This window comes from Rousettus aegyptiacus, unplaced genomic scaffold (genome assembly GCF_014176215.1).
Source record: "Rousettus aegyptiacus isolate mRouAeg1 unplaced genomic scaffold, mRouAeg1.p scaffold_m13_p_7, whole genome shotgun sequence".
Taxonomy (NCBI): Eukaryota; Metazoa; Chordata; class Mammalia; order Chiroptera; family Pteropodidae; genus Rousettus; species Rousettus aegyptiacus.
In genome coordinates, this window is record NW_023416310.1 from 60,714,896 (window position 1) to 60,858,859 (window position 143,964).

General features: G+C 38.2%; 2 protein-coding genes and 2 pseudogenes across 4 annotated transcripts; 3 read left to right on the top strand and 1 right to left on the bottom strand.

Annotated features, from left to right (window-relative positions):
* The first annotated feature begins 6,258 nt into the window (after nt 1–6,258).
* Nucleotides 6,259–35,900, top strand: LOC107498110 (interleukin 18 receptor accessory protein). Of its 3 annotated transcripts, XM_016120790.2 has the most exons (11): nt 6,259–6,613; nt 12,303–12,472; nt 12,904–13,225; nt 13,321–13,504; nt 20,221–20,371; nt 24,729–24,794; nt 26,407–26,530; nt 28,366–28,517; nt 29,230–29,367; nt 31,915–32,088; nt 32,628–35,898. In XM_016120790.2, exons 2-11 carry the CDS (start codon nt 12,403–12,405, stop codon nt 32,996–32,998), a joined length of 1,752 nt encoding a protein of 583 aa, XP_015976276.2. In that variant the 5' UTR covers nt 6,259–6,613; nt 12,303–12,402; the 3' UTR covers nt 32,999–35,898. The 3 variants fall into 3 exon arrangements, with proteins under 3 accessions (XP_015976276.2, XP_036080735.1, XP_036080736.1); XM_036224842.1 differs by lacking the exon at nt 12,303–12,472 and having other exon boundaries at nt 32,628–35,899; XM_036224843.1 differs by lacking the exons at nt 6,259–6,613; nt 12,303–12,472 and having other exon boundaries at nt 13,130–13,225; nt 13,301–13,504; nt 32,628–35,900.
* Nucleotides 35,901–47,812: 11,912 nt separating this feature from the next.
* On the top strand, nt 47,813–100,248 carry SLC9A4 (solute carrier family 9 member A4). Its single transcript, XM_016161854.2, has 12 exons — nt 47,813–48,533; nt 51,586–52,049; nt 69,395–69,654; nt 70,857–71,074; nt 73,513–73,715; nt 74,278–74,364; nt 77,164–77,234; nt 78,903–79,064; nt 84,391–84,487; nt 89,229–89,360; nt 91,396–91,483; nt 97,228–100,248. Exons 1-12 carry the CDS (start codon nt 48,284–48,286, stop codon nt 97,578–97,580), a joined length of 2,385 nt encoding a protein of 794 aa, XP_016017340.2. The 5' UTR covers nt 47,813–48,283; the 3' UTR covers nt 97,581–100,248.
* On the bottom strand, nt 49,087–49,205 carry LOC118605733 (annotated as a pseudogene).
* Nucleotides 100,249–127,490: 27,242 nt separating the features above from the next.
* On the top strand, nt 127,491–127,609 carry LOC118605954 (annotated as a pseudogene).
* The last annotated feature ends 16,355 nt before the right edge of the window (nt 127,610–143,964 follow it).

Here is a 143,964-nt window from a genome sequence, read left to right on the forward strand (position 1 = left end):
CTCAGGTCACATAACTAGTTAGTGCGACAAGGCTAGGGTAGAAAGGTGTACTGTCTCCTCTCTTTAGAACTGCTTGTTGGACAACGAGACTTGAAGTAAGCTTTTGGAGGCTGTGGCACTTTCCAGGGGGTCACCTCATACAGAGGCTTCTGGAGAGGGAGCATGGCTACATAGGACTGGCTTAGAGGAGATAATGAGAGCTCAGAGAACCCACAGTCTGTCTTCCCGGCTATAAGGTAAGGATGGAGGGGGAAAAGCACTCAAGACCGCCACAGGATGAAAGTGCGCACTTGATTGGAGCATGCGCACTGCAACATCTGCCAAGACACACGGCGTTTGACGCTGACAAGTCCCAGGAGTTTGCCCTATATTAATGCCAAATGGTCCTTACCAGGACTACCTCAAGGCACAGAGAGAAGGAGCTTCCCTGGAGCTGTCAACATGCTCATCTGAAGCAGGGACACTGGCAAAACCAGTTCCTGATTCCAAGCTGAAACATAGCTTTAAATACTCAGAGAAAATAACTCATCTCCTTGGCCTGAAGTGCTGCTCTGAAAGAGGAGATCCCGGGAGTCAAGGGAAGTTATCTTTTTAAGCAAAAGCTACTCTGAGAGGCCGGCTCATGAGCAAAGAAAGGCTCTTCAAAGAATTGCCAAGCCACAAATCTAACAGGAAACAGGATGTGTGTGTGCTGTGGGCACGAGACGGGGTCCTTCCCGTCCCATTTCACGCCTCACTGATAGTGATCACTGTCCAAGCCGGGAGCTGTGATACCAACAGCTACAACTATGCAATTATGCGTGAGGCTTGTGAAAACCAGCTGTGTCTACCTCTTCGCGGCCTATCTCGCGGATGCACATACGCCCTCAGGAATGTGACGCCCCATTTATACAATTGCTAGAACATGACGTGTGTTTTTATGTTTTGGGGGTCCTCAGTTGCTCAGAGATGTCTGTAATGCTCAGAGATGCCTGTAATGCTTTTTCTAGTTTAATTGCATTGGTAATTAAACTTCCAATACAATGTGAAATGACAATTGGTGTAGATATCCTTCTCTTGTTCCTGACTTTAGTGGAAAGGCCTTAGTGGTTCCCTCATTGACTATAATCCTATTTTACACAACTACATCACACATATACATCTATATCATTAATTAAAGTAAGAACATCTTCATTAGTTTTAATTTTATTAAGTACTTTTTTTACATAAATAGGTGTTGACATTTATTCAGTGACTTTTCTGCAACTATCGTATGATTTTCCTCCTTAGAGAATATTAATGTTAAAATAGTATCAACCATTCTTGCATTTCTGGAATCAATCCCATTTCGTCCTGGTGTATTTTAAAAAATAATCTATGTATTTAATTCACTAATAATTTACTTAAGAATTTGCATATTTGTTTTTAAGCAAGATAAATCTATAGTGTGTGTGTGTGTGTGTGTGTGTGTACGATCTTTAAATATTCTTATATACTAGAGAACAGTGAAAAAAATGACTATACATTTGAGAAAGTTTCTCACTGTGAAAGAGCAAGTTTAACAACAAAATGGACCTTGGAGGAAATAGAGATGAGATAAAGGAAAAAAAATTTTGTAAAACAAACTGGAGATTAAAAATGAGATAGATGAAGTGGAAAACAAAATATCAGAGTTGCAGGATGGTGAAGTGTCATCCAGAATGTAAAACAGGAAGCTAAATACATTGAAAATGGCAGGGGTGGGGTGGGGAGGAGTAGAATTTTAGTTTCAATGAAAGTAATAAAATATCTATAAAATAAAAATAAGCATGCATCCTATAAAATGAGAATAGAAAAATTTTAAAAATTTATTTTGGAAATAATTAAAGAAAATATCTCAAAATTGAAAGGCACTAATTTCCAGATTGAAAAGGCCACCAATCGCCCAAAAAAATGACTAAAGATACACCTTAAAAATTGGAAGTAAAAATAATGTGTTTCCTAGAGCTCTTTATTCAATCAATTATTCAAATGTGAGGACAAAATAGAGATTTTCAGACATATAAGACCTCAATATATTTATCTACCATATACCATTTGTCTGAGGCCTACTGGGAAAGGTGATGCTCTAAAAAAGAGAGTATCCCCAAAGAAGAAAATAGTTCAGGGTCCAGAAATAGGGGGTCCAATTGAGATGAGTGGTAAAAATTATCTTCTGTCTTACGGTAAATGGAAATCTATGGGTGGCGATAGTGTGTAAGCCATATTTGAGTAGAAAGGTAGGCTCCAGACAGACCATTTTCAGGAAAAAGATAGTTGTCCTAGTGTGTTGGATGGAGTGAGTGGCAATTTACATTTCTAGTAGAAAGTTTAGAAAAGAATTAATGATAGGTATAGAGAAATTTAATCAAGTGAAGAAAAATAATATTAGCTTCAAATGAAACGGAAGTTCGTACATGCAAAACAATGTAGTCGAACAGCACAAGATGGCTCTGCCATAAATAATATTAACCTGGTCCCCAATGATGTAAGCATTAAATATTTATTCAATGAAAAGTATGATATAATTCTATTTGGAAAGCCGAGGGAGGGAAATGTGTTTATGGTGGTGGGCAGTGGGGTAAGGCAGACCTTTGACTGCTAAGAAGTCGACAGAGTCTATGTCAAACTTTGTTCAAAGTCAAACTTGTCATGAACTCCAGCTTTGTTTGCTGCAATATCTTCTATACTCCACCATCCTCTGGGTCTGCACTCTCTGGATGGCAAAGTCTGATGGAACATTTTCAGTCCTTCCCCTTGATTTTTCTGCTGTATTCAACACTGTTCATTCCTCTTTTCTTCCCGAAACCTCCCTTGGTTTAGAGAAGTAATTCCCTCCTGATTCTCACAGCAGCATCTTAATACTTCCTTTTCACCTTGTTTGGTGGCTTCTATTTCTCAATCTCATGCTCCTTTTTCCTTAAAAATGTCCAGGTCCCTTTCCGGACTCTCTTTCTCATGCTGCCTATTTTCTCTGTCCATTGCTTCAGCTAACCTACAGAGAAAAATCTCTCTGCTGTCTAAAATCTGTTTGCTGAGCTCCGGAATAATATATTTAGCTCTACGTTGAGTAGCTTTACCTAGAAATGTACATAGAACCTAAAACTCCACTATTTATGCTGAACTTATTCTTGTTTCTTTAAGCCTATACTTCCTTCCATATTCTGTCTGGAATAGTAAAACCATTTTTCTACTTTATGATAAAGTAGGAAGCCGAGAGTCATCTACAATAGTTTCTCTGATCTACGTTTTCATGTTCCTGGTTTCAGTTACCTGCAGTCAACCACAGTCCAAAAATATTAAATGAAAAAAAATCCAGAAATAAACAATTCATAAGCTTTAATTTGCATTCTGTTCTGAATAGAGCGATGCTTTGCCCAGCATCTCCATGCTGTATATGCCACTTGCCAAGCTACTTAGAAGCTGTCTTATTTATATGAGAGAGAGAGAGAGAGAGAGAGAGAGAGAGAGAGAGAAAGAGAGAGAGAGAGAGAGAGACTACATTCACATAACTTTTATTACAGTATATTATTATAATGGTTCTATTTTATTTAGTTATTATTAATCTCTTACTGTGCCTAATTTATAAATTAAACTTATCATAGGAATGTATGTATAGGAAAAAACATAATATGCATAGGGCTCAGTACTATCCACAGTTTCAGCCATCCACTGGTGGTCTTGGAACATGTCCCCTGTGGATAAAGTGGGACTACTGTATATCAATTCTCCTTTTTCCATGTCTCATATTCAGCCAGTAATTTCTCCCTGGACCTGTGTTTTCTGTAATAGTTCCTTGGCAAGAATCTAAAAAGAAAGAATTCTGTTTAGAGGAAGAGTAAGTGGGGAGCTAAAATCTTCAGGCAATAATAAAGTGGAGTGACCGGGGGTTTTGTGGACAACTTCAACAAGATGGGTAATGGGTTGTGCTATAACGTGAGGTCATGCTTCAAAGCTGGGGTTTTTTAGGGAAAGAGGGAGATATAATGGTTGGAAATCAGTGATTCAAGAGGTCTGGGGGAAAAAAACAACAAATATTTAAGTGGGATCATAGAGAAATGCTGTCCCGGAAGGAGTCAAACAGTGGTTGGTTGGGGAGGGGCATGTGAATGAACATTTAGGGAAGAGATTGGAGATATTACAGATGGTCAATTCAACCATCAACACTTGAGGTCAGGGAAAAAAATTAATGAAAATTTAGTAAATTCTCTCTAGGAGTCATCCCCAATCCCCTCCTTAAGGTCTGCTGTGCATACCTCTATCTAACATTTACCATAAAAAAAAATAATAACCTTAGAGGCCCAAACCCTCACTCTCCAACTAAACTGTTTACATCTGAGCAATACACAAGCAAAAGACCTTGCATGTAGTAGATGGTTAGAAAATGTTTGTTGGATTGGAATTATTACGATGCACTATAATTATTTATCTCTCTCCCTAAAAGATGAGCTCTTTGAAGGCAGAAATTATTTTATTTTTCCTTGTATCGCTTTTCCGATATAATAATAGCCACACATAAGACCATTAGAAACATGAAATCTGAGAATGGATTCATTTTTTTTCTCCCAACAATTTACTCCAAGTGAAATAGAATTCACTTGTCCAATGGGAATATATATTTCAGTTATTTATGTTGTCTAACAAATTTGAAACTTACTTGCTAAAACATAATAGTTTATTGTTTCTCATGATTCTGCAATCTAGGTTGGATTCAGCTGGATCATTTTCTTGCTCTACGTGGTTTCTGCTGGGGCTGGAACATCTAATACATTCCTCATGTACAACATGTCTGAAACTGGGATGGTTGAAGATACTGAGTCTGACCAAACAAAACACCCTTTCTCTCTTTCCCTCTCGCCCTCCCTCTCCCCCCCATATTTTTACAGCAAGGTGTTCTTGGAATATTCGGCTTCTTGTGTTGTGTCTGGCTTCCAAGAGAAAGGATGTGGAAGCTGAAGATCTTTTAGAAACTAGGTCTGGAGCTGGCACAACATAGCTTTTACTGCATTCTATTGGTTAACACAAGTCATACTCAGCCTAGGTTCAAGGACAGGAAAAATGGAATTAAAAGCAGAATGCACATGAAGGGGGCCAGAGGAAGTGATAGCAGACCTTTTTGGAGACTATCTCCACAATGCTTATTCCATCTCCTGCAGACCTTCAAATTCTACTCCAGTGATCAAATTCACTTTAGAAAACACCTCTCTAATTAGCTTTAGATTCATTTTCAAGGTTGGCTTCAGAATCTCTGAAACTTCAGAAGGATAGATCCTACAGCCCAATTCACTGCCATCGGTACAACTCAACAGTTTTTGAGTACTTGTCATAAATAATCTTTATGTTTAGCCTTTTCCTTCTAGTCATATCTCTACCCAAGCCCCCAAGTTTGCTGCCTTTATTTTTATCACTGTGATGCTCCTACATGATACTGTGAGACTGGAGCTTCTCATGCTGGAATATCCTTTCAGCTGCTCCCTATGATTCTCTTAAAACAGGCCTGAAAAAACCTCACATCTGCCTAGAATTGTAGACAGACTTATGACCAGTGGCACTGGATACACTTCGGGCTCATTTCTAGCTATAATTGTTAATTCCCTCTTTTATCCTCCTAACCTCACCTCGGCTAAACCTTTATTTTGCCTTCATCTCAAAGTAAACTCAGTCTTCATTTGTATTTTATGCTGTCCTCTAGTTATATGTAGACATAGCCCTGGCACTTTGATATTCTCAGATGAATCAGCCTTATCTTTATTAGAATATGAGACTTATGAGGGAGGGTGTTATCTAGACTTAACTAAGATGCTTTCTAGATAAAGCACTTTCTGATCAGTGTGACCTAAGTGTTATAAGGTTCTTATTAAGTGATTTAAAATGTTCTATCAAAAGAAGAGTGTTGTTCTAAATAATATTTTATGTTTTGAGGATTTCTCTTAATAAATAGTTAAAAAATGTGATTTTAGACTTTAAATCTATTTCTTTCTCTGGATCAATAAGTTCTTGCTTCATATAAGTGGTCAGAGAAATATTGTCCTCTTTTTCAGAATTAGAAAATCTTTAGCTTATATCTTCAAGATTACACATTAGTGGCGGGGGCCTGTTAGTTTTACAAGACAAAAGAAAAAAAGAAAAGAAAAGAAAAAGAAAAATACCACAGTTGAGAAATTGAGTTGAGTGCTAATAGTTTTTACAGGAAATTCCCGTAAAGGAAATAGGCTTACTCACTTTTCAACTAAACCTAACCACAAGCCTTACCTAGTTGAGGAGGTGGGTCAAACAGTTTTAGATGCTTCATCTTCAGGGCATTTCTCTCTACCGATAGAGGTAGTTAACTTGATTTCCCTCTGTTGTGACCATGGTTTTGATCATGCCAGTGGTCGCTTAGAAAATACTAAAGGTTTTCTTTTTTCTCTGGGTATAACTCATTATTTCCAAACTTGTGAGAATTAAATGGCTGTTGTATCTTCTCCAGTTATCTCTCTGGCTAGGAAGAGATATAGTAGAACTCTTTGAAAATGGATATTCTTACGTGTTCTTCTTCAGCTAGAAAAGCCAGCAGTCACTGAAATGACTTGAAGTTCCTTCCTCTTTTTTTATGTGTTAAGAACAGGAAATAAAGGTAAGACAACAGTACATTTTTTTTTCTACTAGATTTCTTAACCAGAAAATGTAAGCTGAGAAAGGAGCTTAAACAATTTTTAAAATGAATTGCTAACACAATTCCTTTTCATAAAATATTTTGTAATAATAGATGTGCTATCTAACTAATAGAATTTACATCTCTATGTATCTTGAATCTTTACAAAAAACTGGTAGTTAGAAAATAAACCTATTTATGGTGATTTGAGCATTTTGTGAGAAAGGTGAAGAGTAGAGGAACTCTAGAAGGTTGTGAAATTTGACACCGGCCTTCTCTAACATTTTCTTCTCTTTCCCCTTTTCTCACCCAAAATTTTGATCAGCAAAATTTTTAGTTTGTTATCAATCAAAGATAGTTGAAGTCGTAGCCTTGACCAACTGAGGAGACTAATTCTCAATCTCTGACAGAAGAAATATGGTTCCAAAAAAGATGTATGAAAAAATATTTTGGAGAAGAGACTCTTCAGACACCTGAAGTCACCCTGTTGGGCTCTGGTCTCTTTCTATGAGGTGATGGTATGTGGTGATGGGAAAATCAGAGTTTTCAAGACCCTCTATATCTATATGAAAATTCCTATTCTATTACATATGAAATGTAAATATTATTATTATTATTATTATTATAAATTATTATTAATAAGGGGAACCACTACCGCAGACAATGTGAGTCTTGGTTGTCTCTCAGAAAAATGTCTCTCAGAAAAATGGGAAGACAATAGTTGTCTTCTAGAGTATGATCAGAAAGTAAATGAGAGAGCAGGGGCCACTATATTCAGTGCCACCTGTCCATCAGTTTACTCCCATGAACAGAGAGTCTGAAGCCTGGTTTGGGTTCAGTTACTCGATGCTGGATAACTGACATACTCTGCCTCTTGCTGTATTCCTCAGTATTCATGGAAGCATTTTAGTGATGGAGGGATGAAAGCAATTCATAGACATTAAATGGTCTTAAAGAGGTAGATGTTGACAAAAAAACATCAGTTGTGTGTCCCACATAAAAGGAGTTTTCAGAATGGACTTGTTCTTGTGCTGTTTCGTTGCTAGCAGTGCTGGCAACAGCCACTATAGCTCATAATGCACCCATGTCTCCAAGCTCTATCTTTGTCCCTGAGGACAAGCATCCTTTTCAAGGATGCTTCCTGGGTCACAGGGATCACACTGACACTCATTTATAATAAAAATTCTGATGTTCTTCTCCTCGAAAATCTGATTTAATATAATTTGGAAAGCTCAGAAATCTACATTTGTAACAAGTGTTCCAGGTGATTCTTATAATCAAGATAATCTGAGAAACACTGTCCCAGAGACAAAGCTGTATTCTGGAAACAGCCCCAGGCAGCCTGAGGTCCTAGGCCAGTAGGCGAGTGCATCATGGAGAGAGTATCTGTCCCCTGAGTGCTGGAATGGGAATCCCTGAGGGCTTGAGACTGTGGGGTGTCACAATAACCAATTTACTATAGGCTCAGACATTAGACCACGGAATCACAGAATGTTAGAGTTGAGATGGCCTTAGCAATCATGAAATCCCATTGTCCCCAAGTCAGGGAACTTTAAAATAGATAGATAGATAGATAGATAGATAGATAGATAGATAGATAGATAGATATCCTGGCTGAATCCCCAAAAGTTCTGATGATCCCCTAGCTCTAAGATGGAGGAACTACTGATACATCCAAATAATTCATTTTGCAGATAAGAAAACTGGAGTGCAGAGAGAGGCTGTCTTAACTAGAGTCACATAGCAAGTTAATAGTTAAAACCTAGATTGATATGCATTTGTTCTGACTCCTCCTCAAGTGTTTTGCATTTGAAAACAGAAGCGATGATGACTTAGGCATAAAACTTTGTCCTGGGATTTGGAGATAAGATCCCTGCTACCAAGGAACTCTAGAGGGAGAACACGGTACATGAAATAATGATTACACTGTGGTGAGGATAAATCGTGAACGAGGAGTTACTGAGCCTTTGTTAGGCACTATTTTTAGAGAAAGCATGCAGGCTGAAAAAGAGATGCAATTTCTGCTGGCATAAGCTTAGATTCTAGTTGGGAGAGAAGTTTTTAAAACAAGATATTTTCAAACAATGTGTCCTAAGACAAAGTAAGACAAAGTCATAAAATGAGTAATATGAGAGATGATTGCTGGCTGGTGCAATGGTCAGGAGTGAGGGATAGGTTTCTTTATGCAGGAGGTCAGGGAAATTCTTTCTTGGGAGGAAATCCAAGGTAAGATACAAGAGGGCCAAATCAGGTCATACAGGGTTTTATACATGGTGCTTGAAAATTGATTCTTTATCTCATGGGCAGTGGGGCCGGTGAAGCTATTAACATGGAAGTGACAGTCTCCTCAGGCTTGCTTTTTAAGAAGGTGCCTCCATTGCCTGGAGATGGGAAGCTTGTTCATTTAGGGGCTTTGTGGGCAAAAGGAAGGAGGCGGGTAAGGGCAGACCACATCTTGAAAGGTGGTAGCTTTCTCCTGCCTCGTTCCTAAACCATAGTCCTTATAAAGGAAAGCTACTGTTTGTCACCAACGGGGATAAATAATGCAGTGACTCTAGTCCTTGTCCCTGGAACACTTTGAGGCCTTCCTTCATCTCACTAGCTTCTTTGTTGCAGCACTCCCTACTCTCAGCAGTCAGAAGCCAAGGGAGTACATCCTGCACTTCTGGCCGGACCTGGGCAGACTGGTCTGGATAGCCCTGCCCACTCTGAGTGGCTCTGCTCGCCTCCTGTGAGAGAAAAATCTCCCTTTGGTTTTGAGGGTTGCATCTCTTCCTGCCTCCTCGGAGAAATTGGTCCATGAACTCTCCTCACTTTCACTTGTATTTGACCTGCTACCCCATTAACTCATTCCCCTCTTGGTGGAATCGTGTCAAAATTCCCCCTTCCTCAACAAATGAGCAAACACCTACCCTGGCTCTTCTGCATAGTGCAGTTTGCGGAAGGCGTGTCTGGTCCCTGCTGCCTGCATTCCTTTCCCTATTCCTTCATCACAGCACAGCTCTCCATCATCTCATCCCACTGGAGGCCAAACATAATGGACATTTTTTAGTCTTTTTCGAGCCTGATTCCTCTGTAGCTTTTGACTTTGCACCTAGTCTTTCCTCCAAACTTTGTCTGTGCTTAGTGTCAGAGTGATCTCTATCTATGTCCCATTTCTTTTCTCCCTTTTTAGTTTACCCTTTCTAATATTTCCTTGGCCCTGACCCACCCTACCAGGCCAGTGTTCCTCAGGGAAGCCTGTCTGCCCTCCCTCGAAGCTTACAGACTTCTCTGGCTTGGACACTCCCCCGTGCTGCCCACTTAGGGTCCCACCCTGCTGTTCATGGACTGCTCCAATTAGATCCCCAAAGACACCTCAACATCAATGATTCTGCTAGAGAAATGTTAATTACTGATAACTAATTTATAAATATTAAAGGCCCCCGCCCACATCTGAAGATGTTGGAGACATGGGATGTGTGTGTGTGTGTGTGTGTGTGTGTGTGTGTGTGTGTGTTGGGGACTGGTTGAGAATAGAGAATTTTATAAGATGAGGAAAGCCAAGTTTTCTTTATGAGAAAAGATGGAGACACTTTGAAAGTAATGTTTTGGGGAAGTTGTGGGTGGAAGGAGAATTTCAGGAATGACAAGTGAGTGCAGGATGGAGTGAGGAGAGGAACTTGAATAGCTGGTTATATGTGGAAAGAGAGAGACTGACTGATTCTGTCAGCTGCCTAAAAAACAGACACATTGTAGGGAAAGGTTTTTAAAAGGAACTTTCAGAGTGGACATATGATATTTAGTGTAACTTATTTCCTTCCTTCCTTCCTTCCTTCCTTCCTTCCTTCCTTCCTTCCTTCCTTCCTTCCTTCCTTCCTTCCTTCCTGGAATTATTTATTTGCATGTTCATATTGACAAAGACTCTCTCCTTGACCAAATTTTAGTCAGGATCACCTGAAAATCTCTCCTTAACTTGACGATCTCCTTGACATTTACCCTAGTCCTATCTTTGGTCTTCCCAGCCCAGTCATAGCAAAGATTTCTGCTAAGCCACTTTCCCATTCTTGATATTTGATCAGCCTTAATATCTGAGTCCTCGACTTGTTTTCAGAAATAATCTTGTTAGGTCAAGTTAATAAGAATTCCCTTGTAGTAATTTTCCATCTCCTGATCTCCTCACCCTGCTTGTTGGCTGTAAATCCTCACTGTCCTGTTTCATTCTGAGTTGAGCTTGATCTCTCTTCCCTATTGCAATGTCTTAAACAAAGTCTTCCTTGCTGTTTCAGTAACTATCAACGTAATTTTTTCTTTGACATTGTTCTTCACACTGTGTCAGACCCTTGAGGACAGTGGCTGTATCATTTATTTTGTTCCCACCCCACGACTATCCCCAAAGAGCCTAAAACAGTATAAGAGTATTTTAGGAGAAAATTTCAGCTAAAGTTCAGGGGTCGAATTACCTTATTCATATAACCCCAAGAATAATACACAGGTTATTTTTATGTTAGTGATAATAGTTTAGAACTCTCAGAGGCACAGACAAAACTGTCACATAAAAAAATTACTTTTCTTTTTTGTTTTTATAAATTTTATTTAATTAAAAAATTAAAATAAAGCAAATATTATCCACTGCTATGATCTGAATACCTGTGTCTCTGCCTCCAAATTCATATGTTGAAATCCTAATTCTCATAAATGACACCTCTAGTGATGATATTAGGAGATTGGGCCTTAAAAAGGTTCTTATAAGGTATAAAAAGGGTGGAACCTTCATGAATGGAATTAGTGATCTTTAAACAGAGAGTCCAGAATGACCTCTAACATATTCTACCAAGTAGGCAGAAGGCACTGGCTATGAACCAGGTGGAGGACCTTTACCAGAATACGACCATGCAAATTCCTTGAACTTGGACTTCCCAGTTTCTAGAACTGTGAGAAATAAATTTCTGTTGTTTATAAACCATCCAATCTTTGGTATTCTTTTATGGCAGCTGGAATTAACTAGGGTACCTTGTCAATATTTTTATCTTTTATCTCTTGTAAATGGTTTGAAAATTCCAACGACCACCTTATCAATAAGGGGAACAAAAGCACGAGGAATGCAGCTTGGGCTCTGATCTTCTCTTGAGCTGGCTGCTCCCTCCTTTATATTTCAGAGGGATGGCAGCAGTGCCATCCAGCAAGAACTTTCCCTTTTTAACTTGAAGCACAGAGTGAAGCCTCTGCTATTCTCTAATGTGCAGCCAGCTAGGATTTTAGTCATATGAGCTCTATCACTAGCTTTTCCAAATGTGCAAATGTGGAGAATTTGACATTTCCATTCAACTTGTGTTATTGTGTGTGTTTTTTTTTTCAGGAAAACTTTTATTTAATTCTTTCCAAATAAGTCATCAAAATACACATACTAGGTAGAGCATTAAAAAAAAAAATCTGATAAGAAATGGAGTAAAAAGAACACATTATATGGTGCATAAGTCTGAGTGATACCATGAGCTCGAGGTATTCTCCCTCCTTCAGATGTGTAGGAAATGACACACTCAAAGAGACTGCTGCACACTACTGAAGACACCATTCAAATGTGGACATGCGAAGGCTCATTTGGGAGAACCTGCCCTTTCAAAGCTTCCTGTGTGACTTGCATTTTGATGGCAAGTTCCGATTTCTCCATTTCCCATTTCTTGATTTTCAGAAATGAAGAGGAGTCTCAGGGTGGAGCCCTAAACCACAATTTACCCCACTCTGGCAACAGAACAGATTTGCCGAAGTGATGATAGGACCTGGGGAGAACAATGCTTTGTTTAGGATGCATATTTCTTTGGCTTGTCATGGGAGAGAGAATTAAAGGACTTAATATTTCAGGTAGGGATTTTCACTTTTCCTATTAACATTGCGAGTCTTGTCGAAGTTTAAAGTGACAGATAATCTGATATGTCAACTACATGACCTATTAATACAAAATATTTCCTTCCTACTGTTAATGTGGGTGTAAGAGGAGAAATTACTGGGGTGAGCAGCTTTCTGCTGATAGTAGGTATCCATGGGGAACCCAGTTGTCACAGGTGTTCAGTGGGAGCAGCCTAAGGGCAATGGGCGTGGTTTGGCCATCTCTAACAGGAAACTGCTGTTCCTAGGAAGAAGCTGAAGTCCACTGGGAGGGATTTAGAATGTAAATTTCTTCTCTACAAAATAGGATCAGTGAAGAGGAAAGACACACACCTACTCTTTGCAAGCATAAGTTAGTTTCATCTTCTTATGTGTTCCTGTGTCACTCTGTTTATTGGTCTTTTCAGATTGCTCCACTAAAAAACTTCTTTGGACATATTCTGTGAGGAGTGAGGAAGAGTTCATCTTATTTTGTGATTTGCCAGAGCCACAGAAATCCCATTTCTACCAGAGAAATCTACTCTCACCAACCCAAGGAACTGAACACCTGCCCTGCAGTGGCAGCGAGGACCTATCTGATGTCCAGTGGTACCTACAACCCCCAAATGGAGATATGTTAAGGGAAATTCCTAAAAATCATTCTCACTTCATCCTTGATCAGAACACCCTACGTTTTTTGGCCATGGAGGTGAACAATACTGGGTCATATATTTGTACACCCAGGATTAGGTATGTCCCAAATGCATTCCTACCTGAAAACATTCCAAAATTCTGTATGATTTGGACATATATCTATGTTCACAGGACCTTGTTGACTCTTCTAGGAGGCCCTGGGACAAGGCCTGTTGTGCTAAGATGATCTTAGAAGTTAAGCCCAAGACAAACACATCCGGCATAAGCTGTGCACCACATAAGCGATATCTTCTTCTTGGTAGCACTGACTCCATTTATTGCCCCAGTCTTGGCTGCCAAAATGATGCGCAGAGTCCAGAGATGACCTGGTACCAGGTAAGAATGACTTTTCCAAAATTGATGCATGAGTACTATTGTTATAGCAATATCTCCACTGGTACTTTATAGCAATGTGAGTTTGAAAATTTGATGTTGAGAGCTTTCTAAAGGCTGACATTGTGCTACAGACAAGACCGAACTTTCTAAAGTGATCTTTCCTCTAGATAGCCACAGAGACTGATAGTCTAGTTATTAAAACCATTCTTTTGATAGTGCCAGAAAATTTTATGCAATTCAAGTGTATTACATGTGAGGTAAGACATAAACTTACAATATCTGTTAATGCAGAAAGCTGAATTAATTCACTTTTACTGGCTTTAAAAAACAATGGGCATTGCTAAGGGGAAGGGAACACCCAACAAGGAAGACTTGAAGGGTTACTGAAAGAAATAAGAGACTAGAATACTTTCCTAAGTGAACAAATCTGGAAGGACAGTTCAGACAAACACGGGGTGGCCCTGAGTGACAAGTGAGGAGGGAGTGTGAAAAAGGGGGCAGAGGCCAAGAAAAGGCCAATTTCATAACCACTTTGAGTTCAGAACCACATGTGAGTAAGCATAACAAAAACACTTCACGTTTTCATTGTATTTTATAATTATACCAGGTGCTAACAGCTATGCTGCATAAGCATCCCCTCTAACATAGCCCTCTGTCTGTTGGCCCCTACATAGCAGAATCAAGGCAAAGAATTCAATTGCTTTCTTCACTTGCAATAATTGTTTAAAGTCTAGTACTTTTTACCTTAAAAGATATGTAAAACTGTAAATTTGACTTCAAAGTATATGTTTGTTAAGGTAAAAAAATAACATTTTTAAATGTCACTAATTGAAGTTGAAAAGGTGGCCCCTGTTTAACCAGTGGCTTTTAAGAAATGCATTAATTCCATAAACTCTAAAGTGGGGTTAGTAAGAAGACTCAATGGTTCTGGTCATGATTTTCAATTCTCTCAAGAACAAAACTTTCCTTGGTCCAAAAGTATTTGTAGTTGGGGATGACAGATGTCTTGCTATGTCGAGGTAGGCTGTTCTGAGCCCAGGAAAGCAGGCTTGCCCTCAGTCATTTCAGATGAAAATGCATTTTCAACGATAGTATCCCTGAAATGTAAGCTTTCAGATAAGCACAAGCCATAGAGTAGTTGCCAATTTTCTGCATATATTGCTCTTATAAACTAAACCCTAAAGCTGTATGACATTTACAAAAGTAATCTTTATTTCATTTCTTTGGGGCTTTGACTGTAAATGTTGAGATGTATTTAATGGTGAACACACATCTTTCCTAAAGTAAGCAAATAATGGCTATTGTTAAAATTGAATCTTCTGATACAGATTCAAGGGGTCATGGTTCAGGTTTTGTTTCATGATTTGCATGTGTGTGTGTACATGCACACGTTCTCTCTCTCTCTCTCTCTCACACACACACACACACACACACACACACACACACACACACACACCATGCAGTAATCTGGAAACTTGTAGTCTTCATGGAAAGAGCACATTACCAAAAGTGATGAATTAGGCAGGAAATAGTACCCGATATTCCTTTCCTTCATGTCAACCCCAGGTACTCAGGTGGTGGGTGGTTAACACTGAAGACATCTCAGAACACAGAAGCCAAAAACATGGTGTTATTGAATTTAGATGAAACTGATTACCAGGCATGTACCTGCTGAAATAAATCCATGGAATGGAGTCTCTGGAAGTTTCCAAAATATGTTTAATAGAATCATCAAAAAATTTAGGCTTGGAGATTCTAATTGACATACTGAATGTCTGAGAAGTTGAAATTAAAGTGAATAATCTATCTTTATTCTAATAATATTTTCTCTATATTTTCCTAATTTTTAAAAATATAGTCAATAAATAGTCTTGGCATAAAGAAATTTCATCTAAAGTAAATGATAATTACATTTAATGAATGGGAATTTTATGTTCTTTAGCTAAGAAAATATTTGCCATGGGCAACATTATGACAAAGGTCAGTTGGAAAGACTTGATGATCTCCTGTCAGTAAGATTTGTGTTGTGAGTAACTTTTCCATTGGTGGTTTGAAACAGTCTCACTCATGTGCCACATTTGCTCACCACAATGCCGAAGTGACTACCAGGCTGTTTCTGAGTCCTGTGTTCCATGGAATTTTCGCACATAGACTTGTCACTTCTTCTTCTCATTTCCTTTTGGCTTAGTTCTCATGGTAACTGGCACTGGATGGCACTATGTGATCTTAGTGACATGAACAGTTGGTGACAATGACGAGATTGGCTAGCCCAAAGACTAATGTGATTCCAAGTAGGGAAGATGCAAAGATCATTTAGCTTTGTTTTTTGAAAACTGTTTCCCAGGTTGATACCTTGGCCTATTTGATTGTTCTCACTGTTAAATTTCAGAACTCTCCTGGGAAACTTTCTCTCATCTGTTCAAGCCTATAATCCACATGTCTAACCAATACTGAAAACAGAGAAATTACTGTTTTCCTTGTTCTGAACAGTGTATAAATGCAGTCTGTGCTTGTCTTAGTTTTGGGACAGTTCACTACATGATCAATTCACTCTAAGTTGTCCAGTAGGTCATTTTCACAAAAACTGCGGTCAGACCAGTAGTATTTTGTGCTAATAGAGTAGAATTTGTGACCTATGTTTATGATTGTAATTTACGCCAATTAAACTATAATATGTTGGTTTTAGCTCATCATTCTATATATGTCAAGAGATTGAAATTCTGATTTTGAAATCCAGCATATTAGCAATCACTTCTAGATTATGAGACTTGTAGATGAAATGTTTGTATGATGTGTCTTTACTCAAGCACTTAATCAAAATACTGAACAGCCTGGCATTGAAGACAGTTTTCAGTTGTTGTCCTTAGATTGATCCCTCTAATTACATATGGTCCATTAATCTACAATGTGGGGAGGCATATTGCTATTTGATTAACTAAAAAAGGCACCCAAAGGCTGAATTATTCAGCACATGAATATCCATTTTGTTTGACAAGGAGTTCATGAAAATATTTTCTGAATGACTCACTATAGTGAAAATATAGTGTGTCTACTGCATTTCTCTGAGCCTTTGGTCTAATCATTGTATCATGAAAGGAAATGAGAAGACTGACATGATTGCTGTTAGTGAATGCAAGATGGGCGATATTAACCAACTTTCCATTTTTAAAGTGTTCATAAACCATCTGTTTATTAATTCATTCAAGACTCTGACTAGGGCTTGACGTCTTGCTCATTAGTATATAATCTCTGTAATGTACCTTTTTCCCACTAAAAAAATAAATATTAGCACAACATTTATGTGTAAATGGAAAGTTGTCGGGTGTTGATGATGAGAACAAGAGACTGTGCAGCTGCACTTCTCATGGAAGTGTGCGATGGACAATGGAGACAGAAACATGCAGGGGGCATTCCATGAATGGTGAGCAGCTCAGCATTGTGGCGGCAGAGCGTTCTCAAGTGTTGTAGATATGGCAGAGCTGGGGATACAGATCAAAGTTTGGTTATGCGGTACGATTATTAGGTCCCTATTGGAGCGGCTCAACTTTACAAGTGTGATTCTGACCCAGGAACCTAGCAGTGGGAACAGAAAGAATATGGTGGATGCCAGTGATTTTTCAAGAAATAAAATAAAAGACTAAATTCTTTTTCTCAAGGGAGCGAGATGTGTGACAGAGATATCTATCATATTTTGAGTCTTTGTGGCTCAAAATATACTCACAGCATTTACCAAGTTGGAGAAAATAGCAGTTAATTCCACTAGGGGTGATAAGAGGTGACATACATAGATATGAATACAATGAGTCATTTAGACAGAAATGAAAACTTCAAGTTGATCAGGGAGGACAAGCTCAAGATGTAGATGCGAAGAGTCCTCCCACACCAGGTAGGAGAAGCTCAGGTAGGACCTTCCTAATGTTGCCCAATTCCAGGGAGCACCATTCCCACAGAATAATGCAATGTACATTATGCTCCTTGGACTGATGGCATTGCCTGGTGGGACAACAGCTTGATGAAATTAGAGAATAATATTATAATACCTGCTCTTCACAGACTACGTTTCTTTGTTCTTTTCCTCGCTTCACTCATACCTTTAAAAGTCTTTTTTAGTGTTCTCGGCCATTTTTTTTCATGCCTTAGTTCTCTGTAGGACTTGCTGACACTAGTCATATGGGTTTACACTAGATGTTTCTTCTTCCATGTTTTGCTCATTACTGGTTCACATCTGAACAAAACAAAGAATATCCTGGGCAGCCCCATTAGCATCTTTCTTTCTTACTAGAATCATTTATGATTATATTATTAGAATGAGTCTCGCCTCATTCTTGACACAAACTGCTTCTTTCTTATCTCCTTTCTTTGATATTTCCTTTTACCTCTATCTCTTAAAGTCTTAACGATACCTATTGAGCCATACTGATCTTTTTATGAAAAAAAAAAAGGTCAACTTTGTTATCACCCATCTCTCCTGTAGCTCAGCTGGATCTTAGTTAGAACTCTATAACCTTTCCCTGTTACCTTCTCATGTGACTTATGACACACCTCCACTCCAGTTTCAGTTCTTTGTATGTTATTGCTATGTTCTCTAGCATTTTATCTCTGAATTTTACCCTGTGCTTTGAACCTTCCTTGATCCTTGATTAAGGATCAAGGTTCTTGATCCCTGAGATCAGATGATAGATAATTAAACTTGTTGGTCCCACCTATTGGCTTTGTTTTACTTCCTCCCTGCAGCTTTCCTCCCTCCAGTTCTGACCACCGACTTAGGCTCGTTGGCACATACTGGAAATTCCTTCCATAGCCACAACAACCATACAAGAGTCTTGGAGTGGGGGAATCCCTGAGTCTTCGAGTGGAAGGGGAATTCCTCAGTTAGAACCTGAGATACAAAACAGAAAAAAAAAATAGATTAATTTTTGGTCTTCTCATTTCCCAGCTCTGTGATATGGAGCCAAACACAAATTCCAGATGCTCTATTTTCTCATCTATAAGATGGATGCCAGACAATCTATGCAATCTGAGTCAGAGATTCCTTCAGACAATCATAGGTGATAATTTATGAGAAAGAACTACGTAATCTATATGAATAATAAGCTGTTGTTATTTTTGTTGTTTGTCTCTTTTCTTTATACCTCTAGTACTGAGAGATATGTTTCAGGTCCTCTTAGTTGGAAATTGGAAGGCCATGTGCCACATGGAGGTTAGGGGCTATGAGGTTATTAAAACAGTGATAATTATTCATCAAATATTTATTGAACCCCTACTATGTCCTAGTCCCTAGTGACACAAAAGAGATTGTGATTGTCTTTGCTTAAATTTACAAGAGCTTCCACACTTAGCTGACATTAAATTTAAAAAAGGCCGATCATGTGACTTTTATACTTCAAAACTTTCCTTTAAGTTATACATGCATTTAATCGCTCATTGTTTACAAAGAACTTACTATTGCTGGCCTGTTTGCCAAAGACTGGAGACCAAATATCAAAGACAATTACGTGTATCAGGCCTTCCACCTTGACCTTCTTTCCCACATACATACTTTGCTTCAAATTTTCCTAAAATGGCATTTAACATTCAACTGACTGATTTCTACATATTCTTCAAAACTCTAACTAGACTGGAGAGAGCACTCCTGCTTCTTAGGAGCCAAGTGCGTCATACTCTGGCTTACTGCTCAGGGCCTGCATTCTTAGGTAGAGAGCTCCCTGAGAGAATAGACCTCTGTTTATTCATCCAAGTGTGTCCAGGACCAGCTACATGTCTTGGCACAAAGGCTGCTCCCAACAACTACAGAGAAGGAGGAACCTAAACATGTCATGATGGTAAAAGAGCTACACGCAGTGATGGAGCTCTGTGCTCCCTACTCTGGGAGCATGAGGCGAATGATAACTCATCTCCAGGAGAGCTACCTCTGGAGTTGGAGTTGAAGGTTGAACAGCAGCCCTTCCACTGGAGAAAAGTCTGAGAGACACATGCAAATGCATGGGCTGAGAAAGACCCTGGTTGTATAGGGGGAGGGAGCTGTAGCAGGAAATGAGGACAGGAAGGAATGGCAAAGTCAGACTGTCAGACTGTGAAGATATGTGGACTTTATCTTAACCACAAGACTGTCACTGATAGATTCTAAGGAAGAGAAATGTTCCTGATTGTATCTTAGTTCTCGCTTGACTTCGAGGCCACTGTGAGTTAAATAATTGCTTCTCAGTCATCAGTCATTCTTTGTCATATTTATGTACACTTGTCTATTTATTTACCTAATTTTTTAAATTTAGATTTTATTCTTTATTAGAGCTAAATTTATTTAAAGAGAAAACTTTGTATTAGCCTCATACACAAAATCTATGGCAATTTCCAGAAATAGAAATACATACATATATATAAACCAATTTAGGTATTAGCTATTTAGAATACAATGAGTTTTCTAGAATACTCCCAGGGCCCTGAGTTGGGCTTTGGGACATACTGAGTAAATCAGCTCTTGGTGGGCTGATTAGATCTGGTGCCCTCATTTTCATACATAAGGTAATTATGTTTGAAAATGCCTCTCACGTTAAGATTTTTGAACAGAATTTCTTTGAGCTTGTGATGTCTTCATCTCAGACTGACTTTCTTCTTCCCTGGTTCAAATTCATTAAGTTTTTTTAGAGGTACAATTATTATTAATAACAATTCTCTGATTATAGAAAGTTATTTAATTTCCTTGTCTCTTGGATTAGAATGGAAGAGTACTGTCTGAAAAAAAGAGAAACCCACTGTTACTGGATGAAATTTATGACTATCACCAGGGCACATACATATGTGATTATACTCAGCTGGATAATTCAAGTTCATGGACAGTCAGAGCTGTTGTTCAAGTGAGAACCATCGGTAAGTGAGATTTTGGTTTCAGGGTTTGAGATTTGAATACCAGTCACACAATTACTCTTACCTTCCTGTGGCTTAGTAATTTTTTTTTTTTATTTGCACACTGTAACCATTCAAGACTTTGACTATTGGCAAACATTAGTTTTCTCATTAACCTAAATTCTACTCTCCAAAGAAGACCTAGTCCTGGATCCTATTCCAGTTGTCACAAGTAGGGCTTTCCATGTGTTGATCTCTGATTTGTTTTTGTAATCAATTAAAGAACAATATTAAGAACTCACACACAGAAATAAGTGACACCCACATTCCTATCACCAGCTTTAATACTTTTCCCCATGCTTAAAAGCTCGTTTTTTCTTTAAAGAAACAAAACGTTGCAGATACAACTTGACACTTATCCCCTCATACCTTCCTGTACCTTCCATTCCTTGAAGTGGTTCAGTCTTACAGTTTCCATACTTTTTGTTTATGTTTTTATGCTTTGTCTACATGTGTATACATCCATTAATAAAATAGAATCTTGTTTTATGCTATAAAATGTGATTTTTGTCATAGACATGTTGTATTATTCTAAGATATTGTTTTGCCAATTTACACCCTCATCAACGATGAACAGTCTCTTATTATTCCTGAGTAATATCCCAGACTTTTTGATTGGTGTCAAGTGGGGTCTCTTTTTTTTAGAAATTTGAATTTCTTTAATACTAATGAAGTTGAATATCTTGTTGTATGTTTATTGGTGCATTGGGTTTATTCTTCCATGACTTTTCTATTTTTGGCCTAGTTTTCCCCTTAGGTCATTAGCTTTTCAAGTGTCTGCAAATATAAAGTATATAATGTAATTAATTTAAGCATGGCCTATGTCAAAACATAACAGTAATTCATTCATGCTGTCTATTAAAAAGCTGCAGAATGATTGATTTAGCTCTTAGATATATATGAATCAATTTTACCTCCTCCTTTTTTATTGTGAGATACAAATCATTCAAAGCATTCTGAAGCCAAGTTAAACACTTCTGCCTACTTCCCAGCCTTTACATTCTCCACTACTTTAGATCCCAGCAATTTAAATTTATATTTGATTGTTCCTTGGATAAGAAGTTAGAATGCAAATACCCCTCTTTCACCACTTGCTCTCTCCAAGTGTTGCATGATTGCTCTTTTACTCAAGTGTGATAACTCAGCTCATCAAATTTTCTGTAGCAGAATCTGCTTTTCTCTCTCCCGAAGAATTCCTTAAAACATCCATGCCTCTCTTTCAATCATCATTTTCGTCATTTACTCATCTATTCTTTTGTTTGTCCATTCTCACACAAATATTTCTTTAACATCTGGTATGTGTCAGGCACTGGGTTTGGTGCTACGGATATAAGAATGAGTACCTGATGCAGAAGGAGAAGGAACAGGTTATCACAGTAACATGTAATGAATGGAGAGAAAGAGAAGCCAAAGAGCACTTGAGGGCGGGGGGTCCACCAAATCCAAACCTAGGTGCACCGTGTTCAAGTGAGAACAAATTAGCCCAATGAAGGAAGGAAAGATGCTGTTCCAGGCAGGGGAGCAACACAGTTGATGTCTGGAAGATGAGAGAGAACACAGTGCAGTCCATGAAAAAGAAGGGCAGCTGAAGGTGAGTGGGAGGAGGGCTGACACCACGCTGCTGCAGTAAGTTTGGACTTTATCCAAGGAACAGCGAGGAGTCACTGAGGGTTCTATGCAGGCAGTTGCTGAGGGTGGCCAAAACCAGGAGCGGCAGTGGAGAGGGAGAGAAGTGGATGAGCTCAAGAAATATTTAGAAGGTACAACTGCCAGAGCCAGCCGGCTGAAGTCTATCAGTACCTGAAAGAGGGGGGTGAAGCCTAAGAAAAAAGAAGATAGGAAAGCGCTTCGGGAGGGCATACAGTCACTGCTGCAGCCCCGTCTTTATTTAGCACAGCCTTTATATAAGTTTTTGGATACAATAGCAAAGCACAGGGTACAATATAGTAAAGCACAGGGAACAATAGTAAGGTACAGAGTACAATGGCAAAGCACAATGTACATTACCATAGGAATACTGACATTTACATAAGTTCCTATATATCCTTCCCTCGGGGTACAAACATCCTTTTCTGGGCTGTAAAACATTCCACTATCTTAAAAGGATTTCTTTAGGAGGCAAACCTCCCCTCCAGGGTCAGTAACGTTTAACTCCACACCCTGCTTCCTAGAACCATTGTTTAAGCAGTCTCAGCAGCTGCTCTATGGCTATCAGCTACTTGACTTCTTCAGTGCCTCAGAATGGCTCCTGACATACAACTGAATGGATTTAGGAGTTGGGAATGAAGAAGAGGAAAAAGGAGGGGTCTGGGATGACAGCTAGGTTTTAAGTTGGGCAACTAGGTGGCTTCCTGTAATATACTGGTAGAGAACAGCATACGTAGGGGACAATATAGGACCCAGGTGGGAGGGCAGCAGATTTGATTTATGTTCTTAAAAGATGTCTCTGGTTGCTCTTTGAATAGACTTAGCAGAGATGATGAGAATAGGCTTTATTTGTGCATAAATAGATGCACAAATGATGATGAATTTTATTTGGAAGATGAAAGAAAGGAGGTCAAAGATGTTTTGGTTTTCTGACGTGGGTAAGTTGGTAAATGGTGGCAGTATTTAATGGACAGAAAAGGCTGAAAAAGAAAAAAATCAGAGGAAGAAATGAAGTACTAGTCACGAAAAAACTTTCAGTCATCCAAGTCATGGTGACAAGTAGATATGTGGATAAACCAGTCTGGAGATGTTGGGGCTGGAGATGTTAATGTGAGGGTGGCCAATATGGTATCTGAAGCGAGAGCCTGGATGAGATTACCTAGGGAGTGAGTGCAGAAAGATGGGAGCCTAGAACTGAGGCCTGGAGCATCCCAGAACTTGGAGAGGTGGGGAAGAGGGGGATCTTCAAAGGGAGTTTAATAAGTGGATGGGTACAAAGGAAAACCATCCCAGAGCATAGTGTCTAAAGTGTCTCAAGAAGGGAGTGATACACTACCTCAAATGAGTACTGATCATTTAACCTGGGAAGGCAGAGGTTATGACTTACATCAGCAAAAAGGCATCAGTGGAAGAATGGGGAAGAGAGCTTCAGAGGATGTGAAATTGATGTTGCAGGAAAGAGAGCATTTCAAGGTCAAGACCTTCTGTCTTGCCTAGAGAGTGAACTGCAGCACCCAGGGAGTGTAGAATGAAAGTCCCTTAGAAGAAAACTAAGAAGAGAACTGACATTCACAAGAGACACAGAGGAGAGGGGCCCACAGGCACACAGAGAAGTGAATAGAGGTAGGAGGTGGGCGGGACAGTACAGAAACATGGAACCGAAAGAGGAGAGGGTTCCACAGATGGTGTGGCCAATGCCGCTGAGAAGTAAAAGCTGATGAAAAAGCTCAGTTGTGCCCAATGGATTGAGGTGCAAGGAGGTCATTGGCGATCAGCCAAAGCAGTTTCAGTGGAGCGTTGGGGCCAGAAATCAGACTTCATGCGAAGCGAGGGGAAGGAGGAAATAAACAATCTTTCAAGGGCTGGGCTGAGGAAGGAGAATGAGTGAGGCAGGGATGTGAGGTGGAGGGTTTCTGTTCCTTTTTGAGTATGGGTAAATGCCAATGAGAAGAAGAGAAAGAGGAAGGGAGGGAGGGGGAGAGAGGGAGAAGGAGAGGGAGGGTGAGAGAGAGAGAGAGAGAGAGAGAGAGAGAGAGAGAGAGAGAGAGAGAGAGAGAGTTAAAGATACAGGAGAAATGGTGTAAGAGAGAGATGGAGGTCTCTGAGATGTAAGAAAGGATGTCCAGAGCAAAGATGATGAATTTTCCTTTATCAGGAGATGGAACATTCTCCAGAAGAAGTTCAACAGTGGAGGCACATTTGAAAGTCTGTGGCAGGAAACTGAGAAATAAATGATTAATGAAAGGCTAGATTCATCTTCATTTTCAAACAAACCATAAATTTAAGAATCAAAGGGGTGGACTCCAATCTGGTTGATGCATGCATTTTCTCCTTGCTGTTGGATTATTCAGCCAGACGGCACCAACAAGCAGTCTTATAGAAGATGGGAATGGGGGCTCAAGTCTGCAATGGCTGAGCAGGGCTGGTATGGAAGAAAATGTATCCAGGCAGATCAAGGACTAATGTTTTGCTAGCACCCTCAACCTAATGTCACATTTCTGAAAGCATGCTTTTCATATAGAAACCTGCATTTCTAACCTTATGAAATATACATACGATTTGCAGAGGGAGATCCAAAACATTTAGGTCAAAGTGTGACCATGTATGCACATCTTCAGCAAGGAGGCCTTCAGATTTCCCAATGCAAATAATTATTTCTATTTTTATCTTTTAGTGAAAGATACTACCCTCAAACCAGACATTCTGGAACCCGTCAAGGACACACTGGAAGTAGAACTTGGTAAGGTGGCTGGGTTATCACCCTCGATTGATGCCATGCTTCTGCGAGCAGATCTAAGTGTGTTGTGAGGAAAGGAGCATTAGAGTTCAAGTCAAATAGAACGCGGTGTGTGTCTTGACTCAGCCACCGATTAGTATTGTGACCTTATACAGTCACTTGATCATTCTAAGCTCAAGTTTTTAAATCGGTAAAAGGCAAATTATAACGGACTTCACAAGGTAACAATGGTAAGTCTAGGATAATGTACATTAGGTGGCTGGTGTGTTGGACACAATCGATAGATTTTAGATTCTTTCTTACGCATCCCAGGAACAGGTAGTTATGTATATGAGGTCCATCAGTCAAATCTATAAACAAAATTGAATAGCATTGGCCTTTTAAGATATAGTGTCTGGTATGGTCTTTAAGATACTTATAGGCGATCACTACAGATCCTGCTCAAATAATTTGTTTTCCAAAGTAGCATCTTTTGGGTAGAGGGGCAATGTCACCTTCCTATGGTCCCCTTTCATTTTGTCAATTTCAGTAAAAATCTACATCTGCTCAAACAGCCAAATAAATAAGGCTACTTGATTTAAAACCAAGTGCTGGTTGCTTCAATTAAAAAAAACTGTTCTTTTAAATGCAAAAATATTTATAATTGTAAAGAAATGTAAAAAATAGATATTACTGTAAAGGACCACTAGGTGGCGGTATTGGTATATCCTAATTATAGTAGATAAAGGAGCACCATCACAAGAAAGGAAGAAAGTACAAAAGAAGGGGAAAAAATTACTTTGAAAATAACCAGGTAATATATAGTATCAGTGAATTTTAAAGTATTTCTGAGGGTAGGTGGGTATTATTAAGGTGCAACTATGAGTTTTCAAATGGATTCCCTAACCATTTCATGGTTAGAACACTTGAGTTTGAGGCAGAGAAAAAGGGGAGAAGGAGGGTGGTGTGGTAACATGCATGCCCATCCGCAGTGCGTTGTTCAAAGAGCAGCTGAATATCCAAATAATTTCTTCTTACTATATGCTACAATAATCTCGTGATTTTATTTAATATCCAGATATTGGTTAAAGTTGTTTTTTGTTGACACACCTTGTACTTCAACAGCGGCATTGGGAGACCAAGCTGGTCACTGAAACTTCACGTTTTCTTGGTGCCTATCCTCAAACCATATCGGAGCACTTAGTGCTATGACCATGGCAATCTTTTATTTTTTACGGTTTATTAAAACTAAAAAAATTTCTATTATATTAGTTTCAGGTGAATAACATAATGATTAGACATTTCTATACCTTACAAAGTGATCACTCTGATAAGTCTAATATACACCTGATATCATACATAGTTATTACAATATCATTAACTATATTTCTTATGATGTATTTTAAGATCATCCAGTCATGGGTTTGAGATCTATGAATTGCCCATTAGAGACAAACATACTTGTTTCATTTGTTTTAAACATACTTGGTAGACATTTGCTTATTTCTGGAACACCTGTTTTATTGGCAAACCTGACAGTGCCAGGGACCAGTCTTCAGATGTGGTGTTCCTTCTGCACAGGACAAATCGTTCTCATGGGCTTCCTTCCTGATTTCTGCGGCCCCTTCATTTTCAGGAAAGCCTTTGACTCTTTACTGCACAGCACGATTTGGCTTTGAAAAGAACTTTGAACCTGTAATAAGATGGTACAGCAAAGATGCTGACCAGGAGTCGGAAGTCCCAACAACTGAGAGGAGAAGGTAAGTAGGAAACTAATGGACAATATTCTTTGTGATCCACAGAAAATGCTGTCACCTTTGGAAACCTTTCTGATGTACACAAAGAACTGAATGAATACACAGAGTTGGTGCAGCCACGGAGCACTGACTAGTGGTGAAAATAAAAGTACAGAAATGCACAGTTCATGTTAATTTTACACGTGGGGCCAAAGAAGTTTCTGACAGGGCCATGGAATGAAATATTTAAGTCGTTTTAAAGCTCGATGTGTAGCAACGGTGTGATGTAGCTGCTTTAAACTTCAAGCTGACGATCAGACAGATGCTCCGACCCAGGCTAGAAGCAGCATGTCCATTGAATGGAGGAGAATGTCACCCTCCACCCCGACCCCAACTCCTCACTTTCCCCAGTGCCATCTGTTTGGTGTACCAAAATCTTTGGCGTCACTAACAGTCCAGAATATAAGAAAGAGGGGATGGCACAAGAATGAGGAGTCTGACCAAAAAATATGCAAAGAGAAGAATAGCTGGAGTGATGCCACCTGGAAAAGGAGACTCAGTCGGTGTCTGTTCTGAAGTACATGGAAGCTCTTACGTTTATGAGAAACTAGACTTAGTTTGTTTATCTCCAGAGCACGGAGCCTAGAATTTTCCGGGAAGACAATTAGGCTTGATAAAAATGAAAACTCTAGATATTTGGAGCTATCTGATGCCTCACAAAGTGAGACTCCAGTCCTCCCTAGAGGGTTAAGGTCTCGGATGCTATCTGTAGGGCATGTCACTGAAGTTTACAGTCCCTCGTTTTTCCAGGATCTGTTCCAAAGTAAGAGTCCTTCTGATTTTTAAAATATTTCAAACAAATGTAAAATAATTTTGAAAGTATACGACATTATAAATAATAAAGGACAGATTTTGGGAACAGTAATAACATTTAACAAGGGAAGTCATTAGGTTCCCTGTTAAGCTGATGTGGCGTCAAAGTTCAAAGTAGTCCAGTGTGACAAAGAGAGTCTGCTCTGACTTCACACACCCTTGGGTTGAATCTCTGTTTTCCACTTACTGGCAATGTGACCCTTAACCCCTATGAGCCTTCATCATGCCACTTTGCAAAGTCCCTGTAAGGTGTGAATACAATAGAGATGACATGCTCCTCACAGTCTCTGGCAGGTGAGAAGTATTCCGTGGTAAATGTTTGGTGTTGTAGGCTCCAAGCAACACAACCTAAAACATCATTCACCTAAACAATATTCTGTAATGTGAAGACTGCCGATCGGCAACTTTAAAGAATCCAGTTGTGACTAAATGTCAAGACTCACACTTCCTGGATGCAGCAGAATAGCACAAGCCCAGGAATCAGGCTGCCACTTCCTGGTGGTGTGACCTTAGACTGTCACCCCCCTTCTGTGCCTGGTCTGTATTTCTGGCCAAGTTATGCTAAGCATACTGTTATCTCGAGGAGTTCCTGCGAGGTGAGAAGGAAATTTGATATCCCCATTCAGTACTCAGAAGACTCCTGATACATAGTGAGTCCTCAATAGAATTTAGCCATTTTTAATATTATTCTTAAATTATGGTTATCATCTGTTCTCAGAGGGAATTCTTAGACTAAGAAAGGTCAATTGAGGCCCACGAGTAAATTAGATTTTCGTGTAAATGCTTAAAACGTTGTTTAGTGGATTAAAAAATTTTTAAAAGGAGCGCTTTGTCACTATCCGACATTCTTCTGGCATCTGCTCATGCTGTTCGATCCCACAGCTGTTCTGAAAGCTGGACTGTTGGCCTCTTCTGTGGGCTCCACACACTGCAAATGGGTGTCCGTTATCTACTGAACCGGTGTTATATTTCTCCTCCTATCCTAGTGTTAAATTCACTTTCAAAGACGAAGTCATTGAGCATGTTGTCCACTTGAAAGAAGTTACTCAGAGTGATCTTCGCAAGACGTTCACTTGCTTTGCCCAGAACTCCATCGGAAATATTACCCAGTCCATCCGACTGAAGGAGAAGAAAGGAGGTAAGCCCGAAGGTTGCCACAGAATGCACACCATAGCTTTTATCTGAGGGGAAAGGCGTTTTCCTAAATGATAGTGATGATGATGATGATGGCCATTAATGCTTACTATGTCAGACAATGTTCTAAGCTCTGCTGTGTTAACTCACTGAACATCCTATCCAAAGCCACACAGCTATTCAGTTTCATTATCAGTTGATCTCATTCATTCATTCAACTAATGGACGATTCTAGAACACCAGGTTTTGAATGCCTGCAGGCTTAAATAAGAAAAAGACGTGTGCCTGGCCCCCAGCGGGTGATCCATAAAGGCGTGTCTCCTATGCTAGCTGCCATGGAGGGTGCGAAGGTGAGCCAGACATAGTTGGCCTCAGGAAGTCGAGGCTTCAGTAAGGATAATAATATGGGGACATAAGTTACCACATATGATGAAAGGGATGCAAATGTGTTGTATGAAAGTTTAAAGAGGAAAATAAATAAAAATGGCTGTGATCGGTGTTCCAAGCCACCCAGATCAGGAACTGCCCAATTTCCTGTGTTCTCTCAGGTTCACTGTAACATAGTTAGGGCGTTTTCAGATTCAAGAAAAATGTTTCCAGCAGCCGTGATTTTGATAAAAGGATAGGGATGAAAAAGGAGCCGGGCGGGCCCACAGCATCGCCCGACCATGGCTTTGACCCGGAACGCTCGCTCACAGCGGCCATGTTCTCCCCAGTGGTGTTCCTGTACCTCCTCCTCGGCACAGTCACGATCCTGGTGGGCGTGCTGACGGCAGGAGCCCTCCTCTACATGTACTGGATTGAAGTTGTGCTGCTATACCGAACCTATCAGAGCAAGGATGAGACGCTCGGGGGTAAGGCGGCCCCAAGGTGCCTCTGACTTTTCCTCTTGACACCGACTTAGAGGGAGGAACTCCGGAAATGGGTGTTCCCTGATAGGGAAAGTCTCACCCCTCACCGGGGCTTTGAGATTTTTCCTGGGGCTGGTGGTGCACAACGGGGAGGGCTGGGAGTTGGTGGGGGAAATAATTTCATCCTAGTTTCCAGGACCTTTGCCCATGATGCTGTTTGTCAGACATATTGGACTTGAAAATGATCTCTCTGCTAACCAACCTAAAGTAATATAGTAGATGATTTAACACCTCTGTGCCTCCATTTCCTCTTCTGTAAAATGGGACTGCAACGACAATGACAATCATGACGAGTGCTATCATGGCTATTTGGGTAAAGATGTATAAAGATGTACAGCGTCTAGCACATAGTAAACACTCAGTAAATGTCAGCTATTATTATGTCGTGAGTACCAAGTGCATGCCTGTCATGTGTCTTAGCTACTTTCATTGTCACATAAGTCAGAGAGACATGAAGTCGCGTGCCCCAAATTGAACTTCTGGGTGGTGTTAGAGTTTGGGACATGGACCCAGGGATTTGGCTCAGAGCTCACCCTTAGCTATTACCTCAGTAGGCCTTACCTGTAAATGAAGGGCATGATGGGAAAGTCCATAAGCGCGTGACATTCTGTAAGATGCAGGTACTAGACTGCTGATGAAGTGTCTGTCAGTTTCCCTATGAGACGGGATGATAACCTTTACTAATGCTTGCTTCTTTAGAATAGAAGAGCTGCCTCTGTGTTTTGCTAGTCCTGAGGTCCCCTAGGGTTAGAATTCACAGTTTTAGCAAATGATTCTGTTGCTTGGATAGAGCAGAAGCCCATCTGCTGAACTCAGGGGCTAGTTTCTCACCTGATGGGAGGCCCTTACACACAGTGCTTCTCTGCCCCCAGGAACTCAGTGAGAGCTATTAGATCCCCAGGGGAAAGGGCCAGGTGGAGAAACGTACTGTCATGCCTCCTTTAGACCAAAATACATACTAAAAATCCTTAAGCCGAATGCTTTTAAGATTTATTTATTTTTTTAAAAAAATTAGCCTTTTTGAATTGAACCAATTATCTAATCGGTGTCATAATTGTTTCCCTGGATGACTTCATACTTCTTTTATCAAAATACTATTTATCTTAAGATTCTAGAGCTTCTACAGAAAAGTAGATCAACTGTGAAACAAGTAAATGCATCCTTTCTCATTTTACTCTGATGCAGGGTGCAGGGCTTAGTTTTCAAGCACGGTGATTCATTGTCCTCTCCCACCTATCTAATGTTTTTCAGCAAAACACATGTTTCCTTTGAAGTTAATGCTGAAACCCAAAATTTTAGAGAGACATAAACTGTCAGCACTGAGGAGGACAGATCATCCAATACCTGTGCGCTCTAATTTTATTGCCGAAAATTGTGATGTTTTTAGATTATAGAAAAGTCTTGGTCTGCTGGATTTTTCCATGGACATGGATGAATTGAGGCAACTGTGTTACACATTTAAACTGCATGCCACTTACCTGCTGGCCACACCCATGAGCTTCTGCCTTCCCACGTGGGCTCAGCTCCTTGGTACCCTCCTCTCCTGACTCCTCCTCTCCCTCCCCCTCTCCCTTTTCTATCCTTGGCGCTTTCATCCACTGAGACCTCGTCATTGGTTCATGTTGAGCAAGTCTGCTGTCCAATTCATCAGCAGCCAGCACTGTTGTTTACTATCTTGTAACAATACTCTTTTCCGGGCCAGGTACTGTGCAAAGTGCTGGAATATGAGCCAGGTGTGTCCAAACCCTAAGCCCACAAGTTAACTTTGGAGATTCCTTACCGCATTCAGTTGATTCTTTAGCACATATAATAATCATAGTGCATTTGTAATATCTTAGTCAGCAGAGGTGTGTGAAACCTTGAAGATATCCTGAAAGAGGTTCCATGAAGGTAGTGTCCCATCCAAAAGGGAAGGAAATGGATATTTGTCTTGTGACCGCTATGAGCCAGGCACCAAGCTCCTCACATACATTGTCATGCAACCCTGAAAGCAGCCTGCTGGGAGAGGATTCATTGACTCATTTTACATATGGGATTCAAGTAGAGGTACATGTGCTCTCAGCTCTCTGATGTGCAGGGGGCTTGGTCTTAGCAGTGCTTTGCTCACTGGATATTATCATGCTTTGATGGAGCAGACTCTTCTTTGATGTGTAACTAATGAGACAGCAACACTGTAGATGCAAAGAGAGCTCAGAGGCTTTCACTAGTACTTGGGATTTAATCACAGAAGGCCCCAGCTGTTTGATCTGACCTTAGTGAAATGGCAGGAGAGCTTTGGAAATTAGAATTTGATTCTGGGAACACAGTCAATACCATTTATCAGTGAGCGTTTGAAATGGTCTCCGTTGCTGTTTTTCATTTTTTAAATCAATTCAGTAAGGACCCTAAATCTTAATTCTCATCCATTTACCATATGGTCGGAGCATATGTAGGTATGCCACGATAGTAAAACTATGTAAACGGCTAACAATATTACTGTTCCTCTTTCAGATAAAAAGGAATTTGACGCTTTTGTCTCCTATGCGAAATGGAGCCCTTTTGAGAGCGAGGCCAGTTCACCTTTGAGTGAAGAAAACTTGGCCTTGAATCTATTCCCTGAAGTTTTGGAAAATAAATATGGATATACCTTGTGTTTGCTTGAAAGAGACGTGGCCCCAGGAGGAGGTATGTCCTACACACCAAGAGAAAAGATGGGATAAAAGGGACAGTTAAGTGCAAGGGCTAAGTTTCCCTGTCACACTTCCTGTGTGGCAAGGGCTAAGTTTCCCTATCTCACTTCCTGTTGGGATATACCTCTTCTGGAGAGTTTCATAAGCTGTTCCCGGTACTGAGCTTTTGTGAGATGTGCAGACCTCATCCTGTCCCACTGACCTTCTCTGCCTCAGACACCCTACCCAAGAGCCTGCAATGCTCTCTGGCCCTCTGTTATTCCAGTCTCCCTTGTTCCAAAAAACTTTGCTCCTAAGAGGAGCTGATAATTTGAAGAGAGGGTAAAACTGAGAGTGACTAGACACTAAAGTCTAACTTCGACTGTCGATAGAGTTGATATAGCAAATGCAACAAAATCAGTCATGTTTTTTTTCCCTCCTTATATAAGAGTGTGCATTGCAAGAACCCCTCTGGGTAGATCTGGGAGATTCAGGGTTATTGTGACTCAAGGTTGAACAATAACACTTGCAATTAATTAAGTTCTTTATTTCCAGTGTATGCAGAAGACATTGTGAGCATTATTAAAAAAAGTAGAAGAGGAATATTTATCTTGACCCCCAACTATGTCAATGGACCCAGTGTCTTTGAACTACAAGCAGCAGTGAATCTTGCCCTGGATGATCAAACACTGAAACTCATTTTAATTAACTTCTGTTCCTTTCAAGAGCCAGAGTCTCTACCTCATCTTGTGAAAAAAGCTCTTCGGGTTTTGCCGACAATCACTTGGAGAGGCTTAAAATCAGTGCCTCCCAATTCCAAGTTCTGGACTCAAATGCGCTATCACATGCCTGTGAAAAACTCTAAAGGATTCACATGGAACCACCTCAGAACTATCTCACAGAGTTTTTGCCAGGATAGACCTTAGTGAAACAGAAACCACTGGAAGGAGCTTCCAGACTAGGGAATGGAGAAATGGGCTCTGAACCACTTTTCCTCCAGGCTCTGGTGAGCAGAGATGGTGATGGACAGAACACATACCGTGGATCAGGCTGATATAAAATGGAGGGGGTTCTGCCAGCTCTGAGCAAGCATGACAGGCACTGGAATAACACTGAAGCTGTGGTTAGAGCCTCTGATTTGTTGGACTGGACAAAGGAAGAGTGAATTCTCAGACACTATCATATATATATTCAGCACACAGCGCCCCTAGTGGTCTGAGCAGAATCAGCTGATCCAACCACTGCTTTGTGGTTAGGGACTATAGAGTCGGCTATGTGGTGTACATATAAATTTATGTATATTTGCAATAGAATGAGTATTATTTTTATTAGCAACAAGTGATTTAAACGTTGCCAAAAGCTTCTCTGTAAAGAAGACCATTCCTACTCCATGTTTACTCAGCTCTAGAGGAGGGACAGCGAGTAGACAAGGCAGAGACCAGGAGACAGGAGCAGACAAGGCCAAGGTTAGTCTTTACCATGTCCTCGTGGGAAGTCCTCCCTCTAGGAGGATGAACTTGAGGAATGGGCCCCTTCCGCAGAGCCGATGTCATCCTGCACTGGGGCACAAGGGCTGGGGTGCAGAGCAGGGCTTATTTCAGCTTCTCCCTGTGCCCTTGGACTTTGGGCAGGGCGTGAACTGCACAATCTTACTCTGGGCCTCTGAAAGGAGGAACCAACTAGACCTCAACGTTTAGGTCAATGAGGAGACAGGGGCTGGACTGGCAGTCACACACAAAGTGGGAAGACACTGGCAACAGTCAGCGGCCAAGGTATGAGTCTGAGAAATCAGTTTATACAGTAGTTAAAAGACCACAAGAATGGAGCTCGAACAAAGCTTTCATCCAAGCCATTTTCCCATTGAGGCTGACACTTCTTGTATATCCTTCCCAAACTACTGATCTCAGTTGATGTCCTAAATGAGGAGATTTTCTGGAGGTCCAAATAGCTGTTCCTGGTAGGCTAATTTCATTCTCATAAGTTTGTCCTCCTTATGAGTGTTTAAGCTATCGTTGAAATTCTATTCTACTTACATATGAATGCAAAACCTTCACACTCTGTCATACCTGATGGAATAGAATGATCCATTGGAATAATAAAGCAGAGAAACTTCTGGACTCATTCACATGCAATGTATCACATCCACGGTAAGAATGTGATCCAGGCTTGGAGTGGCTAAAAGGCATTGTCATCTGGCCACCGAGTGGAGCCTGTGTGAAATGCTCTTGAGCTCTTTTTTCACAGAGTTGCCCACATCATAAAAACCACTGTGGCTTTGGCACCAAGCAACATCCTTGTTGGGCATTCCAGTGATAAAGTTAAAGATGAGTTAAAAGGTACAAATTATTCCTGGAGGAAGTTTCTTGTGGGAAGGCTCATTGTAGGGTCTTGGTGGGGAAGAATCCACATTGTCATTGTGCCATTGTGCTATGGGGATGGCCAGAATCTCTGGTTTTCCTGCCAGCTACTCTCTGAGATTTAAGACTCAGAAACCTCTTTTGGCCATCTTACTCAGGTTTATTTTATTCTAACATAAACACTGCTATAACTGATCCAGCCAGTGGTTCAGGGTTTTGTTCTGAGTTTCACAGAAACTAAAACTGAGCCTCAGGTTTAAACAGACAAAAAAAGAAATGATCTGGGTGTCACATTTGCAGAAAACACTCTCTCCAGGTTAGTAGGTATGCTGAAGAGGACAAATTAACATTTAAGACAAAGGTTTGTTTATATTTTCTATGTGTAAGTCAATCAAAATAAAGTCAACAATGAAAACAAATTTTCTATACATAGGAGGCTGATGGTCATTAAATAATTGAACTTAGTGGAATACAACGAGAAAGTATTATTTTCCCACAATGCCTCTAAATAAGATGATATAGTCTGGTTCCTGGTTTAAAACTGTTGTCCAAGTATAATTTATATAGCCCAAGTGAATTTCTCACTCTGAGAATGTGTTCTAGTTTGGATGATGGTCGCCTGACCTCTAACACACACTACAGAGTACTCCTTACTGACCTCGGATGATGGCTCAGGCACATCTTACAGCTTTCCTGGTTTCTTCTGGGTTTTAATTCCTATATTTACCATCTATATTATTTCCGGCTCACAGTTTCAGGTAAACTGAAGTAAGCATACACCACCTTATTGTTTCCACTCATTACAGCTGTACGAACTGAATACAAAATCAGTTTGAGGATTTTAAAAAATAAATTGAAGCAGGAAGAAAGAACAAGACAAGATTTCAAAGTTCCATGGTTTTCTTTTTCTTCGATATCCCCTGGCTTAAACTTGGTGTAGTCTGAAATACAGAAATGAATATTAATGGTAATGAAGGAGTTACGGAAGAAGCTCTCTAATTCTGCTTTGAAGACTGGAAAAAATGTTTTCTAACATTCCCATATTTTTTTCCTTTCTATGTTCTTTCACTTACCATTCCCTGTGCAGTTCTATGACAGTGGCAGTAGCACCAGAAAAAGCAGCAGTAAGAAGGACCCTCAAGCACCTACATCTTTGAGTAAGGAGAATTGTTCACTGTGATACAAGAAGCTATGGTCCCCAGAGGGCATGACAAATGTTCATTGATTTTTTTCTCTCTGTCCTCTTACCATTTGTCTGTGGAGATGGAAGTAGTTTCAGGAAGTGCACTTCAGAGTGAGGTATATAAAGCACCAATACTCTGGCCAGGAAACTACAAAGAGGAGGATAGAAAGCCTGTGGAACCAGAAAGTCTGTGGAGATAGCAGACAGAGGGGTGATTAGGAAAGCAAGCCATTAATGTTGCTTACAAACTCTCAGGCTCATTAAAAACAATCCATTGAAGGCAAAAAAAAAAAAAAAAAAAAAATTGTAACATTTTCTGATAGGATTTTCAGAGTAGGTAGATGTAATAATATGAGTCAACTACAACATAAAGAGACTATATAGGGGTAAGGTAGCTACATACCACTTGAAGTGGTAAAATATTAATCCTAAGTAGAAAGTTAAAATGTATGTAATTATATTTTAATCCATTGGGCAACCACTAAGACAATTAAAAATATTATTAAAATATGATAAATAAATTAAAATAAAATAACAAAGATGTTCAAATAAATCCAAAAAAAAGGAATAAAAAGGAAAATTAGAAAACAAAAAGACCGCGGAAATAAACAGAAATGAAAACCTATGCATGCGTGTGCACGCACACACTCACACTGTACCTGAATGATTACAGCGGCTCTATTCATAATCATCAATACTCAGAAACAACTCAATGACCTTTAACTAGTGTGTGTCAGTTTGGGTCCAACCAAAAAAACAGAAACCACACAGTAATTTAAAAAGGGATATTTTAATGTAAATAATTATGTGGCTATAAGAAGGTAACTATAAATACGTAAACAGAACTTCAAGGAGTATCTTAAGGCTGAAAGAGAGTGGGAAAAGAAACTTGGAAGGGAGTCCCTTCTGGGTCTGGGCTTCCAAGCTTGTTGGAGAAGGTGTGGTGGTGCCCACTAAAGGGCCAAGTTCTCTTGGTTGCCTGGGACAGAGATGGTTCACAGGGCAGGAAGGCAGCAAGTGGTCTCCCAAACATGACGAACCATGGCCGGTAGACAGACTTATAGCACAGATTAGGGCATGGCTGTGGGTCTGGGGTCTAGGCATATGGCGTCCACATTACCAGAGCTTCCCTCGAAGCTTTGGTGTACAGGTGCTCCTCATCTGATGTGTTTACATCACGAGGCTGTGGGAAGGTGATCATCTGGCCCAGAACAGGACTGCGAGGTGGCAGAGAGACTGCTTCCTCCGAGTCCACAGCTTGGACAGGGCACCAAGAGACGTCCTTGCACATCCATGCTGCTGACTGATGGTGCTGCAGGAACAAGAAAAAAACACAAAATGCAGCCACTGGAACAAGAGGGAGCAATACTCCTCCAGCGCCCTCTACTGATTGAGTGTAACATTGTGCTCGCTGGAAAGAATGAATATATGCTTTAGAACTCCAGTCCATGATGTGGAGCAGCTACTGAATAGTGAATCTGGGCTGAGAAGTAATAAAATGATAACTGCCACAGGCCAAAGCAATCAATAAATAGCTGTGCATGCAAAAAATTAAGTACTTCTCAACAATAAAGAAGAAATCACTACTGAGATATACAACAACTCGGATGAATCTCGAAGCGTTATGCTGAATAAAAAACTTATCTCAAATGGTTACATTTTTCCACTTATATGACATTTACAAAAAGGCAAAACTGCGACAGAGGTGACATCTGTGGTTTCAGGGGTTAGACAGGAGTAGGGAGTGACAAATGGACACACAAAGGGAGAGTATTAAGAAAGTAAATTCATTCATTGTCTTGGCGATTATGCAAATCTATATAAGTGTTAAAATTCACACAGCGGTATACCAAAAGGGCCAGTTTTATTATATGTTAATTGCAAAATAAAAGTTTAAAAAGTGTAGCCCAATCTAATATCAAAACGTTAATCTTTAATGCAGTTGAATTTGTCCCCTCACCCTGGGGAGAGACCGACCTGTGATTCTACAGATCAGCAATGCAACAGGAGAGTGCGGTCTACTTTTCTCTCCTGTCCTGCTTGCTCTTTTCTGTCTGTTTCTGTCATTTTAAAAATTAGGTTTTGAGGTAGAAGAGACTAGAGGAGAAGAAGGAGAGATCTTTTAACTCAGATGGAATCTATGAAATTATCTCCTAATGGTAGAATGTCCTTCCCTTTACTTGATGTCACACTGCCAGCTCCTTCTGTTTGAGACATTCTGGCAGGTTGTTTGGACAACCTCCCTCCCATCTTTTCCACTGCTGGTGCATCTCATGCAGGTGATGATGCCTTCTCTGGATGACCTGCATCCCCTGCCCCATTCAGTATTATTCACCTGCCTGATGAAGAATCTGATACTCACTTTCCCCACTACTGCATCCACGGTTTCTCCTCTTTCTCCTTTCTTCCCCATTGCCCTGGTTCTAGCTAATCTTTCACTGGCAGCGATATCCTGTGGAGGTTCAAACACCAGTCTGATTGTTGAATCCCAAATGAAAACTATCAAACTCTCCCAAGAGATATTTTTTTTACTCTTTTACAGTTCAATGTCATAGATGCTATGGGAATGATAAATCCTCAGGTCTGTAAACCATCAGCCGGGTGGTGAAACATTTTTCTGTCCCTGGTAGACAAGCTCCCCCCATCCCCGAGTTGTTCTCTTGGAGGATTCTCACTGTCAATAAGGCTGGAGTGCCTCTTATAGAAGTTGCTAAGGGATGTGATTTGACAGCTTGGAGTCCTTAGCAAGTCCCACGTGGGTTTTGTCTAACACCTCTGTTTGGACCCAGAGGACACTTGCCACTCACAGTCTTTAAACTTATGACTTCTTCCAAAATTTGGTCAACTGGAAAAACCCCCATGTAACTAACATCTTGTTGTACCCACCCTCAGGTAAGTTTCTGTACTCTCTTAAAATCCATATGCGTAAAGACAAGTTTCTGACCAGAATTGTATGCATTTAAATATCACGTACTGACTAGTTTTACCTCTCTAACCTGGCTCATTTCATGTCTAGGGGTTTTTCATAAGCTTCTACAACAATAACTATAATTATTGAACAGTTGAAGTTACTAACACATCTGCAGGAAATGGCTTTATTCTTCTCTAGCCATTGCCTCTCCACATTCATTCTCTAGGGTCTCCTTCTCATCTTCTGATTGAACCCTGTAGGAAGATGTTTACGGATCAACTACTCAACTATTGATGGATGATCACCATGCAATTATACCTTGAGTCTAATTAGTGCTTACTACAGAGGTGTAGTAGAGACAATGCTATATGTTCATCAAAATGATTTCACTTTTCTGAACACACTGGATGACCACTTTTCTGAGCCTCTTTTGTAGTTGGCTAAGGAAATGAGATTTTTTTTTCCTAGAAAGTGAACAAGAGTGATATGTGATTTCTGGATCAAGACAATTAAGTGCAGGTATAGTACTTCCATAAACTCCTTCTCTGCCACTGTGACCTTGAGGTCACATAGTTGAGATGGTATTGCTGTGTTATAAAGAAGGCCTTTCTGATTAACATAAGACAAGTCTTTTCTGTTCTTGTTAATATCTTAGAGTACTCTGAGGGTTTCAACATCTGAAATTGTCAAGTTTTTCAGAGTTAAAGAAAATCATATTGAAACGGTTTTCTTTGATTGGGTGAGTCCTGATTTTCCTCTATGTTCTTCTGTCCTGTTTTCTCTCTATGCTTCTCACTTTTGCCTTCTCATTCCCTAATATGTGCCTGCGGCGGAGTGGTTCAGTCAACAATTGTTAAATTGAACTGAGTTCTGAAGCTCTACATTATGAACTGCCACCTAAGTGAAGATCCTGATGAAGAAAAATATCCCACCTACCCCTAGACTTGCACAAGAGGTATTTACAACACATTCCCAGCAGGGGCTCTTTCCAGTACTTTCCCAAGCCTTTCTTTCTTCCCGCTCTTAAAAACTAATTGAATTCCTCTTCTCTTTAGTTGGGTAAGTAGAATATAAACATTTCTCAATGGAGATAGAATACACTAGCATCACAAACTTTAGTATATTTTTCAGTAATATGGGATCCAGTATGTGTGTGTGGATGTGGACTTAGTTGGTGTGAAAAGATAGCAAACATCTACTCTACTTTCTCCGTCTTTACCCTCTCCCCCACCCCCCGCCCACACACACACACACAATATGTGCATGCCTATGGACACTGAACTCAATGGAAAGCAGCTGGCTATCCCAGGAGCATGTGCAGCTCTCCATACTGCTGATTCCCCTGGCTGTTTAGTTACCTGTTGCTCTTTCTCCATGTAATGAAAGTCCCATCAGAGTTGACACAGTAGTACCATTTTTGGCACCCCACTAGTCCTGAGCCTCAGAGCTGATGTCACTATTTCACATAAAACTGCATTGCCAATGAGTTCTGTTTAAGGAATTTTTTTTTTTAAAGACAAAATCTCATTCAAGTTGCTTCAATTATCAAAAAGCTACCTTACTGCAAGATATTTTCTCTTATACCTGAGATGAGTGTTTGGTAAAAATCCCGGAAAATGGTCCTGTCTTCCAGCCCATTATCTTCCTATTTTCAGCCTCACAAACTTCTGAAACCATACATGGTGCTACCTTGGCTTTTCATATCAATTGTTTACCAACTGTCTCTTGTTAATATTCCTTTTCCCTTCATAAATCTGCTTTCGTTTCTCCATCATGGAAGGGAGGAAGAAGTCAACTTTGGAAGCAAAGGAAAATACTCCTCCTGGGCTGTGGGACTTCAGGCCAGCAGATCGTCAAGTGTCTGGGGCCAGCATGGCATCCAGTCTGTGCTGAAGAAGTAGAAGTAAGTTTTGTCTGAGCCTCAACTTCCCTGAAGGATTGGAGGAAGACTAGAGTGGAGATTTGGAGACTATCTCTCTCCTTCTGAGGCACTCTGGTACATTGGTCAGCTAGAAGAATGCTTGCTGGCCTCTGTTTCAACTGGCACTAGTCTGGTGAGCTACTGGGAGGTTTCTTTGGCTCTGTGGTAAAGGATTCTGGAATGAGTGGTCAGTTTCACTGATCTAATATAGAAGGCCCTTTGGAGAATCCGTCCAGGGCTTCACCAAGAATCCTCCTTTTGCTAAAGGCTGAGTCTTGACTGCTATATCATTATGGGATACGAAACTTTGTCATGTAACAAAACAACAGATCTCAGAAGTCAAGAGCTACCCAAGAAAGCTTTCTAGATGAGAGATATTGACAAATAGGCAGACTTTTCTATGTTAATAGAATACCTAAGAAAACTCAGGCTCTGCCAGCTGAGGTGGCAACAAGAATGAATTCTTCTGCAAGTAACAGTTAGTTTCATCATTGGAAGGCAAGAGCTAGGCAGTGGCAAAACTCTTCCTAAAGGTTTCTTCTGTGGATGGAATTGATCTCAAAATTCATATATTGAAACATTAACCTTCAATGTGACTGTATTTGGAGATAGGATCTTTGGGAGGTTATTAAGATCAAGTGAAGTCGCAAGAGTGGGGCCCTGATCTAATAGGATTAGTGTTCTCAGAAAAGACACTGGAGATTTCATTCTCTTCCATGTGTGTGTGGACAGAAGAAAGGCCATATGAAGACACAGTGAGAGGAGCTATCTATAAACCAGAAAGAGAGCTCTTACCATAAGCTTAATCAGCCAACACCTTGATCTTGGACTTCCCAGGCTCCAGAACTGTGAAAATACAAATTTCTATTGTGTAAGTGACCTGGCTTATGGTGTTTAGTTATGGCAGCCCAAGCTGACTAATATAGTTTTCAAACTAACCTAGGCATTTGGCACTGAGACTATTTAAAGCAGGTAGAAGCCTTGAAGGGGATATATTTGCCTGGACTGAGTTACAGAAAATGAGAGTTGGTTTATTAGCATGCATATTGGTTCCCTGAAAATGAACTATGAAAAAAGGTTACAGTTGTGCTTTCTCAACATCCACCCATGTTCCTGAAGCCCAGTTAAAAGGAAAGGTTGGAAATCTCCTCTGGCCCATGGTATCTGCCCACATCTCACTAGCCTGTATCTGTCACTTCCAGTTAACCAAACTGCCTGAATGCCTACCAGCAATTCTTCTAGGCTAATAAAGCAGCTTGTTCCCAATAGCAACACATGTTATCCACCCACTGTAGTGAGAATCAATGTGTCTTGAAATCCAATGTCAGGTCTCCCTAAAGGCATAAGAATTTTGTTGAGGAAACAAATAAAAGGAAGATTAATTTCCAAGAGAGGAGAGAGTCAACTGTCCTACCAGGCTGTACATTCCCAGAACAAGTGATGGTAGTGGATGAGGGTGAGGGGTGTCAATTCTTGGAATAGATAGGGTAGAATATAGAAGTTACAGATGCTAGCTCAGTCACATATGTTTGGGCTCAGCTAACCCTGTGACTCTCTTTCTGAAGCTTGGTAAATGGTAATAATGTGGGTACTTAGAGTAAGATTATACATTTCATTTTTACAACCTGGCTGGCTTACTTCAGCCACCCCATTCATGGATTTAGGGTGTGTTCTAGATAAATTGCTTGCACTTGATGGTGAATATAGAGAGACTCTACCTATATGGAGTTTATAATCTCTTTGAAATAAAACGAATCTAACACTCTACTATGTACCAGTTATTTTACTTTCTGTTATAAGTTTTTCACTTAATGTTCCAATTGTCTTTTAGATAAGTATCCTACCATCATCGTCATCATTATCACCACCATCATCAACACCATCATTGTCATAATCATACCTTTGAGGCTTGAAATGTTGAAGACATGGCTGAGATCACACAACTTCAAGTTTCTCCCTGCTTCAAAATCTCCTTTTCCTTCTGGAAGCCATCACATTAGATTTGTGAGGCCACAATATCAACCACATTCTGGTGTGAAGATTTGTCCCATTCTGAGCTCACATTCATGCTCGCCCCACCCACTGGTACCTCTATGGTGTCTATCCTTTCTTCCTTATATTAGGGAATCCTCCAGAGGTGATTACACCCTTCAGCAGCCCTCTCTGTTGCTCTCTGAACAGTAGGAGACTTTGGGGAACAGGAAACAGAGCTCAGCTTCTCTGTCCTGAAAGCAAGGTCAAAGCTCTTGACTTCACTCCAGTTCAGGACTCAGGCTTTCAATTTAGGGGTATAATGGTGCCAGAATGAGATCCAAAGCCATCCAGCTTAATTGCTAGCTATGGGCTTGGAAAGCAAATCCTGTTTCTGGACAGCGCTGACCAATTCTCTATCACTGCTTTCTTCTTCCTCCTAAAAAAAGAATAGAAATTTGAGCTCCAACAAAGTAACAAGAGCTCAGGGGGCAGCAACAGATACTTGAGTCCCAAAAGTATTTGCTGTACAAATACTTTCCGATAAAGTTAGTTACTGCCACACACTGTGGGAAGGAAGGAGAGAGGTGCTGATCGTTTTGTTTAAAACTGTTCTGGGAGAGATGACTCTAATTTATAATGTGTGGGCACGGAAGATTCAGTTTTGCTCTTGTTCCTTTTTAGAGCTTTTCTAAGACAAAAGTTGACTTGGGGAAACTGATGATAAAAAGAGAAAAAAAACAAATTTCCGAAACTCTGCTTCCAGCTGTCCACAGCTGAAGCCCTGGGTGATGGCAGATATTCCTGCTGGGTGCACCACCCTCAGTTAGTCCCATGAGGGCGGACCGGATGTGGTCACTGAAATTATAAGGGACCTGCTGGGGATAGGACATCGATCATTTCTTCCCACCACTGGACTCTATGAGTAGATGAGTTTCCAAGGGCAGATGACAAGGATCCCAAGACTTCTTGCGACCTGGTATCAAAGAGGGTCAGAGAAGTACAATTATCTGGATAACTAGACCAAAAGCTTCAGATAATTCAGTAGCTTGCTGATGAGCTAAGATTCCAGAATAATTCCTTTGATTCTCTACTTTCCAAGTGAAAGCTGCTTTTCCCCTCTTCTCTTCACATTGTAAATCTCTTTTCTATGTACAACTATAGATTGGTAAGTGTCCAGCGCCTATGGTGCCCTGATGCCTGGTCAATTGATCTTTCTCCAAGAATTAAATTAACCAGTAACTCTCATTGGCTCTTATTACAATTTAAGGCACAGCAAGAATAATTTTTTCAATTAAACTGTGAGGATCTAACTAGAAATATTATTAATCGGCCCGACTATTCCTAGTTTGAGAAACACGCACAACTCAAAATGCATCCTTGAAACATCATATTCTTTTCTTGGGACATCTTTTCATTCCTGTTATCCACAAGACATACGAAAGCAAATTCTTCATGTTTGTTGAATGAGTGAAGAAAAGATGTTCTCATCACTCCATCTTATCTCCCTTTCCTTAAACAAATTTTTACTTAGTGCTTATTTTGTGCCAAGAACTGTTCTAAGCACTTTATAACTATTAACTCATTAAATACTCAGAAACTTTTATGTTCATTATTTTTCTTACATTACAGATGAGTAAACCAAGGCACAGAAAGGTTATGTGACTTTCCCAAAGCCACACGGCCAGTAAAGAGTGGATCTGAGTTTGAACCCAGCTCATCTGGCTCTAGAACCTGTGTCCTTAACCACCTCGTGGTATTGCTTCCCTAAGAAGTTTTCTCAAGATACAGTCTTTCGAGCAAGACTTCTTAGCATCATCTTCCTTAATTTTGACCCTTGGGAGGAAACGAGTTAGCTGTGAAACTTTGAAGGAGGAGTCTAATGTTTCCTTATTGAGGAAATCAAATTATGGAACAACTGAGGCTGGTGGGCAAAACTTTCATTTCAACATCTATCAATCAAGTGCAGGCCCTTTGTGCTGCACTGTGCTAGGCCCTGCAAACTTGAAGGTGAGCTTGATGGCCCCTGCTTTGACGAGCTCACAGACTAGCATAAGTCCCAAGAGAAACCCTGTTACAGAGTGGAAGGAAGTGAGATGCTTTTATCCTTAGTCCAAAAGAACCAAAATGTATCATTTAGACGAAGGGCAGTGATGGGCGGTAGACAGGCTACTCCAGTCAATGGGAGCTGCATTTACAATTAGGCAGGTTTGAAAAGAGGATAAGCCTTTTCCCAAGAGCCCTATGTGGTTTTGGATAAGTGGAGATGGAGGCGTAATCGGGGTTAGAAACTGCAGGCCACTAGTGTCATGCTAAGCAATGGACTGATCTAGAGGCAGATTTTTACCAGACCTAGTTTACGTGCCACTCTCACCCTCAGGATTTGCTTGGCTCCATCTGCATGAGCCATGACCGCTTGCTCTGGTTGCCATAACCTTGCTTGTTCAACTAGTCCTACATCAGATTGGTCTTCCTGGGCAGAAGCCCTTGAGCCATGTCATGAGTAGCTATTATTAGAATACTAGCTTCTCGCCCAGTAGATGGACCGTAATCTTAGGAAGCTGGAATGCTCAGGACTTTTCTATGTGCTTTGAGGTCAGCTTTCACAGCTGGTGATGAGCCACTGCATGCTGTTTCATGCTCAGACCTATTGCTCATTCTCTAGTGCTGGCCCTGTGGGCTGCGGTGTACAAGGGGGGCTTTCCAAATTGAAGTCATCAGTTTCCCCAGCTCCCAGTTTCCTTCCTTCCTTCCTTCCTTCCTTCCTTCCTTCCTTCCTTCCTTCCTTCCTTCCTTCCTTCCTTCCTTCCTTTCTTTCTTTCTTTCTTTCTTTCTTTCTTTCTTTCTTTCTTTCTTTCTTTCTTTCATTATTCTATGATAAATTGCAGCTTTTCTACTGTGTTATGCTCCAGCATTATCAAGGGCTCCTGCAGGCTCAAGCTCTCTATTTTTCTCAGCTTGGCTGAATCCAAGGAGACTGTGACTTCTTTTACTTCCAGCCCAACATGAAGCCTTACAGTGCAAGATGTAAGATTTAGCCTCCCAGCAGATACCTGGTTACTGTATAAAAGAGTTAGTGTTCTGAGGGGCAAATGCAAAACAATAGCAGATAGATGAGAAGGACTCTTTTCTCTTTCTTCTCATTTCTCATAGATTTTGTAAAGTGTGGCAATTCCATGCAGCTTTCTGAAAGATATCCCAAGTGACCAAGCAATCAGTTTGTGAAACTATCGCTGAGTCAGAACAAATTATCCGTTTTCTGACTCACGTCCTAGTCTTTCAAACAGCTTTATTGAGGTATAATACTATATGATTCACTCATTTAAATACTATATGATTCACTCTCTTAAAGTGTACAATTCAAAGGTTTTTAATATATTTATTGAATCATGCAGCCATAACCATGAATTTAGAATATATCATCAACCCAAAGAAAACCTCATGACCAGGAATAGTCACTCTCGATCCCTCTCTCTCCATTCCCCTCTCACCCGGGGCCTAGGTAACAAATAGTCTACTTTATTTTTATATAGATTTGTTATTTAGGACATGTCACATAAATATAGTCTTATGATAGGTGGTCTGTTGTGACTGGCTTCTTTCACTTAACGTAACTTAGCATAATGTTTTCAAGTTCATCCATGTTGTAGCATATATCAGCACATCATTTCATTGGATGGCTATTCAACATTTTATTTATCTATTCAACAAGTGATGGGCACTTGGGTTGTTTCCACTTTTTGGCTGTTACAAACAATGCTGCTAAAAAAAATCATGTACAAGTTTTTGAGGCAGGAGTGGAATTGTCGGGTCATGTAGTTTTTCTGTTTAATGTTTTGAGAAACAGCCAAATCATAACATTTTAGCTTTCCACTAGCATTTTATAGAGTCGCACTATATCCTTGCCGTTATTGGCAGGATTGGTTATTACCTGTCTTTTTGTTAATTTGTTTTGTTTGTCATTTTAGCATTCCAGTGAGTGTGAAGTGATATCTCATTATGGTTTTGATTTGCATCTCCCTAATGATCAGTGATGTTGAGCCTTTTTTTAATGTGCTTATTGTACATTTGTATGTTTTTTTGAATCATGTCTTTTCAGGTTCTTTACCCATTTTTTAATTGGGTTATCTTTTTTATTATTGCATTGTAAGAGATCTTTATGTATCCAGGATATATGTTTCTTATCGAATATTTAATTTACAATTGTTTTTCCATTTGGTGGGCTGTCTTTTTTTTCCTTTTCATTCCTTATTAGTATAGTTTGGAGAAAAAAATTTATATTTTGATGAAGTCCAACTTGTCTTTTTTCTCTTCTTGGTTGTGATTTTGGCGTGTATAAAAGAAGGCTTTGTTTCATCTGTAAATGAGCTCCTGATTCTATTGTCTTTCTAAGAAGTTTCATCTAGACACTGCCCCTCCTTAACTCTTCCTACCTCAATTTCTCAATATCTTTGCTTAGTTTGTTGAGGGAGAATCATCTATACTCACTCATGTCAACGAAGAAAAAAATACAAATCATCCTGCAGTTTGATATGGTTGAGGTGTTGAGATGGTGAAGATGAATAGTGATTCTCATTTTCTATGGCGTGCTTTCCATCATTGCAATAGAATTCTTATTTCTCATATAGAATTAGAAATGTGATTAAAATAATAAAAATTAACATTTATTAAGTGCAAGGTAGTATGCCAGCTCTATGTTTTTTATACTCCTAACCACTTGATGAGGTAGCTATTATTATCCTTCCCCTTTTCACATAAGGGCACTTTGAAAAGTAATTGGCCAAGGTCACCAGGCCAGGTGTAGAGCCAGGAGCAGATCCATGGACTCCATCTCAAAATTCTTCCATAAACACTCTGTTGTATTACTTCTTTTGAACAAATAGATCTTAATAACAAAATTCTTAAAATGCAAAATTTAGATGTACCATGGAGATTTTTGACACTGGGTTTTTAGATGTGTTTCATGAAGCTTGTTCTTCTGATAAATTGTGCCTTTCAATACTGCACAAAGTTTATGGAGAACTGGGATTTCATTCTTTCTTTGAATTGTTGCTCACAGAGTCCAGTAATGTGTTCTGTGCTCCCCCACCCTTTCTCATTGATAGACACTAGAGGACATAGTGCGCCAGTCCTGGTTTACACCTATGGCCTGGCATATATTGATAGCTTTTCTTAACTCTCAAAAGTGCCCTGGTTGACAATGACATGGTGGCCTTAAGGGTTTATCATTGATCATGCCAAAGTGTCCTATCACAGTTGCCCACTAGGTGTCAGCAATGGAACCCACAGAGAATACTAAGGAGGAAGCATTTCATTACAGAAGTCAAATCAGAGCAAATAATTAAGTGCAAGAGCTACCTGCAGCCTTGGCTATTCAAAACAAGGGTGAGAGCAGGTGCAGGACAAGTCACTCCTTCCTGGGCTCTGGTGCAGAGGAAAGGCTTTCCTTTCTGCTTACAGGGATTCCAGTGATATGTGGATGGTGTCCTTTTTCATTTCCACTCATGTGATTAAACCAGTGTGCAGTGAAGTGAGGAAACAGCTTTGAATGAAGAGATATTCTTTCCTTTCATAAACTGCTTTTCAAGCTGCGATGGGATACAGGTCCCACAGGTAACTCTGTGGGCTTCGACAAGTTTACTGAATGGTTTTGTTTGAGCTGGAAGCTGAGTTGCTCAAACATAAATCTTTTAAAGAAAGTTTGAAAACATCGACCCTTGGAACTCAATGATACAGACTCTACTTGGAATGACCCACGGATGGTATGTATGTTATCTCTGACCAGGTGGATGCCACTGCTCTCTGGAAACCCTCCTCTCCTCAGAGGTGTGGCACACAACGACATACAGGGCAGGAGAAGCCCATGCCATGGGTTCTCAGGTGCCTTTTCGTCCTTGGAATTGGTGGCTCTTGCTAGTGGCCCTCAAGTGTTCTGAAGCTATCTCTGATTTGAATGAATCCACAAATGCCACTGCTCACTATGAACGTAATGTCCGATTTGCTGCTGTCAGCTCAGAGCCAGATGAGGAGATATCTGTTTTTGCACTGGATTATGACTACGTACAAATTCCTTATGAGGTCACCCTCTGGATACTTCTGGCATCCCTTGCAAAAATAGGTAAGTCTTCGAGCACCCGCTTGGGGGAATTTTTCAGGTGAGATACTGTATGTGAATATGAGGAGCTAAGTGAATTGTAATTGTTACTGCTATTACATCAAAAATTCTGTTCTCTGAACTCAAGGAAAAGTCATAACTGCGTTTTATAAACACTTTTAATGTTTCAGAACTGTGCTTTGAAATTTAAGAGCATACCTTTGGATCCTGGGTTGTTTTGATTTCTTTTCATTTTAAGATGACAATCACGTGACATTATTTGACATGCAAAAATCTCAAGGTCTATGCTTTTAAAAAAATACCATAGAGTAAAGCACATAGACTTCAGAATGATGCCCACTGGATATTTCAGAAACCACATAATGATTCTTCTGTAAAACATTCTTCCTTCATTCTTGGCCATGTAACCAGGGGCTTCATCAATGGCTCCCATTGTTGATACTTTTTTTGTTTTGTTTTGTTTTGTTTTGTTTTTTGGCCTCACAGATGGTAAGGACCGTGTCAGCTTATAATCTCTTGTTTTGTTTTTTTTGTTTAATTTTTTAAAAAATTTTTATACCTACAGCACCTGGTCTTTCTTGGTAGTCTCCCACCCAAGTGCTAACCAAGCCTGACCCTGCTTAGCTTCCAAGATCTGATGAGATCGGTCTTGTTCAGAGTGGCATGGCTGTAGATTCCATTGTTGAGTCTTCACACAAGTGGCATGCTTTCTTCAAATTGACAGAAAGCAAGGAGCACAACAATCACAGGTGACTTATATCACCTAGCAATGGGATGTGGAGGTACATGAGATGATACCTCTCAGTAAAACACTGATTTACACCTGCGTGGGTCAGGTGAAGCCAGTGGAGCACTTTTGGTTTCCTTTGTGAAATAAAATGAATTCAAGTGGATGAATTAAATTCTAAGCAAGGTTCTTTGTGTCAATAACCAACCTGATGGTTTATACTCCGTGACCATTTAATCCCTAACTCCACCCCTTGTCTCCTTAAAACCAGTTTATACCAAAGTGGAAAACTGATACAATTGTCTCTATTGTTAAGCATAACAACATTTGTTACTTGAGTAGATAAATTGCTTTATTAGAATCTATAAAACGTTGCAAGGCTCATTTCAATTTTTCCTCTAGGATGGGTGTGAAATATGGTGTGAGCCATGAGATCTGGCAGTTAACCCCTTGGCATCAGAACTGTGGTCTTTGCGTCTAACTACCCATGTGTCAGGGATACTGCTGTATTAATTATTAATTATATTTGAAATTCATTGAGGGGATCCACCTGGCTGGAGCAAGTTTTGAATCAGGAAAAGTATTGAGAGAAGAGTTAGTACATCTTTTGACCCAAATAATGGAGGGCCTTGAGTTCAAGGCTGAGTATAGGTTTTCTCCCCTAGGCCATGCATGGGGAGCCATTGAATGTCTCCTTAGGAATTTTCAGGTTCAGCTGTCAGAAAAGCATGTGGGTTTCCTTGACCACAGCTTTGAACATCTCCATTCACTGTAGAAGGCAGGTGAATACAACAGAGCATTATTAGTATCAAGAGACCCTGTCCCAATCCACATTCTTACAAGGCCTCTTTCTAGAGTCCTGCTCTTTTCCTTTCCTATGACAACTCTACCCCCAACACCCCACCCCCTTTCTTCTTCATCTCATCTTGCTAGTGCTTATTTTAGCCACAGGGAACTTTTTAAAATATAAAAGAGAAGCCCATTGGGTAAACTCCTCAGTGTCTCCCCAGTTTGGTCCTGCTGACAGGAATCGCGTTTCCTGAAATGGAGCCAACATTCACCCACCTCAAGCCAAGCCGCACCTACGTGGTGGCAGCAGGAAGAGGCTTCATGCCTGTAAGCAGGGCACAGTCAATGGAAATGCTACTTGCATTTCATATTTCACAACTCTTCTCTCCTTCTGTGGTGGACAAAGGAGTCAGTCACTTTGGGATTTTATGGTTCCGGTGCCTGAAACTTAAAGTGCCTCAATGAGATAACAAAGTTCCACCTAATGGTTAAAGCCGGCCCTTGCATTCCATTCTGCCAAATGGTTCAAGAAACATCCTTCTATAATGTTCCAAGAAGTGGAACTAAAGTAAAAGATAAACAGAGACTATCTCTAGTGACTTTGTATTACCTTTGCTCTATAATATCATTCTTTTATAACATGCGTAGTTGGTGTTTTAAAAAGGATTGAGGAGAATTGTTTTTCTGTCAGAATGCCTACCAGGCAGTGTCAGATTCATCTGTCTTCCCTGTTAAACTAAGTCCCCTGAGGCCGGGGACCACGGTCATTTCCACACACTGCATGGGTGCTCAATAAATGTGGCTTGATAGAATGACTGAATAAAAGAAGAAATAATAATAATAACTGCTAATTACATTTAATTCAAGTTTCATAATATAGAATCTAAAAAATCTATATGGACCCTTAAGTGTTAAAGTTTTATCTTTTTTTTTTTTTTTTTTTTTTTTTGCCCCAGGTGAATGAGCCACTGTATATAAAAGTACAAGCCCAAAACTTAGCACATAGTATATATTAATAAACGTGGCCTTCCTTTCATGTACAATATAAAAATTATCTGAATTCTTTAAGACTAGAGAATATAAAATTGTGTTTAAATAAGTATAACCCAGCTGATAACCTAGTAGTTGGGGACTGGTAGAAAGCATGCTTGGTCCACCTTTTCACAGTCCTTCTTCCCAGCATGTTAGTCTTGATCCAGAGGGTGCTTCACAAATGTCCTCAGTTTGAAATCCTTGAGATACTCTGCATACCTTTAGAATTGTAGGTGTGGGATAAAACAATTCAGTCCACGCAGTGTGGAAAGTCATCTGGCCGTAGGATGTAGAATGGACTGCTAAGTACTTGGACTTGGGCAAAGCCCCATTAATACCTCCAGTTTCTGCTGCAGAAGAGTGCTGAAACTCAGATGGGCCTGCCAATTTGTCCAAGGTTCCATCTGCTTGGCTTTTCAAGGCCTCTTGTGCAGCATCTCCTGGACTTTTAGCGGCCAGACCCTGCTATTAGCATACATGTAAATGCGGTTCTCTGCTTTTCTCCAGGCTTCCGCCTTTACCACCGACTGCCAGGCCTCGTGCCGGAGAGCTGCCTCCTCATCATTGTTGGGGTTCTGGTGGGTGCCATCATTTTTGGCACTGACCACAAATCGCCTCCAGTCATGGATTCGAACATCTACTTCCTGTATCTCCTTCCACCCATCGTCCTGGAGGGTGGTTACTTCATGCCCACTCGGCCTTTCTTTGAGAACATTGGCTCCATCCTATGGTGGGCAGGCTTGGGGGCCCTGACTAATGCCTTCGGCATCGGCCTCTCCCTCTACCTCATATGCCAGATTGAGGCCTTTGGCCTCAGAGATGTCACCCTGCTTCAGAACCTGGTGTTCGGCAGCATGATCTCCGCCGTGGACCCAGTGGCTGTGCTGGCTGTGTTCGAAGAGGCGCGTGTGAATGAGCAGCTATATATGATGATCTTCGGGGAGGCCCTGCTCAATGACGGCATTACTGTGGTGAGGTGTCAATGACATATCCCCAAGGAGCCCAAGGGTCCAGGTGGAGCTGGAGATAGGTGTCTGTCCTCAGGGCTAATGGAGAAGGCTGAGCAGGACTAGGGTACAGCAAGATAGAGATTGGTTTCCGTCTATGCAGTGTGGTCCGAGTTTAGGTGACTTCTCTTAGGATCTGTGTTCTGTACAGCAGCGGTCCCCAACCTTTTTGACACCAGGGACCAGTGCTCCTATGAGCATCTAGTGCCTGAGGATCTGAGATGGTGCTGAAGCAGTGATACTAGCGCTGGGGAGCAGCTGCAAATACAGATGAAGCTTCATTTGCATGTTGATGGCTGCTTACTTCCTGCTGTACTGCCCTGTGCAGCCTGGTCTGGGGACTGGGGACTTCTGCTATACATAATTGCTCACCTACATTGCTCGTCATTCAATAGTCGACTAACTTGCTTAAAGAGCAAAAAGAGAGAGAACAATTCATTCTCTAGTTAAATTCAATATTTCACTTGGCAAGCAGAAACTGTTAAGTTCTCTTCTGCGTTTGCACGCTGAGACAAGCAGTAGCTTATGTGTTTATTTTCTCTCATTGGCTGATGGTGGTAGAATATTCTGTACTAGCCATCCCATGGCTCAGTTTCGTTACATTATTACAAACCTTCACCACTTGCTAGTGTATGAGATTTTATACGTATTTTGATGTACTTTTCTTAATTTCAAATTTATATCACACTGCATAAGTGATACTGGAATGCATTTGAAGTGCAAAAGAATCAGTGAAAAATTATACAGCATAAAACCACAAAAGCCTCCATTTGCCCCTCCCCTCATCCTCTACGCAAGAGGCAACCCCTGAGATGGGTAAGGCATTCTCCCTCCCTGTCTTTGTTACATACGCACATATATGGACATTGACCTAGATCTATATTATCTTGCGTAAATTGGGTGAGATTATATTATTTGTATTGCTTACTTTTAACAAGTCTTGGAATTCTTTCTAGGTCTTTTTAATTGTTACGCAGTATTTCATAGATAAAATTTACTATAATTTATTTAGCCATTTCCTGATGGATGAATATTCCGATTGTTGCCAACGTTTCACTTAAAAACATCACAACGAGTATCCTTGTTTCTGCAGGGCTCTTTTTGCATTTGTATTTTTATAAGATATATTCTCGGAAGTGAAATTTCTGTGTTCCAAAGTAGGTACATTTAAAAATTTGAAAGATTCTTATTTTAATCACCTCCTCTTCATCAAATGATGAGGGTGGGATTCCCACTCCAGGGTTAGGGAGTGACATGTGACATTGGGAAGATGAGATTAGTAATAGTTTGTTAGCCATGGCCTGGTGGGAGGGGGTGGGGGGGATAATGCAATTGGCTTGTTTGAATAAGTCCATGGATGGCAGGGGACTGACATCCAGCTACTCAGGGATAAGCAGGAACCACACCTGGTCCCCTCGAGGGTTATTGGTTAGGAGACCTTATCTATGGGGTCAGATTGGGGAGGGAACTTGCAGTTACGCCATTCAAGACCCTCCAAGTTTTACCAAATGTCAAGGAAGCACAGAATATTGGATCTTAATTTTAGTTCTTACACCACTGCTGCCTGGATTTTCCAGAAAGTCTCTCTGTGCTTACATTTCCATAGACAATGCATTGAGTGCATATTTCCTTGGATCCTGTCGATAGGGACATGTTTTCTTAATGTTTTCCAATTTAATGAGCAAAAAAGGATTACTCGTGTTTGTTTTCATTTGCATGATGATATTAAACATCTTTTCGATGATTGTGGATCCTTAATGTCTCTCATGCTGTAAATTGGGAATGCATATCCTTTTAGCATTTCCAGACTTAAAAATTATTCAGAATACCCAGTTAAATTGGAATGTCATATAAACTACAAATAATTTTTTATAAATATGTTCCAATTATTATAGGCAAATATTGCATCTTGAAAATTTTTCTTGAGGTTGTTTTGTTTATTTTTGATTGATTTAAAGAAACTCATTAAATCATTCAAATTTGAAACTTCTAAATATTGCATGAAAATAAAATATTTTCTCCCATTCTGTCACTTAAATTTCTTATATTATGATACTATCATTCTATATACATGTTAAATTTTTATAAAATCAAACCTAACTAAAACACTTTTATTGCTTCTGGGTTTTATAATTTGCTTTTGAAGATTGTGCCTAGCCAAAAGACATGCAAATGTCATGTTTAAAAAATTTTCCCCCTTTACATTTAATTATTTACTTGTAACTTAAATAATTCATCCAGCACACAATATTTTATCTATACAAAAATGCATTGTATAGAGGGGGGAAAAGCTCTTGAAAAGAAATTCAAGATATTCAAGATGGGTTCTCCAGGTGAAAGAGGCTCACACCTGAAGTCAGAAGTTAATTTATATATTCATAATGAGAATCTCTAGCTGTTGAATGAGGTATGAGAGCTACCAGGCTTGTGCATACTTTTGATCTCTGCATGTGTCACAAAAAGCCAAGTTGTCAGAAAGTTTCCAGGGAAGCTTGGACCCCAGGCTGTCATAGAATTTAGATGTTTATAGTTTCTGAGAGTGTGATCCTTAAGACATGTACTTCAGAAGCACACTGGAGGGCTTGATGAGTATTCAGATGTCCTAAACCTATCCCAGACCTACTGGCCTAGGCCTTGTAGGAGGGAAACTTGTGAATCTATGTTTCTAACAAGCTCCTCAGATAACTGCTGCCATTTGAGGACTACCGGTTTATTGCCTTTAGGTTGAGAGAAGCCGATGTATCTTGACCTAAAATGATAATACATCTAGAACAAAGACTGCACACCTGGCCTCAGAATGGGCTAGATTAGTCTCTGAGGTCCCTTTCCTCCAACCTATTCTTTAAATGTTTTCACTGTTTCAACAGAGTGAATGTTCTTGGCTGAGAACCTATTCTATTTTCTAAGGTGGCTCTCTTTCCTAAGGTAGCCATAGTGCATTCATTTCAGTTTATCTCCCAGACATAATGTTATCTCACTTATATCTGAATTCTTTGGGAGTACTTGTTTACTGTGACCCCCACTACTGGCAATGCCATTACAAGTGCTTATCTGTGATAACATCATGCCACCTGTTGGTGGCCCATGCTGAGGTAATTATTCAACTTTTCCTTCATAAATTATTAGAGAATTCTAGAAGTGACTTTCTAAATAAATACCAACTCATTCATTTTCACAAAATTCACTCTTTCTTCATCGGGAAGTCCATGATACAATCTCCAAAAACTCTTGCCAAGAAATAGTCTTTATTAATTACTAATGAAAGCATTTGACTCTGCTGCCTCTTTGGTGTTGCCTTGAACTTGAGAATCTGACCTCACCCTGGATTTTGTCTTGATTTTACATCTATAGCCAATTGCAGCTCAAGCTTCTGGTTGGGGTTTCTTTGCTAGCAACATTTGTTTGACTTTCCCAAAGTTTATTGCTTTCACTTGGACATTTTTTTAAATGATAATTTAAAAATAAAATTATAATTTTCAAGTGACCAGAGGAGCCTCTGAGGGCACTGCCCTGACCTGTAGTGGGCAGAGCTACTGTTGTGTTGGCTCTCGGGGGCTTGCCCACACCTCACTCTTGGGTCACTCTGTGGTCACCCACAGCACAGTGAGTATTAAGTGTGTGCTGGGGCACTTCTGTGTTACTTCGTGAAACCAGAGAAGCCCCAGGGCCAGATTTAGAAAGCAGTTTGAAAGCAACTGGTATTTAATGCAGTCCAGTCATATTTTGAGCTAAGGTCCTTCAACCCACCCTTTCATTGAGGAAGGAGCTTTCTCAAGGGCAGCTGTCACAAGCATGCTGTTTCAGCAGAAAGTCTGAGTCATCTAGAAAGTGACCTGTGATTTGTGGGTTACGTGTGACAACTCTACAAACCTTTATCCACTAAAGAGTTGCCTTCTCACTGAAGTGAAGAAGCTACTCCAGAACTGTCAGAATATGGATGAATCTGATTCTCCAGGTCTCTTGTCCCATTTATTTCCCCTCTTTCTGAATACTTTAAGTTGTGACTCTTATCACCAGGACACACTCTTAATGGTGGGAAAAAGGAACAGAGAGAAAACCCAAATCACTTTAAAATAATAAGTGATATCCCCAGTTGAAGCTCATGGCAAAAAACACAGGAGGAAGAGAGGAGCCGCTGCTATATCCCAGCACTACGTGAGATGGCCTTTACACTTATCATTTCACTAAATCCTGACATTTTACTATGAGGAGTAATTTATACCCCTATTTCCCAGATGAAGAAAACAAGGCAAAGGAAGTTAAAATGAATATGAGGACATACTGCTTGGCCAATGACAGATTTAATATAAGTACTGAGGTCTGTCTCACTCCAGTCTCTTTCCTTTTATTCCTACCATTTGAATTTTTAACTCATGGAGCTAGGTGGGACGGCAGAGATCCCATGTGTTGCAGATGGGGACATTGAGCTCATGTCAAGCTAGCAGTGAAACTAGGGTTTTTCTCCAGATCAGAATAGGCTGGGTTGGCCAACTTCGATGTGTGGCTCCAGGAAATAGTTTGACCATCTTTGTACTTCATTTCTGAAAAATTGGGGATGATGATATTAGCTCATAGGGTACTGAAAAATCTGTACTAAACTCTTGGTACAGTGAGACAGTGAGTGCCCAGCTTGCAGTGAGTGCTCAATCTTTGCTGGCTATTATCTTTTTATTACATCAGTTCTTGGACATGGCATGGTGGTTGGCTTGCTCTTAATAGGCAGTTGGTTTTAAATATGGAACTACCTCATTTATTATGGGCAGATGGCTCTTATATTCCTCCTTGCTTTTTCTGGATCAATTTGCTGAATAAGCAGCAAGACAACGATAGCAAACTTTCTGTAACCTCTCATCCTTCCCTGTCTCTCCCTCTCCCAACTCATCTAAAAGATCCAAAAGTCCAGGATGGGCCAGGGCTGGGATCTGACCAGGCAGTCTGGCTCCAGAGCCTGTCTGCTCCTAACCACTACCCCATACTCTCTCTTCCCCTCTCCTCTCTGCTTCCCACCTTCTTGTCCCCTGGTTTTCTCTCCTCCCCTTGGGTGATATCATTATTTGACATCTTGCTTTTGCTGTAGTCCATCCTTGAGGAATAGAGTGAATAAGAGTCATAGATAGGTGTAAACTAAAATTTCAGACCAAGGGACAATCACATTGACAGGCATTGTATGTATTTTTCCTATTTGAGTCTCCTAATGACCAAAGGTGGCTGGAATTCTTGTCTTCATTTTATAAAGGGACAGCATGCAGTAGTTAAGAGCAGAGAGCCTCTGGACCCAGGAATTGGGGTTCACATCTCTACTCTGGCTTTTCCTGGTCCTTCAAGCCTCTTAGGTGAGTTACAAGATCTCCATGTGCTGAAGTTTCCTCACTGTTGTTTTTATCGTAAAGACACAGACTGTAGGAGAAGTAACTTATTTATTGAATCCGATTTATTCTATGCAACTTCATATCCAAAAGATATATTGAAAAGTTGTCCTCTCCCTGCTTTTCCTTAGCCAGCCAGCAATCAATAGCAATAGTTTCTTAGCAGAGATCCCTGCACCTTTTATTCAGTTTGCTTCTCGGTATTGCATTCTTGTTGCTGGCTTCAGATCCCACATTTCCTGACTCCTTTGTCCTCTATTCATATCCGTTCTCATTCCATTATCAGCCTAACTTTGCCACCTAGTTGCTTGTTGAGCCTCATGCTTTCTCTCCTATCAACTGCCGCCGATCGACATAGGACCTAGCACGTGGCACTGAGTGTTGCAGTAATGTGACACAGGAATGACAACTTTTTCTTGTCCTTTTCTTCTTCTTTCTTTTCATTTTGTCAGGTTCCTAGGATAGGAGGCGAGAGGCTCTAACACCTGTATAAGCAGACAGTGGGCTCTAGTAAAAGGAAGACTTGGTCTTGCAAGCTGTATGATCTTGAGCAAGTGACTCAATCTTTTTGAACCTCAGTCTCTCATGTATATAATTAGAATGGGTAATCTGATCACTAGGGGTGGTTTTGAGGGGATGTAAAGACACAGATGTCTGGCACATAGTAGGTTGCCCTCCCTGTATTCAAGAGGAGGCTTCACATGAGAAGGCCATCCAATTGGTGTCTGTTGACAAAGATATGGGGACAAGGCATAAAGCCCAGAGAAATGGCCGTGTGGCCTTTCTTGTTTGGCCTCAGGAGCCTGGGGAGTGAACTTGACCTCCAACAGGGGCTGGGCAAGTGCCCTGAGCTGTGAGGCATCTCCCCCAGGCTGTTTCTGATCCACCATGGTGGTGGTGGGGGATTGTGGGTGGGTGGGAAGGAAGCGAGTAGGTGTCTGGTGCCCACCCAGCCCAGGACCCAGACATTTTCCTTCAGACGTGTTCTCTCCACCAAACCATTTGGAGGTTTTCCTAATGAGCTCCTCCTCAGCACACAGTTGCTGCTGCTAGACCAATATGGTGCAGCTATGGGGGTCTGTGAGGTGTGTGTGTGTATCAGATACAACACACACAAATGGCTTGGGATACTGCTTGGACCATGTTAGGGAGGTGGAAGGAGCTGGGAGAAGATACCCCCAAACAAGCATCTTTGAGGGAGCAGAGGCTCCCTTACCAGGAGAAGGCAGGTCTGACTCCCAAACCTCCCTAGCTGGATGAAACCTTTCCCTTCTGCATGACTGGGGTCTAAGCTGCAGACTCCCTTTAATTGGCAGCCTGCCATCTATCCCTTAGGTGCCAGTTAATCATCAGAGGCAGGATGAAGTAATGCAGGGTCAGAGAGGGACACTTCAATGGTTATTTCTGGAATTTCTCAAAGTTGATGGCTAAGTACTGGTTTGGTTCATTATCTTCTGGTTGAAGAAACAGAATGATTAAAGTTTGGATTAGACAATTTGATTTTCAAGCAGCCTATGTTGTGAGTCTGAGCCCATTCTGGGTGGTGAGAAGTCACTCCAATTCACAAGTGCAAGAACAAAGGACAAAGCCTTGCTAGCTATCATGCTGTCCCTTCTTTAGGAGGTAAGAGTGGGCAACTATGGAAATGTATTTGGAAAAGAAATGCTTGGTGGAAAAAGCAAACCTTCTTCTTAAACCTTCAGAAAATAATCAGATTAAACACAGTAAAGCATGCAAAACCAGTTCTTTCAAAGCTGTAAGCAACATACAGGGCACACCAACTGTGCAAAGTGCCAGGCATGCAGAGGCAAACGGGCATTGTCCTGGCCTTTGAGGAGCCACATGTAGGGACATTTGGCTAATTTATATTCATTTGTAAATCCTTCTTACCCTACGACCACAAACCTGTCTCTTCTGTATTTTCTTATAGCTCTTTCAAACCATAGAGATTTCCTAGATTATATAATGCATTGATAGAAATCATTGACTTGGAAGAAAAGCCCAGAAGTGCAAATACAGGCAAACATTTCCTAGTTCAGTAGTTTTCAACAGACTCCCCACTATGAACAACATGCGTGCATACATTCTCAAGAGGGTGGTGGGCAGTGCTATGGAAAAAATATGCTCAGTATTGAATGCAAAGCCCCATAATCTGCCTGTTGGGGAAGAGCTGGTTGACAAATAAATAGTTTCCCTATAGCTTCCTCAGTGACGATGCGACATGAACAGTATCCAGCAGAACCTCAGTACTGGTTCTGTAGCATGACATCCAGGCAATGGGTCAGGGATGAAGTCATTCGTTCTGGCTCTAGGCCATGGTCACCTGTCTGTTCCTCCTTACCAGCCAAGATCATGAGAGGAAACCGGAAGATCCTGTAATTCAATTTATTTTAAAGATGACGTTCAGCCCTGTTGGGTTAAGCCAGAGTTCCCCAGAGTTGGAATCATTCATTTCTTCATTCTTCAGTTATTCATTTGTTCAGAAAAATTATTACTGAGCATCTACTTTCTGTCAGAAACTATTCCTCCCATCACGCCAGAGTGACCTTCTCAGAAAAAGCAAATCACCTAGCTAATCTTCAGTGAACTTAAGTCTACTGGTCACAACTGATGTTTGCTGTGATAATTTGAAAAGCTTTAAGTTTAAATCACCTTTAAAGTATGTTTCTTGTCATTTAGGTGCACTGACACCAATGGTGAAGGAAAATTCTGTGGACATTTATTCTAGGTTGGTTTGGGAGTGAAGCAGGGGAAACATTGGTAAACTCTGGGGTACTAGGCTGGGGTAATTCCTTGGAGGGCCTCATGGCTGAAGAGTAGGTTTTGATGGAAGGTGGGTGATTACTGTTAGGTTAGTTTTGAACTGCTGAGTTTGAGAGACCTACAGGCCATTGAAAAGAATTTTTCGATAGTTTTAGAGATAGGTGTTCAGAGCTTGGGGTAAAAGATAGAATGGAGATTCATGTTTCTCAGTCAGTCATTGGCAAATACGTGGTAATTACAGCTATGAAATAGGCAATCCTCCACTCTACAATTTTTCAGCCTGAGAAGAATTTTCCGACTTTTTAAATTGAAAATGAGTTTCTTACAGGAATGTCTTTGCTTTGCCCTAAGTCAATAGAAACCAACCACTGCCACTTCTCTCCTCCTTATTAAATTTTCCAACATCGGTTCGGTTTATCTTCCTGGTCACTGTTGTCTGAGGTTATAAGCAGCCAGTGTTCAGTGATATGAACCTCAGGAGAGTCAATAAATCCCACGTTTAATTTCCTGTTTTTGGTTGCAGATCTTTTTCCTGCAGGCTCATGATAAACTTTTACTACTCTCTTAAATAATTTAAATTAGGGGCCTTGCTATCACTAGAAATAGAACTTCTTATGGCCTTTCTATAAGACAGGATGAATTTTTAATTAGTGAATATTTACCTGTTCTTATTATCCTGCAATGACCTTCCTCCCCTCTCAAGCCCTAAGGTGATCCTTAGTTCAAACTGTCATGTATACCTCATTTTCCTTTTCGGTCTTTGAACCTCCCATGTATGTGAGGGGCCTCTGACTCTCTCATGTATGTGGGTTCCCATACATTTGTACATAATTAATTTTGGTCATTTCTTCCTGTTATTCTATCTCAAGTCTATTTGATTATTAGATCAGCTGAAAGACTCTCGAGGGTAGAGGAAAATTTCTTTCTCCCCCTCAGTTATAAGTTTTCTTTATTTCATGTGAAGTGTCATATAATGTTAACCCAAAGTATCCTGTAAAAAGTTAAGAATGTTATAGTGTAGAGTACTAGTGGACATAATGCAAAGAGAAATGGCCAATAATAAAATTAAAATAGAATACTACGAAGCATTCAAACAATCAAAATGAATGTAGGAAAGGGAAAAAGAGACGGAAAAAAAGTAATAAAATGGTAGATCTAAATCTAATCATAACAATAATTACATTAAATGTTAATAGACTAAATGCTCCAATTAAAAGCCAGAGATTCTCAGCACTGATTATAAAACAACACTCAAATAAAATATATTCTATTTATAAGAAATACATCTTAACTATAAAGACATGGATAAATTGAAAGTAAATGGATAAAAAAAGATCGACTATGCTTACAAACAGTAAGCATAAGAATGCTGGTGTGGTTATAATAATGTTAGCTAAAATAGATATAAAAATAGAAGTGTTATAGAGATAGAGATGTTTTATAATGACAAAAAAGTCAATTCATCAAGAATACCTAACGATTATGCATGTGCATGCACCTAATGATAGAACCACGAAATACATGAAGGAAAAACTGACAAATTTAAAGGAAGAAAATGACAATTCCACCCTCATAGCAGGGTTTTAATACTCTTTAATACTCTTCTCAAATATCACCCTATCCTAATTGATATTTATAGAATGCTGTACCCAACAAGTACAAACTATACATTCCTTTCAAGTGCGTATGGTATGTTCATCAAAAATGACCACATATATGACCATAAAAGCAACCTCAATAAATTTAGAAGATGCGTAAGCAATGTATGTTCTTTGTCCCTAACAAAATAAAATTAAAATAAATTACACTAAGACATCTAAGAAAACCCTAATATTTGGAAACTAAATAGCACAATGTTAAATAATCCATGATTTTAAACAAGAAATTACAAAGGAAATTAGAAGGTATTTTGAATAAATGGTAATGAAAATACAACATATCATAATTTGTGGGATGCAATTGAAGATGCAGTTAGAGGAAAACGTGTAGCTTTAAATACTTATATTAAAGAGTTAAAAGATCTAAAATCAATAATATGAGGTCTTATTTGAAGAAACTAGAAAAAGTACAGAAAAGTAATCTCTGATTAATAGGAAGACAATTGTAAAGATAATAATAAATTATAATGTTATAATAAATAATAAATTAGATAAGATACTATTTTAAAGAAGAAATAGTTATTTTTCATAATATCTTTCCAAAAAAGAAGAGGAGTAATGGCTTCAGTCAGAAATTCAGCTGAGGTTGGGTGCAATGCTCAGACGTGAGCTGGGTGTTCTGCAATTCAACTCAATTCTGACATTATCTACCAGGAAATAGCATCAGATTCCACGGGTTAGGGGCCCAGTCCCACAAAACTGACCCTCGTTCATTCACTGTTGACCTTCATCTATTCACTTTAGATGCCAATTGCAAGTGCAGGTTGTCATCCACACTTTTGATCCAATAATTCTAGACTGGAGGTTCCAACAATCTCCTCCTTGAGAATGATTGATTTTCTAGAGTAGCTCATATAACTCAGAGAAATATTTTACTTCCTAAACCACTAGTTTATCATATAAATATGATACGATGTAATAGAAATCAGGAATAGCCAAATGGAAGAGATGTGTAGAGTATAGGGAAAGGGTACTGAGCTTCCATATACCCTTTCCACATGTTCACCAACCTAGAACCTCTTTGAACCCAGTCATTTTAGGTTTTTACGAAGGCTTCATTACATAAGCTTGATTGATTAAACCATTGGCCACTGATGATTCATTCTCTAGGCCTTCTTCCCTCGCTGAACATTAGGGAGTGGGACTGAAAGTTTCAACATTCCATACCAGTAGGTTTCCTTGAAAACCAGTCCCCATTCTGTGGTACTTTTCCAAAATTACATTATTAACATAAACCCAGTTGTGGTGACAAAGGGCTTGTTATGAATAACATTTCACCTTTAGAGCTTTGAAGTTATTTGAAGCACTGAGGTTAAGAGACCAATTATTATAACAGAAGATGTAAGATTGCTCTTACAGCTCAGGAAATTTCATTGGTCTTAGGAACCAGAAGCCCTGGACATAGACAAAATGTATATGAGAAATATATTTTAATCATCTGAATGACCAAATATGTAGCTCTTATAAATCACAGTATCATAGGAGCAATCATATTCCAACTCATATTTTGAAGCCAGGTTTCACCTGATATCAAAACCAAGCAAAGATAGTGCAAAGAAAGAAACCTATAGGCCAATATCTGTCATGGATATAGACCAAAAAATACTGAAAATACTGAAACAAATATTAGTAAAATTCAGCACTATATAACAAGGATAATATATCTTGACCATGTAAGTTACAGAAACGTAAGTTTCTTTAACATTGGGGAAAATCTGTCAGTGTTATTCACAATGAAAATAATTGCAATAAAAAGGAATAAATGAATACATAAATAGATGGGGGAAATTTTTGGATAAAATCCAACACCCATTTATGATAAAAACTACTGGCAAGGTAGGAAGATTAAGTAAATTATCCAGCTTGATAAAGCATATTTATGAAAAACCTAAAGCCAACATCATACTCAAGAGTATCTTAGCACTTCTATTTATTAAGCAAGGGGAAAAAAAAGTAAAGACAAGATGATTAAGGAAATAGAGCATATGTCTCTATTTGTGAATGACATCATGGTTTATGTAGAAAATCTTCAGAAATAAAACAACTACTAGAATTAATCAGTAAATTTAACAAGGTCACAGGACAAAAGCTTAATGTACAAAAATTAATAATACATTAATATAATAGTGGCAAACAACTTTGAATACTAGTGGCAAAAGGACATTTTAAAATTCAATTTATAAGTACGATAAAAACAAAAATACTCAGAAGTAAGTTTAACAAAGATGTTCATGACTTTTGCCCTGAAAATTATAGAATATTGCTGACAGGAATTAGAAGATCTAAATAATATCATTTTTGTTAATGGAAGACTCAATATTGTTAAGAGGTCAGTTGTCTCCCAATTTATCTACAGATTCAATAAAATCTCAATCAAATCCTAGAAGAATTTTTTTTGTAGAAATTGACAAGCTGATACTGAAATGAGTTTGGAAGTTTAAATTACTAAAAATACACAAAGAAATTTTTAAAGAGAAGAACAATGATAGAAGATTTATTTGAAGACTTCCTATGATGCCTCAATAATTGCAATAAAGAAATAAAATCACGATGTTGCTTAAACAATATGTATGACATCATGGAGGAGAACAGAGAGTCCAGAAATAGACTTTATACATATAGTCAATTGATTTTTGGCAAAGGTACCAAGGCACTTCAATGGAAAAGAAAGCATGGTGTTAAAGTAACTTGATTACTGGAAACCAAATTAAAAACTTACCACAAAGTGTAAAAGCTAAAATTATAAATCTTCTGGAAGAAAACATAGGAAAAAATATTTATGACCTTGGAGTAAGCAAAGGAAAGGAAAAGAGTACAAACAACAAGAAGAAAAAAGTTATAATATTGGATTTTATCAAAAGAACAAATTTTGCTCTTTGAAATACTATTAAATAAACAAAATAGCAAGCCAAAGAATGGGAGAAAGTATTCACTATACATATATCTCACAAAAGACTTACTTCTAGGATATATAAAGAATTTTATAATTCAGTAAGAATATAAAGAACTCAAAAAGGGGTAAGAATTTTATCAGATACAACATAAGATATGATATATACAAGTGGTCAGTAAGCACATGTGGGAAATGCAAAATAAAATTCCGGTGAAATACTATTACACATTTATTAAAGTGGCTAGAATTAAAAAGACTGAGGATATCAAGTGTTGACAAGAATATGGAGCAACTGAAATTCTCATGCATTTCTGGTGGGAACAGAAAATGATCTAATGATCTAATTGGAAAATAATTTGTCAGTTGCCATAGACTGAATGTTTGCATCTTCCCAAATTCATATGTTGAAACCTAATTCTCATATGATTGTATTTGGAGGTGAGGCCCTTTGGAGATGATTGGGTTATAAGTGTGGAGCCCTCATCAATGAAATTAATGCACTTATAAAAGAGATCCTTCCCCTTTGCCCTGAGAGCTCTTTTACCCTTTCTGCCATGTGAGAACTCAGTGAGAAGACAGTTGTCTAAGAATAAGAAAATGAGATTTTAACAGACACTAACTCTGCTGATGCCTTGACCTTGGACTCACCAGCCTCCAAAACTGAGAGAAATAAATTTCTGTTGTTTATAAGCCACCTAGTCTATGATATCTTGTCATAAGAGTCCAAATCAACTAAGACAGATGTTTCTTAAAATTTTAGCTTTATTTATCATACCACTTAGCTATTCTACTCCTATGTATATATCCAAGAGAAATGAAAACATAAGTCTACACAAAAGACTTATGGATGCTCATAACAGTAATATTCGTAGCAAAATCTGGGTGGTAGGGGGAGCAGGGAACTAATGTCTACCAACATCATCCAAATGATTAGATGGAAAAAATGTGCTGTAGGCCACATAATAAAATACTACTCAGTAATAAAAATGAACAAACCACTGCTAACTGCAACAACAGTATAGTGTTTTGGGCAGTTACAACATGGATAACTGCCCAAAACACTATACTTAGTTAAAAGAAGCCAGATGTAAAAGAGTACATGCTTTATTATTCAATTCTATAAGATACAAATTAATCCATAATGATAATAATAGATCAATGGTTCCCTGGAGTCAGGATGGACTTTAAAAGAAGAATGAAGAATCTTTCTGAGTTCATGGAATTGTTCTAGATCTTAACTGAGGCGGTGATTTTATGGGTGTATACAATGGTCATTTTTGATGCAGCTTAGCATATGTAAATTATTCCTTAAAAAAGTTGATAAAGAAAAAAATATCATCACATTTAAATCAACTGTCCACTTCTATTAGGCCTTGGTTGGTGGGCTGGTGTCTTTAGTTATTATTCTGAAACAAATATTATTCATCAGTGTAATTCATGCTGAAAAAGCTTTGCAAACGTCTATGGTGGTATATGTTAAAGGGTTGCCATTATTATGATCTTGGAAGACTTGCTGAACTTCTTAAAAGTAATGCTAAAGGATCATATCCTGAGATACCACCTCTAATTTTTTTTTTTTTTACCACACCACTTCTGACACCAAACGTGTGGTTGTTTTTTCCCATATTAGCCAATTCGCCAACCAACCAGACACCAACCAACATGGTATTCTCCAATTCAGTTCAAATCTGACAGTTAAATTCCCAGAAGGAGCACAGACCTCATAGACTGCTCTTATTTCAGATACCAGTTAAATGTCTTGACACCCATACTTCTGACTGACTGATTATAAAACTGGAGGTTTCTACAACCCTTTCTTCAAGTTCGATAATTTGCTAGAACAGTTAATAGTATTCAAGAAAACAGTTTATTTTATATATATTATATATAATATAGATAATATGTATATTATTATTAATATAATATGTATATTATATTTATTATATATATTATATATTATACATTATAAATTATAGTATATAATACGTATATTGATATTAGATATTATATAATATAATATACATGTTATATATAATATATAATATTATATATATGTGTGTGATGTGTGTGATTCTTGGTTACCGAACTCAATTTCCACCTCACCTCCTCTCCCTGAAGTCAGGGGCAGGGGTGAAGGTTGTGAGATTGAAAGTTCCAACCCCCTTGTCAAGTAATTGGTTCTTCTGGCAATCAGCTCCCATCCTTAAGCTATCTGGGGCCTAGCAAGTCATCTCATTAGCATAAACTCAGATATGGTTGAAAAGGTCTCATAATGAATAACAAAAGACACTCCCTGTCCCATCACTCAGAAAATTACAAAATTTTTAAGAACTCTGTGTCAGGAGACCAAGACAAAATACATATTTTTTATTATAGCACCTTCACATTGAGTGAAAAGGGTAAATCTAATCTGGTTTTCCGTTAGTGACCTGGACGTGTTTAATATTTAGCTTTGGCTGTTTTTCCCTCCAATATGTAAAAAATATACACACATTGCTATGATTTAAAATGAGTCCAAAGAAAATCTTTTACAACTATAATGACATCCAGAGCCTGGTAATTTGAAAGATAAGAATTATTTTTCATGTAGTCATATGGATTGTGACTGTAAATGTAGTCTTCTTAATTATATGTACTACTTCAGCCTCTAAAACTGCTCTGGCATCTTCCGAGCAGGGAACACTAGCATCCAGAGACAGGGCTGGCCCAATTGGCTTTCCCAGGCCCTTGGAACAGACTGGGTAGCTACTTAAACTCTGGAGAGCCATTCACAAGAGTATTTGTGGTAACAAAATGCAAATAGTTGAGTATCAATCATATTCTCTGAGTTTTCTCTGGGTTTGAGAGACAAATAAATTCCCAAGTCCCATCTTAATGCATCCAGACCTGCCTTTTTGGGGTCTTATAGAAGCATCTGGATCCTCATCTTGGCTAAGCTCCTTGGAATGTGAGCGCAACCTCAAAGGCACAACACCTCGGGCTTCTGACACCCATATGTGGTTTGCTCTGAGGTCAGGCAAAAGGTGATGTTGGACTAAACAAACAACACATTGAGTTGGGGGATGACCATTAAGTTTCTTTGAGATTCAATCTGGAGCCATAAGTCACCGTTTTTTTTGTTTTGTTTTGTTTTGTTTTTATGCAACCAAGATTTTTCTTGAAATATGGCTTCATTTTGCTTAAATAAAATACACCAATATTACACCAGTTTTATAAAATATGGTTGACACACAGACAGGTCAGTGACTCTATTTCCTTGAGTTTTAGCTTCTACCACCTTTCTGATTTTTTCATTTGTCTTAATATAGGAAAACAGGGCAAATAAGTGTGTGCTGTTGTTTCTTGGGACCCTTTAGGACCCGATATTCTCAAAGGTCTTCATTTTCTGCAGAGATCTTACTTTCCTTGTTTTATGTGTCTCATTAACTTTGTGGCAGCTGCCACTTTGCAGAAGATTGGTCTAAGTTCTGCATTTGCCAAGTGACATAAAATGATATACAGATTGCTGCAAATTCACAGAAATGTTGAAATAAGTAGAGAAACAGTAGGAACAATGAGAGTGTGTATCACATAGGCAAGACTCGTTTGGGGGGTCCAGTGAGATATACATGGAAAATATAGTTCATGGGGTCTAGTCAGGGAAAAGAAACCACACAGTAAGTTAAACAGAGATCTTTTAATATCAAAATTATTAACTATAATAAAGGAATAGCTATAAGATGGTATATACTATACCATCTATGGTAAACTAGGGCTCAGGGACAGCCTGAAAAGGATACACTTGGAAAGGGTTCAGCTCTCACAGGAGAAGGTGTGGATAGACCATTGGACAGCAGAGAGACTGGTGGACATTGCCAGACTGGAGCTGGTCTGTAGTGCAGACAAGGGGCACTCAGTAGTGCCCCAGATGTGCAGTAGGATCCTGGGCTCAGGAGTGGGCAAAGGACCTTTAGAGGAGCACACTGTCTGGTGGGGGTGGCTTACATAGGTTGGGTGATTCAGGTGGACCCTTGGGCCACAGGCATGCAGCACATGGGCCATGTTGGGGCTTTTTTCCCCTATATGTCACCAGGCCAAAGATGTAAAGTCACAGGGGACCACTTTCAGGGCCTGTGGCTCTGGTAGGAGCCACCAGAAGTTCTGACACCCACATGGCTGACTTCCCCGAGGCCACATGGAAGTTGCTGGAAGTCCGGAAGTCCGTTTCTCCTGCAATGTCCCTTCAGCGCCCTCTACTGAGAGAGATTAACATGGTGATCACCTTAAAAGAGAAATATTTAAAAGAATTCTGTTAATTCTTTAAAGTATTATAGAGCCCATATTGGTGGATGCTTTCAGAGTTGAGAGAAAATAAATGGATAATAACACAGAGAGCTTAGCAAAGAGACTAGCACATAGTAGGTGCTCAGTGACTGAAAGCTGTGAGTATGACACTTATGTAGCAAGACTGAATAAATTTAAATTAGTTGGAATTCATTTATCATATTTATAGTCATGTCATTTATTGCTGTGTATTTTTTAACTAGACACAAAGTTAAGAATCTGTATGTAAAATCTTTCTTACTTCTAATTCACGTTTTTTTTCTTTTCTTTTTTTTTTTCTTTCTTTTTCACTTTTCTTTTGTCCAGGTCTTATACAACATGTTTATTGCCTTCACAAAGATGCATAAATTTGAAGCCATAGAACCTGTCGACATTTTGGCTGGATGTGCCCGATTCATTATTGTGGGGGTTGGAGGAATATTCTTTGGCATTATTTTTGGATTCATTTCTGCATTTACCACACGTTTCACTCAGAATATCTCTGCAATTGAACCACTGATCGTCTTCATGTTCAGTTATTTGTCTTACTTAGCTGCTGAGACGCTCTATCTGTCTGGCATCCTGGCGTGAGTACAAACCAAAGACCAACTCTCATGGCGATGAAAGAGGGTTTAGGATCACATCTTGTGGACCAGCATCTGGAAAAGACCCAATAGCTGATGCTAATTCTCAAAGGTGTTGCAGAATTCAGGTTTTTAAACATCTGTAAAATCTAATACAGGCCTTTTGCCAAACAAATGTTCTCTCTATCATTTGTTTTTGCTCTCTTCTTGTGATTTGCCCAAGGAAAGCATAGTATTTTAAGGTCATTTTAGAATGCTCAGAAAAGCTGCTAGAGAGAAAATCTGGGAGAAGTTCAAGGTTAAAATCTCATCTTAGTAATTTTTTTTCTTTGAAAAATTCGTTACCTTAAAATTAAAAAGAAATGTGCTGCGAGGGACTGCCATTGCTGGGTGTTGCCTTCTGTGATTTGTTAAAAAAACATATCATAGTTCCAGGACTCAATGGTGTAGAGTAAAACCAGGTAAATGGGATAAGACTAGACATCTGGATTTTTTTTTTCATAATAAAAATATTTTTTAAAATATTTACCTCATGTTGATCTTGAAATGAGGCTTATTATACCTGATCATGTTGTTTTCTCTATGACATTAGCCTCATATCTAGCTCCTCAGGCAAAGTAGTTAATTTTATTGTAGAGAAACCTATTTTAATTAAATATAGTAGTGTAAAATCCAAACACTCATTTTTTTTTCCCACCTTAAGAATAATCAAAACAACTAAGACTTGCTAAGTTGATCTAGAACAGAAACATTTTAAATAAAAAAATTCTCATTAAATTATTATAAGAAATATTGCCCAGGGAAGGGAGATGAAGGGCCTTGTTGAATTATTCTTTCTAGGTAATTGTAATGGATTTGTTGGGGTTTGAGGCAGAGTGGATTAGAGAGCAAGAGGGGGATTGACAAAGCGCTTGGTAAAGCAGGGCAAGGTAGAAACACTTCAGCTTTTGGGTTGTGCCTGAATTGTCTGCCATTTGTTGTGGGAAAACCATACTCACCCCCTTCCCTACTACACTCAACTTATGCAAAGCCCTTGGGAAGGGAGAAGAAGAAAGAAAATCTGTGGAAAATCTTCCACCAGAGAGGGGACAGAGAAGATGTTCTCTGTGGATAAGAACAGGATTTGTGTATCTGTGGCATCATCAACAGGGAGGGTTTTTTGGGGACGGGCACAAATTCTCTCTGAGACTCTGTTCCTCTTGCAGAATCACGGCCTGCGCAGTGACAATGAAAAAGTATGTGGAAGAAAACGTGTCTCAGACTTCCTACACTACCATCAAGTATTTCATGAAGATGCTGAGCAGTGTCAGCGAAACCCTGATTTTCATCTTCATGGGCGTGTCCACCGTTGGGAAGAACCATGAGTGGAACTGGGCCTTCGTCTGCTTCACGCTGGCCTTCTGCCAGATCTGGAGAGCCATCAGTAAGATAAAGCAGGGCCCCCAACAGTCTCCTGCTCCCTGCTTTTAAAATTTTTCTTATTCCTTTCTGCCATGTAAAAGCATAAGTAGTGAGGTGATACTAACTGGTTTTACTGGTTAGGCAGGTATGGGCACCTTGTGACAACAAGAAATGTTCTGTTTACTCTTTCAATCAGTCAGTCATTAGTGGTTGATAAGCAAGGCTAGAGCAAGGAGTATTTTTTTTTTTAATTGAAGAGAGAACTTTCACATCTACACATTTAAATATAGCAGTAAATTTATCCTTTGCTCTTTGCTTCTTTGCCATTTTTTTCCCCTTTTGCACTTTAAATCAGATATGGGTTAGAAAATGCAGGCATTTACATTTTTGTCACAGGAAAGTGAGATGTCACAAATCGTATTCTATGTGTATTGTTAAAAAAACATTTCCCTAAATAATACAGATGATTTCAGTTGAGGGTGGAGTGTGATGTACAGAAAACCAAAGACTAGGAAGTGAATAATTATTTTTGAGAACTGCTTAGTGCTAATTAGTAAAGATGACTCTATAATGTAACTGGCATCACCTCTATAAAATATGCCTAATTTAAAAATGAAATGTCTGGAATAATAGCTGCTGATTTATCTTGTATATTTATGTTTCCGGAGCTAGAAAAAAAAAACATTAAGTATTGCACTACAATATATATGTTGCTTTTTGATTAGAAGCAATTATAGGTTAAACTAATTTAGACTAATACTTGAGGCATGTTTTTAAATGACTTTGATCAATATTGTCAAATCAATTACTCAAAAAGAAATTAGGAGAAACAGCTGAGGACTTAATTTAGCATATTAATTCTAAATAAATTTGGGAAGGGTTTTAGGATCTAGGAAAGAATAAGAAAAGTGCAGAAATATTAATCATTCATAAAAATAAATCTGAATACATGTCCCTATTGGGTCCTCAATGGAAAAAGGAATTATGGAAACTGTTACAGAAATTTATAATCTTACATCAAATCTTGACACTAGTACTAAGTAGCTATTTGACCTTGGACAGATATTTAAGTACTCAAAATCTTCCTCAACCACAAAATGGTGAGTGTGGACAAGTTTTTTAGGTCCCTTTTAATCTTAAAACTATAGTGGTCCACAGGAGATTAAAGCTAATTTCAAGAGAAATTAGAGCCTCAGCTCAGCCAAAAGAATAGAAATCATCTAGAAAAGGGTTAATATTGTGGACCCCTCGACACTGCTAACACTTGGCTACCATCTAGCCCAACTTCTTTGTCTAGTTGAAGAAACTGGTAGGATAGTCACTGAGAGAATGGCTGACTTGGCTGTGTCACAATGAGGGGCAGGGCCAGGTATCATAATCTGGTTCCCCCACTCCTAGCCTTTTCTTTTTCTAGCGTGACTTATTGTAGCTACTCATGGTATAGTTCGCTCATGAAAGTTTATAACATAGAAGGCCCTGCTTTATGTAACTTATAGATATTAAACTTATTTAAACTTTATATCTGCCTTCTGAGGCAAATAGGATCATTACCTTCATTAAGCAGATGAGGAGACTTAATACTTAATAAAATTAAGAACCCTGCCTGAGGTCACATGACTAGTATGTGGTAGAGACAGGACAAGAACACAAAATGAAAAAATGCGAATGTCTCTTGTGCTATCAATGTGCCTATAATCAAGGTTGCTTGCTATTAAGTCTGTGTGATTAGAAGTCACACGCAGCTGAGAGCTTTGTTATTCTACAGTGAAGCCTCTTCTTTAATTAGTCAGAGCTTTAGTGAAGGGACCTTTCCCACCACAAACCACTGCGTTGACAGTAGCTAGACCATGTGGGCCACTTGGGGATAGAAAACCAGTGTGGTAGAAAACACCTCTGTGTTTTAAACAAGCCCTTCTACCCTCTCCCTTCCACTTACTGACAGCAAGAAGCCCCCCCTTTGGGTTCTTGCCAGGATCCTTTCTTGTCTGCACTGAACCTCAAAATGAACCAAACCAACCACAAAGGATTTACTCACCCTGCAGAGACCACAGTCACCGAGAGGGCTCCTCTCATGTTGAAAATTATGCACTTCCCTTGATTACTCAGCAAGGACATGACATAATAAAAATCTTTTTATCCCCCAGGCAATAACCTCATTTTGAAAGGCAAAAATTATGGGTATAGATTAAAAATATATGCCATTTCTTATATCAAAAAGTATTAAGATTTTATTACTTTAAATACACACACATGGAAGCTATCAAGCTGAGGCACTACAATCTCACAACTAGTCAAAAAACGAAAAATTTTGTGAGGTATGCTGTTTGGGATGGGCAATCATGGGCATGAGGGAAGTAGCATGCCTCATTTTGAGGGCATGTGCACACGAATGGGGTCACTAGCATTGTGTGTCTACTCATTCATGACCTTCTGATCTAATATGTATTTCCCTCTTTCTAGGTGTATTTATTCTCTTCTATGTCAGCAACCAGTTTCGGACTTTTCCTTTCTCCATCAAGGACCAGTTCATCATTTTCTACAGTGGTGTTCGAGGAGCTGGAAGTTTTTCACTTGCGTTTTTGCTTCCTCTGTCTCTTTTTCCTAGGAAGAAAATGTTTGTCACTGCTACTTTAATAGTTATATACTTTACTGTATTTATTCAGGTTGGTAGATTTCTTTCATATTTGAAATAGGTAGATTCTTTTAGGATCATGTATTACATTGGTATAATACCAAAAAGGGGGCACTATTTGATTTTAAGATATGTGCTCAATATTCAAACTAAATCCCCAGATATTTCTAGTTCATATTTGTGTTCATCCTTTAATCTCTGCGATATGCTGCCTTTTAATCAATATAACATGTTAATCAAATTATTCCTGAGTAATAGGTGAAGATAGCTACTCTACTGTGAGTTACTAAAAATGAGATTCCAATTGGTACTAGATAGCAGTTTTTGTTTTAGTTGGAATTATCTCTCAGCAAACTGAGAGGTTATCTTAAGAGCTAAAACTAAATTTCTGCATTAAAATAGAGACATAATGCTAATTTTTATTGCAGAACTTAAAAGAATTAAATAAGAACTGAAACAAACACTGACACATTTGTCCAGTGGAAATTAACACAAAACAAAGACATAAAATTGGAAGCTCTAATAGTTTTACAAATGAATTTCCATTTTATAATGACAATCTTTACTACAACAAATTATTATTTGTGATCTAGGGAATCACAATTGGCCCTCTGGTCAGGTACCTGGATGTTAAAAAGACCAATAAAAAAGAATCCATCAATGAAGAGCTTCATATCCGTGTAAGTTATCTCATTGTCATTTCTTTCTGGAGGTTCTAGGAAAGTATCTGTTTTCTTGCTTCTTCCAGCTTCTTCCAGCTGCCGGCCATCCCTGGCTCGTGGGCCCCTTTCATCTTCATAGCTGACAATGGCCGGTAAGGTCTTTTTCGGGATGAATCACTCTGATACTGCCTCTTCTGCCTTCATCTTCCATATTAAAGACCTTTATGCTTATATTGAGCTCATGTGAATAATTTAGGATAATCTCTATATTTTAAGGGATTAGAAACCCTCAACCCATCTGCTATCTTAATTCTTTGCATATAAACTGACCTTGTGCATCTCTGGGGACCATTATTCTGCCTACCACAGCCTGCCCCCAAAGATTCATGTATATCCCATGTACCACATACATTAGCCCTATCCTAACATCCCCAAAAGGTTCAATTTATTCTAGTATCAACTTAAGGATCAAAAATCTCATCCAAATTTTATTGGTTCAAAAGTTTCAAACCTTACAATCTCAATCATCTAAGTCAAGGATGGGTGATGTCCTGGGATTAATTCATCCTAAGGCATAGCTCCTCTCCAGTTCTGAACCTGTAAACTCAAGCAACAAGTTATCTGCTCCCAAAATACACTAGTAGGACAGTCATAAGATAGCAGTTATAGATATTCACTTTCCAAAAGGAGGGAAGTGGAGAATGGAAAGCAAAAAGGAATCATCCATCTCTAGCAAATTTCTCAGTCCACCTGGGAAAATTATTTGATTCCAAGTCCTGGGAACAAATTCTGTGATTCTTTTTTCCACTTTTTTCTCTCCCAAGTTTACCCTCTGAGTCATACTTCCTTTTTCATGAAAGGCAGAGTGTATGATCAGTCTGTTTCTTGCCTGTAGAGTTTTGGGGGTCCAACAGCCTTGTTCTGTTTTGTCTTTTCTCTCTCCTTTTCAGTCTAAGCTGGCAGTGTTTCTGGGATGGAAAGAAGAATCGGTTAAAGATATATAGTAAGAGTTTTGTTCCAAGGAACTGGCTTACCTACTATGGAGACTGGCTCAGCAAATGCAAATCTGTAGGATCAGCCACCGAGAAGGGTAGACTAGAACTCTCAGGCTATAGCTGTCATGTGAAAGTGAAAACCTCAGTTCTATTCCTCAGGCCTTCACCTGTTCAAGTCAGACCCATTATAGATAATTCTAACTGATGTAGCCTTCAGTCACACTTACAAAATGCCTTCATGGCCACATCTAGATTTGTGTTAATGATAATCAGTGACTGGTTTAGCCAAGTTGACATCTCAAGAAACTATCCCAATGACTAATGTTCAGAGTTGTCCTACTTGATTCTAAAATCATGGTTCCAATGAAATATGAGATCCTCTGCCTTTTCTGAACTTTTATTTAAGAAGGGCTTATGATATCCACTACTTACGTAGACTAGGCCTAGTGGCCATTTGCAGTGAAAACATCCAACTCTGACAGACAACAGTGAAATGAGCATGGTTTCTAGTTGTTTGTTTTGTTTCAGTACAACACTGTATTGAGCAAATGTCATTCTGCTTGGCTCCAGGGAATCGAAATGAGAACTGATGTGAGGGAGGTATAGGGAGAGAGACTTTGGCTCTGTTAATAAGATCATTCTGACAGCTGGGTTTTTTTGTGCCATCCAAAGGTGAACTGGATATGTGCAAGTGGTCAGGAACACTTGACAGAGTTGTATGGGCAGTCGAAGCTTTGAGAGGGTGATTGGCCCGGATAATTTTTAGGTTTCTTTCATCCTTGAGAGTCCAGGATTCTAATGCTGAAGAAACTGCCGAAGTCTTTCAAAATCAGCCCCGAATTTCATTGTCAAAGTCACCTGAGGAAATAAAGTAATTAGATTTCTGAAAACCCAAACCATAATGTTTCAAGGCCATTTGAAAATAGTCAATAGATGGGGATAAGGGGTGAGGATTTTAAAATAAATAACATTATACCTGGTTGAAGATTTTTGTCTTTATCTTTCTGCCCTCTGTTTATTATGTTGAGAAATTAGATACTATACCACAGACAATAGAACTTATATATTTCACTTCTTATTTTTTCCAAAAAATCTATAATTATTGGTAGAAGTGCTTCAATTAAGTGTTTCAGAATTAATTTGGCATTTTAATCTACTTTGCAAGAAAATTTAGAAGCCAGAATGAACTTTATGAATACAAATTTAAATTATTTGAAATTTAGTTCATAAACTTTGAAGAGATTGTATTTTTCCCCCTAAATTCCTACACACAATTTGGATAAAGTGAATAAAGTATTATTGGCTTGGATGATGAAATGTAAATACTGAGATAGAATGATCAGAAAGGATATAAGGTATATAGATAGATTTTGTTATTATGTGTTATTATACTAAAATTTCTGTAAGACTACATTTCCAGAAACTGTAATAAATTGAATACTGGCATAATATTTTCTTTTGCAATGAAATTAAAAGTAACAGTTAATTATTAGTCTTCATATCCATGTGATTTTAGTAATGAGGAATCTCCTAGATCATTCTAGAAACATTATTCAAAGGAAATGGCAGGTACCCTGTTTTTGTTGCAAGTTATGGGTATTATTAAGAAACTTAGCCACAGAGTCTGTTGACTCATGAAACTAAGCTGAATTACTATGGAAGGCATTATAAGTTTCAGTTGCATGAACAGAGTGATAGATAAGAAGATATGTTCCAGGATATGAAGGCCTCCTTTGTTTTTCCAAAGTATGTCAGCTTTCCTTGTGTGCCTTTTAGAGTTAATGTTTCACCGTCACTCATTCTCCTGTGTTTGGTTTGGCAGCTGATGGATCATTTGAAGGCTGGAGTTGAAGATGTGTGTGGGCAATGGAACCACTACCAAGTGAGAGACAAGTAAGGAGACAGAGGGTTTCCCTACCTAGGAAGGGTCTTTGTGGTGTGGAGAAGCACAAAAGTTTATGTTGGAAGCTGAGCATAACAATAGAAAGAATCTAAAGGAAGGGGACCAGGAGGACAAAGGGAGCCATGCCATGAAGAAGCAGGTGGAAAATGAAAGTGACTCTTGGATTTCCAGGTAGGGAGTCTAGGGAGATAACAATGCTGTGGTTAAATATATACACTGTAGAAGAATGTTCAGAGTTTCATAACAGATTCTGTTTAAGATATGGCAAGTATATATCCATCCCCCTTTTAGAATTTAGTCTCAAATTTAAGAGGAAGATCACAGTTGGAGATAAAGGTTGTTAGTTATAAGTGAGTGGTAACCAAAGCTAGGGACATGGGTGAAGTCTCTATAAGAGTGTTAAGAAGGCAGCTGACTGAGGACAGGACTTTGAGAAGCCTCCAATTCCTATGGGACACGTGAAGGAGAGGAAGGGTCTATAGACCTTTGAAGAAGTCTATAGAGAGGTTGGAAGAGAAGCAGGTGGCTCTCACGACATAGAGGGCATGGAGGAAATAACCCGCTAGTGCATCAAGAGAAGTCACGTGACAAATAAGACAAGGACAATGGCAACTACTGGAGTTGAACAGTACAAGGTCAAGGTGAGCACAGTGTGTCAGTGTCAGAGAAGCCCTGATGGTTGGGGAGTCGATGACGGTGGGCTGAGAGATAAGCAGGAACAATAGCCACTAGTAAAGCAAGGCGGAAAACTAGAAGGCTAAGGGGGTGACTCAATTGGAGCAAGAGTGGGCCTGGTATGTGTCAAACATAGAGCACAAAGCTCAAGTATTCACAGTCTGTTAAACCCAGAGGAGACTTGACTGATAAAGAATCCATCCAGGAACCCAATCACCAGATAATAAGCCAGCAGCCCAAGGAGTTTCTGTTCCCCTCCAGAAAGTAAAGCAGGCAGACAAGTTACCCTTTGAATGTAAAATGATTGGAAGTGTTGAATTTTCTACTTCGAACATGTGGCTGACTCTTAAGGCACCAATGCATGTGTGCAGCTCAGTCTAATGGGTCAGCGAAAGGTTTGCTGCGATAATCAGCAGCCATCAGCATCTAGCCTAGTCATATTCTCCATCATTCAGACTGTCAAGATACATGTTGGCTCTCACTCCCCTTTAATTGTCAGGATTGAAAATAATGCACAGCATAATGGGTAAAGTACTGTAAACCATAGGGCCATTTAAACTTCTAGGTTCTGGTTGGATAGGCCAGTATTACTGCAAGTACAGCTGCTACTGTTAGGAGCTATTAGAATGAAACACTTGTACAAAAGCCTCAGCACCCTCATTTCTTCTCTTGTAATTGGACCTGCGCTGGGCCTCCCCCACTCCTTACTTAACGCACACTTTTTGCCCTAATCGCAGCTTGTCCCTTCCTTTTGTTTAGTTGAGTTTCAATATATTCATGCTAGTAAGACATTCTTTCTTCATTTAAACAAAAACGTATAAATTCTATGATTAAAAAAAAAATGTATTCCAAGGCTGTGAATTCCAGGTGCTGTCTGGGTGTTTTTCAGACTAAAGCTAAGTAGTTACTTGTTTTAAGAAAAACACATACTCATAATATGGACTGGGCTTAAACATCCCCAAAATGTTGGTTTTCATTTTCAGGTTTAAGAAGTTTGATCATAGATATTTACGGAAAATCCTAATCCGAAAGAACCTGCCCAAATCAAGCATCGTTTCTTTGTACAAGAAGCTGGAAATGAAACAGGCTATTGAGATGGTGGAGACTGGGATACTAAGTTCCACAGCCTTTTCCATATCCCAACAGTAAGTCACGTTTGCTCTATGATCTAGACTTTCAATGTCAGAACTCCAAAGGGCACTAACACTTTGTTTCACTTAAAGGTGGGGAGAGGCACAAATAAGAGGAAGGAGTCACAAAAAACAGAAGGTGATCTAAGGCTTGGCGTTTTGTAGCCCGGCCATGCTCAACTTGTTCCACCTAGTTTCTGAAAATTACTTTCTAGCAAAAAATTACTTTCTTGCCTACTGTAGTGGTATAACAGCTTCCTTTGGGAAGGAGCAGCAAGTGAATTTCTAAACTTATAGCCTATTTTACAAGACTTTCTCTTTCTCTTCCAGATTAGAAATCTCTGCCTTTTAACCCCTGTTCATTTGATCCTGCTAATTCCACCGATGCATTTTCCCATGAGGTGTGGTAGTTGGTGGTAGTTAAAGAGAAAGCTCTGTTTGTGATTGTGTCTAAGGCAAAGATCTGTGTGAGATTGTAAGATTTGCTATGAGTCTGTGTGAGACCAGCTTGGACTAGTTGTGGGAAGGGACTGGCTTCCTGTAGCACAGAGGGCCTTAGGAAATTGGTGTGGAGGCAGGGTGCAGGGAGGAGAAGGCTGCATCTAAGCCCACCACTAGCAGAAGATGATTGCTTTGAAGCATAATTCTTCTATTAGAGCATCTGGGAATCAATTGTCCCAAGAGCTGGCAAGACAATTTTGAAAGCTGCTTTAACTCTTGAACATTCAACAAGAGCCCCTTCAATATTACAAGAATTAATTCACCACCCCACCAAAGATGCTCAGATTTCTTCCGAGGAACAATTTATGAATTGGGAAAATGTTTCTGAATGTATATTTAGGAAAAGGATCACCAGTTCCTTCATCCTGTCATCTTCAGCCAGTAAGGACACTTGCTAATGAGCTTTAATTATGTCCTCATGTTTGAAAAGCAAATTGAGAGAAGAGCTAAGAATAGATACCAATAAATTGTCGCTAATGTCTGACTGTTATTTCTCACCCCTTACTTGCTAATAAATCAGAAACACCATCATCTTTCTTAAACAGCCAGGGAAAATTTAAAGTAGCAAAGTCCCTGGGGCCATTGTGGTATAAACAGAAAGCTTTCTGTCTTATTTTTCCGTGAGACTGTTTTGTAGTTTGTTTGTTTGTTTTGGTGCTGCCCATCCTAGCTAGAGCTTTAAGGAAACTTCTGATGCTAAATCGAGAATGTGCTAACAAATATTAATTGGCAGTGCCGTAGTAGAGCCTGAGGCAGAGGAAAAATCAGTACTATTGATCCTGTCTTTATTTAAAATGATGATATTTTATCATTTTAATCATGGATTTTTTTTTCATTGACCTTTATTGTCTAAGGCACTACATTCAAATTCTACTTAACTTGATTACTGAATTCTTTGGGGTCCCCTCACCAGAGGCAAGCACCTCACTTGTGTCATCTTGGTCCCAGCCCTGTCTTTAGGCATCTGTTATGTGAAAGCAGACACAGTCCCTGCCTTCATGGAGACCCTACCTTAGCAAGGTCATGACATTAATACAAAAGAACGTGTTAATAAAAAAGGTCACAAATATACAACTCTAAAGTATAGGGAGCTCTGAGAGCATGAGAGGTGAAAATCTTCTGGTCCCCATGCGGTCGAGCTGTTCACTGAAGGATGAATGGAAATTAACTCAGGGCCTGGCAGGAGGGCTAGACAGGTTCAGGCAGCTTATACCATCAGAGCTTTCTCAATTGGTTGGCTTACAAGGTATGTGAGCACTTGGTCCAGGAATGTAGGGGTGCTTATCTCAAATGGGAATCAACCTGTGCTGTGCTAAAACATAACTCAAATCTCCATATTACATTGCCTGGGTCATAAACAGCTGCCCTCATTTCTGACCTCAAGGCAATTTGTAAGCCAGCTCAATTCGGAAAGGGGCCTTCTGTTGAGTCAATTATTTTTTCAGACACTTTTTCAGACATTGATTCAAGATTAATAAGAGAACCTTGTAGATTAGAGATACATTTTTTTTCTACCCATAGCCTAAGCCAGTTAACTGGGGTGGGAGAGGAGAATTTTTAAACTGATATTTAATACAAGTTTTATATTTAAATTGCATTTATTTGATCTCATCAGAAATCGGTAGGACATCAAGCAAAAAGGAATTCCTCTCCTGAGATCAAAGCAGCTAATTTCTTAGTAAACAAACCTTTATACAATAATAGGAAAAAGAAGTGTGTACTCAGCTCATTTTTTATTATTCTGTATGAAATGATAACAGCAAAATGCACATATATTTTTTTTCTTCAGAAGTTTAAGCAATTGTTCTACAAGGGGTTTAAATTTCCAAACTCTGACCTTCAGGAGAATATTCCCACTAAAAGCTGTCTATAACACAGTGCTGTTGATGTCGATTTGATGGAATTTCATTACTTTGACATGCGTTATTTTATTTGACCCTTAAAATAAGTGAGAGTATGCATTTGAAGTATTATTTTAATCATGAGGCACCTCATTTAACCAGTGAGTAATAAGCTCTCAGACATATCATAAGATAGAGGTTAACACTGATTAAAAGTGAGAAAGCTTTAAAAAAAATGGTTAATATTAAAGAGACACTGAAATATTTATAAATTTAGAGGCATAGCAAACTATAACTACACAACTTCAAAATATCATATTTAAAAACTACTGAATGATTTTACATGCCATTTATAAAAATAAAGTAATAAAGTAATTTAGTGTAGTTTAAGAATTTTTAAACTGATCACGTATCGACAGGTGTATGTTTACTTTAATGCATTCTTACAACAAACACCCTGAAATGAAGGTTCCCGTGCCATTTTTATTCCATAATGGGACATTGTGTTATGGGGACCCAGGCCTCTCCTCTGCCATTCTTCACTCATTCTAAATGCTGGTCGTGTTGGTGACTTTTCTAAAAAGACACAAGGAAGGCACCTGCACTCACAGAAGAGTTGTTGGCTCCGTTGTGTACTCAGTGGGCATCTTCCTGAGTCACCTTAGCACACGTTTCCCACAGATTTCGTGTATTAAGCTTTTAAAAGAGGGCGGATTCTTCTACATGAATCTGGGTGTAGTATTTGATTTTGTGGGGGATTCAAATTATGATATGAATATAGCATCTATAAGATTTCATATCTACATTGTTATGTTTAAAACTGAAGCCTCTTTTTACATTTTTATAGCATCTGATTTTTAAAAAATTTAAGAGGAAAGTGAACCTTTTATTCAGATATTTTTAGAATCAGATTTTCACAGTTTGATTTTAATAGCCGTGAAATCATCATAGGACTTTTATTTAGGGCAACAGAGATTTCTTTTATGGATCATGAATGAATGTTCCAGTAATAAGTGTCTTTAAGTTTCTCATTTTACTTTTTTGACCTAGAAATTATTAACTTTCAGTTTTTCTAAGGATCATATATTTCCTATGCTCGCAATATGATTATTTCAGAGATGATTTTGCTAACAGAGTGGCCTGTAGAAAACTCCAGGTATCACTTTGCCCAAGTAATTAATTTGTCTGTATAATTTTATAGCTGCAGCTTCTTGCTGTGGATGAGAGGCGATGCCTTTGGGATACCTCTGTTATACACCAGACCAGCAGCCTGAGTGGACCTTCCCATCATGGTCAATCATAAACTAGGGAGTGTGCCATGTTAAATCTACTGCTGTCTTAAGTTTAACTTGACCATTTCCTTCATCAGTGGTTTTTCATATTTGGTTGTTTTATTATGCACACAGAAAATGGAACTGTTTGATTAGCTGTTATTTCTGATTGTGGGAATGTGTGGGTGTATCTAAACAGGAATAGATTTTATTTGAAAGACACTTAAACAGGTTGAAATGCCCTTCTAATAATGTGTAGATCAACAAGGGTGGTGACTAAATATCAATAGTGCTGGCATTTGCAGTTCTGATATATGGAAACTCTAATTTCGATAATGGAAAAAAGACATTAGTTAGTGTACAGATAGCATCGCTAAACAAATTCTGGCATACTGTGATAGCCAGTATCTAAGTCCTTAAAAATATTTTACCCATTTTACACTAGTTACAAAATTTTCTTGCTATTTATAGCTATATTGCTGCTAATGTTTAGGAAAAAATACGTTAAAAGTGGCCTGTATTATGAAATAAAATTGGTCATAATAAAAAAAGTGACCTGTATTGAAACTAATAACTAAGACCTTTGCCAGTGGATATGAGCACAGTAGCACTCTTATGAGTTCAGAAGAGATGCAGCTAAAGGGAAAAAAACAAATCAAAATTCTAAGGGTTTATACTAAGATGTTAAGGGTGGGGGGGGGGGTCATAGTATTAAAAAAGGTTTTTTTAAAGATAGGTTTAATTTTCTTTAGTTTTCTCTTTAGTTCATGTGTTCAACAGTAAATATATATTACTCATGCAGTAAAAAGTTTTAGAAATTACCTTCACTAAATTAAAATGATTGAAATAAAAAATATTTGTCACATGTGAATTCTGCATGTAACAATGTCATGATTTTGAAGTCCTCAGAGGACAATTGTGCATTGACTGTTAACCTGGGCATGACTTGGTTTTTGAACCGTCTTGGGGGAGGGTGCTCATGGTGAAAGGAAGCTATGGGCAGCTGGTCAGTGCCAAGACAGTGAGCAGTCAACTGTTTCTAGAATTGCACAGAGTTCCCAGCGTCTCAGAACTGGGCTGGCTTTTTCATGATGAAAATGGTCTAATTTTCCTTGTAAAATGTGATACTAGTTTCTTAAGATTATTCTTTATCCGAAGATAAAATCTTTAAAGGGACAATTCTAAGATAAATGTACTCGTAAACGTACTTATAAAATTTTAATACTCTAGTATCTCAATGCTACTCAAAATGTGATACGTGAGCAGTTTGTCCCCTACCTGTCCTCAATAATACAAACTTAACTAAGAGTCAGCCTTGACTAAGTAATCCTATTTCTGTTGAATCTAAGAATAAAACATATGGTTTGCATTCTATGATATTTTTCAAAAATTTTATTTTCTAATAATTAGTTTTTATCATATTTTGCAAATATGTCCATAACAGATATGGAGGAAAAAGACAATGTGGTTTGTCACCACATTAAACCTCTATTTAAAAATGAGTTACAATATTTTCCTATAAAGGGTAAAGGCAAATAAACTATATTTTCAAAATGTAGGTCAAGACACACATACTGACAAGTCGCATGAATTTACTAAAACAATAGGAAAGATTATGTAAAAACAGGGGTTCTGGAACTTAGAACTCCCACAAGTACACTGATAATTTTGTGGCGCTCCTGCCAATATGGAAGAATAATGCTTGCCTTCTTCCAATGATGTTTCCAGGGCCCACAGGATACAAGAGATCAAAAGGCTTTCCCCTGAAGATGTGGAGTCTATGAGGGACATTCTGACACGCAACATGTACCAAGTTCGACGAAGGGTGTGTATAAGCCATCTGATTTGTCCCTGTTGCCTCTTCTTGAAACCAGTTCTCCTTCAGGAATCAATTCTTGGTCACATTATCCTCTCTAAAGCAGCTTTCTTGCTGAATACTTTCTCCCTGCCTTGTTTGGAGAACAGAAAGTTAATTGTTACTTTTCTGCTGCAAAATTGGCACCAGTGGTATAAAAAGAAATGCAAATCCAGTTGCTGGCCCTAGGGGTCAGGCTGCCCTTAGCCCTGCATCCTGCTTTCCCAATCCAGCAGGTCTCCCTCTCCCTCCAGAGATGGACATGTGGTGGAGCTTATCCCCTATATTGCAGAAAGAAAGATGGCACCAAGACACTGATGAGAGTTACTGCTCAATCTGATTGGCTGTAATAGAGCTCAGAAAATTGAGATGGTTTAGATTAGAATATTGAAACTACAGTGCTGAAAGTCTAAATAAAAAGAGATGTATTAGGCATGCCATTTCTCAGTTTTAGAAAAAAAAGGTAAGGGGTCTATACTGGCACTTAGGAACTAGACCAAAGGGTGTAGGAAGAACATTTCCGGGACTGTGGGTGAGTCCTCCTGAAACTTTGATTTAGTCAAATGACATGTAAACTTGTGTCCTTTAATTAAGGTTGTTTTTGTATTTGTTTTTGTTTTAAGTTTGAGGTTTCAATGGAACATCTCAATTCTTGAGTGTAATTATAAATGAATTCATTTAATGAACTTGGTGTGTGTGGCTGTGTCATAGATCATAGTCTTGATGGGACCAAAAAGTCTTAGTCAAAGCTCCTCATTTTCAAATGGGAGATGCCTGGGTTAGGGGAGTTGTTTATCTGACTTGTTTAAGCTCACAAAACAAATCTAAGTTAGGACCCTAGGTCCTCCGACTGCCTACCCAGGGCTCTTTCCATGACTCTAGACTGACATGATCCAGTGAAAGTGAATGTTTTCTGGCTTCCTGATTTGCAAAGGTCAGTGATTAAGGTGACTGTGACATCAAAAGGCTCTGCACCTGCAGAAGGTATATAGGTCAGCATCAATCATAGCACGCTTAGAGTAAATTCAACGGCTTTCAAACCATTCCAAGTGAAACTATTTCAGTGACACTATCACATTCTGCCTTAGATAAATAGTTAAGAACTTCCTGGTTTGAGGAATGTGGATTAGATTGTTGAGAGCCACAGCCCATCCCCATGTTGATGAAGGTTGAATTTAAAGGAAGGTCCAGAAATGGACATAGAGATTCTGGGACTCCAGCACAATCTAAAACGAGGTTAACTGTCCCCCCTCCCCCACCAGATCGCACCTGGATTCTTATGAGAGCCGCTGTTCAATCTGATTGGCTGTAATGGAGCTCAGAAAATTGAGATGGTTTAAATTAGAATGTTGAAAGCACAATGCTGAAAGCCTCAATAAAAAGAGACATATTAGGCATATTATCTCTCAATTTTGGAAGATGGGATGGAGTCTATACTGACACTTGAGAACCAGACCAAAGGGCATAGTAGGGACATTTCTGGGGGAAGTGCGTGAGTTCTCCTGAAACTTTGATTTAATCAAATACATCTTTTCCTTTTATGACAATTCTCAGATACCCACCTTTCTTCTTCATTTATCGGTGTACCTTTTCAGTCTGTCCTCCAGGTTTCTCTCTTTAAGGTATGCAGTATCCCTCAAATTAGCAAACAGGTCAAGGGAGAACATGAATAATAAACAGAGGGCCTTCCAAGCCTCCAATGTGGCTTTTGCCTCCACTTTTGTTACTTTGAGAGAGTGAAGCTCATCCGGCCTTCCCCTTCCTGTCTTTCCTTTCTCACTCTGTCTTTTAATGGGTCATATGACCCATCTCCTCCAGCACTGTCCTCTTAAAGGGAAAACTGCTCTAAACATGCTACTCAGGGCAACTGTCTGTCTGCTTTGCTTCTAGTGGACAACTTACCACTGTGAGGATTGTCTCAAAAGGTGACACTTAGAGTCTTATAGCTTGGGTGATAGGGCATAGGACTCCCATGGAAGCTGGGGCATTTCTCACAGTCCACAGCTTGGAAGAGGACATCTTGGGAGTCAGGAGTCACTTTGGGGCCTGGCTGGAATGAGTTCAGGATTTGACTTTGGGAGATGCTAATACACAGTTGGTCTGAAATTAAGCTGGTCCTGCTAGATCTGTTTTTTGGGGGGGTTCTGGTCACTCCCATCTGAAGCCACACCCTTCAGCACATCCAGTCCAAGATTTTCACTGGCAAGGAAGCTGAAGTAACCTCTAGAGATTCCCAGTGGAACATCCACAGCAGAAACTTTCTGGAACGTAGCAAGGATTGAGATTGAGAAAGACTCTTTCTAAATTTGCAAGAGAAGGAACTGGCCTCAGCCCAGAACCTACAGATATGTCAGAGATTGATGGGCAGTCCCTGGGATAGCTTAAATGGTCAAGTCACACTCAGAATTTCTATATACTTCCAAAGGAGGAAAAGCATTTATTCAACTTTAATTCCTTTCAGCGAAGACTTAATGTACATCTAGGACACACATCTTTCTCCATAGATCTCGAATTTTAGTGGGAAATACAGACTTTAAACAGTCGCCAGTTCCTTTACTACAGGGCAGAAAAGGAGGAAGGAGAGGAAAGAAACTTGAATATATATTATATCATAGGACCTACTATGCTCCTTGTGGATAGGCAAATTAGACAAGCACATGAATGATGTGGTATGAAATGAAATAGGGGAAAAAATGTCCAAATTTTCCTTAAAGTACAGCCTCCCTTCAAATCTAGGTGCTGGAAATTCATCTTAGCAATATACTTATATACATACACATGTATGTTTATATTCACATCTATGGACATGTGTGTGTAAACACATGCACACTGTTTATTTTGCATAAACATTATAAAAGTTTGTCTCCATATTCTAGCTTACTTTTTAAATATTTTTCATGACAGTGTCATATGTGATTCTTTCATATCTCAATGTATATGTCCATCATTGGTGATGCTGGATAAAAATTCATATTTCGAACTGGCTTCAAGATTCAATTGTTTTGGGCCAAGTTCTTGCCAGACTGGTTAATTTGTCAAGTATCGCTGGTAAAGATCGATCAGCAGCAGGAGAAAGTAGGCTTTACTAATTTCTCATTTTCCCTTGACCCCCAACCTGTGCCTTCTTTATGGAACTATTTTAGACAATTGTCTATTTTGAGAGGACTAGTTAACTGTTATTGAGTTAGTAGATAATAAAGCCCACAGATCTACTTAACGGGATGTATATATACTAAAACATGAACAATAGACTAAACACCAACGAAACCAATGAAGACAGTTTTCAGACCCTCCTTGTTACAAACTCCCTTTTCTGTTCTGACAGGAAACCTGACCACCTCATATAATGACCAAGTGAGGGTCTAGCATAAATTCACACATTAAATACTAATAAAGCTTAATCTTTTCTGCATTTTTATAAAAATAAATTGAAATATAAGTATTAGTATTTTATTTTTCTCATATTGGGATCATCGGCGTGCGTTTGGTCTAGAGGATATCATCTCCCTTGACAGATTGTCTCCGGTCCTTTCTGCACCTCCAGTCTCATTTCTAACTATACTTTGAATAATGTTTGTCGTTCTCCCATGAGAATAAATTCCCAGCTCTGCTCCAGTGTCCCCTCTTCTCTCCTCCACAGTTGTTTTACAGCTATGTCATATCTCATGTGTTCCTTCTTCCACTCGTCTTCTAAGACTCGGCTCCATGTGAGGCAACTTTCCTGCTCTTTTTTGGATTGTGTGCCCTTTGCCTGTCCATCTACAACTCCCTACAGACCCTGGTATCTTATCACTTACTGGAGCACATAATAGTATATGCTTATTTGTTTAACCCCCTCAGTAGGCTATAAGCCTTTTGAAGACCATAATTCTAAATTATTCATTTTTTAAAATTCCATGTCTACTGTGGCATCCAGCACATAGAGCTTTCCTCTTTTACTTTTGAACTGATTATCTTTATTAAAGCATGTGTGAACCAAGAGTGATCAAGCCTGCAGTCCGATCCTATTATCCAATGGGCCCTACAGACCCGGGAGAGACAGGATATTCACAGGTGAACCTTGAGTGAAAAGACGTGAGAGAAGTTTCGTTAAGCACTTTGCAAACATCTGAGAACTGATGTTGGCCTATGGTTTAAGACAGGTTTTCACTGGCCTGGGTAAAGATAAGGCAAGAATTTTTCATAAAGCTAATCTGATTCACTTTGAAGGATTGTTATTTTTCCAGGATGATGTCTTTCCTACTATTTTTGATTAAAAGGCCTCTTTTCTTTGAACTGATGATGGTGATGGTAATTGGTTGCTTTTAAAAAAAATGTACCTTTAATTGGTAAAAAATTAAACAAAGCAACCTCATAGAAATTCTCAAAGTTATTTCGACATTTTCCTGACCCATTAAATTCAAACACTAAGTAACCACTGGCTTAGAATGGAAAACACAACCTGGGAAAGAAAGCATGCATGGGGAAGGCAAAATCTGTGGGTGTTTTAGGGTGATAGAAGGACAGTACAGATGGATAGCATTGCTCTGTGGGCCAGAGGCTTAGGCTCCAACCACAGATCTGTCCTGAGAGGGGTGGCCTCGGTCCTAGACTTTTCTGCTTGGTCTTCTCACTCTAGGAGTATTTTAACTCATGACATTTCCATTGCTTCCTGAGACTGAAGTTTGTATTGGAGCTGTTCTTACATCTTTGCCATTCTGTCTTTCTACAGACACTGTCCTACAACAAATACAACCTCAAACCCCAAACAAGCGAGAAGCAAGCTAAAGAGATCCTGAGCCGCCGCCAGAACGCCTTGCGGGAGAGCATGAGGAAAGGCCACAGCCTGCCATGGGGAAGGCCGGTAAGGTGGGGGCTGGTGCCTCACCCATGCACTGGGCCTCCTCCTGTGGCTACCATAGACATTTAAACAAACAAAGAAAACTACCATCTTGTTGTCAGGAAAATACAAGGCAAGAGGGTATGGGTCATCATACGTGGGTCCCAGTCCTCTCTGGGTATCCCTGTCTGGGTGTCCCTCTGTGTTACCAGAGTATGGAGTTCTTCTCCTGGCACATTGTCCAGGTTCTTGATATCTTGAACAAAAAATTGAGCAAGACATTGAAATATAGCAGAAAAGAAAAACTTTATTAGAAGAGGAAGTACACTTCCAGATGTGGAAGTAGGCCTGAGCAAGAGAAGCATGGCTCAAAAGCCTGGTAACAAAGCTTTTGGGGATTTTATCCCTATTTGCTGTGGGTGGTTACTTTTCTTAGAGGAGTAGGCGTCCTTGATCGCCAACTAAGATGGGCAGGATTCAATGATTCATCATTTGCTTTCTGTTCATGTTCGTTCCTAGAATTCAGTGTGTTATAATGTTATTAATGAACTTCTGGGCATATGCATCTATTATAATGATGGTATAATGAGGCTCAGGTAAATTAAAGATCTTTGGGATCTTTATTGAGCAGGTGCAGGTGACTGACGAAAACTAGTACCCAATTTTATGCTCTTGTTTCTTTCTATGAGTTACTTTTAGCCCAAAAATGCCTTCTGGCTTGCTTAATTGTGGACAGACTAGGGCAGTCCCTTTCTAGAATAGGATGACCTCAGTGGCTTTGCAGGCAGACCTGAAACCCCCTAACTTTCCTGCCTAACTCTTTTCTAAGAGCCATGAACCCTCTTATTATTAGTGTGGATGTTAAGGGAAGGATGGTCTCTTCTATATCTGCTTCCATCTGAGAATGGTCATAGTCCCTGCCTATTGGGGTTTCATGGAGCTCTTTCTTTCTCTGTCTCAGAACATGGTCTTAGGTTTCCTGCAGAAGTGCCACCTCAGTCCCTAGACAAAGAAAAGAAGATACAAACTTGTTATTTAAATTATATATCTATTAATTTTCTATTATTGATTTGCCAATTAAGTAAGTAAAGGGAAACAGGCTTGATTAATATATTTCTTAAAGAGTAAAAACAACTTTAGCCTAAAGAACCCTCCCCTCTGACTCTAAGAGCCCTACCTGGCCTTATGCGATTTCTGCTAACAGTAGGCCAATGACACTTATCAATAGCCAGAGGATCTGAGTCATCAGTTTTGGGGCAATTATCAAGATTTGAGGAAAAAGGCCTTTTTCCCAAAGAAAGGAGTAAATAAAACTTAACTAGGTTTACTAAAAAGATTAAGAACTCTGCAAGAAATGTCCCATTTCATTTCCTGCTAAAAGATTAAGTATTTTACAAGTGATGTCCTGTATTTTCTGGGAGTCCCTCTTTGGGTCTTAGGCCTGAGGAACCCAAGGGGACTGTCCGTGGGATTTGTGGCAGCAAACTGCCTTCCAGGGTGTGTCCGTGACTGGAACATGCTTGCTGGGCTGAGTCCAGACCAGACTCCACGACGGCCAAGCACTAAGCATTTCAAGGGACCTCTGTGGATGGGGGCCCCCAATGCTAGGAAGTTTCCTTCTCTCCCAAGAAGATATAGGGAAGAATTTGTTTTGCTATGATGCTTGGGCTTTACCTTCATATCACCCCCTGTGCATCCAAACTATTCTGTTTGAGGCCATATCGAATCAGCCATACTGGGCCTTCTAGATGGAGGTTGGCTCTGGAGAGACCCTCATCTGTACCCTGATCTCAGTGTGGCTGTGGAAGTAAATTTGAGAGGTTTATAATGGTCCATTTTATCATGAGAGGGAAGGGAAATACATATTAAAGGCTGAAGCATTCTGTTTTGTTTTGTTTTGTTTTGTTTTGTTTTGTTTTGTTTTTAAACAAAAGTAACCAAAAGTTCATAATCTAAGCAGGAGGCCAGAGGATAAGTCTGTGTCCTTCACATTGTTTGCCACCTGAAACTCCAGGTTGCAGTAGCTAACTCTGCTATTATTTCTACTTGTTTCCCACAGGCTGGTACCAAAAACATCCGCTACCTCTCCTTTCCCTGTAACAATTCTCTGCCAGTGAGAAGAGACACCAGAACTGGTGAATTCACAGGTAACCTGCGTGCCTGGTGGCACTTCCCCTTTTCTGGAAAGGGTCAGATGGTAAATATTTGAGAGCTTGTGGGTTAATATGCAAAATCAAGACTATTACATAGGCACTTATATGATAAGAGAGAAAACATTTTTATTAACCTAATTCAGAAATTTATTGATGAACACTGAAATTTGAATTTCATGTCATTTTTACTTGTCATGAAATATTCTTTTAATTTTTTTCAGCCATTTAAAAATATAGCAACCATATTAGCTCCTGGGCTATAATAAAACAGGCAGCAGGCGACTATAGCCCAAGGGTCTGAAACTGTTGAACTCTGTCTTAGAGAAACAGAAAATAGCACTTTTTTTTTTTTGAAGTTGTGGACTTCACCCGTGGTTTAAATATTAGCAGAATTCTCCAAAGTTGCTTAAATTTTGCTTAAATAATTCCCTCAAATTTACTGATTAAATGTTTCCCATTTAATTTCTAATTCTTAAGTGGAATTCTTAGAATTATTAAAACTGTCTGTTGTTCTAACAAAAGCCAAGTTGTTATTTTAAAAATGTGTATATAATATGATTTCTATTAACAAAGGTAACATATAATATATATAATATGCCATATTTTCTATTTTAATTTTCCTGAAATTTTAAGACAAAATCACATTGGAAATCCAAATAAACTAAACACAATGGATTTTAGAATTAAATCTTTAAAGAGTGAATATAATTATTCTTTAAAACAAAATTTTATTTTTTTCTGATTTAAAAACATGCTTGACGTAAAATCAAAATCAATCAGTATAGAAAATCATCAGAAAGTTAAAAGCACTTGAAACCCAACACTCCGATGTAATCTGTCTGTAATTCTCACTATACCATCCTGATCCCAACACTACTCATGCCTGATACAAAAAAAAAAAAGTCACGAACACACCAGCATCATATTATACAAAGAAGCATAGTACAGCTATTGTTTTATAACTTATAAATTGTCTAGTTCACCCAATAATATTTCCATGTCAATAGATATGAACGTAGTGATCATTTTAATGACTTAATAATAGTCAATTATATAAAAACACCATAACTTATTTAGCTAAATTCTTATTAATAAATATTTTAGGTATTTCTCATTTTTAGTGAAAATAAGCAATGAAATATAAAAAGTGCCTTGGATCACTTGATTTTTACACAAATAACCAATTATTTTCTTGGAAGTAAAATTTTTAGGTCAAAAATTACATATATTTAAATTTACCCTTATACCAACAGCCTGTAGGAAAGGTCATTTCTGAAACCTTTTACCATCACTGGGTTGTTGTCAAACTTTTGAATAATATGATAGGATAAATGTTATGTACCATATTTACTTTTCATACAAGTCCTCTTTATTTTTAGTGCAATTGAATGTCTTTTCATATTTTTAGAGGCAACCAGATTTCTTTTTAGAAAGTTTTTGATTTTTCCATTAGATTGCTTTCTTAAAACGAATTTGAGGAACTCAGTATAACGAGGATATCATCCATCGGCTCATTTGTTGCCAATAATTTTCTCATTTTATAATCAACTTTTAGCTTTTAGACATACTTGTCACTCAGATTCTGATTAATCAAATCTACTTAATTTTCCATAGAAAAATAAAAAAATCATTTACCCCAAATTTTTCATCTAGAACTTTAATAGTTTAATTTTCCCATTTTAATTTTATACCAGCTGAGATTTATCTTCATGTAAATTAAGATACAAATTGGTTTTAAACAGTTACGCTTCTGTCCTAGCACCATTTTTTTAAAAGATGACATGCCACCTTTGTTGTACTAAAGTCATTTATCCCGAAAGAGTTTTGGACTCTCGCTTCTGTGTCATCGATTTAATAATTCATTCCCGGATCACAGTCTTGTAATTAGGATTACGTTATAAAAGAGCTAATCCACAAACAAAAGCAAACAAACAAAACAAAAGAGCACCAGTTATAGAGTGTATAAAAGATTAATTTTTAAAAATCTTCCTGGTATAAGTCATCTGTTGCTATTTCTGTTGTTGGAGTGAATAGATAACATGAAAGTCTCACAGTCATTCTCATGAGACAAACATCCACATCGTATGATGAGGTAGCAGATGATCACCAAAAGGCAAGGTCATTTGAGCATCACCTGAGCATTAATGTACAAATCTTAAACAAAGCATTATAAACAAAACAAAGCAGGATGTTAAAGTAATCCTATGCCTTACACAATGGGACTTATTCTAGAGAGGGAGTTGTTTAACATCTGAAATGTATTTACATTATCCAACAAGAAAATAGGTAAAGGGTTCTAGCCTTTCTGTGAATACCTTGAAAGGCATCTCATTCATATTTAAGTAAAACCATAAAATCCTGGGAAAAAATATATACAGGACTTATGTGAAGAAAACATAAAACTTAAGCTGTCATTTCCTCTCTGTAAAGGGGAGAATATTGGTACCTCCCACATATAAAAGTGTTGCTCTAATGTGAAGCCGGTCAATGCACATAAACGTCTTAGAACAGTACTTGGAACTAAGCAAATGTGTAATAAATATTACTCATCATTATTATTACCATTGAGGCATATCAGAGAAGAATTGACAAGGGTAGGTAGAGATGCTCTTGGAAAAGAAGACAGCACATCAGGAATGTCAGTTCTACATGAATTAATCTAGACATGAAATTTTCACCCCAAAGAATTTTTTGTTGTTGTTCAAATGTGCTTAACTGGCTCTAAATTTCATTAGGTGAACAAATAGAAATCAGAGAAGGAAGTATAGTATGTTATAAAGTATAATAATAATAAACAGAGTATGCCTGAGATACTTCTTCTTTTGTATACGGGCGCAATAATTTGACTCCATCTTCTTTCCGAACTTGAAATCTTTCTGCACCAGGACAAGGTCAGGGACTGGCCAGAGAAGCTCTAGGAGGGAACACAGAGGGAGAAAACATCCATCGCACAGCAGTCCCTGGTTAACCAAGCTGTGGCTTGGAGCATTTTTCTTCCTCACTTTTCCCTTGCCTCCAGTGTTAGAACATCTCTTGCTTTAGATACCCGAGAGTTCTCTGCTACTTTGAGGGACTCCACACACTCTTTCAAGGCTCCTCTGTCCTTGGGGTTCTCTTAGTGTTATAAATTAAGAGGTCCTGCCTAGATCCCCCTCATACCCCAGAGACTGCCAAAACCTGTGTACACTGGAAGAGATGAAAAAGTTCTGTAAGTGGAGGGTGACGATGGTTACAGGACAATGTGAGTATACTTTGTGCCACAGAACTACACGGAATATTATGGAAAAAATAGTTAAAATGCTTAATTTTACTTTATGTTTTTTATTTTTTTAATCACAACTAAAACAAAACAAAACAAGACCGTGAAGAGGGTGGTGTCAGGGAGAAGGTCTCACTGGGGGCTAAGACTGTACTGGGTCACCTGTCCACTTTCGTCCCTGAGTATTATGCTCTGCCCTGTCCTGAGCAGAAGCACTTTCCATTTCTCCTTCATTTTGCCTCTGGGTGCTCATGTCTAGAAGTTAAGACTCTCAGTCAGGTGGCAAATAGAAGAACTAATATTCACATTTTGTTGTGGAGGTCTCCACTGATATCTCCCAGGAACTGTGGGGCTGGGGTGCTGACCCAGAGCGGGATTGTGCAAGTGGGACGAAGCACAGTCCCCACCCTTCCTCCTTCCTCCTTCCTCCTTTCTCCTTCCTCCTTCCTCCTTCCTCCTTCCTCCTTTCTCCTTCCTCCTTCCTCCTTCCTCCTTCCTCCTTCCTCCTTTCTCCTTCCTCCTTCCTCCTTCCTCCTTCCTCCTTCCTCTTTCCACTTTCCAGCCAACTGCTTCTTTCCATTCTGGACAGGTCTAATGACTTAAGTTGAGTGAAACCTACGGCTCACCTGCCTAAGCCTCTTTCTAGTGCTTAGAACCCACTTTTCAATACCCAGAATGTGGTCAGGAAACTGTGGCCAGAATCTGTCTGCTGATGGGGGAATGTGCTCAGAAGGAGTGGTTGGAAAGCAAGAGGGGAGTGAGAGGAAGGCTGGGCTCTTGGGGGCAGACTTGAGGGCTCCTGCCTCCCACTCAACTTCCAGGCTACCTTCTCAGGATAATTTGGTTACAGTTTGGAGAAACATTATTGAACAGGGTATTTAAAAATTTTCTGATGTCCTACCTCCTAACCACATTTTGCCAAATATATACCTCTGTGCTTATTAGTTCTAGGTCTGGGGATTTTGTTTTTGTTTTGTTTTGTTTTGCTTTGCTTTATTAAGAGGGAGGAGAGAATGGGAGAAAGAACCCTGCCTTCAAATTTAAATATAATATTCTTAAAATCTCTAAATTCTCGGGAGAATATTTAAAGAGAAAAGAAATTTATAAAGTTAAAATTTTGAGGAAATGAGAATTAAAGAGATTTGTGAAAAATATTCCTTCAAGGATATGGGCACAAGTGAAGCAAGGAAAAGGCAGTGTCCTGGGCATGGCCGAGATATTTGGAAGGTCACCAAGAGCGGATGTTACATAGATACTCAATGGCTTTCTTCCTTTCATGGTGCAGCCCTCCCAACCTGCACATGACATGTATAAAAGAGACGGTGACAGCCTGATGAGCGGTAGATGCACACCTGGACATGTTCTGCTCAAAGTCCGGTCCCATCTTCACTGTGTGATACTGAAAGTCACTTAACTTCTTGAAACCTCAGCCTCTTTACCTATAAAATGAGCATCACAATTTTTCCTCATCACACAGGGTTATTATGAGGATTAAATGGCATAAGAGATGTAAAATGATTAGTGTAGTAAATAAATGTTACAATAATTATCATTGCCATGCGTGCCAGCCACAATCTTTACACCCTCTTACCTCCTTTGAAATGAGAGCATCTGGTCATGGTCGTTTTGGCACACAGGGCTCTCTGCTGTGCCCACATCCCATCCCTGTTTCTCCAAGATTAGCTAGTTTAAGGTTAAAAAGATGAAACTCAGATTTAGTGCTTTCTGGTAACCAATGATTAAACAAGAAACTGAGATAAAACAACCATTTTCATATCACTGAACCAGTCACCTTCGGTTTAGCATTGGTCTCTGACAACACAAAGCATCTTTATGCCTTAAGGTCAATCACTTCGATTTTGTAAAAAAAACATTCCCTTATTTACCCGAAGGAGATGAGCTTGATACACAGGTTTCCATGCATTTCTCTTTATCTGTAACACTGTGCATGTATTTGTAGTTGACCCTTGAACAACACAGGTCTTAACTGCGCAGCTCCACTTATACATGGATTTTTTTCAGTAAATGCATACAAGTGCTGTAAATGTATTTTTTCTCCCTTAAGATTTTCCTAATGATATTTTCTTCTCTCTAGCTTAAATTATTGTAAAACTACAGTACTATATAATATATCTAACATACGCATTAATCAACTGTTTCAGTTTTCTGTTAGCCTTCCAGTTAACGGTAGGCTATTAGTAGTTAAGTTATAGGGGAGTCAGAAGTTATACACTGATTTTAGACCGTGCAGGGAGTCAGAGCCCCTAACCCTCACAATGTCGAAGAGTTAACTGTATTCTACTCCCCTGCTTGGGGAAGCAAAATGAAAAAAAGAAAATTGTGCTGGTCAGAAAGTTTAGGGTTAGAGCTAGAGTCTCAAGAAGGACGCTGTTTCATTCTGGGCTCTTGCCACCTGGATAGTAAGTCTTTTCTCTGATTGTGGGTCTTGTTCCTTCCTCTTTTTGTCATATTTTCCTAGATGACGGCAGTGATTCAGAACTCTCCTTGATCACGTTCAACACACACTCTCGAACAAGGTCATTTCAAGAAAGACAACCGACGCAAGAAATAATCCCAATGAAGAATTTAAGCAGAGGAGAGAAGCCATCCAGCTTTGACTATCAAAGTTACACAAGCCAAGAAGAGCGTGTTGGAGGGAGCCGAAGGGTTGCTTTAAGGCCCAAACCTCTATTTCATGTAGTAGATGAGGAGCGTGAATCTGGAGGGGAGAGCGAGGAGGAGGCCTCAGCAATTGGGTCCAGATGGTCCACTGAGCACAGACACAGAAGGGACTACCATAGGTTCCACAGTCCTTTGCTCCAAAAAAAATAGTTTTAGTGTGCAAGCTTTGTCTGTGCTTTCTATTATTGTGAAAGAACAGTTTTCGGAATCCTGAAGAAAGCTATTGAGTTTACTTTTTTTTGAAGCTATTAGACATGCATCTATAAGAGTCAGGGAGAATTTTTTGGAGGATTGGGAGCAAATTTGTATACTTTGCCCCATTTTTAGTGGGTATACTTTGTAAATAATTCCCTGTGAGTGATAGATATTTATAATCCCAGGAATTATTCACTAAGGATTTCTACAAGTGTGTGATCCGTGCAATTTATTGAGATACAACATGATTGGTCAGTAATTCATCTTGACAATATTCATGGAGAACTAAGAGGACCCCTAGAAATATCCTGGCCCAACTCCATAAGCTTACAAAAGAGGACACCTTGTCCAAGATCATGTGGTGAGCTGCTGGCTTCACAAGGTGATTGAACTCCCTCCCAAGAGAATACATTTTACTTTGAGTTTGATAATTATACAATAATTATATTTATAAAGAGAGGTAAAATTTGTCATAACATTGCTATATTTAATCAGTAGCAATAAGACAGATGTGACCTAGACTAAAGAATTAATCTATGAACTATGGGCTTGTCTACCTTATAGCTGGAAAAAAATATATAAAATAACTATATTTATTTTAAAAACAATTATCAGAAACAAAGTAGCCATAATCAGGCTTATTTAGTAGTAATGTCATGAGCATTAGGTGTTTGTTAGATATGCATTCGTAGGGTATAATATTTTGCTCTAGGGATTGAAACTATTTTTCAACTTAATTTTCCATGTTCCTTGTCCCCAAACTTGACCTTAAACCTCACACTCCAGCTCACCAACTTTGCTACATGACTTTATCTATCCTCCCTTCTTCTTTTTTCATCTTCTCTCTCTTCTGGCCACACGTAGATTAACAAATATTTATAAAGTGCTATTTATTGTACCAAATTTCTAATCTATAGTAATCAATTAACCATTACATCCTTTATCAATTTCTGTTTTTGGCATCTCTAATTATCCTCCAATTGACTTAATCTCATGCATCTTTAAAGGTCACAATCCAATGTACCTGGCTCCCTAGATCTGCCTTGATCCTCTTAATCAGAAGTAATCAAGTGATCCCCTTTTTCTTTGATGCCCCTGCACCACTCTGGATGTATCATGGAATTTATCTGGGAATTATACTTACACATGTGCATGTTTGTCCACTACAATAGTCCATGGTCTAAAAGAAGGGAAAGATAATCTGTCTCTTGTCTATACCTTTTTCTATTTGTTTTAGCCTTTTTAAAAGTTATTATAATGCTTGGACATGTTAAGTTATTTATGAATGTTGACGTCACGATGATATTTTAGAGCTGGAAGTGACATTAGAGAAGATGTTGTCAGACATTCTTATTTTCAAGGTGAAAAAAATGAGCCTTTGAGAAGCTACCTGGTGCCACTTCAGGCTCTGCTTACCATTGAAAGACATGGGCTTGTTCTCTAGTAAAACTAATGGGTGATGGTGACTAACAAAGGATATATGACTTTCCACAGACTGATAATTTGTGAATGGCATTCGCCCAGGTTCCTGCTGCAGTGTTAGAAATGGCAACCAAAAGAGCCTACTTATTTTTCTTCTTCTGAATCTGAAATGTAAGACAGCTTTAAATTGTCTAAATATTTGGATTATAACAAAAATTATATACTACCAAATAACAGTAATCGGTCTGAACGGATAGAAGCACCCATGAGACCCAGGGGTCTCTAGGTTTTTCTTTTTGTTTAAACAAACAAGCAATAAAAGCCTCAGAAAAAACTTTATGTCCCCTGAGAGGGAGTCAGTGAGTCATCTTTCAGCTACAGATGGAAGTATAGAGTCAGAGAGGGGTCGTCAGAAATCACCTTTTGAAAGCCGTATACAGAGCTGATTCTTAAGAAGTGAAGAGGGCCCATGTCCCTTAGTGGACTTGGCACATAACACCAGAAGTCCAAGTTGCAAAGGCCCCTTCCCAGAGTAGCTATCAAGGTCTAAGAATTAGTGGAAGTCATCTAACTCTTCTGTTTTACTCTGAGATTCTGGCACCATTAGGGAGAAGGGTGGTAGGATTTTGTGAGTAGATTGGAACTTGCCCCTTTAACTGGAAGGAGCAATAATTGACATGTTTACCCAGAAGGCTTTGTTTCTCTGGACATTGTCTGGTCAAGGCTTCTCGAGGCTGGTAAGTGGCCCCGGAGCTCCTACTTGAAAGATGAGGCAGGTTGAGGGCACAAGTGGTCCTAGTAGCTCCGGTTGACTTGGAGAGCTCATGGTGGAACGGCTTCTTTGTTTGTCATCAGGATTGTTTCAAAATGCAGTGCGATCTAATCTTCAGTCCATTAGTGTGACAGCCCACTCTAGGGATTCATTGAGGGTGTGATAGGTGCCCCAGGAGTGTGCTTGGTTATCAGTTTCAAATCATGAGTTTTTCCAACAAAAACCATGCGGATCAGCAGAGAAAGTTTCCTCTTGGGTGTTGAGGAAGATCTGGTTCTTTTTCCCTCCTCGCTGCAGGGGGAGAATGGAGTCCCACGTGAGGCGTCTTCCTAGGTCTGACTTCTGGTCCACTGAGCAATCCATCTTCTCTGTCAGTAGCCAGATTTGTCCTCTTATCTTCAACTTCAAAAGCAGACACATGACTCAAAATCCTACCTCTATAAGATAGATTTTGTTTTGTATTGGTGTTTTGTTTTGTTTTCTTTCTTTTTTTTTTTTTTTTTAGTTTCTCAAGCCTATTTATGTTGTTAGGCTGAATGTTTTTGGGTTTCAGTGAATTCCGAAGTGGGGAAAAGTAGCATTTCCTTGTATTTATCCTATGCAGCAGATTTCCTTAAGGTTTTCCACATGTTTTCTGGTGTTTGGGATGTGGTAAGTATTCTTATTCAACTTCTCCAACTTTGAGGTGATGCCATGGGTAGCTCTGCCATCTTTAATCCATCTGCTAAAAAAGAAACCTTGGCCACTGGCCACAGAAGGAGATCTTCTATGACAAAGTAGTGATGAGATTCTAGACACTTTATTGTGCTTCTTTCATGCTTTTATATTGCTCATAAAGGCCATATACATCTGTGTTTCTCTTCTTAGAGAAATTTAAAGGGTCATGGCAGGGAAGGGAGCATGTCGGGTTAGACTCACCACCTGAATTCAGTGGTAGAATTTCCCTCACTGTATAAGAAATGACTACTATGGCAAATGTGTGGCAGAACTCAGGTCTTCAGCTTAGTACTGATCAGCCTACAGCAAAGCTCCCCCTTCCCCTCGAAGACCTCCTCACCTGTTTGGATGTCTGCCACTCAGATCGTTGTGACTTTAAAATCAATGTAGCTATTTCAGAGCTCAGGCTCTGAAGTCAGACCACTAGAAGCTATGGGAGCTTGGGCAACTTAATTAACAGCCCTAAGTTGAAATTTACCATTGATATTATAAGGTAATAACTATATCTACCTCATAAAATTATTATGAAGATTAAATGAGATAATTTGTGTAAAATTCTTAGTGTTTGCTTTATAATAAGAGCTTAGTCACTAACAGCTATAATTATTTAGGCTAAAATATATGTACTCTTGAGAGAAGACATACATTGATTGGATAACATGAAGAGGTATAAATAACAGAAATCTGAGTCTTTTCTGAGAGGCTGTTTGATTGACATAGTAGAGGATACTTGGGGAGAAGATGTGACAAAATTGAGAGAATTGAAAAATGTGATCACAGCTCTACCTGGCCGTGTTTCTATGTACCATCCATCAAGCAATAGCAAAACCAGAGATAAGATCTGGATATGGATTCATATTTTTAAATCACAGCTTGTTTATTTCTGTGTCATTACCTCAAAATTATTGCATTTTCCTACTCTGGGGACAGTTACCTTGGTTTCCAGTCCTAATCATAGTTTATTCTCAAAGAGACAGTGGATTTAGGAGCCTTGACTCTGCATATTATAATAGGGACCAGTGAAGAAAGGAATCACCTTTGTGCTGAGGTTAAATCCCTTGTTGGGGTTTAATTTCTTAGCTTGGAATCTTTCCTATAAGAGAACTGCCCTCCAAAAAAGTGATTCTCTTAACTTATGAATATTAACTAAAGAGGCAAGTATTTAAGAATTTCCAGCATGGAAAAAAAATTGTTTCTGGTATTTTTCATTACTTTCTAAAATTAAGAGAAGTAATTTTTTTATATAAATAAAATCAACGAATATGTTTTGGTGTTGTCTAAGGTTTTTGCGATTATATTTTATCTATAAATAATACAGGTGGTTTATCGTAGTTTTTAATTTTTTCTCCTCACAAAACTCTGTCAAGAATCTTATTTCTAACTTCTCCTGAGAAAATCCAGGAGTACAGACAGAAAGCTTTCTTTTGGGACATCAGTCACTGTTAATTGTTAATTGAGCCATAAGCCAAGGAAAATAAAAGAGATACCTGCATCAGTGCTAGTCACTCCTGTAATTAGCAAGTGATACGTTGTTTCATCTGTGCATCATATTTGATTAATAAACTATTTTTTTCCCCTGAGACTCTAATGAGCTTCCAAGCCAGAGGTGCTCAAGTAAGTATGACAGGTGAGAAATAAAACATTTCCATTACCCAGCATTCTTCAAATTAGGATTTGCTGAACAAAGTAACTGGAGCCATGTTGTAAACTGAACTAAGATGACCATTATTCTGTTTCCAGCGCAGTCATACAGATCTCGAATGAAAATGGGCAGCCCTGAAATCAAGGCACTCTGCTCTAGGATATCAGTCTTGATTAGAATGGTAATAATAAGCACATGTATAGAGTGATTATTATATTCTAGACACTATTCAAAATGTTTTACATACATAATGTAGTATCACCCCATCTTAAACGGAAAGAAAAACAAAAACAGGGTTAGAGAGATTAAGTAACAAGGCCAAGGAAGACCTTAGAAACCAGGTTTGTCTGGTTCGTAAGCACCAACCTACACTTTTTCCCTGAGAGGAACTAGGAGTTTAGTGACTTGAATCCACAGAGATCCCCCAAGCTACTAAAAAAGAATTTTGCTTTAGAATGGACAACTAAATACAGTGCAAGATGATGTGATTTTGAAGATCTGTTTTTACAGAGTCAGTGGATGATCTAAAAATTAGATGATGAGCAGCATTGATCACTGGCATCATTAAGATTATTTTTTGAAGACAAATAAAATGTTTTGCATCTGATTTTAAGTTGAGTTTCTTTTCAATATTAATTATATGTTGTTTCCAAAAAACTCTGGTCTTGGTTCCCAAATGAGGGTCCCAAGCAGCCAATCTCCACAATGCTGGATGGCTCCAAAACATTGCACTATGCGATTTATCTAGGATTTAAATATAAACCAACAACCCACTGAAAGGATGGAATGGGGTAGGGAGAATGACTCTGTAGAAGCATTTATATAATATTTAAAGAGGAATTAAATTTTTGATTAGCACTGTGCCATTAACTGAAAACACGATATGCCTAGCTTTTTATTAAGAACTTTACATACATATTTTTTAAAATATTATTCTCACAGCAAGCTTACAAAATAGTTTTGAGGACATGCAGATGGCAGTATATTTACATTTAGAGCTATCTGATTCCAAAGCCACTAGATGTGTCCACTAAGCTAGAAATAACACCCCCATAGTTGCTGTAAAGAATATACACAGTGACCTAACAAAATGAATATGCTTATGCCACCAACATTTGAATATGCTTTATGCCACCATCACTTCGGTAAATCAAGTACTAGTTTTGGTCTTGCTTATGCACTGCTGCCATTGCCACAAGTTTTCTTTCTGTTTAACTCGATGTTGAAATGTTAATGGAAGCTAACAGTGACAGTGGCCAAATCATTAATTCAGGAGTCTGCATCTTGGATTAAGTATAATGAAGTTAGAACATTCACTGTAATTTATTTTTTAATTTAGGTATTTTTATCGCAATTGGATTTTCTCTCCGAACCAATGAAAATATTATACAGAGAGCCAGTTAGAAACTTTTAAAATAAGGGGTCACCTAGCGCTATATAGCTCAGGAGCAGTTTAAAAGGAAGGAAGGCCCCACAGTGCTTCATTTATTTTGTTTCCTCACAGGAATTTTTCTGGGTAACTGAGAGCAAGTGAAACTCAGACTCTGGGTTTCGCTGGTGTACTGTTTCACCAGAGAAGGCGGCCCTTGTTTTGAGTTTGTGCTTGTCCTGGACCTGGTTCAGGAGGCAGCCCTATTATCTAACTATGCCATCTTTAAAAGGGGTCATGTGTATGAGGAGAAGGGAATATCCCCAAAGTTATAAATGCAGAAGTTAAAAAGGCACAACCTTCCTAAAAGGGACAGTCTTAAAACAAGAGGACGAAAAGACAGGTCTTCACGCAGGGAAACACCCATGAGAAAGTCACACAGAGCAGGCCAGGACAAACCAGCAGTCTTAAGAGCGTAGGGTTCAGTAAACAATGGATGTTGTGCCTCACCCACATCCCTGGAGCTGAATTTCAAGTTTTGAATTTAGACAATAGAGCTGGAATATCTGCACTTTTACTCCACAATATATGGCGCTTTAGGCAGCTCTCTGTTAAAAATATTTGAACAAATAGTGCAAGAATGAAAATGAATATCTGAAAAGTAAAATACATCTATGGTGAATTCTTCCAGGCGGAATGAGAGAAAATAAGCTATTTGGAGAGTATCTCACAAGCAGGTTAGTGGTTTTACAATAACTTGAGGAGGCAGGATGAATTCGTTGGAGGAGAAAAGTACTATTGTGATTACCAATCACATCACTAGACCCTTCCTGGTATTAGGGGAGAGTCAGAAAAACTTCATATTCAGGAAGATAATTTTACATTTGATAAATTATTTGCAAGGTTTAATATACTGCCCAGTCTCCTTTCTAGACTATAAACTCTTTGAATGCCAGCCACAAAGAAAGCTCTGGGGAAATATTGCTGCATTTTTGTGTCCTAATAAGTCCTAAGATCTGAAAATATTAGCGCAATGGTCAAATCTTGGTCGAGCAGACCTGGTTCAGTTCTCCTAGGGCTTCTGAACTCTGTCCAGGATTGGAGGAAGTGCTGTCACCTGGCATGGGGTTCTTCCCACTGGGCATTACCACCTGTCTGTAGATGACCCAAAAGCATCCTCCTCCAAGAGTGCAACAGAGAAGAATTCGGAATCTGAAGATTTGGGTTAGAATTTTAGTTTTATCACTTAGTGCTTGTATAATTTTGATCAATTTCTTTGACTTCTTGAGTTAGTGCCACATCACTAGATTGAAATAATGACATCTACTCTACCTACCTCATTAAGTGGTTGTGATTCTGGAATGAGGTCAAGAGTTGAGCAAACTCTGAAGTAGAGAGCTCTATTTTAGTCTTGAGGAAGTAGAACATTTTTGTGACTGTAAAAGAACTTCAGGAGGATGTAAAACACAAAGGTTAAGAGCTGGAGGACAGAGGAAAGCGTATCTGAATCTTTTCCTCTGGCTCCGTCAAACTCTACTTAGGCAACTTGTTTAACCTCGCCAAGCTGAGATCTGAATATTCTCCTAGCCTGAGAGACCTATCCATATTATTTTTCTCTATACTTCCTTGTCCTTTGTCATCAATCCTCAAGTCTTTCAAGACCCTGTTCCTTCCAAGACTCTTACCATCTGACCAAAATTGGGCCATTGTCCATGTTTGCAGATAAAAGGGCAAGATATATAGGTCAAAGTTCTAGCCATTAGGACATTTCATCTATTGTAAAAACAGAGCAATATCTATTTGTAGTTGTAATGTTGAAATAGCCTATCTACTCCATACTCATGTCACCATATGAGATAGAGCTACTTGTAAAGCAGGATTACTAGCCATAGGGACTCTTATGGTGTGTGTGTGTGTGTGTGTGTGTGTGTGTGTGTGTGTGTGTGTAGTATAAGGAATCAGGTCATGATTATGGAGGCCGAGAAGTCCCACAATTTACTATCTGTAAACTGGAGACCCAGGAAAACCAGTGGTGGAATCCAATGAGTCCAAAGGCTTGAGGACCAGGGGTGCTGGTGGTATAAATCCCAGTCCAAGGGCAGAGTCAAGAGCAAAGAAGATTGATGTCTCAGATCAAGCTGTCAGACAGAGAGAGAGACACAGAGAGAGAGAGAGAGAGAGAGAGAGAGAGAGAGAGAGAGAGAGAGAGAATTCAACTTTTTAACTCTAATCGAGTCATCAATGGATTGGATGACACCTGCTCACATTGAGGAAGGCAATCTGCCATATTCAGTCCACCAGTTTAAATGCTCATGTCTCCTAGAAATATCTTTACAGATATACCCAGAAATAATGTTTAACTAGATATCTGAGCATTGCATAGTCCAGTCAACATGATACATGAAATTAATCATGGACCCGATTATAATGGTTGTAGAGTTGCATCTTTGATAAGTGTTCAACCTACCAGGTCACTTATGCTAAGAACAAAACAAGTGTAGAAACCTGAGACCTGAGATGGCAATATCTGGGTAGAAAACAATGAGTCCAAGAACTTTGAAGCTTCTAAGCATCCTCTGTATTCCTTAGCAGCAGAAGCAGACCCTATCTTCTCATTAGAAAGAACCAGCTTTCCCCCTGTATAAGAATACTTAATTTTGTCCATGAGAATTGCTTCTCGAGGGGATAATAATTCTCTGCCAGACCTACTTCACCTCCCCTCAATACCTCTAGCATCATAATTAGAGTTAGATACCAGAACAGCCCATGGGGTAACACACAAAATCTGGTTCAAGAGAAAATAACCTATTTGGAAACAGTGTCAGAATTTTGCTAATTTGTTTTAAAAGTGATCTGGAAACCATGATTTGATGTGAATTCTAAGGTTGTTTTATCAAGAAGGGTAATATACAACTAGATCTGGACAAATTATTGATAAGAACACATTCACAGAGGACTGTGGGCCTTACAGGGGACATGTTCAAAAGGAGATGTGGCCTTTTGTACCTGGATTCCTCCATTGGCCAGTCAGGTAGCTGGGGAAATACACGTCCAAATCTCACCCTCCTCTACTCCCTGTCTGCTGTTAGTGCCACCTACTGGCTGAACACAATTAGAAGCCAGATGGATGGGGATCCTATAGATATAATTCATAACCTCCATTTATTCAGGGTGATGAGAAAAGTAGAGAAGGGTAGAGAGTATATTTAGAAGTTAAAAAGTAATAGGAAAAGAAAGGAAAGGAAAGGAAAGGAAAGGAAAGGAAAGGAAAGGAAAGGAAAGGAAAGGAAAGGAAAGGAAAGGAAAGGAAAGGAAAGGAAAGGAAAGGAAAGGGAAAAAGCCCCATGCTGGTAAGAGTAATTGACTATTAAGATCCCGGAGGGCTGTACTTACAAAATGGGAGCAAGGAAGAACACATTGGTCTTCATGTGATCCACTAGGGCTTCTCTTGGCACCTCTATGACTAATCTTTGTGATAAATGGAAAATGGAGCAGCCACAGCCTTAGAAGAACAACGTGAGCCGTTGCTCAAAGCCATCAGGGATGTGGGTATGAGCTACCTCCGCCCCAGAAGAGCTACCTAGATGAGCAGATGTTGTAGATGACAATGAAGGGAATCTAGAATTAATAATACAAGAGGGAGAGGAGGGGTATCAGTTATAACTCAAGATCTGAAACAAGGGTGGGGCCAAAGTTATCCCACTAACCCTCCTTTTTAAAAATGTCCCCAGAATCCTGCAGTGGCTATTCCCAAATAGGATCACCTTATTATACACGGTGAGTGGATTCAAGTAATACAAAGGGTGAAGTATATCGGTTCCTGTAGTAGATGACCCAGATTCCCAATCAGAATTTCAGTACTTGTTCTCCCAGCTTTCAGGAGTATTGCTTGTTGAGAGTTGAGTTCTTCCCCCAGTAATTGCCCTCAGGTGAAGAGAGCTGTCTTGGCAACTTTTCTCCCCTTCTGTGCAATCTGACTGGACCCAGCATCTTATGCACATGGGGACAAAAAGGCCCATCCTTCCTGCTATATTCAGAACATCTTTGCCTTAGAGATTTTTTCCTAGGGAACTTGACCTAAAAAAAAAAATAGATCTGTGAAAGTAGCAGTATATTATCAGAGGTCCTATCACATTGCATGTTAAATTGCAGCTGTTGTTCCAGATTTGGTAAATTTTTTGAAACAAATTGATGTAGCCCTTTGTATTTATTAGGCAGCTATTTAATTAGAAAGTGCTTTCCTCTTCTATTCCAATAAACAAGGAACACTGACAGCAGTTTTCTTTAACTTGGAAGGGATAGGATAATACTGTCACCGTTTTGTTTTAAACTATAACTGTTCTACTCCATAAATTAGACTGCAAGGACTTTATTTATGATCCCACAGCACATATTGGTTTATTACATTGATGACATGATGATAAGGCTAGATGACCCAGCAAGGAGCATTAATGTGTTGTTAAGACACACATGTGTGAGTGAATAGGATGATCCACCTGATAAAATTTAACAGTAATCTATATCACTGAGGTTCCTGGTGGTCACTAATCTGAGGCAGGTTATTCTTCCCTGTGTTTATGAGGGCTCTGTCAAGAAACCATGAAACCTGCAAATATTGATAATTAAGGATTGTTCAATGAAGGATCTATTTAGAAAGCTAGGAATACTAACAAGGGAAGGTGAAATATCCTTGAGTTTGCAAAGGTGGGAAGTCTTTTCCATCCCCAGACTGAAGGAACCTAGAGGTACAGGGTCCATGCCACCTGCTCATGCAGTTTACTCGTGCCCTTTGGCTCATCAAAGGACCTGATACCAGATATACCAACTCAATATTTTTCATTGTTGTTTGGTCTACCTAAACTTCTGGTTCAGTGGGGGTCTGACAGATCTCAGTTTATGATAGACATGTTGGCAGCACAGTCATCTGATGTCCCATGGTCAGATGCTATTAGATCCCAGTAGCATGCCAAAATTTTCAAAAGCTGTTTTTAAAATGATGCATAATTTTCTGCTGCAGATGGCATGGCCTTGCTCCAGAATTCTAGGGTGTCAATTTTGCTATTTTTCTGCACAGTCTTGCCATATAACATCTTCTACTGCTACAGATATGTCTAATGTCATAGAGATTGCTACCTCCTGTGGCTTAAGGAGCAGTTGCTTGTACTACTGCCTGGAGCTGTTGTACAGCTCTTTTCTGATCTGCATCTCATTCAAATGTGGCACCTTTTATGTTACTTGATAGCTGGATAGGAAAAACATTTCCAATTGTGGAATATGCTGCCTCTAAAACCCAAAAAGCCTGTTCAGTAGGCCTTGTGCTTGCTCTTCATGATGAGAGGTACAAAGCACATTTTGTCCTTTACCTTGAAAGAGCTTGTCTCAGAATGCTCTGGATCTTTGAGGCATAAACTCTTTACTAATGTGGCAAGTTTCTGCAACTTTGTATTGCTTATCTCCCTACTTCTGTTGTCCACACACCTTATCAAGTTCTTCAAAATTTTTGCCACTTCTTGCTCATCCAGGTAAATTAGCATGATGCCATTATGAAGTGTTATATATATAATTAATAAGACCCAGATATCTTCAGATTACAACAGAGGAATGGGCAGTTAACACAGCCCTGAGGCAAAGACATATAGATATACTGCTGTCCATTCGATGAGAACGCAAACCTTTTCTGGCTCTCCTTCTGGATACAGATGAAAATAGTGCTTTTAACAGTGTATGGCTGCATTCATTATACTTGAGTCCATGTTATCATCTCTAGCAGATAATATCACATAAAAATAGCAGATGCAATTGGGGTAGCCATTTTTGTGAATTAGCAATAGTCCACTGTTAACCTCTAATATCCTATGTTATTTTTGCAGGAAACAGATCAGTGACTTAAATGGAAATAGTATTGGGAGTACACTCACCATATATTGCTTAAGTTTTTAAGGACGGAACTAATCCTTATCATTTACCAAGTAATACGATATTTTTTTTTTCATTTAATATCTTGGCCTCAGGGGGATGCGTTACAGGATTCGACATGGCTTTCCAGCTATCCTATCTCTTACTCCATGGCTCAAAGAAAAAGGGGGAGGAAGGTTGCCAAGCTTTAAATATGTCCATTTTAAGACTATTTGGAGACTAGAGAAATGGCTACTGAGGGGATCTTTAGGACCCGTGGACCCACAGTCAGCTGGACTCGGGTTAGGGATCAATTAAGTACCTCACTCATTTATACACCTACTTTAACAGATGGGTCAGAACCTTCACAGAGAGATTTGAAGATGCTACACTACTGGCTTTGAAGATGAAGGAAGGGGCCATGAGCCAAGAAATGCAGCTGACCTCTAGAAGTTGAAAAAGGCAAGAGAATGATTTCTCTTAGAGCTGCCAGAGAGAACCAGCACTGCTGGCACCTTGACTCTGACCCGGTGAAGCTCATTTCAGAATTACAGGAGAATAAAGTTGTGTTTTTTTAATCTACTAATTTCTTACAGTAGCAATAGGAAACTAATACAAGCAGCTTCTATTACATACCCGAATCACTCATCCTTGATATTTGATTGAAGTATTGAACTGCACTTTTATTGACTGCCCACCTATCATGCCCCTAAACAAGATAAATCCTTTCTAAAATCCTCTGTATCTCTGTATCCACAGCCTGCCACTACAATCTCTTCAGTGCTTTTCAAAGATGGACTTCAGAGCAGAGTTTTCTTTCAGGAATAGAGCTATGGATGGAGCAAAAAACAAGACACATTCACTATGTATTTTATGTCTTTGGAACACTTCCTATACAGCACCAATTGATTCCCAGCCTCTGAACTTCATCCACCATTGAATTCAGATGTCAGTCAACAAATGAGCAAATAGTGTTTCTAGTTGCTCAAGAAAGTACAAGGAATCTAGACTCTCTAGTAAGTTCATTTGTATTAAAACCATCTTGACCTAAAATTGTATTTCTCTCTCCCTGGTTTTCAACCTTATGAATTCACTACTATAAATGCTTTCTATGTTTAATTAATATAAATTAGAAAATACCTTGCAACTATTTTGGAGAGTAAAACTTGCACCATGCTGGGACATGATCAGGGCTTGTGGCGATAGAGAAAGCTTTACCTTGCAAAGTAGCTGCCCAGTGAGGTCACCTTACAGTCTTCAAACAAAATAGGCCTTCATCATGCAGAATTAAAGGAATTTCTGATCCTGTCTGTAAAGATTAAATGAAGGTTTTATTTTAGGGCATTTTGAAAGAGTCAAATATCTATTAATACACCCACTCGAATTTTCTGCATCTCGCTTTTCTTCAAGCTGTGCCTCCTGTTTCACGTAAGAGAACTTGTGAGTTTAAATTTAATCTTGTTTTTAAGAAACAACTAATATGGTTGTTTAAAACAACAGGCCCAAAATGAAGTCACTTATGCTAAGCCTCACGTCACCAAACTGAGACTTAGCTTAATTACACCTTGGTTTCACCTCTCACAGAAATTAAACGTTAACCCGGTCAATTAGGAATCACCTGACCAGCACTAGTTAGGTAATCTGTCTAATGGATCCCTGCCATCCCCTGAAGTAAAATGACCTTGTAACAACCAATCTGCTTTTTTTGTCTTGTTTAACTTCCTTGTTCCTTCTCTCTTCTGCCTCTAAAAGCCTTTATTTTTGCAGTTTCTCAAAGCTTCTTTCTGTCTGCTAGATTAGATGCTGACTGATTCATGAAAGCCAGTAAGACTTTTAAAATGTACTGAGTTGAATTGGGTTTGTCAACATGATCAAGTTCATATGCTTTCTACCTGTGTTAGCTCCGTAGGTCTGTAGAGCTGAAACATTCTCTTAGGAAAAGCATAGAAACTTCTCTGGTTCTCTGACTATGCCATGTTAAGAGAACTTAAAAGGCTGAGCCTAACCTTGCCTTTCTTTACTCTCCAGCACAGTTACAGGCAGTGGCTCACTGTAGTTCTGGGCTCCATGTGCCCTCCTCATTGTCTTAACTCAACATACACTCTGTCCTCCAAGGCTTTGCCTGCCATGGGCATGTTATGCAAGACGAGCCCTAAGAATAAAGACATTCTTCCAGCATTGCATGAAGTAGACCACCAGAATCCCATCTTCTAATTTTTTGGTTTGTTTGTTTCAACCTGACCAGAGAAGCAATATCAGCTGCTCATGTCAGTAAAAGCCTGTTCCCTGCACCTACTCCTGGTGACAATCACTGAATAGATTAAGGATCTCACTTGCAACGAACAGAATCCACTATCTAGTTTACAAGAAATATATTAATTGACGTTCAATAGCTCATAGTATCATTTGGGAGAGAAAGAGAAATGAGCTTGGGGCTAAATGTCCCCATAGAATGCCTAAAATCCTCACAGAGTAGGCCTGCTAAAAAATGCTGCTTCTGCCACTCCTGCTGCTGCTGCCACTGTCACAGACAGTGGATGCCAGGAGCTCGACTTTAATGGAATCTCACTATAACTGGCACTGATGTCACTTGTGTATTAGGCACCAGACTTCACAATCCTCAAAAGATAGAGTCCTTGCCCTACCCTTATCAACAAAGTAGAGTGTCTGCAGAGCAAACTTCCTCCCTTTGCTCCCTACCAACTCAAACCCCACACTAGTGTACCAATGGGAGGAGCCCAAATCTACCTGTATTATAGTTACAAGGGGAACAGATTGAATTTTGTTCATTGCATGAAAGGTAGACATCATAACGTGGGACTGTACTCAACATACAAAGGGTTTTCAAAGGATGATACGTATCCTCAAATGTTAAAAAAAAAAATCTACTACATCTTTATAACATGTAAAAAGTATTTATAATATGGTGATAGTTGTAAGAAATCAGCCTATATCGTGATAAGTAGGCGTAATTTATTTGCTTATTTGTATATTTGTTTGTTGCTTCTATCTATAGTCAGTTTCTGTATTAAAAGTATGGTTTCATCTCCTATGAGCCAGCTGGCCTTAAGTGAGTTACACTACTTCTCTGTGCCATGATTTTTTTTAATTCATGGGATGCGAGATAATAATAGTAGTAATAATAATGTTTACTTTCTAAGATCGTGGTGATTTTAAAAAATTAAACAGACAATATATGGTAAGATACATGGTGAACATACAATGCAATATACATATGATGTATTATTGAATTATATACTTAAAACCTATATAATTTTATTAACCATTGTCACTCTGATCAATTTAATTTAAAAAGTAAACTTAAAGACCCTAAGTCTATGTCTGTCACATGGTAGGCATTCAACTGCTACCTATTATTTTTAGAAATGATCAATTTATTCAATCATCACATACGGGGATGCGATTCATGCAGTTACAGGGTTGTTGCTGCTCTGGCTTGGTTGTCTTCTCTAGTATTTCTCTAAATGCAATGAATACACAAAGATCCATCAACCGGTCTGCCACTGAATCATTAACTGCTTGAGGCCAATTAGTAAGTCTTATTTATCTTCGTTCCTCTAAAGCCTGGTACAGTACCTAACACAAAGCCTAATATAGTACCCAACACATTTAGCAAAATGATTTTCAGCTTTATCTTAGACACACTCAGATAAAGGAACCACACATATCGAGTTCCTACTCTCTCAGTGTTGGTTTAATACAAGAACTTTGTAAGTTTTCTGAGAGAGTGTTTGGTTTGGTATAAGATTAGGAAATGAGCATGAGTTTCTCTGAAACTTAGATATCTCATATAAAGGACAATAAGGAAACTAAGAAATAACAATGATAAATATGACTCAGAAAGAGTGGTAAAGAAACATAGTCAATGTAGCCATCTATCCCTCAGATGAAAGCATATAGTTGAGTACAGGGCGGGGAAGTGTTTGGGTGGGGAAGTGTTTGTTAAAGGGGGTGGGGGAAAAAATGAGAAGGGCATTTTTTATATTAATGTGTTTAGAGGATCTGTATTTTGCAAACAGTATGATTATGTACACCCTTTGTACATGGACAGTAAATGCACATGCACATGTACAGTAAATGGACAGTAAATTTGGATAAAATTTTATGAAAGCTTCCTCAGATACATGTATCTTATGGGCTGTTGGGGCTTATTGTGAAGTGGTGAGCCAAGTAGGAAATGTAACAAGAATTGCCAAGATTAAAAGTGGGTAAAAAAAAATGTGCCAAGAAAGGAGGTGTCGAAGTGTTTGTTTTGGGGAAGCAAGCATAGACTAGGGTTTGAGTGGGGCTCTAAGTCTGACTACCTGCATTTTTATGGCGGCTTTTACATCCGTGATGTTGGCTGAGCAACCTTCATTTACTTTCCTCAAAGATGATCACGAGGGGCATGTAAGTTGTTGGAAAAATAAAAGATACAGTTCTTGGAAGGCATTTATGATATTGCTTGTCAAGTGCAGCATCTCGACACACGTCAATTGCCATGATTGTTTCTAAATAAAATATGAACCTTTTTCAAACTTCCTGTACATTGTCATTTTTTTTTTCAAGTATTCTTTGACCTAAACTGAAATGTAACAGGCCCCTTTTTTTCCAGGAGAATTATAGTATTATTTTTACTGAAAGATGTGATCCACTTAGGTTGGGCAGGGGTCTTCTGTTGAGCAAACTCTAAAAACCCAGGCTTTTCTTGGCTTCTTACCGACCAGCCCATGTAAAGACTTTGTTGCTTTCCACTAAAATGCATTTTGACATATCCAAGTGTCCTGTGCTCACAGTTTGGGTGGAACTTCCATAACTCTGTAGCTTTGAATTTCTAAGTCCAACCTTATGGGTTCCACACTGACTTACTTGTTCTTGAATAGGCGAATCAAAAATCATTAACTACATATGTGTGGGTCCAACTACCTGGTCTCACTGCACTGCTGCATCCAATTATTGTCTATCTCTATTGCAAACATCATGTCTTGATTCTTGCGCAGTAAATCTTAATTATAGTAAATCTTGACATCTGAAAATGCAACTCTTTGAAAATTTTTTTTCAAGATTGCTATGGCTATCCTTGGCTTTTTGCATTTCCATATAACTTTTAGGATAAGCTTGTAATTTCTATAAAAAATTCTTACTGGAACTTGATTAGTATTATGATAAATCTATCTCATTTTGATGTGAAATGTCATCTTAAAAACAGTGAATCCTCCAATTAATGAATACATATATTTCTCTATTATTTAAGTCTTATTTAATTAGTAGTATCACAAATCCTTTAATGTAGACGTTTGCACATCTTTCATTAACTTTATTACTCAGTATTATGCTATGATGTATACTTTTAAGTTACTACATTTTGATTTTACTGTCCAGTTATTTGTTGCTAGCATATACAAATACAATTGAATTCAAAATTGACTGAATTCTATGGCCTTGCTAAATTGACATGTTAGTTCTAGGATTTGTTGTATGTGTGGGTATATTAAGATTTTCTATGTACCTAATGACCTTATCTTCAAATTAAAGATAAGTTTGCATCTTTCCAATATTTGTAGTGTTTATTATTTTTTCTTATCATGTTTCAATATTGAAAAGATGTAGAGAGAGAAGGAATGGTTACTAATTAACCATTAATTATGAAGTTGCATGAAATCTTTTTTTATAGATGTCTGTTATCAAGTAGAATAAGGTCTATTATTTCTAGTTTAATAATTTTTTTATGCATAGAAGTTGAACTATGTCAAATGTGTTATTGGCTACTAATAAAATAATCATCATATTTCTTCTTTATTTTGTTAACTTGGTAAATTTTATTGATTCATTTTAAAATGTTGAACCATACTTGCATTCCTGGGAAAATCTACTTGTTTATATCATATCTTCTTAATATATTGCTCAATCCTACTTGAAAATATGTTGTTGAAGATTGATCCATCTATGTTATATATAAGTGTGCGATATATATATATATATATATATATATACACACACACATTCATAAATTATATTGGTCAGTCATTTTCCTATGGGGACCTTAACTGGTCTTGGTATTATGATTATACTGGCTTAATAAAGTGAGATGATATGTGTTTCCTATTCTATTTTCTGAAAGTGTTTGTGCAGGTTTGGTGTTTTTTCTTCCTGAAATGTTTGTAAAATATGTAAAATCATCTGATTTATTTATGGTAAGATTTCAAAATGATGCTTCAATTTCTTTAACAGATATAAGGCTGTTTAAATATATCTTTTTGAATCATTTTTAGTAATTTGTGCTTTCAATAAATTGTTCCAGTTTGTCTAAATAGTCATATTTATTATCCTGAGGCTATAATTATTATTAACTATTGTGCTTTTATAACCTTTAAATCTTTATTTATTTATTTATTTTAAAGATTTATTTATTTACTTTTTATGCTGACGTTTTGGGTTAATGAAATTCAGTAAGTTTCAGCTATACACTTTAACAGTAAGGTATATATATATATATATTTACACTGTGTGCTCACCTCCCATAGATTTCTTTCTGTCACCACATATTTGACCCCCTTTATCTCACCTACCTATCCCTCACCTCTTCTTCCTACCCTCAAAGAATCTTTACTCTTTAGTAATTTTTATTTTCTTCTTTTGGGTTGATGAATCTTTCTAAAGATGTTTTAGTTTTTTTAAGATCTTTTAAACGAACCGCCTTTGAATTTGTTGATTTCTTTTATTGTGGATCTGTTTTCCATTTCACATCATTTTTTCTGACTGCTTCTATTTCCTTTCTTCTATTTGCTTTAGGTTTAGTTTGCTTTTTTTGAGTGTCTGGAGGTGGAAACTCAGATCATTTATTCTTTAACACAATCATTTAATATTATAATTTTTCCTCTAAGTACTATTTTAGCTGAATCTCACAAAATTTCCACTATCATTCAATTCAAAATATTGTTTGATTTCCTTTGTAATTCCCTTTTGAATCACATGTGACTTTGTAATGTATTGCTTAGTTTTCAAATATTGAGGGTTTTCTAGATAGTTTGTTATTATTGGTATCACCTGAAGTTTATTGAGATCATAGAACATACTCTAGATCATTTCAATATTTTGAAATGCACTGAGGCTTTTTTTAAGGTCCAGTATATGATCGGTCTAAATGACATGTCCATGTTCACTTGATTTTGGAAGGTAAGTGGAGTTGGGCCTGGTTAGTACTTGGATGAGAGACCACCTAGGAAGACCAGGTGCTGTAGATATAAATAATAAATAATAAAAAATGAAAATAATATATATTCTGTACTTATGGAACATCTTGCTTTATAAATTGTCAATAAGTCAAGTTTGATAGTGTTCAAATTTTTAAAATATTATTATAATGTTTTCTATTCATATTCTATCAGTTACTGAATGAGAGATGTTAAAATCTTAAATTATAAGTATGAATTTTTGTATTTCTTGATTTATAACTATTTTTACTTCATTTATTTTGCAGAATGTTATGGATGCATACACATTAAGAATTATTATGTTTTCTTAAAGAATTGACTCTTGGAGAGAAGATGGATGACTTGATCATTTGGCTGGTCTCGATTCTGTGGTGTTATTTCCTATAGGCCTTGCTGCTCCTAGCTATAACTACTTTGAAAAACTTGATATTGATGGGAAAGAAAGAAGCACTTAGGGCATGTGTTCAATCAAAATTTCTGAGCATAAATTATTATTCACTCTACTTTTAAAATTTCATGAGGATCTTTGGAAACATGAAGGAGGAGAGATGTACCCAGATCTTTCCTCTTGAAACAACAATAGGCTGAACAACTAAAACTCAACAAAAAATACTCAAACTACACACCAGTATGTCTGAGCATGGGATCTGTGCAGAAGAGCTACCACGGTTCAGAATTCTGGGTGTTGGGCGCTAGACTGGGAAAAATAAAGAAGCTGCCTTTTGCAGCTGCTGGAACTCCCTGTAGGAGGAGAGAGAGGGGAGAAGGTGCGGCGACTTCTCTGAACAGCCCTGCCTGAGAAAGCTGTGATCTCCCTGTGGCCAGTAGCAGGGCCCAGTCATCAGGGCAGAAGGCAGAGAAGTGGGACTACAGAAAAACAACAGTTGATTTATACCAGCTGTGGTTGAAAAACTGAGGCTGAGTCACAGGCCCCAACTTCCAAACCCAGAGGGCCCCTCCGCCCATATCCTCAGAGACCAATCACCATAGAGCCCCAGGGAAATCTGAGCAAACACTATAGAAACTGTTGTTAACACTGACAGGGACTGAAACTGAGGGTAGTGAGCATGATTAAATTTCTATCTGAAAATAAAAAGGCATTTTTAAGGTTTTATATAAAGCAGGGATCTAAGAAGTTTAGACACCACCTACTGGAAATCAAAAGAAAAGCACTTTTTTTGCAGCAGCCTAAAGAGAGATATTTATATAATAAATCTTTCTGGAATAAAAGCAGAATACATTTCCATTAATGTTCAGGCAGAGAACAATCAAGGTGACAAAGCATATCGGAAAGAGAAAAATCTTCAGAAAATAAGCTTACAGACATAGAAATATGCAATTTAGATGACAGATAATTCAGGATGATACTTCTGAAAAAACTCAGTGAGTTCCGAAATGAGTCACATCAATGATTTCAGGAATTGAAAAAACAATTAGATTAACAAAGCAAGGAGATCGAAACCCTCAAAAGGAACCAAATAGAACTCCTGGAGATGAAGAACACACTACAAGAATTGAAAAATAAAATAGCAAGCTTGGGAAATAGAGTTGAGCAAATAGAGGAAAGGATCAGTGATATCAAAGACAGAAATCTAGAAATAAATAAGAAGAAAGAAGAGAGAAACTGAAGAATGAAAAATAATGAAAAAGGAATTCAAGAACTAGCTGATACCATAGGAGAGGAAACATAAGAATAATGGGCATGACCAAAGGCAGGGAAAAGGAGCAGGGACTAGAAAGCATTTTCGGACAAATAGTGGATGAGAATTTCCCAAAGCTAAGGAACAACCTGGAGCTTGGAATTCAAGAAGTCAACAGAACACCCAATTATCTCAACCCAAAAAGGCCTTCACCAAGGCTCAATGTATTAACATTATCAAAAATCAATGACAAAGAGAATTTTCAGGGTAGCCAGGGAGAAGAAAATGGTAACTTATAAGGGAAAACCCATTACATTATCCTCGGAATTCTCAGTGAAAACCTTACAAGCCAGAAAGGAATGGAATCAAATATTTAAACTATTAAGTGAAAGGAATTACCATCCTAGAATAATGTATCCAGCTAAGCTCTCCTTTAGATATGGAGGAGAAATTAAGACCTTGCCAGACATACAAAAAATGAGAGAATTCTCCACTGTGAGGCCTCCACTACAGGAAATACTGAAAAGAGGTCAGCTCACCTAAAACAAAATGACGGAAAAAAAAAAAAAAAGAACATAATTAGGAGTAAGGTGATTATCAGGCAAAAAGAAACAGAGGAGTGCAACCTGCACTAAGAACAGGGCATTATAAGCTTAAATAAGAAGAGAATTGTTATAACAAGATAGTAATGAAAGGTCAGCACACACAGGGACAAATTGAGATAACGATGACCGAAAAGGGGAGGATTCAAAGATCCAAATTTGCAAAGGGGAATGGAGATAAGGCACACGCAGAAGAAAATGGACAACTGTATATATATATATATAACTATCCTTTACATATTCGTAATGGTAACTACACACAGAAGATTCAGAACTGAAGTATGTAACATAAAACAAAAAGAACCAGAGGCAAAACCCACAAAAGCCAACCAATACAAAGGAAACAGAAACACAAGGACAAAGAAGCAATGGAAACACTGAGCTACCAGAAAGAAAAAGATAAAATGGCTATAAGAAGACCTCATATTTCAATGATCTCCCTAAATGGAAATGGACAGAACTCACCAATAAAAAGGTACAGAGTTGCAGAATGGATCAAAAAACAAAACCCAACCATATGCTGCCTCCAGGAGATATATCTCAGCTCCAATGACAAATACAGACACAAAGTTGAAAGGGTAGAAATGGTATTTCAAGCAAATGCCATTTAGAGAACAGCGGGAGTAGCGGTACTAATATCAGATGAAATAGACTTCAAAACAAAAAAAAGTAAAGAAAGATACTGAGGGACACTTTATAATGATAAAGGGAATCATGCACCAAGAAGACTTAACACTTATTAATGTCTATGCCCCCAATCAGGGAGCCCTGAAATATGTAAAGCAATTACTAACAGAACTAAAGGGAGAAACAGACCAAAACACTATTGTAGTAGGGGACCTAAATACCCCACAGTCAGATATGGACAGATCATCCAAACAGAAAATAAATAAAATCCTTAAATGCACATTAGACCAACTGGACATAATTGACATTTACAGAGCCTTCCATCCCAAAACAGCTGCTTATACATTCTTCTCTAGTATACATGGAACATTCTCAAGAATCGACCACATACTGGGACACAGAGATAGCCTCAACAAAAATAAGAGGGTTGAAATCATATCCCCCCATATTCTCTGATTACAATGCTTTCAAATTAGAGATCGACTGCAAAAAGAAAGCAGGAAGAACTAAAATACATGGAGATTAAACAACATGCTATTGAAAAATAACTGGGTCAGAGAAGAAATAAAAAGAGAGATCAAGAGATACATAGAAATGAATGATAATGATAGTACAACATATCAAAACTTGTGGGACACCGCAAACGTGGTCATAAAGGAAAAGTTCATATCATTACAGACCTATCTCCAAAAACGAGAATGAGCCCAAATAAACAACCTAATGCTACATCTTAAAAAACTAGAAAAGGAAGAACAAATGAAGCCTAAAGTCATCAGAAGAAAATAAATCATCAAAATTAGAGCATAAATAAATGAAATTGAAAACAAACCAAAAAATCAATAGAAAAATAATTGCAACAAAGAGCTGGTTCTTTGAGAAGGTTAATAAAATTGACAAATCCCTGTCTAGACTCATTAAAGAGAATAAAGAAAGGACACAAATATACAAAATCAGGGATGAAAGAGGGGAAATAACAACTGATATTGCAGAAATACAAAGGTCATACAAGAATACTATGAAAAAGCATATAACACCAAATTTAATAACCTAGAAGAAATAGATCAGTACTTAGAAAAATACAATCTTCCTAAACTGAATCAAGAACTGGAAAATTTAAATAGACCAATCAGCAGTATGGAAACTGAAACAATCATCAAAAACCTTCCAAAAAGTCAAAGTCCAGGACCAGATGACTTCACCAGTGAATTCTATCAAACATTCAAAGATTTAATACTTATTCTCCTAAAACTCTTCCAAAAACTCCAAGAGGAGACAATATTTCCAAACTCATTTTATGAGGCCAATATTACTCTGATACCAAAACCTGGTAAAGAAAACAGACAAAAAAGAAAACTACAGACCAATATCTCTCATGAACACAGATACAAAAATCCTAAATAAGATACTAGCAAACCGAATATAGCAATATATTAAAAAGATTTACACCACGATCAAGTGGGTTTCATTCCAGAGGCACGGGGATGGTTCAACATATGCAAATTGATTAGTATGATATACCACATAAACAAATTAGAAAATAAAAATCATATGATCACATCATCAATAGATGCAGAAAAAGCCTTCAAGATATAACATCCATTTATGATCAAAACACTCAACAAAATTGGTATAGAAAAAAAGTACCTTAACATAATAAAGGCCATATACAATAAACCCTCAGCCAACGTTATACTTAATGGTGGAAAACCTAAAAACCTTCCCTCTAGGATCAGGAACAGGACAAGGCTGTCCACTACCGCCACTATTATTCAGTATAACATTGGAGGTCCTAGCGAGTGCAATCAAACAAGAGAAAGATATAAAAGGCATCCAAATAAGAAACAATATCAAACTGTCACTATTTGCGGATGACATGATTCTCTATATAGAAAAACCTTAAAGACTCCACAAGAGCGCTACTAGAAACAATAAGCAAATACAGTAAAGTCTCTGGATACAAAATCAATGTTCAAAAATCCATAGTGTTCCTATACTCTAATATAATGAAGTGTCAGAAAAAGAAGTGGAAAAATAATTCCTTTTGCAATTGCAACAGAAGAAAAAAATACCTAGGAATAAATTTAATGAAACATGTGAAGGACCTATATGATGAAAACTAAATAAAGAAATCAAAGAAGATACGAAGAAATGGAAAGATATTCCTTATTCTTGGGTTGGAAGAATCAACATGGTTGAAATGACCATATTACCTAAAGCATTATACAGATTTAATGCAATCCCCATCAAAATCCCATTGGCATTTTTTAAAGAAGTGAAACAAAAAATCATCAGATTTATATGGAAACACAAAAGACCCCGAACTGCCAAAGCCATCCTAAGAAAAAAGAATGAGGCTGGAGGCATCACTCTGCCTGACTTCAGATTATACTACAAAGTGACACTAATCAAAATGACATGGTATTGGCAGCAAAATAGACACACGGACCAGTAGAACAGAATTGAGGGTCCGGAAGTAAATCCATAATTATATGGGCAAATACTTTTCAACAAAAAACCTGAAAACATACAGTGTAGAAAGGAAAGCCTCTAAAATGGCGCTGGGAGAACTAGAAAGCCACCTGCAAAAGAATGAAACTGGACTGTTGTCTCTCACCACACACTGAAATTAACTCAAAATGGATTAAGGACTTGAATATAAGGCCTGAAATAATAAAATGCATAGAAGAAAACATAGGAACTAAACTCAAGAACCTTGAACTTAGAGAGGATTTTACGAATTTGATCTTGAAAGCAAGGGAAGTAAAAGCTAAAATAAATGAATGGGACTACATCAAACTTAAATGTTTCTGCTCAGCAAAAGAAAACGTCAACAAGGTAAAGAGAAAACCATCCAAATGGGAAAATATATTTGCAAGCAACACCTCCAATAAGAGCCTAATATCCAAAATATGCAAAGAACTCATACGACTCAATAAGAACAAAAAAACAAATCATCCAATCAAGAAAATGGGCCAAACCTGAACAGACACTTCTCCCTAAGACATACAAATGGCCAAAAAATATTTGAAAAGATGCTCAACATCACTAGCTATTAGGGAAATACAAATCACAATAAATAATAACAAATGTTGGAGAGGATGTGGAGAAATTGGAACCCTCAAACACTACTAGCGGGACTGCAAATTGGTACAGCCACTGTGGAAAACAGTATGGAGGTTTCTCATAAAACTAAGAATTGCTCTACCATATGATTCAGCAATCTCTCTACTGGGTATTTACCCCAAAGACTTGAAAACCCATATCCAAAAATATAATTAATTGTACATTGATGTTCATAGCAGCATTATTCACAGTTGCCAGGAAATGGAAGCAACCGAAGTGTCCTACGATAGATGATTGGCCAAGGAAGCTGTGGTACATATATACAATGGAATATTACTCAACCATAAGAAGAGATGAAATACTGCCATTTGAGAAAACATGGATGGACCTTAAGATAAACATGCTAAGTGAAATAAGCCAGACAGAAAAAGTTGAAAAACACTTATGACTTATATGTGGGATATAAACCTAAAAGCAACAAATGAACAGGACAAACAAACAGAGACTAATGGACATGGACTAAACACATTGACTAAAGTGGTTACTAGAAGATAGGGAGTGGGGGAAGTGGGGAAGTAGATGAGGTAAAGAGTGTCAAATATGTGGTGACAGAAAGAAATCTAACTATGGGAAGTGAACACACAGTATAAATAAATAAATATATATTATATATATATATATACACACACACACACACACACACACATACATATATATACACACCTTACTGTTAAAGTGTACAGATGAAACTTATTGGATTTTGTTAACAAAAGTCACCATAAAAAATAAGTAACATAATAAATAAATAAATAATAAAGGCAATGTAGGATTACAGCCAAAATAATTATTCAATGTGTGGTTTTTGAGTCTTATGTAAAAACTTATTACTGGATAATATTCAAGTTCAAAACAAAAGTCTATTTGCTAATTTAAATAAATAACCTCCACCAATTAAGAAAAAAAGAAATTACCTAATGGTAACATAAATATTTTATATTTATTTCCATATTTACTATTTCCTGCTCTCTTCATTCCTTTCTATGTATCGAAGATTATATAAGGCATTAATTTCATTCGGCTTGAAGAACTTTTAGTATTTCTGATGAATACTAAATACTTTGGGTTCCTGGAGTCAAATTTTTAAATTTTAGTAATATTGGGGAAAAATTTTTTATTTACCTTCTTTTTGTAAGGATATTTTCATTGGACATAGAATTCTAGGTTGACATTTTGTTCCTTCAGCCCTTTGAAGACATAATTCAATTGTTTTCTCGTGTCCAGTGTTTCTAATAGAAGTCAGCCATAATTATACTGTTGTTCTTCTATATTTAATATGTCTTTTTTTCCATATCTCCTTTTAAGAATTTCTTTTTATCATTGATTTTAACCATTTTTACTATGATGTGTCTACTATGTATGTTTCTCTGTTTTTATGCTGCTTGAGTTTCACTGAGGTTTCTGAATTTGTATGTTGATTTTTTACCCAAATTTAAGAAACCTTAAGCCATATTCCTTCAGATATTTTTCTTGCTCTTCCTTCTCCTCCTTCTGGGACTCTAATAACACAGATATTAGACTATCTGATATTGTCTCATAGGTCACTGAACACTTGTTAATTTTTTTTCAATTTTTTCTCTTGAAGATCAGTTTGAATAGTTTTTTCCCTATTTTTAAGCTTGGTGTTCCTCTCTTCTATGGTGTCCTGGCTCTCTTAAGTCAACTCTATAATTTTTGTCCTTGCTAATGAATTTTTCAGTTCTATAATTTCTACTTTTTTAATAACTTCCTTTTTCTGTTGATATTCTTCTCCTATAATTTTTTTATATATGTATGATAGCTATGTTAAAGTCCTTGTGTACTAATTTCAATATCTGGGTCATCTATAGATCAACTAATTTTTTTTTTTTTTTGATTGAGGGTCCTCACTTGTGTAACAGTTGGACACTTGAGATGATATATTGGAAAGATTCTATATTTTGTTACCTCTCTCCAAATAATATTGTATATGTTCTGCCAGGCAATTAACTACTACTATATCATAGTAATTCATACATGGTTTGATTTTAGGTTGTGGCTGAGTGAGCTAACTCAGTGTTCATTTGCCAGATTACATAACTTTTTTATAATTAATGTTTACATTTTATCAACTTTTTCATAGGATTTCTTCTACTTTTTAATGTAGTAAATAATATTGATTTCTTATTTTAAACCAATTTTGCATGTCTCTAGTAAGCTCACCTTATCATTATATATTCTTTTTAAATGTTAATAAATTTTTAATGCTAATATTTTGTTTAGAATTTTTACATGTGATCATCATAGATATATGATATACATATATATATAATTTTATTTTATATATAGCAGGGAACATAACAGTGGGATATATTTGTTATCACAAATACATTCTGCATCAAGATCAAGTTGTGGGATTTCCATTCTCTCTCAACAATACCAGCTTAAATCTAATTATAGCTCAAGGTTCAGTTGAACTCTTATATCTTTTACATGAATTTGGTCTCTAATTCTTCTATTCAAAATGAATTATTTCATCCTCTCTAAAATGTTTAATTTTGTTATGCCTTTTCTGTATCGTAAAACTTCCTATCTAGTATGCTCAGGATGTTTGAATATTTTTTCCGCAAGACTGTGATTCTCTTGAAGGAGACACCTTTGTTTATCACCATCTCTATCACCATGCCTGCAACAGAGCAAGCATTCAACATGTGTTTGTTGAACTACTTTGTTCCTTGTTTTGAATGCTTTTCATCTTGATGTGCTGGTTCTTCATGGCCTGAACTTATTTTCTTTCCCTGTGTAGAATCCACGGCCCCCTTCTACTTTTCTCTGTGTATTTGGAATTAAATAATGATAATAATGATGATGAGAATACTAATGTAACCTGCACAGAGCCAAAATGGCTTCTTCTGTCCTTAAAACACATCCTACCACAAACTTGGAATCAAAGATACAATAGTTTGGCATTAAAAAAAGAACAGAAAAACAATTTAGTTTTTTACTTTTTTCTTGCAAAAAGGCCAAGTATGAAGACGATACAAAGACAAATGTCTCAAAACACTTTAAAAATCAATTTCATATCTCTCTTACTCTTAGAACCTGCCACAGTATGCTGGTACCTAAAGTCAATCTTTTATTCAAGGTTCCCCAAAGTTTCAAAACCCAGTCACCATGCAAGATCTAGATTCTTTTTTCATGCTTTTTTTTCCTTTTCACATCTAATCTTTTTTCTCCACAACAAGTGATCTGTTTCTCTTTGTAAGTTTCCTCACTTAGAGGTTATGTAACTTGCATGCCCAGGAACCAACTGGATAAGACTGGTATAATTGAGGGAGGCTCAAATGCCATTAGTCAAGGACAAAGTTTTCCTCAGCAGGTAAGGTTGAGCGAAGAAACGATGAAACTTTTGTTTTATTTAATTTTTTTGTCCCTCCCACACCAAAAAATTATCAGCCACCTATTAATATTTACCAAACTTTACATGTTCACACATATATGATTCTCATAATTCTAGAAACTTAGCCAGGTAATGATCTCTGGTAGTTTTATGGACTATAAAAAAACTATGGTGAACACAAGATTAGAATTAAAATAATACTAATTTCAAAATATATGTAAGGAAATACAGAATTTTGATTCATTCTTTAATACAACACTGATTATATATCTTTTGAAGTATCAAATGTTATATTAACAAAATAAGACTTTATTTTGAAATTCTCTTTTTCCTGGTGCCTTATTTGGCTATACAGCTCTGTCTGCAAGGCAGGTTTGTTTCCATTTAACAAATAAATAAACTAAATATCAGCGCAATTATCACCTGCCCAAGGTTACACAGTTGGTAAGTGGCAGAGCAAGGATTGAAACCCAGGTAATTCAGTCATTTTAAATAAAACTCACTGGTGTTTTACTTTATTTTTTGCTAAAATTTTGCTTGGTTGATTGGTTGACTGGTATCGTTCCTTTCCATTTTATACTACAAGTATTTGGAACTCATCTTACCACTGGGTTCTACCCTATCTTTTTACATCTCCCAAATTCTACTTTTCTGATTATACAAGCAATAAATTTTGTCCCCAGTGGACACTTCCCATTATCTCCCTCGATTTTTCAGAAATTATCAAATCCTTACTGTAAAACCAAACAATGGGTTCTTCTGTCCCTCCCCCACCCTTTGGCTTTATTTTAACATGCCCCCCCCCCTGCCCCACCCCTCCCCCCACGTTTATTTCTGGCAATACCAAAGATTATAGGGGGGAAATTGAGGGCTGGAATGACCAGTTAAGGTAACATGAAAAACCATGTTCAGCTCTATCTAAAGGAGTTCTCTTGTTTATTGTCAAGGTGTTCCAACGAGTCAACCTCAAATAACGCTCTGGGAAGCCTCTCAACACTGTTTTAAACTTGACCTCAGTGTTAGCAGAATGACAAATTGTTATCATGAACTCATGCAAAGACATGCAAAGAGACTCAGTTTTCAAGCATGTATCATTTAGTATCAGTAACAGAGAGGAAGTATTCAAGCAGGTATCATTTAATATCAGTAAGAGAGAGGCAGTATTTGAAAAAGAAGGAAGGATTCCATCAGGTCCAAAGGTCTTCAGAGTTAAATAAATATTATATATCTTAAGAGGCAAAGAAAATAAATTCCAAAATTTTGTGGAATGCCATAATTGTTTTCTTAATGGATAAATATCTTTCAATGGTGAGAAGACTTCAAACTAAATACAGAAAATCTTTATAAGATCTAACCTGTGGTATTAATATCTTTGAATTAAGGAATCTGTGCATAATTGGTACTTCATGTATCCTTATTGTTTGAAAATTTTAAACTGATAGAGACAATACATTAGCCTTATAATTCTAATACAAAATGAATATCTAGTCTATGGCCATGCCACTCTGAACCAGCCTGATCCGGTGTGATCTCAGAAGCTAAGCAGGGTCGGGCCTGTTTAGTACTTGGATGGGAGACCATCTAGGAAGACCAGGTGCTGTTGACATGAAAAATAAAATAATAAGGGATTGTAAGCTGACAAGGTCCTTGCAATCTGTGAGGTCAACCAAAGGTTGCCTTGCCTTAAAAAAAAAAAAAAAATGAATATCTAAGCAATCAAAACTGTCCCATAATTTTTAAGTAGACATTAGTAAGATTACAACAACTAACAATGGAGAGTTTAAGGGAATTTAAATTTCTCAATAATTATAAGTTCAATTTATCAAATATGAATTGACCTTAAAAGTTTAGAGAAATAACTGAGACTTTGAATTTTAAATTGGTAAGTTTAGTAAATTTATTATTAACTTTTGGAAAAAAAGTAAATCTCAGAACAGCTTTTCCATGTACATACAATACCACCCTTTGGGGTGCACAAATGCATATATTCAATGTGAACTAATCTCTTGATAAGCCTTCTGCTTGTTTGATTTTCCATTTGGCTCCTCTTCAAATCCTCCTTAAAATCCTTTAGGCTTGAGGATGGCAATGTGAGAAGTGAAGATGGAATCACACAGGGACACCTGAAGAATTCCAGGTGGGTAAGCCCTGTCAGATTGTCAGTGGGGAGAGAATCAGAGGACCCTTTTGGAGTCTTCAGACTCTCAACTACAAGTTGGAGAGAACCACATTTTAGCCTCAGTCCACACTGTACCCTTCCGCCATGGAGATCCAGTTCGCAATGTGTGCTCTTGTTATCGTCAATGATAAAAAATCAAGACCTAGAGTGTGTTTCACTCTGAGAGCCAGTGTGAAGGCTTGCTTCTGAGATTATTTTTTGTTAGACCTCTTGTTGGGGTTTTGTCTTTCCCTATGGGTGAATTCCCTGGCACAATGGCTCACTCCCTTCTCCATGCGGATGCTTTAGCTGGCAAAAGAACTGAGGGTGAAATTTGATACTGGCTTTATGGGTGAGGTTCCTGTTTGTTCAAAGCCACCTCCTATCTTTCCCCTCTGAAGCCACCAAAGAAAGCTCTGAAAATCCTGGAGTGACCCTTAATTAAGGCAGCTCAGGGAGGAGTTAGAGAGTCACTAAAATAGAACATTTTTCTTTTTCTGTAGGACAAATATAGTGTGGCTGAAAAGCTTTTATGAACTAATCAGTATTTTTTGGTTTGATTTATTATCTGGATAAATCTTTCCTCTGTTCTTTTCAGATAAGGGGCCAGATTTTGACCAAGTGGTTCTATTAGCTCCACTAGCTATGCTTCTGATAACACTGGCCATCATCTTCAAATGATTGTTCCTTTCACCATGGGGGAAAGACATAGTAAAATGATAGGACAGGACTGGTCCCTAGGAGATGATGAAGGGTCAAAGTATTCTAAAGTTTTGCTGTGCATGCCTCTCACAGCTCTGTTCCCCTCCCCCATACTTTATCAAAATACATTCTTAGGAAATTCAGAATAAGCATCTTAAATGTTGGTATGTTATATTTCTCAGAGCCCTAGTATTTGAGCCTCATTTGTGAAAAACATGTTTCAGGCATCAAAGTGGTTGAAAAGGGTTTTTGAGAGAAAGAGGGACTTCTTATCCAATCTAAGGGCACCCTTCTAAAAAGAAATGTGATGTGCTCAGATTCATGTACAAATTCAAACTCAAACAAAAACATTCTGCACCAGTGTCTTAGCTGAACTTGAGACAGCCATTTTAAGTCCAATCTATTGAAATAAAAACTAGAAAGCACTAAACTTAAAGTGTATCTTTAAGTTTAGCTGGAAAAAAAGATAAAAATTTGCCATACGATTTAAAATTTTTTTGTAAGTCTTAAATTAGAGTCATTTGGACAATTACAAAGGTTTAAAAGATTATTTTCTGAACTTTTGGAAATACTGAATGTTTTCTTGAGAGCAAGGATAATCACTTATAAAATAACACTTGCTTGTTAACTAACATTTTATCTGCACGAGTCTCAAACTTTCTTGTGCATAGATTCACCCGAGGAAGTTGTTCAAAGCATAGATTTCTGCACACCCTTCTTCCCTTTTCCTCCCAAATGAACCAATTCCATTCTGTTCTGGGACCCAGGAATATGCATTTTTGAGAAATATACAAAAAAATCTGATCTTGAGTAAACCAGAGGGTTTTATTTAATTTGCAGGACTGTTTAGCTAATTCTGATCTGAATGCTCACCCTCCTTCTCAGCCTTGTTTGTGCTAAGCTCCCTCACCCTTCTTTCTCTCCTTGCCTGCTCCGCTTCTTCCCCAGGGAACTAAGCTCTTGCGCACTGAACATTGAATCCATGTTGTGACTTAGGCCCTCTGGATGAGTACTGGTGTCACCAGAAACAAATTCTCACTTTCTGCAGCTTCATTTCTCTCAGAATAAGTTTTCCATCCTTGAGAAAATGACCAACCTAGAAGTATGGATCTTGTTCAGATACTTAAAAAAAAAAAAAGAAGATCTGGAAAAGAAACTATAAATTTAGATGGTACGAAAGGTTTTATATGAGGAAGAATAAATAGATTAGCCTAAAATTCCCTGGTAAAATCATATTCCCCAGTAAGACCATGTTCTCAGAAAATTAGAACCTTTTGGTACCATAGGGATCATGGAGTGCTGGCCTTTCATTTCAGAGTACTGAAAACCATGTGAATAAGAGCAAAACCATCTGGCCTTTTCTCCTGAAGAAAAAGACCTATCACAGCTTGGCAGATATAGTTTTGGAAGATAGATAAATAAATAAATAAATAAATAAATAAATAGATAAATAAACACACACATATATTTATATATGTGTGTATAAATATATATATGTACACACACATATAAATATATAAATATGTGTGTGTACATATATATATATTTATAGATATAAGATCCATACTTCTAGGTTGGTCATTTTCTCAAGGATGGAAAACTTATTCTGAGAGAAATGAAGCTGCAGAAAGTGAGATATATATACATATAAACACATATATATCTATATATAATATATTAATATATATTTATATATGTGTGTATATATATGTATATATGTGTGTGTGTATATATATATATCTCAAATTATGGATCACATATAGACAACTTATTAGCAAATAAATCATATTAAAACATTCTTGAGACCTTGATGTATGTTGAATTTATGAAGAAATAATTAAGAAAAATTAAACATGTTCAAACTAATCTCTAATATTTGAAAAAGACTGGCCTCATCTCTCCCAAAGGAATTTAAAAAGAATTTTTTTTAATCACTGCTTTGTTAAAACCAGATATTTCTTCTTCAATTAATAAGTAAAATGAAGCCTTGGCTTCACCTGTAAAGTAGTATGTATGATATAACAAGGAGCATGGTATATAGCTCTCTGGAACGTCCAATGGAGTTGGGAGATAATACATATCTGTGACCAGAAAATTACCCAACATAGCACAGCCAGTAGAATTCTCTGTGGTTGGGGAGAGGGGCTAACACCACAAGAACCAGAATAAACTAATTAGTCTCCAGTGATAAAAATCAGAATCTAGAACCACACTTTATAACAGCTTTATGCCTCAATTTCTTTATCTATAATATAGAGATGATTATGACAGTGGTAATACCTACTTTATAAGGTTATGCTAAGATTTGACTAATGCATGTAAAATGTATGACATATAGTATAAAAGCTTAATAAATAATGTCTTCTTTGTTATCACTGCACCCTTCCTTTTGTTTTCCATCATTACAGACTTTCTTTTAACCTGGCTAAGTTTTATTCATTTCTCAAAACCCTGCTCAAGTCACACCTCCCTCAGGAAGTTGGCCCTGATTTCTCAGTTTGGTCTTGGAATGCATTATTGTCAGCATTGATCAGTCTTTGGTCTCCTCCACTAGTCTCCATGCTCTTTGCAGACAGAGAGCAGGACTTAATTGACTGTGTCCCCAGGGCCTAAGATCCTGCTCAACATAAAGTAGGTATCAAGCAAATATATCTTTATTTAATGAAATGGTTTTCTTAAATAGAGAAGGTAGAATTTTATACTAAATCTCAAAGTCCAGGTAGAATCTTAAAGGACAGAAATTGAAGGGAAATAATGTCTAATTAATGGAAAACTATTGGTTTATGTGCATCCTCAAATAAGTTTTAATCCCCTTGTCCTGCTGGTCCTTATTTTTCTGCTGGAAATTTACTTACAGGAGTGCAATTTTAGTTTGAGTGTTGATGTCCAGATTGTTGCTCCTTCACCTAACTAATTTAAAGGGGCCTGACAGAATTTCTACTTCATAAGGTTATTGTTATTATTAAACTAATTATAAATATTTGGAAGCATAGCCACTCAATAGTATTGCACCTAATATAAGTGAATAGCACTTACAGTACTCTAACACTTCTTTTCTGTCTGATGTTTGGAATATGAGCCCCATAAAAGTAGGGACTGTGTCTTTTTCACCACAATACTGTATATCTGGAAGTGTCTGGTCAGAATTACTGCTCAATAGATATTGGCTGATTGAACAAATAAGTGAATGACTGGGTAAAAGGGTATGGATATTTTTTCTCAAAAAAATGCTTTTTTTCACTTTTCCAACATGTCTTCTGCATACATGTGTTTCTCCTTTTGATCGGTCTGCATTCTACAGCTGGTCAACCTACTTTACACATATTTCTGCCTGTCGATGTTGTCCTCTAAGTTTCATTTAGAATGCTCCCTCCTTCATTTTAAAGCCTCACTAAATCCCTCAATATAAGTTATTGTCTCTCCACCTTAAGTCCCATAAAAATTATTACCTATATGTAGCAAAGATTAGATGCTATTTAAATTTTTCTCATTCTTATCCAGATCTTAAGTAACTCGCTTTTCTACATTGAGCTCTGAGTTGACTCATTCTTGATTAAATGTATGGTATGACCTTTATCCATGTTGCTTCAGATATTATTTTCAAATTATAAAATTAATGGTTTTAGTGTATTCAAAATATCTTAGTAATACATTATATGTAGATGCAATTGCTTACATGATGCTTTGTCAGACATCTAGGTTCATTTATTTTTCAAACAGTTTTATTTGTGGATATTTAAATAAATGTATACTTCACTCTATTTTCTAATTTTAATTTTAAGAAAAGGTATTACTTTTATGGATTTCCTCTATATTTACAAATGGTTCTATAATTTTTAATATTTATTTTTCTCTCATAGTATTTAACCATATTACAAAAAGATTATATTATTATATTATATTAATTATATTACTACTGCCTGGCTACTATTACTTAGGGTATGAATTTTATAAAACTCTTACAAGTATTGTCAAATTATTTTTCCAACATTTCCTCCCACTTTATGTGGTCATTTCCAGCAATGGGCAGATGTCCCAGTTCCATTTATATCTTTATAAACACTATACACTATAATTTTTAAAATAACTTACTAGAGGGAATGGACATCGTTATTGCTCTGATTTTAGATCTTTCATTCTGAAGCTGAACAACTTTCAATTTGCTTACAGTTTTATTTGCTTTTCACATACTTTGTCCATAATGTAGTAGAAATATTTTAGCAATTTTTAGGCACTAAAAATAACTACATAAACACAGACAATAGTTTAGCGGTTACTAGAGGGGAAGTGGGGAAGGGAAGGTAGATAAGAGTAAAAGGGGTCAAATATGTGGTGACGGAAGAAGATTTGACTTCGAATAGCGAACACACAATGCAATATGCAGATGATGTGTTATGGAATTGTACACTTGAAACCTATATATAATTTTATTAACCAATGTCGCCCCCCAAAATATGCAGTTAATATTCATATAGCTTGAAGCTCACTGCAATGAAAGAGTGGTCATTTCACTTAAGAAAGGAGTGATAAAAATCAAGCCATGTACCTACATTCATTGTGGCGAAAACCAATGACTTCGCTGGCCACTGAGGGCTCTCTAACCATCAGCATCTGTTATCAGTTGTAAACCAGGGGCAGGTGAGGGAGAGGTAGTTTCTGTTCCAGGCCAACCTGAAAGAAGGGTGGCTGCTTATCTGGGGAATACAAAGCTAATCACGCTCTGCCCCTTTCCCTATTCCACCTTTGTTTGCTTATTTAACCAGGCAAAAGTACTTAACCACGCAGGAAAAAAAAAAAAAGTTTCTACTGTACTGACATAAGACTCATTTCATGTTGACCCACAGGTAATTGTTGGCAGCCTTCAAAAGGGCATCGGCTCCCAACTCCACCACTTCCTCAGAACTAATGGCGGCAGCAGCCCTGCATTCAGCTATGCAATTTCTTTTTAGAACCAAATAACCCTCCATTTGTCAAGCAGTTTCTGTGAACTAGACTTTTTTTAATTATTATTATTTATAAAATTTTATTTTTAGCTTTGGACAAAAACCCAACTTGATGATCACAGCTGGAGATATCCTAGGGCAGTAACTCCTAATCTTGGCTACACTGGACTCTTGTGGGAACTTTAAAAGATACCAACGGCTGCCGCCCAGCCCCCACTCCCAGCACGGTTTTGATGTGACTCGCCTAGGAGGAGGCTGAGGCACGGGGTTTTTTAAAAGACCCTCAACCAAGTTTGAGAACACCTCAGCGCTCTAGGGGAGGATGACAAATAGAATTTGACTGTTATGTGCTTGGTGTAGGACTTTCATTCATAAAAGACAGATTAAAAACATATTAATTTATTTCTCAAAGGAAGAGATTTATGAGGATTTTTTGCCTGTTTATTTGCTTGTTTGGAAAAATGCCCACGAGGTATTCAGAAATATACAAAGGATTGAAATGATATAAGTTAATCATTTTTTAAAGTAGTTCTTCATGCTTGAGACTTTGCATAAACACTGTTAAACACAATTCTTACTAGATGTAAATAGAACATTGATAGGTTTTGCGGATGATCTGGTACATTTAACTGTTGTTCTAGTACATTTAACTGTATCCTCTTTTTCTACTTCTCCACTTTTCAGTGCTGTCCAGACCTCCACCCTCATATACCTCTTTATTCCAAGTGTTTGATACCATCCAATACATGGTTGTTGACTGACTGCATTTTTCTATTGTTTTGCTGGCTGGATAGAATGTCATCAGTAGTAGTGCCACAGTGACCTCTCTTGATGAAACCAGAAAGTACAATGACAGAAACTCCAGAAAGGACTTCTTTTGATGATAGTCAAGTTGAAATTTAAATGTGAGCTATTCCCAATCTCAGCTAGAACGGAAGAGGAAATAGTATCAAATGTGAATGAGTTTAGGGCATATGGAAGAAAAAAATGCATTGTTAGTCTTTCTCTGTAAGCAGCCCAGCCCAGCATTTTTCTTAGCAGTTTATCTGATTCTTTCTCTCCTTGATCATCTATCAGAGAAAAATGCTTTAAATCACTCTTCTAAATGATTTGACTATCTTTTCATCATTCAAAGAATTAAATATTTCATATTGTGCATTGATTTTTTTCACAAGGAGCCACCCAGGCATTCTAAATAAATCAGTTTAAACACTCCATGCCACATTTTAGAAGAAAAAGTTACAGTGTTTTAGAGTAGTTTTTCAAAATGGTTCTTACTTTTAATTTGTTTTTCTTATTGTTTGTGTACTGGTGCATGGAGCCGTCTATCCACCTCTCCTCTCCCCACCCCCACAGACTCCTACTGATTGGTATAAAACTTGGAGGGAAGAGAAAATGGAAGAGATTGCTTCTGATGATATGGTCAATGACTTAAGAAATTAAATGCAGAAAACTTAATCCTATGAAAGAACTAAAAATGGAACACTGTCACCAAATCATAAACACTTATGCTATAGGAGGTCAGCCAGCTAAGAGTTAACTTAGAGCACCTAGCTGTCAGCTAAGCCTCCTAGTTTCAACCTTTGCACCAACCAAATTAGTTAACTTTCTGCCTAATTAACTCGATGTTCAGATGGGGCTATATGTAAAGCATCCCATATGGACAGTGGTCCTATTTTCCCATCTAACAAGGAGGTATAAAATTGATTATCTACATACTGATAACTTAAAGGTTAAAGGGGAAAAAGCACAGAAGGCAGAATGTTTATTTGAATAGAAATGCTACATTTATACAAATTGAATAAAACGATGATTTTAGAGGTCATAACAAAGGAAAGAGTATACAAAAAGCCAGGCAGCGATTAAGACTTTATCTTCCCTGAATGAAGAAAGAAATGCACTGATCCTTACCCCACTGCCGCGTTTGGGGCTGCAGCCATGGGGCCTTTAAAGTGGGGCCTGTGCTTGCAGATCTCTGAATAGCAAAGGATAAGCCTCTAGCTACAAAAAACATTTTAGATGGAATTCAAAACAAAGCACTCTGTATCAAGTTATCGAACTATTTTTGTAAGACTGCAGGTTTAGCCTATTTATTGTTCTTCACACACCCTGTGCCCAAAACTTTTGAAGAGTGCTAAAAGATACAAAACTCGAGAAGAGGATAATAATGTAGAAGTAACAAAAGAAAGGAACCCAAAGATGGGGGGAAAATGGAGCCAGAAAAGAGGCTAAAAATATGCATCAGCGCAGCATATGTGTACTCTCTTATATACGTGTGGGCTACAGTGTGTCTCTCCACCTTCCAGTGGCCAAGGTGAAGAGGGTAGTCTGGTCAAGTCCTCCTGCACAGACTCTTCAGGATGAAAACCAAATAAATTTCACAGAAGACAACCAAATATTCCTGATATTAAGACCAGAATTTTAAAAAAAAAACCCTATGCTTCTTCATCTCTTTGCGAAAAAGAAACTACATGACAGAATAAACAATGTCCTCAACAATATCTTAATGTAATGTTTCGTGGGACTTTTCCATTAATTACTCCTCTGGATGGAGTGTCCAGTTTAATTTGAATCTCAGAGGAGCAAGGGAGACACGCTCCCACAAAACAGTTATCCATTGTTTAACTATGATTTACATTGCATTGGGCACCCTGTGTATTTATTTGCAAAATCTGGCAACTCTGGGAGAAGGCCTCATACAGAAAGGCAAAGCCCTACATCTGTGCGTGTTTATAATACTGATCAAAATATATGACAGCATGCAGAGAACAGCAGGGGACAAGTCAGTACTACAGTTTAGTGATCTTGAGTATCCAGGGGGAAAATATTCACCAAACTCAAAAATTAAAACATTTGATGAGAAAGCTCTTTTTTTTGAGACTTGAAGACTAGCGAAGTTTTTATTTTAAATGCATGTAAATCACTACACCAGCCGGTCACACTGCTCACCTACAAACAGTTCGTGGAATACCAGTGTTTTCTGTTTTTGGTACCATATAAAATGATTGGACAGGGACACGGATAAATATCTTAAAATAGCACTTCCAATCAATAGAACAGAATGCGAGAAGCTAGTAAGACAGTCCAATAGCATTTTAAAGCAATAAATATTTTTTTGAAAAAGTAACTTGGCAAAAATAATGTTACTCATATTTTTTAAAAAGTGTTTTTACTTCAAATGCTTTAGAACTGGCTACGTAATTTATGTAAAATAAACTAATGCAAAATAAAGCGCATGCCTATTTTTAAACACTATTACACTATTTAGTACCACATTTTAAACTAAATTTCAGTGCTTGACAAGAAAATGCTATCACCAAAGCCATTCAATTGTCCTTTTTCTCTAGATGAATTGCTCCTGTCATGTTTACTTGTTGGTATCAGGAAGACTAATTATAGCTAAGTTAATTATTTAATAACTTATTCTATTAATTTTAGCCTGAAATAATTAAACATTGTGTTTCCTCAATGTGATTACTTAAACACATCATCAAAATGGTGTACTCAATTTTCTCTTTTCTTATAGTTAACTCAATAAATAGTGTCAAAGACAGCTTTAAATATCCAACTTCTAACATTTTGCATTTGTAATAACAAAATTTACTCCCAATACGTTAGATTTCAAAATTGACAGCCAAGAATTTTATGGAATTCACCAAACAAAAATTTTAAATTAAAATTCCTTGATGTTTATTAATCTGTTAAGAAATGGGTCAATGGGAGGAGCCGTTTCTTTTTGTCCATCAGTGCCAAGTCTCTTTGCAAGCCTATGTGGAAATCAGTTCATCAGTATTGTGGGAAACAACACAATTTATTCTAATGGAGCTTGTGTTAAATCTTAGGCAGAAAACAGAGAAAGTTGATCCCTCAGTTCAGTAGTACCTGGGACAAAAGAGGAACTAAGAGTCTGATTAGGAATCTGCGAAGCCCATGAAAATTCTTGACCCACCTTGACTCGGTTGGATCTGATGTCTCAGTGACTTAACTTCTCTGATTCTCAGTTTTCAAGTTTTCAAGTGGAGCTTCCTGTCAGTAAACACCATGTAAGTTATAAAATTTAATTTATATAACTAGTATTAAGTGTTTATGGTTATTATGGATCTTGCAATAATTTACCTTTGCTTAAACACTGAATATTCTCTTACCTACTACTACAGGTATTTCCTTCAATACAAGATAAGACTTTGGATATTTAACTTATGAGGAGACACAATGTAAAATTCCTTTATTTTGTTTTATTTACTTGAAAAAGTAATACACTTTCATGGTTTAAAAATCGTAAATAGGATTTACAATGAAAGGTCTCTAAATCTATAGCTGCTTCTCCAGAATCAAAACTGATGGACAGTTTCTTGTGGATCTTTTAAGACAATGTCCAATGGTTATATAAATACATAGATGTTATTTATATGTGCTTCCCTTCTATCCAGTCTTTCGTTTTTAACATTTTTACTTTAACCAATGGGTGTATACTGTGCATGCTGTTTTGCAACTTGCTTTTTTAACATAAGAAATTCTTTGGAGATCTTTTCATATCTACAGTATTTTAAAAGCTACTTATTGTTTTATTGTTTGGAGGTACCTAATTTACTTGACACTGTTTCTATTGATAAACACTTAATTTAAATTGTTTCTCCTCTGTCTTCTGCATTATAAACAATGCTGCCGAGATCACTCTTGCAAATCCATTTTGCAGATATGTGTTAGGATAGCTATAGGTAAAGTCTTAGAAAGTCAATCGTGAGTTCAAAGAGAGTACACAGTTTTAAGTTTTATAGAAATTACCTAATTGCCCCCTAAATAAATTAACTCAGTTTTCATGTCAACCCACAGATGGGGAGACTATTTTTCAGCACTCTTAGTAATAACACTCACTGTGGACATTTTAATGTTTGCCAATTTTATAGGTAAAAGAATTCAGCTCCATCTTGAATTAAGTTGAAATTCATTAACTATGAATGAAGTTATAGTTAATATTTGTCAATTTTTGTCTGCCCTGCATCTTTCCCCCCTAATCCCCCTTTCCAGGAACCCAAGGATGGTTCTGGGAAATACTGTGCCATTCTGTGTCTTTGGAGTAGGAGGTAAAGTCCATATCTTTCCATGGAAACTGTAGGGTCCAAATCTCTCCCATTCTCCATCAAGTAAAGCAGGGGTCCCATGCGGAGGAGAGTCTCTTGGACAATCAATTCTGTGATGGATGCTGATGCTTGACGGAGAAACCCCAGGGCCAGGGCACTGGCTGAAGCCACAGCCATCACGGTGGCAGCTGCTCTATGTGTGTCTGGCACTCGCACTGTAACTTTGCAGTGGTTCTTGCTACACAGTGCTTCAGAGCACTGTGGCCATGGTCTAGATTGGAACATAAGCTGTATTGCTCTGAGCCCCAGATAGCTTTCCAATTCATTTACTTCCTCTTTGAGAAAATCGATGTCTGCTTTCTGTTTTCAACAATTCACTACCACAATTAGAGGAATAATATTCTATAAATAACAAATCATTTCCAGTGCCTAAAAATAATTTGATAATTGCTTTATATGCAGTTTTTCAGAAATTCATCTGTAGTATTAAGCAAAGTAAATTTAAATTATAATAGATGAATTGTTAAAGTGAACTCATCTAAAGGATGGTAATATCAGCTCTCATTAATGACTAGGGCATTTTCAACACAAATATTACATCATGGTGTAAATTGGGAAGGACACACACACGCACACACAGGGGTCCAGGGTTTAGAACATGGACCAGAATGATGAGAACTAAAGTATTGTTCCAAGATTAGCAAAAATAAGAACTTGGGCATAAACATAAATACTTTCAGTTTATTAGCTAATATAGAGGATGTGACTATGCCATCTACAAATATGCTACTCTGGCATAAGAATTATTTTGAGCTAGAGGCAAATGAGAATCAACAGATGTAAAAAGAAGAAGAAGAAGAAGAAGAAGAAGAAGAAGAAGAAGAAGAAGAAGAAGAAGAAGAAGAAGAAGAAGAAGAAGAAAAGCATTTTCAGAGCTTCTCTTATCTGACTAAAAGCAGAAACTTCTGAAAATAAGGACTGTAATAAAGTCCCTCTCCTGTAGAGATTTATGACCATGAGGATAGAAAGTGGGCACTGAAACAGGCCTGCAAACACAACCCCTGCTAAGATAGCCCGTATGTCCCCCACAAATTTAACTTCCCACAGTCCGCACACCCTTAGAAGCCTAAAAATCTTTTTTCCTTTTTCATGTAACTACCTGCTTTTCTCTTGCTGTTTTTAACATTCTTTCTTTGTATTTAATCTTTGCCATTTTAATTATGATGTGTCTTGGTGTGGGTCTCTTTAGATCCCTGATTTTTGGAATTCTCTGAGCTTCCTGGGGTTTTATGTCCATTTCCTTCACCAGATTAGGGAAGTTCCCCATCATTATTTCTTCAAACAGCTGTTCAACATCTTGATTTTCTTCAGTTACACAGATCAGACGAATAATTTGGACCCTTAATAGTGCCCCATATTCACCTTAAATTATTTTTAAAGCCTTGGCATCTTATCTCTTGCTGTTCTGATTGTGTGTCCTTGGCTTTCCCATCCTCTAAATAAGGCATTTGATCTCCCTCTTTCTTCATTGTTTATTTCTTTGTTTATTCCATTTAATACATTTCTCATCTCAGATAATGTGTTCTTCATTTCAGACTGGTTCCTTTTTATAACTTCCATTTCCATTTTTATGTTTTTTTTTTAATCTCTTTGTTGAAGTTCTCTACACTTCTCAAAAGTTGATTGAGCATTTTTATAATCTATGTTTTGAACTTTGCATCTGTTAGATTACCTGACTCCATTATATCTGGATCTCTGTTCTATTCTCTCATATGGTTTCTCCTTCTCTCTCTGCCCATTTTGGCCACCTTTTCGTGTCTGTTTCTATGTACTAAGCAAAGCTCCTAAGTCCCCTGGTCTTATTAGTGTGGATTTGTGAAGCAGGTGACCAGTGCCACAGTCTTGAGAGGGGTTCAGCTGCAGGCCAAACTTAGCCCTAGCTTCTACCCTTACAGAGCCACCTGTTAAAATTCAGCAACCAATCCACAGATGCTGTGCATATAGTTGCCTCAAAAGCCCACACGAGAAACTGAGGCCAGCTGCCTCCAGTGTGAGCCTAGGCGCTGCTCAGCAAGGAGCACCTGACTCACTAAGGCTATACCAGGATATGACCAAGAGTTAGCAGAGGCAGGGTTTTGGGGAATCCTCTGGGGAGAGCGACCTCTGTTATCCAGTTTGATGACATCACAGCTATGGCGGTGCTGTGTCTAGTAGGAAGAGAGCTCAACAGTGAACAATGAATACCACTGGCTTTCTGTACAGAGAGAGTCTTGCCTGGGCCCTCACTCCAACAATGTCTCCCTATAAGTTCCTGGTGTCCCCTGTGCACAGCTGAATCAACACTAGTACTCAGAGCAAGAAGGTCTGTCACCATGAAAATCCACTTGTGGAATGGGCCCCTTTAAGAGGCTTCTGCTGCTGCCACAGCCTTTGTCTCACTTAGCTGCTCGAGACTGGGCAGCCCCACATCCTCACATCATCCTACCTTCTGCCATTGCAAGGCGATTTTTTGGGTTTCTCCCTAGTTGTATGGTTTGTTAATCCCAGTCGATTTTTCCTTGTTGCTACTCCTTGTTTCCATCACAATTTCAATGTGATCGCCAGAGGGATGAACAGAATCTCTATTATCTATGCCATTTTTTGAGAATTCAATAGATTTTATCCTAAAAATATTGAGTTATCTGTGTTAAAAGATAAATTGAGATATGTTAAATATTTTGAATTTATTTGTGCAAAAATCAATTCAAATCAGGCAGCATCCAGTCTAACAGATGAAAAGGAGCTCTGAGGACTTTTATAAGTGGAAGGAAGTAGGCACAAGGAATTTATACTGTACTAAAAAGTGGAATGGTTATGGCAAGGTCACATTCTTTTAGGGGATAGCAGGAGTCTGTTGGACAAATTTTCTAATTAGTGATGGTCAGGTGATTCTTGATTAACTGGTTTAAAATCCCATTTCCCAGAGAGTCAAACTGTAATTTAGTAAAATCTCAATTTGGTGATGGGGACATACCATATATAGGTCAGGGGTCCCCAACCCCTGAGACGTGGACCGGTACCAGTTCCTAACCTGTTAAGAACCAGGTGGCACAGCAGGAGATCAATGGTGAGCAAGAAAGTGAAACTTTGTCTGTATTTGCAGCCGCTCCCCAGCACTAGCATCACCACCTCAGCTCCACCTCAGATCATCAGGCATTAGATTCTCATAGGAGCACCTGTCCCTGCTACCAAAATTAGAAGTAAATATGAATCTAAAATTCAGGAGAGAATTTAGGGCTGGTGGTAGATTTATATATCACAAGTATTTTTAGATTTGAACACCAAGGGAGAGGGGAGGGAATGCTCGTGGAGAGTACAAGAAGAGGGCAGAATGATGAGTATCAATTAACAGATAAGGGCCTCTTGCCAGGAAGGCTAAAAATGTGCAACCAAAGCCCTAAGAGGAAGATGATGGAGGAAGTGTGAACACCTGTTTGTAGGGATGTGAAATTAAGCAAATAGCAAGGGGATAATAAGTACAGTGATGTTCTCAACAAGACCCAAGAGAATGACACTGGAAACTAAGATGGAAGAACGCAATTCAGAAAGGAATCAAGGCTCCTTCAGCAGAGAAAGAGAAAAGGTGAGTATGGAAGCAAATCAATGATTAATCTGGTGTAGGTAAGGCAGTTCCTGTTGATAGTGGCTCTTCTTTTTTTAAAGAAGAGTAGAATGGTGTGGGGAGCGGGTGATACTTGAAGAAATTAGAGTAGGTTTGAAAAAAACACCAAAAATTGGAAAGAAAACTAAGAAAGCCCAGTTGTCATCCTGGTAGTATTAAGGACCCAGATGTAGTGGGATATTGTGAGTTCATCATATCTCAAATCTCAATGGTGGTGCTGTTTTGCATGAGGCTGAGGTGCATGTACAGAGAAAGCAGACATTTGGCTCAATTCAGGTAAGAGTTCTGCCAAGTACAGCGTCTGTCAGAAAGAAAACAGAGCTAGGGATTTCAGGATATTATATTTATGTTGTTCAAAACCAACTTCTCGTTTTGTAATTTAAATATTTTTCTAGAATTGATAGAGAAATTCAGGATTTTAGTTATTTTATATTCTTCTCAAAAATGGTCAACCCTTTAGTCTATGTAAAGAAATACAAATGTATTTTCCTATGACAATGCATGGTCAATGGCTCAATCTTTTACTGATATTCTTATGTTTACTTTCAGGTAACTTCAATGAAGACAGTGAATTTATTTGTTTTTCCTGTTCTCTATGTCCAAATATCTAGAGACATAACCTCCATAGATAATGATATGTTAATTTACCATAATACTTGCAAAATTTTTGAGAAAATGTGTGTAGACCAACATTTTACGTGTTACTACTATATCTAACTAGAAACGCACCTTTAAATTGGCATCATTTCAAGCATGGCCTTTTGGACCAAGGTACAACCATGCCTGAAGAAGCAGTTCCCCACTTCCCAGAGTGTAAACACATCTCAGGATGGAAACACATTAAGATGTTGGTGGAAACCAAGAGAGTGCTATTACATTTATAAATTAATGATAAAACATCTTGTGACTAACAAGTCATGGGTTGTTTAAATGGGATCAATTTAGTCCTAAAGATGGAACCGAGACTCTATTAGAAGAATGTAGATCTACTTACAGAGACAATTGCATAACCTAATAAAAAGATTTATAAAAGTAGGCTCTTGTCTTCTTGTTACAGCCTAATAAATGAACTGGTTCTACAGCTTTGTCTGATGCCTTGGAGTTAAACGACAGATTTTAAGAACAGGTTTATAAAAACAGGTCCTTAAATAGTGAAAACTGGACTGTGTTGTAGACATGTTTGCCAAAAGTAACCCAACTCTTACTTTGAGCCGATATACACAGGGCAAGTGAGCCGAAATAGCTCATGTATTTTGGTTACCTTCACAATCAATTTAACTATCAATCAGGCAGCGAGCCCCATCCATTGTTAAAAATGACTTAAATATAAGCCAATGATTGTTCCTGTAAACACAGCATACCCACTCTTTTTAGGTAAACGGGCATATCCTTTTCCCCCTTGTAGCCTTATTTCCA

Bases quoted from the DNA above. Each gene is read 5' to 3' on its own strand.
- LOC107498110 (XM_016120790.2), top strand. From the start codon at position 12,403: ATGCTTTGTTTAGGATGCATATTTCTTTGGCTTGTCATGGGAGAGAGA. The intron at 20,372-24,728 runs GTAAGTGAGATT...TTTATCTTTTAG, and splicing joins TGTTCAAGTGAGAACCATCG to TGAAAGATACTACCCTCAAA. The intron at 26,531-28,365 runs GTAAGTAGGAAA...CTCCTATCCTAG, and splicing joins CCAACAACTGAGAGGAGAAG to TGTTAAATTCACTTTCAAAG.
- SLC9A4 (XM_016161854.2), top strand. From the start codon at position 48,284: ATGGGTTCTCAGGTGCCTTTTCGTCCTTGGAATTGGTGGCTCTTGCTA. The intron at 69,655-70,856 runs GTGAGTACAAAC...TTCCTCTTGCAG, and splicing joins TATCTGTCTGGCATCCTGGC to AATCACGGCCTGCGCAGTGA. The intron at 89,361-91,395 runs GTAAGGTGGGGG...TGTTTCCCACAG, and splicing joins GCCTGCCATGGGGAAGGCCG to GCTGGTACCAAAAACATCCG.